At 38.9% G+C, this 136,232-nt stretch overlaps 2 protein-coding genes across 2 annotated transcripts; one reads left to right on the top strand and one right to left on the bottom strand.

Moving 5' to 3' along the window:
- Positions 1 to 20,973: 20,973 nt before the first annotated feature.
- Positions 20,974 to 91,650, bottom strand: TTC39B (tetratricopeptide repeat domain 39B). Its single transcript, XM_056513872.1, has 19 exons — positions 91,450 to 91,650; positions 66,287 to 66,321; positions 45,002 to 45,106; positions 43,845 to 43,976; positions 41,975 to 42,051; positions 40,780 to 40,847; positions 38,747 to 38,811; positions 38,482 to 38,587; positions 37,123 to 37,188; positions 35,480 to 35,588; positions 34,585 to 34,652; positions 34,438 to 34,497; positions 33,977 to 34,138; positions 32,909 to 33,000; positions 32,504 to 32,624; positions 30,517 to 30,628; positions 27,214 to 27,331; positions 26,009 to 26,125; positions 20,974 to 24,745 (listed from the first exon to the last, which is right to left on the bottom strand). The coding sequence occupies exons 1-19, from the start codon at positions 91,498 to 91,500 to the stop codon at positions 24,649 to 24,651; spliced, it is 1,761 nt and encodes a 586-aa protein (XP_056369847.1). The 5' UTR covers positions 91,501 to 91,650; the 3' UTR covers positions 20,974 to 24,648.
- Positions 91,651 to 115,724: 24,074 nt separating this feature from the next.
- SNAPC3 (small nuclear RNA activating complex polypeptide 3) lies at positions 115,725 to 135,039 on the top strand. The gene is made up of 9 exons (XM_056514284.1): positions 115,725 to 115,999; positions 122,057 to 122,134; positions 123,365 to 123,449; positions 125,385 to 125,489; positions 126,011 to 126,160; positions 129,609 to 129,691; positions 130,931 to 131,095; positions 131,959 to 132,066; positions 133,773 to 135,039. Exons 1-9 carry the CDS (start codon positions 115,776 to 115,778, stop codon positions 133,918 to 133,920), a joined length of 1,146 nt encoding a protein of 381 aa, XP_056370259.1. The 5' UTR covers positions 115,725 to 115,775; the 3' UTR covers positions 133,921 to 135,039.
- Positions 135,040 to 136,232: the final 1,193 nt, after the last annotated feature.

The following is a 136,232-nucleotide window of genomic DNA, read 5'->3' as shown; positions in this document are numbered from 1 at the left end:
TGCAGAAAACACAAACGTGAGCCTTCTTCTGTGTCAGAAGATCCTTCACTTGAACCAGCACAGACAGGAGCAGCTATCTCTGATGCTTATCAGGAAAGAAAACAAACAAAGAGACTCTTCTTAAAATCAGAGGTTCCAAGGTTCAGTGGAAAAGGTCAGCTCTTTCTAACAGCCAGGAAAGTCAAAAAAGTAGATTTAAAAGCTCCTTTATGGGTTATATTTTGGTCCACCACAAAGTAATATAATAACCGTAGTATCAAATCTTATGTTTCCTGTTCAAAACAATTAAGTATTTACTAGTCAGATTTCACTGTATAGACTAATTTCTGTGCATTTTGTGTTTAAACACACAAAACTTCACTTGACTGGAAGATGTTTGTTTTGGAGAAAGAAGAATGTAGGCTGATAAAGTGACATGTAGGTAACATGGCATGATAAAGTAAACATATCTCCTTTTTGTTCCTGAACAGTGGATGGATCTCTTCTCTCATAGAATAGGAAGAGTGGTTGTGTTAATTCAACACAAAATGCATAGTTTATCCTTTTTGGGTAAAACACCCAAAACCAAACACCAACCAAACAAAAAAAAGATCAAACACAAAAATCCCAAACAGTTGCTAATAAGGAATCCAGTTTAGATGTTGTACCTGCATGATACATGTGTTTCTTTTTCCAAAATCATTAGTAGGTTGAAAGAGTCACCGTGTTCAATTCATTATTTCTATAGGAGCCCTGGAAATTTGAGCAAAATAAGCAGGACAACAAACCTAAATGTAGGTAGAAAAAACACTTGTATTTGACTTCCAGCAATGCTAATAGTTGTTTCATCTTGATTCACTTTCCTGTGACTGGAACTTTCAGTTCAATGCTCCCATTTCTTCAGACCATGCCCAGTTTTTGTGATGGATGTAGCTGGTCCTCCCCAGGACCATGGCCTGTCTCCCAGGACATTGTCCTGTTTGCAGTATCCACATCTAGAGAAATGTCTTCTAGAAAGTCTTAGCAAGTTTTAGCAGTCTAAACTTACTACATGACACCTTGCCCAAAGATGTAGCTGTGAAGAGTCACCTTATGTACCCTGAGCTCCTAAAACTTCTTGTGATTAGCACAGCCAGAGACATTAGAGTTGAACAGACTGCACTGAGACCTGCTCTCACAACAGGCAGCCAGTCAAGCACAATTTAAGTGTGTGCCAGACAATTTCATGAAAGACAGATAACCATGATACATCAGTCTCATCTCCCTCAGACCACACCTTAACCTACTTCAGTTGTTTTAGTGAATACTGGCAGTTCTTTCAATGTGACTGAAAACATATGACTTCCCTCCATTGTTTCTAACACACTGCTCATTCACCATTTTCTCCACAGGTAGAATCAAAGGTGTGTGTTAGGAGTGACAAAAAACAGTGTTATGATTTTTGGGGTAACTCAGCATACTGAATATGAAGGGAGTAAAAAACTTCAAATACTTTGTTTCTTCTGACAAATACTAAAAGTCCCAAGATGGCCAGAAAACATGACAAGTAAAGGCTCCATTAACCATTTTCAGTGCATTGCACTTTATTAATAAAGTTTTTGTCCCAGGCAAGCATTTAAACGTAGAAAAAAATATTCCAAATTCTCTTAGACTTAACAATATTTGTTCAGAGCTTTGTGCATATAGAAGAAAAAAAATTAGAATAAGGCCCAACAGGAATTAAAATAAACCACAAACTGTATTCTCATCTACAAAATAAACAGGCAGAATTAGTTTGAACCTTAATACTATATTAATGAAGCACTGAAAGAAAAAAAAAGCCAACAGTGAATAACATAATTACAAATTTACATTTGGCAGACTTACAGAAGACAATTAGGGACATGAGTATGCTGGTATAGAGCACATACCTGTGTAAGCAATTATCTATTAAAAGTAATCCACAGGTAACACAGAGACAAAGGTGCAACCAGAAGCTGCTGTTGCCAGAAGCTGCCAATACAAGGTAATATACTCCTCAATACATGGGGTGGTCATATCAGTGCTTAGAACTGCTCAGAAAGAGGATCCTTAGACTTCAATAACCCACATGAGCAATTTTGTCTCTTCCCAAACCTCTCGTGGTTAAACACAAGTATGGCACAATTGTTGGAGGGCATTCTACAAAATCATTGCTGTTTTCTTTCTGAAACATTAGAATTTTTAGTTTGTAAAATTATTTTTGAGATCTTAGGACTTTGCTTCCATGGCAGTGGCAGAGGCTACTGGAAATGACAGGTCCAAGTCATGGAGTTTGGATCTGGGTCTAGTCTTGGAGAAATGCAAAGCTCCTGAGAAACGCAAAATTCCTGTGATCTCCAGCAGTCTTTGACTTACAGGGCAGTAATTGTCTGCTCTTCTGTCCTTGGGAGCTCCTTATCAGCTCCAGAAGAGAAGCTGCTTTCCCTCCCAACAGAGAAATCTATTCACATGCAAAGGTTTCCTATTTACCTCCATTTTTAGTCCGTTAAAGCTTAAAATGGGAGGAAAGAAATACAACAGGAACCTTTCTTATCAATGGGAAATGTATTTGTGAAATGTGGATACACCAGTACCTAAGCTGTTCTCAAGTAGCTGATATGCTCCTGCCCTGAGGAAATCACCATATGGGGGTAAGCACAAGGGTAAGTTCTGCCAGCAAAAGCTACTAAACTACTTAGCTCATCTGGAATCTTAGTGTCTTCATCGAATCTCCTGTTCAAGTTTTATGAAGTACTACATAGATTTCTTACAGAGTTTATGCTTGTATACAGAAATTCAATTTTTCTTTAAAGAAATTAGATGGAATGTTGCCAGTTTTAGTAGTCCAGTTCAGTCTGACCCCAAATTACTTTCTTCTACAATGGATGAAAAGAAATACTGTCCATTCTAATACTAAAATGCATCACTGCTTAAAAAAATGAATGAAAGTTGACATAGGCTTCTCATTAATAACAAAAAATCTTGAGTTAGCACCCTGACATATTCTATGTTTAATGATTCTGAAGGCCACTGAATAAATCCTGTGAACTGATTCATTTGATTATCTTTTGCCCAAATTCATCATTAAAAAACAACTTTAGGAATACCAGAGTGAACCAAATCTAATAGTAGTAAATTTTCTTAGGGAGTTGTCTTTTCAACCTCTTTCACATCAATCTACATACATTCATGAGATATCAAGCATGGACTGTACAAGAGCATTCAGGTTCAGATCTCTGCCCATGACTTGCCTGGTGCAGTGGTAAAGCAATTTGTTCTGTGTCAGTAACAGCATTCATGGCTCATAAGGGAGCCTAGGAGTGATTTATTCCTAGAGCAGCTGAAGATGAAATTCCAGCTGTGTTACATTCTCTTAGTTAAACCAGCTGTAAATTACAACCAGATCCCTGCAAAAGGCAGAGAGATACCAAAAAGATGAAAAGGGAAAGCATCTCCAGAGACACAGTATCTCACAGGCTCCAGGGCACTTGGCAAAAGGTTTGGCGTGGTTAATGGTCTTCTGTGTGACAAGGAACATATGGCTTAAAAAAAGGTTTTGAAAAAAGCATCTCAGAGAATGGAATATCAAACATCAAGCAGCTACATTTGGTGAAGGGCAAAGGGGGGCAAGAACAGTATCTTACCGGGCAAGAACTAAAACAACACAAAAAAAATTTATCGGATCTGGAAACTGAAAATTACCGATAATGGAAATGAAACACTATTGCAGGGGGCCATGCATTCCCACCCAGGGAGAAATTCCTCCAAAGAGCCATGGAGTTGGCAGAAAAAAACTCCCTAACCCTGTGGTGGGTTTCTACACCTTCCCAATCTGGTGAACCCAGGTATAAAATGATTGTCTGTTTAGAAAAAGTATATGGCCAGACTGCTAAATATAATACAGAATTTGTAGTTGTCAATTGCCCATGGATATCTTGGACAGAAGAGAGGGCAGGAAGAGGGACAAAAAAGGCTGAAATATAAAACTGCCTCTCCTTTCTACCCTTTTTCCTCAGCATCTTCTTTTGGCACTGTGAGAAGTGCAGCTGAGGATGGAAACCCTTCACAGAGACAATGCAGATTCATCATATTTTCACAATCTTTTGGAAAATATATTTTCAAGATGAGAATGAGAATATAAATAGCTCCTAATAATAACATTGTATAACAGCAATTCAGTTCCTTTTTTATTTGGGCCAATGTTCTGTGGTAGAAAGAGGAACTTCAGCCTGTGTCCATTCTGAATAAGTCTTCTAATTTTTATGGAGATATTTTACACCTGGAGATGTAGCTTCAAAGTCATGTAAACATTGTCCATTTGCAGTAGTTATCCAATATAGAACTTAGGAACATTTTTACTCTCTGAAACAAAAGTACTTAAAACAAACAAAAACAAATGAAATAAAAAAGCAGCCGACCAACAAAAATAAAACAAAAAACAAAACAAAAACAAAACAACAACAACAAAAAACAAAAACAAAAGCAAAAAAACAAACCAAAAAAACTCTGAAAGAATCCCCAAAACTCAAGTAAATTGCAACTGTGTTATTTAAAACACTGGTCTTTGCATGTTTAACTGATTATGCCTATTTTTAAGATGCTTTTAGGAAAAAAAAAAAAAATTCTCAATTTCTTGCTAATCTACTTGCCTTCATTCTCCAAGTCCTATCTAGTTTCAAAAAATATCTGTTTGAGGGTAATCCCAACCAAAAACAAACTGACAGAAAATAGCTAAACTTGAACTACAGAAAGAGACACTTTTGCATGCCAACCTGAGTACTCTTTCTTGTCTCTCACCATTGTTTGACCACTTTGAGGACATGTACATATGCCAGAGCTGGTGACATTTGACTAAAACTGCTCCTAAATACGAAGGAGGCAGGAAGCAAATGCAAGAGAAGAGTCTTGGAATCTCAAGCCCACCCCACCACTCGTGTTCTCTGTTTCGTGGGCATGGCCAGACTCAGTGGTAAATGGATTCCAGTACTAGTTAAGGCTAATGTTTTTACTGTAATACATTCAAACAACCTAGATGTGTGTAATAAGATTCAATGTTATTGCCTGAAGTATTTCTGAGCTTTTCCAGATGGGTATCATAGGCCAGGCTCTGAATAACAGAGCAAACACCTTGAAAACTCAGACCTTAAGCTTGATCAGAGACAACTAAGAAATTGCCACTAAAAATCTTGCTGTCCTGAAAATTTCTGCATGAAAACTCCAGTTGCCACTTTATCTTCTGAAGTCATAAGTGAACAGTGAAATATCTGCCATAACACAAAATAACCATCTGTGACAGATCTGGGAATGAATGATTTTTACTTGATACCATAAATTTTGGCAGGCCCAATAGCAACTTCTGTAAAAGCACCTCATTGGAAAGCTAAGCTCACTATATAGATTTCATCAACTGAAGAATAAATCCAAACAAAATTACAGTGCAGTTGCAGCACTTCCTGGAGGCATACAGGGAACAAAGTGAGGGCACAAAAAGGGCAGTAATTCCCACCTTACACTGGAATTGGGAAAATGTGTGAGACAATAACATCTCTTGGTTGTAGTGAAAGAACAGTGCCAACAAGACTTCCTCCTCCTCCACTCTGCACAGAAAGCACATTATTAGCTAATCAGCAAGATTTCCAGCCAGTGGGAGCTGAGGGAGTAAAAGCTGCAAAATTACAATGCCAGTCTTCCTGGATGACTGAGCTTGACTGCTTAACAGAAAATGGAATTCTGATTAAAAGGAATGAAAGACTTATGGGTAAACAAGTTGAACTCTGGCTAAACACAAGGCTTGTTGGCTATAAATTTTGTCTTCATATCAGCTCGCAGGAGGTGGGATGTGCAATGGCAGGAGGTCAGAAAACCATAAGCAATCAAACCTTACAAAGTCGTCATGTTGCATTTTACTATGACAAACCGAGTCTGTGTTTTTTCTTAATAAAAAATTTCAAGTAAAATATACTGGTCAAAATTAGAAGGATGAATAACACTGAAACATTTTATCTCACCAAGGAGCACAGGTTGGAAGCTCTTAAAAAGCGTTCATGTTTTGAGGGTTAATTTGTAAAGTGTATGATTGTGAAGTTATTTCTTGCAATAGCTTCCCAAACAAAAAGTGCAGCTAGGTCAATCAAATGAATACCATAATGCACCAACACTAGTTTAGCATTTTATCCCTAAAAAGCACCTGCACAAATCTGCCTTTTGAGTAGTGATCCCAAATATACTCACCCCAAGTATACCTCTAGTTATAAACGTAACATTGACTTGATCCTAAGGTCTTTCCATTCAAACCCACATGTATTTTAAATAATTACTAATTACTAAAAATACTATAATTGAATAATTACTAATTACTAACTACTAAAAATATTTTTTTCAAATTATGTAAATAAGCCTAGGAAGGGTCACAAGAACTGATGCAGAGAAATCACACAAAGGTTAACAGCAAAGAGTGCAACACAGTGGAAAACTGTAGCTTTTTACAGAATGTTCACTGAACAAAGCCATTCCAGAGAAATTACAAACAATTGCTAGAACACCTCTTCCCAGTGGAGAAGTTACTGGTATCCATGGAAAGACATTTCATTCTTTCTGAAACTATATGTAATTCCTAATTCCTCTACAGATTTTCTGCAAATTGACTTTTCCTTGTCTTTGTATGAGAGAATGAAATTCCACAGAGAGCTAAAAATGTTTCTTATGAGCCTTCTGTCTTATAAATGACCAGTCAGGTGCCTTGTGAAGAGTTTCATTACTTGAATGATGGATCTCTAATACTAATGGATGAAGAGCAGTCAATTGAGCCATGGATAATAATTACAAATCACAAGAGAAATTACAACCAGGCTTGTAATAAGTTACTTGCAATTGTACTTTCATGCCTTAAATTTCTACGATATAGCCAGATCAGACATCCAAATGGGAGAGGAAACAGGATCATGAAATCCCAAGAATACCACAGCAAAGGACAGGAGGAATGCCTGTTATTCACAAGGAAAATTGGCAATCACATTCTTGCTGCTCTGAATTTGCAAAGTCTGCACAGCTAACAGATAAACTGAAGGATGAGGATTATCTACTAAAAACAAACCAATAACACCAAACACAATAACCTAAATAAAATATATCAGAGCTTCTGAAAGTCATCTAAATTAGGAATATTACTTTGAAATATATTTAAACAAATACCACAGATGGTAAAAGGCAGTCACAGGAGCATAATAATTTCCAGTGTTTCTCTCAGACAGTAACACACAGTATATATTTAAGTATATGTCTGGAATACCACTGAGACATACATGAAAAGACTGCATCAGAGTCAACATCAATTCAACTGTGTGTGACATTATAAAGTGCAAATTACATGGCCACAATAGGAAAGAATAAGTCCTCACCATGCTGCTAGTTGCATTTTCTGTGTTCAACCCCCATGGAGCCAGGGCTAAGCATTCCCTTTCTGCAGCATGGAGCCCATCAGATTGCACAGGATGTCAGTAAGCACCCATCAGCATTTCTCAAACATTCCTTCCTTCACTGAACACATTGCCTCCACCAGGACAGTGTGCAGAGGAAGGAGATCCTGGCCTGTGAGAGCAGTGTATATTGCTCCAATTTCTTCCCTCAAAAGGTTGCATGGGCAGGAGCCACGCTGTTGGTATCAGCTGTAAAAATCAACCCAAAGCCTGTGCCAGTCCAGCCAGCCCCCAGTGGAGCTCTGGTTGCCTTGGCCAGAGCAGATCACAGTCAGCACGACAGGACACATAGCTCAACCCTTGAAGCCTGATAGAGCCTCTCATGGCAGGGAGCATGGGACTTCACCCCCTGGTGCAGTCTGGGGGCTGACGGCTCCTGCAGCCACAGGGCTGTGCCATGAGGAGCTGGGGCTGCAGCCTCAGCACTGTGTGCCTCCCTGGCTGCCAGCACTGCCCCACTGCTGCCCTGGGGCAGCTCAGTGTAGGCACATGTGGTGACAGAGGCTGAGCTTGGTAAACCTCTGGTCAGCACAGTCCTCTGAGTCCCTCCTCAGTCCAGCCCTCTGAGGCACTTGGGTTGTGCCTGAAGGGACCAGAGAGGGAAAGAAACAAATTTTGGTTGGATATCAATGGGCAGGTGAGTATACTTCAGCTAAATCCTCAGCTAAATGTTTTATGTTCGGTCTCTCTATCACCCATGGTCCCCACCATCTCCTCCCACCCTGTAAATCATCCTGTATTTCCCAAGAGACTCACAGCTGGGCTTCCCAGGGACATGGCTCTCTTCAGCATGAGCTCCACAATGGATGTGCCATCATCTATCTCAGTGTTCAGTTTGATACCTGTACCTCAATCTTCTTCCACCTTTCCCTGAAATTTACCCCAAACATTTTTGCAACTCTTTGGCTTTGATCTCCATTTTTCTCATGCCTCTAAGCATCCACTTTGTCTTGCCTGACAAACTGACTGCATGAGCTCAGTTGGAGCCAGATGGATCTCCTTCATTCTTCTAGAGCTGGCTGCAAGGGATTGCCCTGAAAAGACACGTTCTCCCATCTGGCTTGGTGTCCCAGAAGCTTGTAGACATATCAGAACTTGATATCCAGGCATCATCTCTGCTTTCCCCTTTTTCCCCAGGCAGTGAATTATAAAGCTCAAGCTTTCCCATTCTTCTTATAACAACAGTCAAAGGCAGACCTTAAGGACCATGATTGCAAAAACTTTCCCCAGTCTGTGCTCTGAGCCTCTCTTATTGATTAGGAGAGGAACATTTTCCTTGCAGTAGTATGCTGCACTTGTATTTCACATACTCTACTGTTTTTTCCTTACTGGAATGCATCTTAGTCTTCCATTTTAGCTTCAGCAGAGCTAATGTAAAGATCCTTGTGCCTCCTCAGGAAGGCTATGAGCTCCTATTGTTTAGCTTTGCTGTGTTAGGGACCAGTTTTCCCCCAGGATATGTAAGTAAGTGCCACATGCTAAGGTGAGGGCATAGATGAAAAAATGAGGAGCTGGTTCCATGCAGAAAGTACATGGGGGGAAAAGAGGAGGAAACAGAGGGCCAGAATGTGGCAAGAAAATCTCACCTTGGAGAGATAACATGATCAAGATGAACATAAAATTCAGACAGGATCAACAGGTTATATGGGAATATGCAGCACATAGAGACACCCCAAATGAGGAGATAGAAAACAGAGTATTGTATTGTGAATATAATCACACCACGTGATTATGTTAATGGATCTACTGAGCCTGCTGGTTAAAGGATGAAGAAATACATGGTGGGGGAGAAGAATGGGGCAGGCAAGGCCTGCAAAGGAGAGTAAAGACTCAATCCAAGGATGAGAAAAGTATTAACAGAACTCTCCCACAGAAAACCAATGTGTTTCCTCAGTTTAAATGGATGCTGTAGGGTTTGGTCCTCCAGTTCAAAAAGCAGATGTTAGGTTTTAAAACAGCTCCCATCATTGTTTCAGGAACTCATGGTTGGAAATGCAAATAAAGAGGCACAGAATAAGGAAATGATCTGCCACTGGATGCATGGCTTGTCATCATCACCACTCAGAAGAGCAAATTCCAGTTCAGGCCACAGCTCTTTTCCAATCTGACTGGTTTCGGTTTTCCCCCCACAACACACTTCATTCTTGCTAATGAAGAAGCAATCTCATTTCACAGACCCAGAAACATTCCCACAGAGGACTTGCTTGCAGTGGAATAGAGGGCCTTTGTTCTTTGTCTAGATTCATTGCTGTTAAAAACAAGCCCAACAGCTGCAACAACATTTTCAACCAAACAGTCATCCCAGGGACTGAACCTCCCTGCTTCTTTTCAAATTTTCATTAAAATATCTCTGTTGCTTCTTGTTTCTTTCCATAGCTTTCTTCACTGCCTCTTCCTAGTGAAGAAACACCACAGAAAAATATCCGCAGAAAAAAATATGCACATTACTTGCACAATATCTTATGCTGTGAATGTGATCACAAATATTTCCAGGGTTTTTGAAACACAGCCCCTTATGCTTCCAGCTCTTTTCTTAGTGCCCTTGGCATCAGATGTCCACTTTTTTCCTTCTAGATGTTCCTGAGACATAAATTCATCCCATGGATGGCTGGCAGAAATGTCAGTCACTGGTCCATCCCAAGGCATGTCCTGCTCTCTATTTCACCTGCCTATTTATTCTCTGCCACTGCTTGAATTGGATTCCACAGTTCCTGAAACACAGGAGTCATTTTCTTTATATGCTAGAGTTTATATGCTCTCAACTTTCTCGAAGATGGTCCTTGTTTCTGTAATAAGAAGAATACCACTTGCTCCCTCACACTTAGTGATGCTAAAGAAATGGCAGAGGACACCTATAATTAATAAAAAAAATGGCAGTGCTTTTTTCTTATTTTAATCTTTATCTATTATATAAAGAAACCAGGCCTGTGTTTCATGGATACATTGTTTTTCTTTTTAAATAGCAAAAAGGGGACATTTCTCCAGTTGCTTATTCATTTATCTCAAAGAGCAGTACACACAGAAAGTAAATACTCCATTGCATCAACTGTATGCTTTTTCACAGACCAGTTCAGAAAAGACAATGCTTGAATTAGAAGCAATAATGGCTCCTTTTTGGCACATGAAAGAAGACAAGTATTATTTGGATGAGGGCCAAGCAAAGCTTTCCCAGCACATGTTATTTTATTTGAGGTTAAAGCTCTGCAAAAAAAAAAAAAAAAAAATCCACCCAGCTACAGCTTGTGAAGTTTGCCACCTACTGAGGAAAGCACAGCACAGCAATACCAGAAAAAACACAAGGTGAAAAAAAAAATTAAATTGTGCTGAAGCACAATTAGATGTTAGCACAATTATTAGGTGTTATAGATACATTTTCTCTCAGAGACTCTTCATAATGTCTTCTGGATAACTCTATGCAGCTTCCAAAGGACCAAAAGAAATACTTCTCCTCTTCGAAACAAAAAGCCTTAAAGCAATGCTGCCTTAAGACACTGTTTTACCCTGAATCAGTGCTTGATTTTGCCTTACAAACCTAGAAATGACTGAAAAAAATTACTCCCAAGTTCAGCAAGGAACATAATTTCTCAGCGATCTGGGGTGTTGAGATGTCCTAAGCCATAAACTGCTAGGTAATAAAAACCATGCTGTAGCCATTTCTAGAATGATATTGGTAATTTCTATTTACCTCACAGGCCCACTGGAAGTACTGTTAACTAAGAGTCTGCCTTTACAGCAGGAACATTGAGAAATACAACCTGTTAAAGCTCAGAAAGATCTGTTGTGGTTTAGAAAGGTCTCTCAGCATGCTTTAGTGTGAAATGCATAGAACACAGTGCAGCAAGGTAGAGGGTGCTCATACAGGATATGGAGACATCACTGAGCATAACAGGGTTGCTTTCACTTCACATTCTCTTAGGTAAAATACGTATAAACACAAAAGTGCTGTTAATAACCTCAATGGAGCCATGGGAAAAAATCAGAATGTGCAGAAAAAATCAAAAGGTGCAGAAAACTCAGAGCCCATCCTGGTTCTCCTTAGCATGTGGTCATGAGGGTACAAATAAACCCTCATCAAAATACTATCTCCCCACTAACAGGTGAGTTTGCTGCCTGGCACAGCAGAGAGCAACAGCTCCACAGCAGATTTCATCTGCCTCCTGTTGGAGCAAAAATCATTGGCCTTGGCTGCTCACAGGTGGGTGTTGTGGGTGAAGTGGGAGCTTCAGACAGTGTCTATTAAAGAAGCCCTGCCACTGAGTCACAAGATCCCGAGAAAACCCCCTTGCTTTCTAAACTCATCCTCATTGAGAGGAGTCTTGGGGCAGCTAGATTTCATTTCAGCCTCAGACAGTCAACAGTTTAAGTTTTCACAACTATGTCCCACAAGTTTTACAGATGGCAAATCAGATATATTTATAAAATATGAGTTATTTATTAAGATAAATTAATAGACAGAAGATCTGTATCAGAATTACCTACAGTACAAAAGCAAAAAACTAGTCATCTATTACATAAAATGGCAAAATGCATTATATTAAAGCAATTATGTATTAAAGCTAGCAAAAGAAACTTTAAGTAGAAGCTTTGATGTATCTCACCACAGATCTTTTCATGGAATACTTCTTCCTCTTTATGACAATGGGAAGCAACCATGAAGAGCCATCCCAATCCATGGGAGAACCTCCATATGCTTCACATGGAAGATTCTAAGTGAATGAAAGCATACTGGACTTTTATAGCATAAAGAATCATATTACCAGCCATGTGCCTTCAGGCCAGTTTAGCATCTTATCTGTCAAACCTCACTTCAAAGGGACAGACAGACGTGTTTGAAGATGGCAAGCCTAGTACATCTTTTAGGATATCCAACACCAAAAATTACTGGCACCTCCAGCAGCCCACCACAAATAGTTTGCATTGTTTGCATCTTCTAGCTGGATTCCAGGACAAGCAGATAAGCTTTGTCAGGGTGAAGTATTCTGCCCCAAGTGGCCACCTGTTTGAATCTGGGAATCAGAGCTACCAGGGTCATCCTAGAAGCAAACACACCTCATTTATGAGTACCTGCCTGAGTATGTGACAGTGACCCCACTGCCCTCTGAATGGAGTCAGCTGGGCCCACCTCCTGCAATAAACCTCTTTATGCTTGTGCCTGTGCTGCAGCTGCAGAGCAAGCATTAGCACAGGAGAAATGTTCTCCAACCATACAGAAATTTGTAATCATAAGGCTGACAGTGCTATGTGAAATTACGCCTAATTTAAAATATTAATTTATTTTAAATACATGTTTAAATAGCACATTTTCATATGTATGTCTGTATCTTCAATAATGTGCATGTACACAACACAGCAACCAAGGTCAAACAAATATATTTTAATTAGATGTACATGAAATGCGTGTACAATACAACAAAGATGCTGAACAAGTCCCAGGTTCTGGTTAATGGGATAATTCAGAGTCTTTTCACCTCTGACAGATATGGCTCAGCAGGATATTATCCACACAGATAAACATGGAGATACTTCATCCTGCACAGATACAAAATCTGTGTCTGGCTGGTGCAACCTAAAACTCAGAAATACTTCTCAACAAAAAAAAAAAAAAAAAAATGTTACTAGTGCAAGGTTCTGGGAGTGGCATATGCAACTCTATCAGTTACTACACACTCAGTGTGCTTCTAGCCCCATACAAAGGCTTAATTCACTATGCACTGAGCTGGTGTCCAGTGCTGTGAACTCCTGTGTCAGTGCTTCCAGAGCCCCACACTCATCAGGGCATTCATCTGGGCTGCACAGGGCTCTGAAACACGCAAGGCAAGAGTGCTCTGCTTCCCAGAGCACCAGTGGAAAAGGGTAATTGCTGGTCTCCCAGCATACAGGTTGAGAAAGTGACTGGTTGAGTGAATGGCTTACTTCTTCAGCAGGCAAACTGAATCCCCTGCTGAGATGTTCCCAGCCAATCAAACTGTAATGCCAGAGCAAATCTGGCATACTCAGCTCATGCAGTGATGAAGAGAGCAGTGGCTTCTGGAAAATTTGCTCTAAGAAAATCTTGTATCATTGGTCCCTAATATAAAAGTAATTAATTTTTAAATTATTGTAGTCAATGCAAGATTATGATATAGATTTTTACACGCTACACTTCTTTGAGTTTCTTTCTGATGGACTAATTAAGCTAGGGGAGAATGTTTTGGTTTTTAAGTGCATTAAAATATTTTTTTGCAATTCAAAGTAATTTGCCAGAGAATGTCCCATAAAATCAGCTGCATGTCCATCTGGCTCTGGTGCTTTGTTAGCTAATGCTTCTTGCAGGTCTTCTTTATTTCTTCCAAGCCATACACTTTGGCCAACTCTTTTGGTTCTCATAGCAAGAGCAGCAAGGAGCTGCCAGGAGATACCATCTCTCTGGTTACTGCTGTGCTGCCCTCCATGCTCACAGCATGCACAGCTCTCCTCTCAGCAGCCCATTTTACATTCCTTTCTCATTCTCAACATCTATCTGAAATGCCCTAGAAGGAAAATTGCAAATTTGGAGTTTGACAATGCTTTCTTTCTCTTCTGTGGGTGGAGCAAGACATCAGTGCATCAGGAGCCTTAAGTCCAGTAACAGCACCAAGCTCAGTCTCTGTGTGTCTGCCACAGTTGTGCTCCTGCTCTCCTCCACAATGGGAACAAATCCCAAGTGCATTGCATGAGATCCAAAGGGCAGTGTACAAGACGCAGAGAGATCTGAAAATGACTAACATCCATCTGTCTCAACCACCCCCTCCGATGTTATTCCAGATGCTTCTTTACCCTTCCCACCCTAAATGTCCAAAGGCGACTGCCCAGGCCCCTGTAGCAGCTTTGATCTGTCATGTACTGTACCTACAGACCCTCATACCAAAGTGTCCACTCAGCTGTATTTCGGCTGTCTGCCCTATCATGCACCTGCAGGCAATGCAGCCAAAAGGGCAATGACCAATTTACCAGTTTCTGGAATCACAAACCCATGACACCAGTTTTTAAACAAGTTTTACCTTGGTGATACAACAGCATTTTTTTAAGTCTCCAAATCTTGCATTCTGCCTTTGAGGCTTCATTTCCTCTGTGAGTAACCTTTCTCTATAAACTTCAAATGTCTGTATTTAGTCCTCCAACTGATTCTTCAGCAATTAGAAGACTCCTCAGTAACACTGCACACATTCCTCAGCTTCTGTTAATCTTATTACGGTTACAGCTATTTCTTTCATAGCCTGGAAAATAACTCCCAAATAATTTTGTACTCCCAATTTCAATTAGATCCTGTGAAGACCAACCCCCTTTTTTCTGCAACTTCAGACTCCTTTGCTCTTTGTGTTACAAGGGTGAGCTCAGCTTCTGGCAGCCAATGCCCTCCATGAGAAATAGTGTTTTTTCCCTTCCAAGAAGTGCCAATCTGCTTGTTTAAGTTATTTTCTAGGAACAAGATAAAGATAGTAGAGGGGAAGAAATAATCAAGAGGTTGCAAGAACCCATGACAGGTGTTCCAAAGTCCCTGCCCAGTCATTGCAAGTCTGGGGCAGCACAATAAGCCTGCGGTTTCTTTTGTATTCATATTGAGCAGCACGTTAAGAGCTCTGCAACGTCTCAAGCTCAAGCCTCTGTTTTTACACACATGAATGTGCTTATTACTTTTGCATGAGCACCAGTAAATATCCTGATTTCAACCAGCTCCACCTGCAAATTGTGAGCAGGGATCAGCAGGGAGGAACATTTTGTCACTGAGGACTCTTTGAAACTGGGACATCCCAGGCTCTGCTGCTGTGTCTCACTGTCCTGGGCACAGAGGTGGGGGAGCGTGACTAGGTTATTCTCAGCAATGGTGGCTTGTCTCACATTCAGCAGAAAAGCTGGTTTTCTCTGCTGACCTATGGTTCTGGCTATCCTGTATCTGATGCTCTGCAGTTTAGCAAGTTCACAGCGTCACTTTTTGCTACTGCAGTCTCATTTTCAATGCTCTGAGTGCAAGAAATGGCTTATGCGATGCACCTTGGTCCAGGCAGGTGCCAAAGCTCAGGCAGCTCAAGCCTGGAGAGACTGCTAGCCTGGGGTGCTCTGCTTACAGTAAAGTTTCACCATAGAAACCACTTAGCCCAGTGTGCACTTCCTGGCCAGCAGAGGTGCTGCTAGAAGGCTCACTCCACACTGAGGTGTGCAGCAACCTCCCTGACAGATCAGCCCAAGGCTGGTGAGCCTCCAGTCTCCTGCACACGTATTGCTGCCAAAACCAGATCTGTGATGGAGAACTGGAGTTTTTGTTTTCTGGGGGTTTTTTTGTCTTTAACAAGGGCACCTTGCAGGGCTTGGCTCTTCTCAGTTGTCCCTGCCCATGTTCACCAAGTATGGCTGCCATTAACCAGGGTCACTTTCACACATAGCCAAGCCAGAGGGAACGTGTGCCCAGGATAGGCTGCTCTCCTGGCTGTACACAGTACCCCTGGTGTGTCTGTCTTCAATACAGAGTGCCATTTCCCTGCTCTGTGAGATGCTGGACTCTGCCATCCTGTCTGCTCTCCCCATCCATCTGGCAAAGAGGGAGAGCTAGGCACAAAGCAGCTCATGTAGGCTTGAGTTTCCATGGAGTTGGGAGAAGAGAGAGAGAAGATAAACTAGGTCTTGATAAGGGTGAGAAAAGACCATGGAGCAGGGGAGAAGGAAATTTTCTTTCAGCAAGATCGCCACACCTCCCAGCTTCTCTTTTCCAGATCTGAACTCTGGAAGACCCAAAGAAGGCACCCGTCACAAAAGGAAGGTGAAATCTACAAGTAATGAAGAGCCTCTTGTCTGCTACAGAAGTTGGACAAGATGCCTACAAAATAAGATTTAACAAAATTTTGTTCTCTATTATTTTCCTACCAAAAACTTACATCCTCTGTGCATTCTGGTTGGATTGAATAGCATAGTGCTCAAACACCTGCCCAAAGGCTCAAAAAGAAGGCATTTTAAGTGGCATGTGTTTGTGGCCAGCTACCACTAAGGTATCCTCACTTTGTAATTAAAGAAGCAATGAACACTATTTCCACTGCTATCTTTATTTGTTTAGAACATACATGCCTTATTTGCATCCATGAGAGCCAATTCTAGTGGTTTTGAAGGAATCAAAATGCATATAGCTGAAACTTGAATTTAGTCCTTAAAAGAGTCCTAATTTGGCACCTAAAAGGCTCAGACACAGCATCATGATTGTTAATAAACAGCTGTTTCCACAAACACTGTTAGAGTTAATCCAATACAAGCAAGCTTTTGCTGATGGCATATTGATGGCATATTCCTAGGGCCTGACTGCCAGCAGAGTACTAGGGGAGCAGAAAAAAAATCCTACACCAAGAAACTGCTAAATGACACAGCAGGGCACTCTGGAACTCCGTATGATGCCACTACTGCAATGGAAGGTCCTGGCTTCTTCACAAGACATTGCAAGGTACTTCCAAGGCCTCTTCAGTAACCAAAACCACATGTGCTTTCCAATTATATAGTACTGCTGGTCACAGGAGATGAGTTACCAGTCAAGTTGCACTAAGCACGCTGGAATCTCTAAGGACACAATGGGTAGATAATGGTGGATTGTTTGGCATATACAGACTAGGAGTTACAATGCAGTCTTTTCTGTGAGATCCAACAGGGCTACTGACCCAGGCTACTACCATGTGGGTAGCAGCTGCCAATGTCTAGTTAGGACTGTATAAGTGTTCCTTAAATATTCCCTAAGAAACAGCTGGGAGATAGAGCCTCCAGCTACACTGACCTATTTTCTGACAAGCAATGCTTTTGATAAAAGTTAACAATACAATGGACTCCCACTGCTGTAAATTTTCACCTGTTGACAGAGCTGTCAGAGCCATGCTACAGAAACAACATTGTAACTTAAGAACTTCCAGATGGAAGATTCTCCCTATTGCAAAATGACCAGTCTGGGCTTTTTTGTTTGTTTGTTTGTTTGTTTGTTTGTTTGGTTTGGTTTTGGTTTTCTTTTTGTTTTTTGTTTGTGGGTTAGATTTTTTTTTTTTTGTTTTGTTTTTTTTTTTTTTTTTTTTTTTTTTTTTTTTTTTTTTTTTTTTGTTTGTTTAGGACACCATCACCTCTGGATTACATTGTCTCCATTTAGTTAGCAAATTTAGTTATAATTTCTCTTTCTAGACATCTTTCTGTCAATCCTTGTGATAGAAGTCTTTGTTTCATCCTTTCATAATATTCAATTTGGTCCCTCAGTCTAAGGTGACATCAATTGCTCATGTGCTACAGAAACTCCTATCCAACATATTCTTACTTCCTATCCTTCACACATGAATTTCTCTTGCATTTTCTCCCATTCCTAGTGTTATTCTCTTTCCAATCTGAGTAAGGGCAACTGCCACAGCTAGCAAAGACAAGCAGGTATCTCAGCTGCACATTATTCTAGGGAAGCATGGAGCTAGACACTCATGAAAAACAGAAGATTCTTCTTTGAATACTTCTACCAATTTCAGACAGTCTAGCAAAGAAGCGAGGAGCCAAACTTTGCTGCCTGAAGAAAGCAGTAAAAAATTAAAGGAAAAAAAAAATAAAGCAAAGCTCCTTTTTCACCTGCAAAACTCTCCAGAAGGAAAACAGCTGCTGACAAAATTTCACTATTGCAATGGGGTTTCACACACCAGAAACATTGAGCATACAGCAGTTTCCAAAGTCTGTCAAGACAAAATTTCAACACGACACACTAGAGGATATTTAGATTGGTAGACCTAATCTCATTTAGGTGCATAGTAAGATTCCTGAAGTAAAAGAAACTTGCTTCAGAAACCAGAATTTCATTTTTTTTCCTGCGAATGTCAATCAGTAAAGTTTAAATTTAATTTTGCAGTGAACCGAATTCCAAAACTGGTATCTTTATTGCAACATACTCTTTTTGCAATGTATCAAATAAACACAGAAACTTTAATAAAAATTAACAACAGAAAGGAAAAAGGATAGAAAAAAGAACATTCATAATGTAAGGCCCACCAATTTACCAAGCACTTAAAATCAGAACTGTTTACACATGAAAATATATAACTTGATTTTAAATAGGAGAGGAAATTTAGGTTAGAGATTAGGAAGAAACTCGTTATTGTGAGGGTGGTGAGGCAGTGGAACAGGCTGCCCAGAGAAGCTGTGGATGACCCATCCTGGGAGTGCTGAAGGCTGGGCTGGACTTAGCCTTGAGCAACCTAGCTTAGGGTAAGGTGCCCTGGCCCATGGTGGAGGTGGGGGTGGGATCTTAAGGTCTCTTCCAAAATGTAACATCCTGTAAGTAAATTTTCACATGCAGCACATATCCAACATCTTAGCTTTTCTGGCTCTTTGACAGATTTCCTTAAAAGACTGACTTGTTCAGTAAGAAGAACTGTTATTACTCCACAGCATACAGCATTTTGGGTTGCAGGTTTTATTTTTCAGGCAAGGCTTATTCATTTTTTTCTGCCTAAACTATTAGAATCTTAGCTTGTAGAAAAACAGGCTGTAAGCTGATATTCACTAGATATATTGTCATAGGCCTCCAGAGTACCCTGCATTTCAAGTAATATCGATGTAACTGTTTATCTCCCACAGCCACTCTGAACTCCCCACAACACATTTCACTTTCCCTTTTTTTTTCCTTTTCTTTCAACTCACAAAAGCCTGATTTAAAGCAGCTTCCACTTCAAAGATTCATTATGAAGTAGACACAATGATTGTACTATTATTAGTATTACTGATTGCAATAAATGAAGTTGCTTCCTCAGCATATGACTAGTCTAATAAAATTAATGTAAACTATAGGAAGAGTACTTGAATTTTATGTGCATTTTATTAAAAAAAAAAAGTCTAAACTTTCTTCAGAGTGTACAAACAATTAATAGCAGGTGAAGGAACATCTGGCATTCTCCCATTGCCAACAAGAAGTTTTCAAGGCTCCTATTAGTAAAAACTAATACAGATGGATTTGAAGCAACTTTACTGGTATGATCAGAATTTGGAGATTTAAGCCATGCATCTTTTCCAAGTAAAGCCTGAGCATGCATATTCTACACCACATGAAATTTTAAACTACAGGGAGATTCCTCTGTAGAATACTGCTTACATAAGTTCTTCAATGAATGCTGTACAAAACCTCTCTTAAAAGAGAGAGAAACAATCTAATCAACGTGGGCTGGGTGTTAGAAATGAAAGTTTTCTATCTGTACTTGAGTATATTTAGGCACCGTATTTTGCCTGTCTATAACCTTGAGCAAAACTGTAGTGAAAATAAAATCATACTTAAATTCATACTACCCTCTTTTCTACAACCGAATTTAATTCTGAAGATTACCTAGTGCTCTGGAACAAATTAAGCCTAACATAAGCTATCTAAGTAGCATTAACCTAATTTTACATATCCCTCCACCCTGACTGTAAATACTGAAGTAACATGTTATTTAAGTATGTCAATAAAATTATCCTTGTGTACTCTTATATCCACTTTACAATAAGAAAAATGGGTTTTGAGGTCCACATTTACATGCTCAAGCAGGCGAGAGCATTAACCTCTGAGGAGGGGTTTTAGTAAAACCTTAACTTTTGCCACAGTCATGTGACATGAACCCTGAGCACTCACCATGCTTCAGTGGCACAGATATTGAATCTGGCCTACTGTAATTTTCATGGAACAGAAGACCTGACAGAGGAAACAGAAACATTTCCTACTGCTTATCTTGTTTAGGTAAGTGGCTAAATCTAGGAAGGTGCCCCTACCTGGGATTACTAACTGACATGTGCTTCTCTACAAACTTCAAGTACACACATACACTACTACAAAAAATAAAGTATTTAATCTTTTAATCAATAAGCATTAAATTTGTTATGCTAACCATGGACTCTTGACTTTTTTTTCCATGAGGTACTCTTCTATCAATTGCAAAGAGCCACACTTTTCCTTTATGAAGCCGTCCTATAGCGTTTATTACCAGATTAAGGAAAACAAAACCAAACCAAAACCCAAAACACAATTTAAAAAAACCCCAAAACACCAGCAGCACAACCGCCCCCACCCCCCCCAAACCAAACAAAACCCTGCTGTAGTTTGTTTTGTATTTGCTATCACATTCAAAAGACCTTTTATTCACTCAATAGACCTTGAAAGCTTTGTCCAACCTTTCAGTCTGGACAGGCTGTATAAGAGCTCTATGCCTAAGGGAGCATTTTTAAACTAGAGATCAGGTCTTTTTTGATGATAATGCTTTGGTAATTCTCAGCTGAAGGTTCTTGATGTACAACTAGAATACAGTGCCAAATTAAGCACTCAGTAGCACAAGCATATGTGATTTATTCCTCTGAAGTGAAAATCTACTCCAGTGCATCACAATGAATGATGTAGAATGATTCACAATGTAGAAATCTACATGCTCTTTAAACCAGAACATACTTCATTCTTCATTTTCTATTTTTCAGCCCACATTGTTTACTCATCAAGTACCAAATAAAAACATGTGCAAACCTCAGCAATTAGAAGCAAAAAGACTGCAGCACCAGGGCAAATATAAACATTCTTTGTTGAACTAGGCAGTGTAAGAATATACAGAAACAAGACATGAAACATTAGGAATAGTAATAAAATGACAGCAAAGTCTCAGCTGAATTTGTTACAAGAAATTATTTGTTTTACACATTATTTTGCAAGGTGTTTTAGAAACATAACAAGATCTGATTATTGTACATTTCTCTCGCCATAAAGTGCTACATACAGCTGCTACTCCATGTGTATTAGAACAGATATGTAATCTTGCATCAGCTTTCTTTTAACGTATATTTGCTTTCAATTTCTGTTAAAAACTGATGAATAGAGACTTACAAACCATAGTACAATGATCTTTCAACAGATTAAACATTTGATTGATATGTGCAGACAAGAAGTTTTTTTGTACTAGTTCCTAAGTAGGCAATTCTTAATCAAATAGAAGCTCTGTCCTATAACCAGGCTAATCTATTATTGCTTACCTTAAAAAAAGACATCTATTATCAGAAACAACTAAGTGACCTTTTCTCATAATATAACTGTAAGCTTAGCCTTGCTTGCTTAAACTAACAAATTAAATTTGCTGTTGTATATATTATAATTGCTACTATTATCAAGAGAGGCTATAGCATCATAGGTAAATGATCAGCTTTGCTTAGTTAAGTCTCAGGACAATATTCAAAATTCCCATGGAGGATAAGCATGTGCGGTGAATGTTAGAAACAGCAGTTAAGACTAAATCAGAGCTGTATTTAAGGCCCAGTACAGAATACAGCAGATTAAAAAAAAAAAAAAAACACCAAAAAAACAAAAAGCCACAGACCGTTTGTCCGAACTCTTAAACAGAAATCACTTAACTCAGACATAATGTCCTAAATAATACTGCATCATTGATGCATTGTGTCAAGGAGACATGCACTTTTCTGCAGCATTTGGAAAACTAAACATCTCTTGAAGCCATGTGGAGACCTACCTTAACTGAAAGGTTACAAATCACTCTCACACATTTACATTTCCACTGTTAACAACCTGGAAAAAACATCCAGAATAAAGCTTAAAGCTAAGAATCCTGATCAATTAATCAATCTTTCTAGTAAAGTTTGGAACAGCAGCACAGAAAGGAGACAAGCTCTAAATAGCACTTAATATTGGGTCCTCAAAACACTACAGAGGATACTGCAAATTTGCGTTGATGAGCCTGTTCTCTGCAGGAGTGCAAAAAGGCCAACCCCAAAAGAAACACAGTATAACATACACCGAGAACTAATATTACCCTTGGAAAGCTGAAGAAAGTATTTCTTTTTACTCGCTCTTCAGTCAGTAACATCACTCATGGAAAAAAGTACACTGCTTCTTGAAATTTTGCACTAAATTTTGAAAAGATCAGTTTCATTCTTCATATTTTGTTAATTTTGATTTCTATCTCAAATCACCCATAAAATATTAGCTTTAAGATGCTCCCCACAACAACAAGAGATCAGAGACTACATTGTGCTCTGCATTGAGAGTCTGTAGTCCCAGTTATAACTCTTCTAGAGTGTATTACTCTTGGAACTACAAATAGTTCCAAATACTATTTGGAACACAAATTACAGAAGTTTTACTGGCAATTGTTCCCATCACCTTCCACAGAAATATGAAGCAGACTCCAATCCACTAATCAGATTGACCAAAATAATCCTAAACTGAACATACAATGCACACAGATGCATTAAAAGTATTTCCTGAAAATATATGAGTTTATGCTCACTACAGTTTATACTCATATATATAAATGGGCAAATCTTTAGCAAAGTCAGTTGACAGCATATGCTAAACTCTACTTCAAAGTTTAGCTATAGTCAACTAAATATATTTGAAAATAAGCATGCTTATTTTATCAGTAATTCAGTGTCTCAGGTATCTAAGCTTCAAACTCACATGTGTATTAATTTTACAAAATAACTTAGTTGGACATTTACAATAGGCACAAATCCAAACCAACAAAGAAAGACTTTGGATCAGGTTTCCATTTTGAAAGACCTGTTATGTTTATTTAGCTAATATTTTTACCTCTTACTTCTCCTGGAAATATACCACTGTATTACAGAATTATAAGCAATTAAATGACCCCGTTATTTATAAGTCATAGAAGAAAGCTGTGTTCTCAGTAACCTGAGAATAACTGTTATAGCATTTAGATTATATTGACCATTTAATTAGAAACTTCAGTTACTCATTCACTGAGGACATTTTTCACCTATTTCTTTTGTCCTGATTTTGCCTGGGTAGTAGATAAGGGCAGCAAATCACACACATGAGCATATGTACTATGAATTTACTGTGGAGAAGTAAATATACCAGATAAAATACAGAAATGGTAAGTTTTGCAACAGCTAGTAAAAGAATATTATTTGGTATATATTTAAATAAAAATCAAATATATTTTTATTTTTAAGAACAGACAGCTAGAATCTGTGTATCTAAATAAATGGGAAATTCAATCTGATACTGCTGTTTGCGTATAAGCATGAAAATAAAAATGCAGGTATCACAATTTTACTGCATATTTTTGGTAGAAATTAGACTAGAATATTTTCTTATATTTTCTTAACTGCAAGTTTAAAAATGGATTCACTTTTTGATGCACAACCAAGTTCTACATTAGGAAAATGCTTTAATCCACCAATTTTTATTTACTTTGGTTAGGATCCAAGAACAGAGAATACCAACCAGGGTGCTAGTCTACAAATATTAAATGATCCCTTCAAAAAGGTAAAGAACAATCCTTTCTCCAGATCCATGACAGGGAAGATGGGAAACAATCAGTTTCAGTTGTGCCAATAATTATTTGGGGTAGACATCAGACAAAATTTCCCAGTCTTTTATCACTGGGAAAGACATTCTGTGTAAGTTCCAAAATGAATGTTCTCAGTGCTTTTTTTATTTTTGTTAGACAGGTGAAATAAATCTGTCAGGAACAACTTAAGACTGTTGATTCTACTTTAGAACAAGAACATAATGTCCTTTGTAGCTCTACTTTTCTACAAGTGAAAAATATCCCCTGTAAGCACTTATTTTGAGTGAAACAGACCTGCAAAGACATTATAACTGTAGCCCTGCTTAGCTTCATCTGAAGCCCTGCTTAGCTTCATCTGACAGAGTAAAAATATTGCACTTCAGACAGATTCATTTTGTTCCCAAAATGAAATTAAGTCAAAGATGGCTAATTCTTTCCTCTGGAACACAAATTTCAGAGTATGGTACGGCAAAAAATGCGGGTAAGGTTATCTGCAGACATTGCATTTTTGTTCCAGAGAGAAAAATAGTCTCAAGTGTACTGCAGAAAATCAAACTTTAAAAAAATGCAGAAATTATCACCAATTCCACTGCATCACCTGCATCTGCTCTTATATAAAAAAAATAAAGTATTTTCATTAAACTTTATTGCACCATCACCTTATTTTTTAAAAATATCCCCCATTCAAGTCAAATATTAAATTATTTTTATCAAACAAAATATAAGGTCTTCTTTATAACAGCATGTAGATACAGTATAGGCGCTATACAGAAAACATCTAAAGGAATGATATACATCAAATCAGAAGTGACAGAAAACAATCATTACGTTCCTCTCTATGATTAAAAAAAATTGCAAAAAGATTGTGTAGGCTATTTATTATATGCATGAAAAGCATTCCTCCTCATTCAAGGTGTTGAAGCAGGTGTCACCTTCAAGCTGTCAAGCGCTGCATGAATTCTGAAATGCAACCTGGACTCCATAGAGTATTCCTTGTAGTTGTTTCTGCAAAACAGACAACTTCTTTTGAGAAAAATGTTTGAATTGGATTGTTTCTACTTCATACGTTTGTAAGTTAACAGTCCTTATTCTTACAACAGGAAACAGAGGTTGACACACAAGTGAGTTATGAGACATTTAAAGCTATATCCACAAATTGAGCAAACAAGATTTAGACCGGTACTAATATTAAATGTCCTGACAATCTGAACCCATGTCTTAGCATCTCTTTCACTTATCTTGATACTTTTAACAGCTCTACCAATTACTGAAATTTGCTGTGAAAAGACAAGTCCAAATACTACAGAAAAGGGTGTTACTAGAAAATGTATGTTCCAACTCAGAACACAATTCAGCCAGAGTAATAAACATAGTTACGGAAATCATATTCTGTAAATCTCATCGCCCCCAACACAAACAAATAAACAAAACCCCATGAGGGTTCACTATTACAAGACTGGCCTACTTCTCTGTAAACACAAGGGGCATTCTATCTCATACCACAATCCACAGATGATGCAAATATGCTGCTCTACAGTAAATTAAACCTCCAACTGGTCATCTGTGACAACATGTGAAAGGAAAAAGGGGCATGGTCAGACTGGTGTACTGGCTTTTACCCTACTCTTATGAACACCTTTAGTGGAGCTGATTTAATTCCCACAGCCGCCCTCTGGGACAGAATGGTACATATCCCTTCTCTGGACTCTCCAGATTTCTCCAGGCAGCAACTGACAGAACAAGAGGACACAGTCTCAAGCTGCGCCAGGGGAGATACAGGTTGGATATTAGGAAAAAGTTTTTCATGGAAAGAGTGATGAAGTACTGGAATGGTCTGCCCAGGGAGGTGGTGTGTGTTTAAAAAAACGTCTGGATGTGGCACTCAGTGCCATGGTCTAGTTGAGGTGTTAGGGCATGGGTTGGACTTGATGATCTTGAAGGTCTCTTCCAACCTAGGCATTCTGTGATTTCTGTGAATTCTGTGAATCCCATGCATGCAGTGGACCTTCAGCACCTCTGAAGCCCACACAAGAAGAAAACATTTTCCCCTCATATTGTGTCTTATTAGAATCTGTCTACTCTACTGTGTCTGATGTTTCATGAAACTGCAAAATTCAACTATATTGGACAAGTTCTGCAAATCAAGAACAGAGATTTTTAATTACTTGTATTTTGCAAGGAAGCTGTCAGGAAGAAAAAACACATGCCTTCATTGCTACAAATACACATCTATTCATAATGTACAAGGTGATAAAAAACCCCACTTACTTTGCAGTTTCTATGTATCTTATTGCTTTTTCTCTCTCATCCTGTTGTTTGTACAGCAGACCCAATTCATACAGCGTGAATGGCACCAAGTAACTGTCATATTTTATTTGCTTCTCACTAGAAAACCAGAAAAATACAGAAATAGTTACATACAGCCCTGTCTTGAGTGACTAGTTAACTTTTAACCGCCTGTAACAGCACTCAACCAAAAAAAACATTCTAAAGCCATTTTTACTGGATAATTCTGTACACACTGATAAACAGTCTTAAAGGACTATAGCAGCCCTAAAATGTAGAAAATAAAGCTGAACTAAATACAGGTACTCAATTCACCAGGAAACTTCTCCTCTAATCCATGCAAAACATACACTTTACGAAGAACTGTCGTCTTTAGATTTTAAAAATATCTCAGCTATAAAAGCCTGCGCGTTGCCAACTACCTCCTGAAAAAAATGTTTCAGGAATAGTGTTCCTTTAACTTGCAACCAATCAAACCCCTCTGCCCTGTAACTTGCACTGTACTTGACTAAACTCACATGGGATCTTAGAAATGGTAAGAGAAAACAAGAGGGCAAGAGAATAGAAACACACATAATTTTCAATAACGAATTCTATTATTCATTATTCTAAATCACTTGTTAGAAACAAGTAAACACATGCAAATACGCTTCTTCAGCCCAAATACTAAAAAACTTATAAGAAATTTTCAACTACAGCTAGTACCTGACTCATGTTTTGTATAGAAAAGCTATTACAGCTAATATGGATCTGACACCTGAATATCTGTAACACAGGAAAAAAATCAGACTTCAACTAAAACAAGTAACAACAACTTCTCATCTGCACAGGGAAGCATTAACTACTGAAGTACTAAATAGTGAATTTAAGAAAACAAAAACAAACAGGAAACCGATATGAATTGTCCTTACTTACAGGTAGCTCTGCAAATACAATTCCAAGTGTATTTGGGCATGTTACCTGGCAGTTTGATTTATTTAGCCTCAAACACCACATATATAAAGCAACAGTAAGTATAAAATTGCTACAGAAAAATACAAGCAAAGTTTTCTGATTCTCTAACTACTATCAAAGGTATTTTAACTAAATGCAATGTTTAATTATTCAAAATTCTAACATAACAGCTGCAACAGAGGTATCAGGAATGTCACCAAAAGCTAGAAAATCTATTTCTTTTATTTTTTTACCTTTGAATTACTTTACTGAAACATAATTCAGCTTGCATGAGTCTTCCCAAGTGTTTCAGGCAGAGGCCTTTCAGTAGCTGCAACATGCACACATCATCCACATAGTATTCATTGTGATCTAACAGTAAAAGTGAGATATGTCAAACATTTTGAAAATACCATGAAAACGAAAATTAGATTTTCAGTAGGGAGTATGTATTCAGACTCAGGATGTTGTTTCTCATGTTCTATACCTCAAAATGTACATAACCTTCAGGCATGATTTAAAATACTGTCTACTAAAGAAGATGTATCCGTGACATCTGTATCTTTCCCTCAAAAGACAGACAAAGAAGAAGTAAGAAGAAACTGAAACATCCAACAAACAGGTATAAACTTCATTAATCAAGGATTAAACAGTCATTAATTAAATATATTTCTCTACTTAAACAGACATTAATTAAAGATTTCTTACTTGCAATAGCAAAAACTACAGTGAGACAGAAACCATCACATTATCTTAACAGCTTCCCCTGTTACAGAGCACTGGCAGACCTCCAGTAGCACTAGCAAAATAAAAAAACCTGCAAAACCACACCATGACTCTTACAGAACTCTTCAGAATAATCGTTTCGCCGTAAATTCAAGAAACCATGTTTACTAGTAATTTTATCATCTCTAATGTTTGATAAGCCTTAGTAATAGTGTATAACATTTGAAAAATTCAATAAAGTATTATGTTCAATAGGATTAAAAATACCAGATGAAAGAGGGTGTTTGAATCAATTCAAAATTTACTTAACAAGTGTGATCCTTTTTAGTTCCCTTAGTTTGTAGCATTTGCTGGGTACAAGGAAGGAAAAGAAAGGAAAGAAAACACATATGGATAGACAGATGGCACTACATACATTAACAATTCAGGAAGCAAAACACTCTCCCTTCAGATCATGTTGTTTACAACTAATTACCAGCTCTCTAAGGTCACATTAATTTTTCCTTAATAGTCTGCCAAAGAAATCCTACGTAAACAGTTCTGAAACATGCAAGACAAATTCATTTTAGGATTCCGCAAAGTGCTCTGCCACCATGCTCAGACTTACTTCTGTCTGTGTTGAAACACAGAAAGTCTTGCTAGATTGTAACTGACAGACTGCGCTTTTAGTGACAGTAGAAGTGCAGCACATGAGTACTATGCATTCATTCTCTCTAACCTGTTTTGCTAGGCTAAAGCATTGCATTCTGTGTGTCCTGAAGGACTCATTCACTGAAATTACTGGGGGCACACACTGATGTCAGTAAAGGCTCACCAGTTTCTAACAGCTTCAACTACTAGTCTTATTTCCCAAAAGAATAAAAGCTATTATGCCCAAAAATTAACACTAAATTGCAACAAATGCACAGGCCAATTTAACACAGACAACCTTGCAATAAATGTGGGAGAACCATCTTAGCAGCTTCAGTGCTCTACACCAAAGGAATTATCATTACCAAGACAAAAAACAAGAAAAAAATATTTTTTTTCTTTAAGTTACATATCTCATTTTAGATATTGGAAATGAAAATAAAAAATACCCTGAAATCCTGTGGGGAAAAAAAAGAAACCAGAACCCATCTCTAATTTCTTTCATTTGTTCTTCCTACCATCTCTATTTTCAGCTCCAAACAACATAAAATTTACTTTCAGTCCTTGAGAGATTCCATGCTGTGCCTATTCATGTGAAGGAAATAAAGCAAAAACAGTTCTAAGAAGTCTCAATCCCTAAGTGACCTTCGTGTATAATCAACACCCTTTTTTCACAGCACCTTAGCTATCCTTAGACATTACTACTACCAAAAACTGTCTCTTAAAATTATATTGTAACCTTGTCACACTCTGCTAGCAACCTTAATCACTATTTTTTAGGGACTCAGCAGTAACTCTGGTAATCAGAGCCTTTATTTTCACTGATCCCATATTTTTAAAAGGAGATCAAGATCACATATGCAAAGTCTAGAATAAAATTACATCTGACAGAAGTTATTACTAAAAAAAGACACAGAAAATACATACATTTCCAGACTATATCCTATTTGTAAACAGTACTTCACTGTTACAACTGATAAGCACTTCTTGTACAAACCTCTGCACAAAACAGCCCTGGATTTCCAACAGATTCTGCCAGAACTCTCCATGGAGCTCAGAGAATTACTTTATTTGCAAATATATCACTACACTTTTGTTTTACTATCACAACAACCAAAAAAGGAAAATACTTCAGATTTAAGAGGCACACTACTGATTCTGCAGAAAAGAGAAGAGCAACACAGAAAATAACACAGCCATGCAGGTTACTTTCATTCCATTTATCATACAATCCAGATTTGACGATTATATGTCATATATTTCTTCTATGTCCCTGTATAATTCCTTATGCATCGCCTCAAGTTATACTTGAGTATGAGTAAATCATACTTTGATGTATCTTACGTTTCAGAATTGCTATTTTGACCACTGGTAAAACTAATTTGCTGAATTTTTCGTAAGTCTGACTAAAATCTGAGTTCAATATAAATTATTTTAGTGAATTATAATTTCAGAAGTTTCACATGCAAAACAGTAATATTTATTCTAGAAAAATTCAAAAGAGAATTCTACAAAAAAAAATCACATGACAGGTGAAAGAACCACCCTGATAAAAACAAGTACTTGTGCAGTAAACCAGTTGCAATAATTGAATTTAAATTCTTTTAGGGGTAAGTTATAGGCTGATTCTCTAAACATTACCCCAAGATGTAAAACCATGGTCAAAGTTTATTTGTTAATTTTGTTAAGTATGTTACATTTTACAACTAGCAAACATGTTTTATTTTGCCGGAAAATAAAACAGAAAACCAGACTAATTTGTGCATAGCACTTCATCATATCTTTTATACTTTGTCATATTCTATGCAGCATGTGTCCTCTTTAATAAAGCGTGATGTAAATTGGTTTAGAAAAAATATTTTTCAGACTTTGAAGACATTAGCAGGCTAGGGTTCAAGAACACTCTCAAAGACAAGAAAAACTAAGCTAGACCAGTTATGTTCCGTAACTAATAACTTCAGGTCCTTGAGTTTTCTGAATTCGTCTGCAGCATCAATTGAACTTCATAAAGAACATATTGAAGAATTACCCCTAACTTTCACGTGGGTCCAAAATTTCCATACTTGGACTTAATTAGCACATCGTCAAAGCCAACATTGACTTTGCATATTCTGATATTGCACAATATCAGAAGATAGGAGAATATAAAAATGTCAGCATTTCTTACAAGATTATTAATTCTGCCTTAATTGATCACTTACTAGTTTCATTTTGTAGAGCAGTTTCTTCTTTTTCAATTGTAACCAGTAAGTTTTCAGTGAGGTCTGCTCTTTTGCCCACAATTGCAAATCCATTCCAGACATACATCATTTCCTGATTAAAAAAACAACCAAACCAACTAAACAAACAAAAAGGTAAGAAAAACTCACAGAATTGCAAAAATATTTAACTAAAGAGTGCCTCTGAGTAGGCTATTGTGGAACATTTCTGACTATATAAAAACACTACCAAAGCTTTTACTACAAAACATCTATGAATAGGAAAGAGAAAATTACACTGAACATGTGTTGACAAAGCTAACCTGGGTTTATAAGTTTTGATGCCTTTTAAATGGATTCTGCTATCATGTATTTTTGCAGATCTTCAAAAATTAAACCAAACAGATTTTATCAGGACAATTCACCATCACCCACATAACACATCAGCAAAACTGGATGTTTTAGGTTCAATTTGTGGCCTTAGCCACATGAACTAAAGGACAAACTAAAAGTATTTTCTTTCTAAAGGATGATAGGTACATTTGGTCTGCATTTGAGTGTGTGCTTGTATACAGAGTATACCTGTGTAAGTATGCACCCAAAATCACACTCTTGTGTGTTTATATATAAAAATATATATACAGAGTAAAACTGGATAAAAATGTTTTACTGGATAAAAATGTGATTCCAGTAGGCGCAACCAACATATGATTTCATTATAATTTCTACAAAATCTTGTTGGAAAAAAGCCAAGGCAAATCCTGGAAACAAATCTTCCCAGATGCCTCAGTACAACACTAAGCAATAAGCTTGTTTTGATACATTATTACACTGTAAAACTTAAGGAGAATGAGGGTTAATGCTAACCAACAAGGAGCTTTGCCAGCACCTTTACCCAGTCACCACAAACGAGAGTATCATTTATTCTACTGTCATTGAAATTACATCTCTGAAATATGAAGCGTAATGTCATTCTGAAGCTGATACAATATACTGGTGAACTATTTCCACTTGTATTTGTACTGTAAATATGTAAATTTTCAGACAGAGAAAACATCTTGCTCTATCAAAGTCTGAAACGGTGTTATTAACATCATCAGCTAGATCATGCTAGATTTATTTCAATGCTGCAGTCCTGTCTAACTTATAGCTACTGAAATAAACCATACACTGTGTTTGGTTATGCCTGATCCACGATGAAAAAATTTCTAAATTAAAAGATACTGGATTTGACATCAAGACCAAACATATATACTCACAACTTATAAGCACTCTGCTGTACAAGCCCAAGACAAATTTTACTTAGTCCTCTACATCAATTTAATATAGAATTAATTTTAGAACTGGTGGATTAGCTTTCTTTGAACACCTCTTTCTGTATCAATGAGCTTTAACATAAGCAATTCCTTCTTGAATTAGGTTTTTCATGTATGGTTGTTGGTAAATCATGCATGTATAAAGGTTTTAACATACACATATGAAAAGCTGCTATGCACCTATAGACAGACTGTGCAATACTAATGACTCTGATGTTAAAATATGGGAAATTACAGTAGCATTCATAAAGTATCTTTAACTTCTGCATGTTTTAATCAGACTCAATACAAGGGAAAAAGAAAAAAAAAACACAACAAAAACCAACTACCACTCTTCATCTTCATCAGAAAAACAGAAAGTACCAAAGTACTACTTAAATTCCTAATGAGTCTAGAAGACAAGGGCTAAAATTATGCCAACCTAAAGAACATGAATGCAGTTTTCTGTATGCTGAATTTTTCACATGAAAAGCATGTTTCACGCTGCTGCTTAGCTGATAATATGATCCAGTCCCTAATATTTTTCACAAAAATCACATTGCATAAATGCAGTACTTCTTTAAAAAATTAAAAATGCAGACACATACTGACAACACTATTTCTTCCCTGTAAAATGAAGTATACTGATTTTTTTCCCTTTTTGAAAAGAATAAAAACAAAGCATGAACAACTACCAAGGCAGGTAATATCAGCTTCACTGGCTGAGGAGATGCATAGCGTCGAGCTTTCCTTACTGCAAACTTCTCCGTAGGGATAGATTTTCCTGCAATTCTCTGTTTTAGGCCATCCACTTGTCTACAAGAAGGGAAAATGGAAGTTGTATATTGGTGTGGGTTTTTTTAATCTCATTTGAGCTACAAAGATTTACTATTTTCCTCTGAAATACAACATCTTAAAATTGTTTTACACAATGGAGACCAGAGCTGTAGGATATATCTTTGCTGATAAAAGCCATTCTAATGCTAAAGGTAAAGAGAATAAATGGAAAGACATAATGGTTATAAGCAAGAAGTAAGTCACACAAGACAAAGACATGGGGGGAGAAAGAGTGCACATTCAGCTGCTTTATAAAAGTTTACCTGAATAAAGACACTATGTCCTCACCAGTAGTCTTCAAATCATCCTCTGAAAGCATACAGAGAATTGCTGCCTTCTGGAATACATATATTGCCTGTTTCAAAAAGAAACAGCAACAGATTACCATACCTAATTTTCTGTGTTTGATCAATACATTAAAGACTCAAATCTCTCACCCCACTTGCTGCAGCAAAGTGTTTCCATAATTCTCAAGCAGGTAGAATTATAAAAGTTTAGTATGCCCTTTGTCACATAACAGTTTATGCTGTAATTTTATTTTAATGTATTATTAATATATTATATTAATCAGAAAATTAAAGGTAACTGTTCTAAAGTCCATCACTGTTATTACAGGATAGATTAGATGTAGATACATGCTTGAAAAAAAACAGAAGAAAATATCTGAGTACTGATTCAAGGAAAGTTTAATAACCGGGTTTTGCAGAAAAAAACCCCAAACATAAAGACACTTGCACCTCATGTTGAATATACTATTCTTTTCCTCTTCTGCCAAGAATTAGGTGTATACCCTTTTTCATTAAGATAATAACAGAATAATCTATAGAGGAACAGACAATAATAAATGTTATTGTAAAAGAATATTGACATGTCATGCTTGGCTCATACTCTGAAAAGCTTTTTACAAGGAAAAGGTTATTTGATAGCCCAGCTTTTCTTGAGGTCCTGTCTCCAGCAGCCTTTCTCATTTTGTGTCACAAAGCATCTATTGAGTAGGTATGTCTGTTATAAACATCAAACAGTTTCTTCAGCCAAATTTTACTAGTGAGTGTTAGAAATCGACTTGAGAGACAAGTTTACAGTTTTCCTATCCCTCTTTTTTCTCCCAGTTCAGGTAAGTACCTCCATTTTTGGAGGATCCAAGGTATTGCTGCTTATGGTTCTACTTCTTCAAAACATTAAATAAAAATTCATCCTTAATCACCCAGTTAAAACATTTTGGTGCCATTATGTCTTTCTTATGAGGAAGGCAAACATTACACTTATTGTGCAAAATGAAAAGTAACTTTAACTGTAGAGACCACTGGTATATCACAGCAATGTCCATTTACCTTAGACCACCTGCTCTCTTTGCTGAGCAGGTCTGCATACCGATATGCTTGAAGCCAGTCCTGCTGGAAGGTGTAGCACCACATCAGCTCCCAGTAACAGAGATGATGAATCTGTTTCCACTCTTGCTGGGCTGCTATGCAGTCTTGGAACCTTAACTGTGCCTGTGAGTGTTAAGAAAGAATGATGAAAACTGGCTCAATTCCAGCTCCATGTGAAAGCAATCTCTAATTACGGAGGAAATTCTTACCTAGCACCCAGCTGGAGAACACCTGACAAGTAAAATGAGATAAACTTCCCTTTCAGTTTCACTTAGAGAGAGGGCTGGAATCAACATTGACAGTGAATGTGAATAGGGATAACAGCATACTGATCAGTCCAACTGACATGCAGATGAATTAGCTATTTTTTTCCCCCCAGGCTAAACACTAAATAAAAACCTTAGAAAGAAAAAATGACTTACCTTTTCAAAATTTCCTTTCAGTATATCTATTCTGGCAGCATAAAACAGAATAATGGAACCCTTGAAAAGAGATGAGAAAAATAACCAGTTAGGAGTTTGAGCTTAGGGAAGTATACTTCTGTTACAAAATTTATTAAAAATACGCACATTCGGAAATTTCTGGAGGTAGGGTTCAAGGAGACTGTCTGCTTCCTGAAGGTTGGCTTCCCCTGTACCTAGGAAACATAACAAACCAGCCTCAATGTACTTAAAAAAATCCATGTTTCATAGACTAAGATTTTGTTTTCAAATCATATTTGATATATCAGTGGATGATTGCTTTATGTGAAAGCAGGATTATTACATCACACTGTGTTTCTATAAATTCTTGTCCCAAAGATACTGAGTACTTTAAAAATACTAAATGTCTGTAAGTAGAAACAGACTAGAATTATAGGAATATTTTTTAGACTGTTCCATTATTGATCCTAGTTATATTTGTAGATCCCTTTAATTGCTTTAGCAAGTCAGGAAAACATTGTTCAGCTGCCTTTTCTCTTAATTTTGAACTCAGTAATGAAATACAAGTGATACTGGAAGAAATGAAGTTCTCCTTAATTTCCTGATGAGCCAGAGGGACAAACACTAAAATACTTAAATATTAAAGAATGTGAATATATACAGCAAAGAAGCATATAGAATTAATTATGACTTTTACTTCTAAATGGCAAAAGCAATTAATTCTGAGTGTATAGGCCTTTTTTCTGGAGATAGTGTTCACAACATCTGATGTTGATTTAGGGATAATGACTTTTCTGAACTTAATACTGTTTTGCAACATTTTGCTGTTGAGATAGTCCTGCAAATGGAGCAAGATGTTGATATAATGCTATCTACCCTCACTGCTTCTGCAGACACAGCTCTGTTATGGATATTAATTTTAAATCATAATTAAGTATACAGCAAACTCCTATTTGGCCACAATTTTGAAATTCAGTTATAAAAATAAACCACAATATCTATAAGGTGTAGCATGACTGTAAAGCTACACAGTGGGTCTCACCAAGGATTAAGGAGACGTAAGTATGATAAACCAACAGGGTGAAAGTACACAGAATGGCCCTCAAACTGCTGCCAGATGCGCCTTCCCGTAGTTGGCAGAGGCCCAACTCCTAAGAAATATCACAAACACATGCAGAATTAACTATGAGTATACAGAGTTATTATTAATTTCTTCTGGCTAAAATTCAGTTTTCCTTTCAGATGTAAGTATTTCATAGTTCAGCACTTATCTCAAATCCAACACAACCCTCTATCACAACGTTTCTGTCACAGCTAACAGCACTCAGGAAGAAGACTAATCTAACTCTTAATAAAATCATGCATTTCAGTGCTCTGGTGAAATGGGAACACCACATGAACCATGCAGACACACAGGTCTCCAACCCTTCCCCATTATGTTCTGACTATGAGTCTTCCGGAATAACATCCTTCAACCTACGTTCAGTGGGAAACTCTCCCAGCTGTTCCAGTGATACTTGTCGGTGTGAGTCTCCCTTCACAGAAAACTCTGGTTTATCCTCAATTCTCTTCCATCAAATCAGCCACTACTTTGAGGTTCTAACCAAAATAGTACCTCTGCTGATACATCAACGTCTAAAGACAAATCCAGATGCATGGAGCCTTACACAGCTCTTAACACATGAGACTTCCCTTATGCTTCTGTTTAGACCCATTACATAACATCCTGTTTGGGCAGGGTTGAGACGAGCTCAGAGCCTCCTGATCAAAAGCAGTGACTTCTCAGAAACATAATTTTGTCTCAAAACAAATATTAGTAAGTCAGTTTTACTGCATACCAACCTGATGAATCATAGAAAAATTTAACCACCACACAAAAAACTGTGATGATATTTCAAAATCGTTCCTTTTCTTTCAGCCTTTACTGCACTTGAGTCAGGGAAAAATGTGTATTTTGGAAGAGCTCCAGCATGAACCAGGTTTTTCAGAGGAAGAAACAGAATGAACAGATCCCTACTGAAGTGTAATTTTACAACAGGAGAACCATACTGTGGATAATCTAACAGCAACAGGACCATATAGCGACTGTAGCACTAATAACTTGAGTTTAAGTCATGTACAATTCTGTGGGTTATTTCATTAGGGTTTTTTGCTTGAGTTTTGTTTGGGTTTTTTCATTTCTTTTGGGTATCAAAAAGAAAAAAAAAAAAAACTTACAAAACAAGCTACAATACAAATATTTTTCTCATACATGAAAAAAAGATGTACCTAGATTCCAGGATGACACATGATATTCAGAAATTCTTTTTTCCAAAAAAATGGGCTGGGATTTCGGGTGGAAAAATGTAGAACTGTGATTCTTCCCTCAGTTACCAGTGAGGAATGTCAATTTCTGAGTACATCAACTAGAAAAGAAAGCTGATATCCTCTACTTAAGGATCAGCAAAAGGAAAGGAAATTGCATTGGCAAAATCTCTTAAGTAAACTAGTAATTTCCCATGGTTGTTACAGAGTGAGGTATTACCATGTGTTCTTTTATGCCTGAACAATCTAACCCATTTATCTTTTTAACAACCCTAAAATACTGGTAAACAATCAAGATTATACTTATAGTGTGGAATATATGAATCCATCCAGTCTTTTTTCTAAGAAAAAGATTGAAAAAGCAAGTATCAAATCAAATACCCTATTGCCAGAAAATCCAATAAATTCCAAAAGTCGGAGGATCCTTCCTGGTAAAAGTGACAGCATCTGAAATACATTCAAAAATTAAAGGATAAGTAAAAATATGGAGACTTTGAAAAGGAGTTCTATTGGTACAAACATTAACCAAAAAGGCCAGCTACATGTTAAATGCTATTACACATTAGTAAAAAAGTAAAGTGCAAAAGAACTTGAAAGTAAACATGCATGCTCAGAATTCTGATGACCATCCAGCAAGAAAATACAGAGAGTCCAGCTGTGCTTCTTTTGATGCTCTATCTTCAGCTGGTCAGAACTGCTTGAAAAACGTGAGTCATTCTGAATGAAAGTCTTGTCTATTTTAGTATTCCTTAAAACCTACAAGTGTCATCTTCCTTTACCATTATTCCAGCTTATTGGGAGTCTCACAGAAGCTTGTTCCTTCTCTGGGAGCACTGAATCAGCAGATCAGCAAGTACAATGGTTTTAGAAATACTAGCTGTTACTATTATCCTTTAGCCCTCTATTATAGGTATTTTTGTTCCCTCTGTAGATGCATCCTCCACATCCTACACATGGAAAATGTACAAACACCATAACCATCTTTTCAATGAGCATCAAGAAGCAGGTCTACTTGAGGGTCAGTTTTTAGAAAGCTCCATTCACCCCCTAATACATTCTGTCCATCAGATACTTTTTCTGTTAAGCCTCCTACTGAGAAGACTCCATGAAGAATAGGAGAATTCAGAGCACTTATGAACACAGTTGCTTGAATTTTAAAAGTCTGGTGCAGATAGACCTCAATTCTTCTGATCATACTCAAAATTTGCGATCTCCAATCTAGAATGATACAGAAATTATCATACTGGCAGAAATCAACTTTCACCATTGCCATGACAGACGTGAAAAGGAAATACAATTTTCTTTTGCACAAACTCGGTAAACTACTGCTTAATCTTCTAACTATAATTATCTATGTGAATCTAGAGTATGCCACTGAATCAAAAGAACAGGATATATGGGGGAGATAGAATTAAACTGTCCCTCCAGATATTCTGTAACCACAGCATAAGCATCTTTAAAAATCCTGCTACACACAGGTAGATGCAACTGCTTTTTCTCTTCAGAAATAAATACAATAGTTATTCCCAGATAATAATATATCCATGAAAGCATGCATGACAGAAGCTGGCTGCAGATTTCATACTGCATAGAACCTACAAAGCCCATGTCTCTATTTAACAAATGTTTAAATGTTAAATCAATTACAGTACTGTATACACAAAGAAAGACAGTACTGGAGAATTATCCCAATGGCCTTTCTGCAGTAGAAGAAGTGTCTTGGCTTGCAAGAAGTCATACCAAGTTGAATGCTCCAATTCCAAGTTTTACTCCTCCTTCAAACTGGTAGTACGTTTCATTTTTGCTTTTGTTTGCCTGAGTCATCTGTAGCACCTGATGACATTCCCTTGTGACAGAAAAAAAAGGGAAGGAAGGGGAAACACGACATAGAAATTATATTAATGACTATGATTGACACAAAAACATTCCTTTCTATTTTGTGGGCGTTAATGCCACTCTAACTGCTTATATTAATGCTGAAGCCAAATGTTTTCTAATAGCTTACTTGTATATTTGGTAACTTGTCCTAATTTTGAGGCCACCTTTGATAAAGTTGATCATATTTTCATCCTGGAAGAAGAAGATTTAACTGTAAAATATTGTGCATTCATATTATACATTACACATACATAAAAAATCCTCCAGCTACATTTACATTTATTTATAAGTTAATGTCATAGGAAACATTGAAAATGTTTTTTAGTTACTAGATCTGTCTCTAAGACTGATGTTAACACTTGCTCTAAGTTGTCAGGAAAACATTTCTTTAGTGCATGTTACAAATTTTAAAACTGAAGAGAGAAGTGAAAGAGCAAGTCAGAATGCGTTACTTTTAGCAGAATTTGCAATGTATATAAATGAAACAAGAAAGCTCTCCACCAGATGGTGCTGCAGGAACTGTTTTGAATATTTGAGACTGGTGATTCTGACATAGGATTCTGATAAGGAAACCTACAGTAACTGGCAGAAGACAAAATGAAGAATCTCCTGAACAGATGAAATTCCACTGCTGATCAAAAGTAACAACATGTATTATTCAGTTTATGTACTTACTAACCTCTAGAAAAACCAAAACAAAGCCACAATGTACTTATCATCAAAACTAGATTCCTGAAAACCAAGACCTTATCAGTTCAACAGGATGAATTTTTTTTCCTCCTAGAGTTCATACAAAAGGGGAACATGTGCTGGCATTTCAGAAATGCACATTTAAGGGACAGTATATATACAACGTGGAAAATGAAAAAGCACTGAAAAAAGGCCTCAGAACGATCCAGCGAAGAAAATTCTGGCTTCTATAAAAGGATCACCATTCCAGAAGACCTCATCTGTCTTGTCTGGACACCCAAATGCAAGTGTTTCAGTATAAGAATTCTATTTCCCTCTGAGTGTTTACATTTTTGTTATCATAACTATCCTAACACGTATCATGGTCAGCGAAAGATAAAAAAATATAGGGCAACACAGCCATCAGCAGAGAGGGGTATTACAGTCAAAAGCAATGCAGATTGGTGTTTTAGAGAAAATATACATCTAAGGGATTTTTTATTATTTTATACAGTCCTAACTCATTTCCTTCAACAACTGTTTAAAAATGCTTTTCATGGTTAAAACAGACTCTACTGACCCAACAAAAATAAAGAGGGCTGCTTTCACATGGTTAGTAAAGGAACAAGCCAATTATAGGAAAGACTAGCATTTCATTAATAGTATTTCCTGACACTTCTGCCAAATACTGTATCAAGTAGTTTATAAGTATTTGCCAAAGGAACTTAATCTGACCTTAGTATCTATGTGCCTCATTTCTTTCTCGTAAGTTATACTGGAAGAGATTGTCTAGAATATATTCAATAAGTACTTGTTAAACACACATGTTAAAAAGTATGACAGACTACTCCTGTTTTCAGTAATCAAATTTCAAATTGAATCTGAAAACTCTGTAGCATGAAGTCCCTGAACCACAACCTAAATCAATAGTACCACACAGTATAAAATACCAGATCCTTCTGAGCTGAATTGTTACCTCAGCAATCCTAAGGCATACCCATTTTATAAACACTCATTACTATATTATTGCTGACCCCATGTGCACAGAGAGCAAGACTGAACTGGAAATTACATGTGTGTACCAGCTGAAGTTTTGTTAGTTGGAAAACATTCTAGCCATCCACGCAAAAAATGATGTGCACTTTCAAACAACACACTTCCTCATACCTGAACATACTTTTATACAGGCACTGGACACCATCCAAAATTTGCATCACAAAATGATTTGTGATGCAAATCATTTAAACAGATCACCTTGTGTAACACAGTAATGCACCTTAGGGTGATACCTTAGCATCTGAATATCATCTTTGGTTATTCATACAAAGAGAGAACTTTGCTGAGCAGCACAGGATTTACCACACTTTCAATCACTGCCATAAAATAACATTCACTAGCAAAAGCAATTGGCTTTAAATATCACATCTATTGTTTTACAAGCACTAATCTCTCTCCATTACACTGTCACACAAAATAAAAAATTGGCTTTACCTGCACGAAGGTGAGAGCTGCTTTCTGTAACAAGCATTCAGCATAGCAGATTTCAGCATGCATTTCCTCTATGTAAGAAAGAAAAGTTATTTACTATCAGCAAAGTCATTGTCAATACTGTCTTCTTGGGGTCAATGGAACAAACAAAATGCTTCCAAGACAAGGAAAAAAAAAAAAAAAAAAAGCAAAATTCTGCTGTTGCCATTTTTATAACTGCTGAGTAACAGCTGTAACACGCAAATCCCAACAGAATTCTTCTCCTTCCCTTTTTCTCAGACAAAAACATTGTCAGAGCTGACCTCAGTTTATGGCAAAAGCTACTTGACATACTGGTAGATGGTCTCCTGTATTTTTTATTGATTCTAAGCTCAAGAGCCCACAGCAAGTCAGTCTTTCAGCCCTCCTTTCATGTCTTACAAGAAATTTCTGTAGATGAATGGTAACTCTCATGGAGGTTCAGGCTTTTCCTACATTCACTGAGACATTATGAACAGGTTTTCACCAAGTCATGCTTAACAAACTGAAAGCTCCAGGCAGACTTTCTGTCTTCATGCATTAAGGTACATTTGATTTAACACACATTACACGAGTTGCTCTGCACCCATGCTGCAAGACCAGCCACATGCACAAGGCTGCTGTATGTACAGTGCATACGTGGTGAGTTTGATGTGTCCAAGTATTAAAGAGGATTCTTGTGCCAGGTTAGAAAAAAATGCATACTTGATTCTGCCTGAATCAGAAATAGGAGATCAGCATTTTCAGAGCCATGAACAATGTACTGATACCATTTCCCAAAACACCTTAAGGCAAAACAGACAAGCACAAAACTTGTTAATATATTCAGATTCCAATGCAACTAATGACAAGGACGTTCTCCACCGCATCAATGATTCTTAAATTTTTGGGAGCTGTCTTAAGTCAAAAAAAGGAAATTTCCCTTCAGTCCTATAATGTGTTGTGAAAGGCATTCCTTTCTTACTTCATGCATGCTCAGAGACAAAAAAAAAATTAGGCTGAATTCTCCACTGAAGCTTTGCATTCAAATTAGAAAAAGAAGATTATATACATGGTTTGTATGTTTATTACTGTAAGACACTAGTCAAATCACAGAGTTAAGCCTATTTATACACATTGGTAGAAGTAATTTTGAGCTGTTTCCACTTTTTAATTTTAACTGTATTATTTAATCACTTACCTTCACTCAACTGATCCACTGTCTGCTTAGAAACTAGATTGGATAAGGATTCCACCACTGTGCTTCTTTTCCTGAATCTAAATAAGTTGTGCATAGAAGAAAAGAAAGCCATACATTTCAACACAAACCTGAATTTAATTACTGGAATTCATAAAAATTTCTAACCAAAATTTACAGAGAGTCTTATCAAAATGATCATTTGTCAACTGTTTCAATTCTTTCAGTAGTCTAAAGACTTGTATGTCCCTAGGCTAAAAAGCCTATCCAACATTAAATGCATGCTTTCAACCTCAATTCATCTCCTTTAAATGTATGACAGCTTCAACTCCACCACCAGTCACCAGCTGCAGAAGTGTCTCTGATGCTGGGCAAGACACTTGAACTGGACTTCGAAGTCTTATGAATCGCTTTTTTCTGTTTCTTAAATTTGCACTCAGAATTAGAATGAAAAAATTAAAAGGAGCTCTGTTTTCAACATAAATTTCAGTATTTTAGGGTGGTTTATGCCAGATAAAATGCAAAACCATCACACACTCTACTTCCAAGAGATCTCAACTGTATATGTTTTAATTCCAAAAATTAATTTTCGACAAAGAATTACAAACAACTCAGCTTTATGAAGAAGCTAGAGAAACAATTCCACATTCAGAAAATGAATGCACTCTGTAAGCTAAGGTGTCACTGATTATAAATACTAAGCATTAGCTTATCATTTGTTTATACTACTCTTCACATTGACAATTGTGGGATGCTGGCAACAAGATTATGGCACTATACATTCACATAATGCAAACAAGAAAAGAATCAGTTAGGGTACATGTAGTTACAGTCTTTTGAACGTTTAATTGACTTTCTCTTGCATTTTTATGAGTTTTTCAAGACTAGACCAGAATATTTATGAATTAAAGTTTATATCCTGCAGAGATGAAATCCTGTACTGCAGCTGTCTAGACTGGAGGGAGATCTAATCTTCAGACACACTAAACAGCATTTTCAGATGAAAATGCAAATTGACAGCACACCTGAAAAAGATGCAGAAACTGCTGACCCCTTCTCTTCTTCATATCTGATAATGTTTTCTTGTTTCTTTTCTTTTTTGCCATGGCTAAGATGATGTTAAATGTCTAAACTAATATTTGGCTGTCATTTCTTGGGAGATCATTGTGATAAAATATAACCTATTCAATATTATGAGGAACCAGTAAAGAGAAATAATTTCTATTTTTGTCAGAGGTTTGCGAAAACTTTAGCTTTCACAACCCATTTTCTATTGTTTTTTTTGGTATTCAAAGAAAGACCTGAAGCAAAATGTTCAGTTCAGATAATTTCTGATATGAATCATAGCTCTTTAATTTTAAGGTAAGCTAAACACATTGGTAACAATAATTAAAAAAACTTAATTGGTTTTCAAAAGAAACCTTAGTACAAGCTTAACTGTATCAGACTATTGGTTCGACCTTTGGAATCAACTTTTTTAAAAAGACTGTTTTCATGCTGGGAGGAAAAATTCAAAATAGAGGCCTTTAAACTGTTGGAGAACAGTAAGTCACATTTGTCAATAGCTCAGATAGTTCAATCATGTAATGTCAACTTCTGTTTAGGTCTACACAGTGAACCAACCACTTAACTAACTTTACTGGTTATCAACACTCACACACAGAATACAGGACAAGTCTGTTGTTTCCACAATATGTGGAAAAAGCTTCTCACCAGTAGTAACTGTGTAGTGGGACTTACTCCACCTTTATAAATTTAAGCCACTATCTTACAGAAAGAGTCTGCTTTAAAAGCATACAGAGAACTGGGGTGTTTCATAAAGAATGCTTGCTGGGTTTAGTATCTCATAACAGTTGGACTTGCTTGGGCTTACCTTTGGCAGGTTTGCAAAGCATCCTTCATTGTAGAAATTCCCATTTGTATATCCTGCTGTTCAAAGGTCATTGCAGCTTGCATAACTAAGATAGTGCTGTATCCAAGTGCATGGTACATACTATCTTTGGACCTAGGGAAAACATTAAGCAACACTTTACACTGCAATACAAAATTAAACGCAGAGGCACTTGTATTGATTTGTGAATAGACAGAAGAATTAAGCAGGAAAGTAACAGACCTGAGAATATCACCTAGTAATATCATCTTGCAATGAGCCTGAATTTAACTGCAGCTGATTTTAAGAGATAATATCCCTGGCCTACAGTCTTCCTCGCTTGAGCCCTCCAGAGCACAAAAAGCAAACACTTGATAGCTGTGTCATCCATCTGATGTTTCATTTAAAGCTGTCCTTGAACTTGTTCATACAGCACCAACACATCACTCTTAATCCATCCTTACAAGCACCAAACTGGAGAGCAGGAACATTCCTCCACTCTATTAACACAGGCTACATACCCCGCTTGCCAACACACCCCTCCATAGCACGTGCTCCTTTCAGACACAGACAGAAAAATGGTGGATGGGATTAAGATCTCAGTCCTAAAGATCAGCCATCCAGACTGCCTCCCCGCAAAGTCACACGTAAGACAGGTTTCACCTGTGAACCTCTCCATATTCTTTAATTCCCTGTATCAGCACTGCCATGCTTTTCTTCTCAGTGGAAGAAAGGCAACAGGGGGACAAGGAGAAATAGTCAGAAGATCGGCAGATGAGCTTAAAGATAAACACCGAACTCAAACATAGTATGAAACACTACAAAAAGAGTATTCTGGAGTTTTGTTCCAGCTTTTTTGTATTGTCAAAAACAGTTTCATTGTGCAAATTATTTGATCAAAGACGCACTGAATAAGGTCTTGCTCCGCAGCTTTTCTCCTCTGTGTGAATGACAAGCTCACGCATAACAAGTCAGTGCTTCATCAACAGTTTTTGAGATGGTTTTAATGACCAAAAAAATAAATAAATAAACCCCAAATATGGAGAAATGCTTTCATACAAAAGAGAATAAATTAAAACTACTATCTTCAGAGGCTTTAAATAAATCTTCCAGCACCAAATATTGTCTGTATACAACAACTTCAGAAATAACAATCTTACCATGGACGAAGTAGTTCCAGTGCTTCAGAAAACTTATTGTTTAGAAATAAGTTCAGTGCCATTGAACACTCTTCAAGAGCACACTTGAGATCCATCTTGGATGCCCTAAAAAACAGATTCTTAGTTTACTCAAACTGTAAATATAAACAAAAAATAAAAAAGAAGCCTTCTCCTTATGTAACACAGAAGGTCTTTAGCAGTGATTTTGTTTTATTTTGTTTTCAAAATTTAGCTTTTCAGAACCAAATCATGTGCTTAACACTTTATCTATGTTACAGATGTACCCTCTGCCTATTTAAGTGATGTTTATGGTTTTGTCCTCCTATTCTTATCAGAGAAATTCTCAACTTATCACTGTGTCAAGCTCTCAATCTTTCCCATCAGTACAAATGCTGTTCCAGACTCTGTATTCATATCAGAATCTCAAAAGAGGTCACAAGACAGTATTTTCATACAAAAAAAGCAGAAAACAGACAGCAATACAGCAAACAGATATACTACAAATAGTCCTGTAAAAATCTGCAGATATGCCAATAGCTTTTGTTCATCCTAATTCACTTCAAGTAAAAGCACTTGCTTAAGCAGAAGCCATCTGAACAAACCCATTCTTTGGCCAGTTCTGCCTGAAATACTCAGGAGCATATACTCACAAATTATTCTATGGGCTCAACTGGGGACAAACTGACAATCATGGTAGTGATGTACAGCTGGAAGCTACACCAATATGCACAGCTGGATCTTGAAAAGATAATCTCTCTACAGCTTTAAAACAACAGGTTTAAACTAGATAATGGGCTTTCTCCAAGTAAGGTTAAGCAGTGGTAAGCAACAGATCATGTCAATGAGATAAATATTTAAGTACTGACCAGAAGAGCTCTAAAGGAGGAATTTAAGAAGAGAACAACAGAGGAGTGCAGCTGCTCTAAATCTAACAGGAACACACACAAAACAAACAAAGAGAGAGGTGGACAGGAGGCTTTTTTGCCCTCCAAAGAATAGTATTAAAAAATTAAAAATGACTTGCTTATAAAGACCAAAATTTTTTAAAACCACTCAATTTTATTAGTTAATTCCAGGAACACCATCTGCTAGGAAAAAAATGACAAATAAACATTTTTAGCTAAATTTAAAGGCTGATTTTTTCCTAGTACACAAGCAAGGACTTGAGTTAGTCCTTTAAAATACATCATCCCTATCCCCTAGGTGTTCTCATGCTTCTGTATCTTCTTTTCACATTTCTATTTAACAAAACTCTTTCACCTGGTCCATGCCTAGATAGATTACTCATTTGCTCTGCTTTTCCTGCTAGGAAGAATGGGCTAGTTTATTCCAGAAGTTTCTCAAGAAGGTAAAAAAAATGGATGGGAGGAGAGTGGGGGAGGGAAATTTTTGTGCCTTTAAATATCAACTTGGCACTGGTTATCTTTAGTGACAAAATAAAAAAATAAAAATAAAAAAAAAAAAACAACCAGCACCACCACACCAGTAACATTCACTAGACAGCAAGAATGTGTTTTTATTTTTTCATAGTGCAAACTGTAGTGCAAACTACAATTATTTTGTGACTAGCACTGAAGCAGAGGTCTCTTCCAAGTCTCTTCCCATACAAATGCCAGGATCCACACTAAGGTGAGTGGAATCTTCAAAATTACAGAGGATAAACAGCCTGCTTGTTCCTCTCCCCCTTGCAGGCATGGTTACTAACTTGGTAGTGGGCCAAGAGCTCTCAACTACGGAAACAGAAAAAACCCATGTAAGGCAATGGGGTATGGCAACAGCAACACTTCCTGGAGTAAGGAGAATACAAACAGTCATCTGAAGTTGAGAGGGAAGAGAATGGCAAGCAAGACATATATAACCACAGAGTTCATAAAACAACTTGAGGGAAGGCAGATCTCTTGAAACTACAGGTAATTTAACAACTGATGACTGCTTTATACACTTTGTTTTGAAATATTTATGTTCAGCCTTCAAAGAGTATGCTTCCCATGTGAGAAACGACAGCAGAAAATAGTATTACATTACTCCACCATTGTAGCACTTTTCTGAAGGCAAGGAGCAAGATGTAAGAGCGATGTTTTGTTTTCAATTGCTTTATTAAGCCTCCTCTTAGTGAACAGAAATACTTTCGTATGCACTTTATTTTGTAAATCTACACACTTCCTACCCTGCAATCAGGAAGTGCTGGAACTTCCCCTGGAAAAAAAATCTAATCTTTCATTTAACACACCCATGGACATGATAGCATTTCTTCTGCAGGTGCAGACAGTATGCAATCAGGCTCCCAAATCCCATCATACAACCAGCTCAAGCACCACCACAGTACGTATTACGATTTAAAAAATGATTCCATATACAACGGTCCTTAAGCAACCTGGCATCATGACAAAACTATTTTCCCAGTTAAATGGGTAAGCAGCACCTGGCAATCATGTTTTTTCTCTCTTTTACAGGCTAGTTCCCCTGATGCTCCCTGTATGTGACCAAAGTCTGCAGACAATGCAAACAGTATTCCTTAAGTTAATGTATTTACTGTTCCCTGCATCAAACATGCTTATGAAGTTACTCTGCCACGTCAAATATAAAACTTGGCAAGCTAGTTTTCTCAAACTGTTATTTCTGACAAGTGAATCACATTCTCTACCAGTGAATTCCTCATTTCTGTTTCATGACACTTCACGTACATTTTTTACTGTTTTCCTACATCCTGCAGCAGAGGAACTTAACCAGAAGGATTCATATCAACTAAGATTCATAACTTGATACTAGAATAGTCAGAAGAAAGGAACACACTGACTCAGAAGCAACTTGGCTATCTTTCTTGGCATTTCTATGCAGAGGCTTAGAATAAGCACATTTCCTCTTCTACTCTCAAAACATCACAAACCAGTTTCTACAGCAAGTTACCAGACTGACGAACAGTTCAGCTAGTAACGCTGACTCTCACTCTGACTCATGTTTTCTTCCTTCTATCTTAATTTCCACCCCCCCGCCATCTCCAGTTTTCCTGGAATGAACAAGAACTTTAAACATTTTACCATACTAGATGAGCTTATTCTTTACTTTACCTTAGAGCAGATTAAATTAACACTGCTTCAGTGATATTATCATGGATTTTACACCCAGTGGTATTACTATGGATTTTACACCTGGTGTCATGGTTTAACCCCAGCTGACAGCCAAGCCCCACACAGCCATTCACTCACTCCCCCAACCATGGGATAAAGGGGAGAATCAGAAGGTCAGAAAACTCATGGATTCAGATAAAGACAGTTTAATAGGGAAAGCAAAAGCCACACACACAAGCAGAGCAAAACAAGGAACTAATTCACTGCTTCCCACGGGCAGGCAGGTGTTCAACCATCTCCAGGACAGTAGGGGACCCTATCACAGGGTCAATATTTTATCGCACCTTTATTTACTTTATTTGACTGGATTCTGCACTTGTTCAGGAGTAAGGCGAATGTACACTGAAGACACTCACTGCCCTAGGTACTGGCCATGTGATCCCAAACACCCTACCATTCTCAATTATCCAGCTTTTTGGCAGATCTCTGAGGAATGTTATTACATGCTGGCTCCTAGCAAGAAAGCCCGGTCTGATTTCAAGGACATTCAAAAAATATTCAACAATCTTTAAAATCTTGATTACTGTAACCAGCCTGGAAGACCAGGAAGGAAAAAAAGGAGAAAAATATACAGGAAGGTATCTCCCCCATAGGCTGCTCCTCTGAGGAACCAAAAAACAAAGATATGATTATTAACTGCTCCCAGTAGGTGACTCCCAAAGCAAGGTGCCTGCAATACTGAATACAGTCACCAGATTGGTGACCAGTGACACCATCATGTAATAAGCCCATCCCGTAAAATACATCACACACAGCATGTACTGCAAGGAAGGAATTACTGCTATAATACCAACAAAATACCACAAGTATGAGAGCAAGTAAATCCACATTGTAACCAGCAACTATTAAACCAATACAATGAATGTTTATAACAATTTTATTTTAACACACTCTAGTAAGATCTGACCTGGTCTCAACCCTCTGTGCCTCATACTGAGCAACAGAAGAAACTCTTGTGGTTTAACCCCAGTCAACAGCCAAGCCTCATGCAGCTGCTCACTCACAATGAGTGTGGGATCAGGGAGGGAACTGGAAGGGTAAAAGCTAGAAAATCTGTGGGCTGAAGTAATGGCAATTTGATGGGGGAAACAAAAACTATACAGACAAGCAGTGCAAAACAAGGAATCAACTCACTGCTTCCCATGGGCAGGCAGGTGTTCAGCCATCTCCAGGACAGCAGGGCCCGACCATACATAATGGTGGCATGGGAAGACAAACATTGTCAATTCTGAATGTTCCACCCTTCTTCCTTCTCCCCCCACTTTATATACTGAGCATGATGTCATAAGGTCTGGAATATCCCTTTGGTCAGTTTGGGTCACCTGAACTGCAGAATCACACAGAATTAGCTAGGTTGAAAAAGGCCTTTGAAATCATCAAGTCCAATGACCAAACACCACCATGTCAGCTAGACCATGGCACTAAATGTCACATCCAGTCTTGATTCCTGAACACCTCCAAGGATGGTGACTCCACCACCTTCCTGGGCACCTTCTTGTGAAGAGATTCTTCTTAGTGTCCAACCTGGTCCTCCCCTGGTGCAGCTTAAGACTATGCTCTCTTGTCCTGTCAGTGGTTGCCTGTGAGAAGAGACTGATCCCCACCTGGCTGCACCCTCCTTCCAGGCAGCTGTAGGGAGTGACAAGGTCACCCCTGAGCCTCCTGCTCTCTGGGCTGAACAACCCCAGCTCCCTCAGCCACTCCTCACAGGGCTTGTGCTCCAGACATTTCATCAGCTCCATGGCCCTTCTCTTAACACACTCCAACATCCTTCCTGAATTGAGGAGCTCGGCACTGGACACAGCACTCAAGGTGTGGTCTCACCAGTGCTGAGTACAGGCAGACAATCCTGCTGGCCACACTATTTCTGGTACAGAAATACACCTGGGCTGACTCATGTTCAGCTGCTGTCAATCACTTCCCCAAAGGTCCATTTCTGCCTGGCCACTGTCCAGTCACTCTGCCCCAGCCTGTAGTGCTGCACAGGATGCTGGCTCTTGAGGCCAAAGTGAAGGACCTAGCACTTGGCCTTTTTAAACCTCATTTTGTTGTACTTGGCCCATCAATCCAGCCTGTCCAGTCCCTCTGCAGAGCCCTCCTACACTCAAGCAGATCAATACTTGCACCCAATTTGGTGGCATCTGTGAATTTGCTGATGGTAGCCTCAATCTCTCCATCCAGATCATAAATAAAGATATTTAACCGAGCTGGCCCCAACACAGACCCCTGTGGGACACTCCCAGTGAGCAGCCACAGCTGTGTGCAGCACCATTCACCACTCTCTGGCCCGGCCATCCAGCCAGTTCTTAACCCAGCACAGAGTGCTCCTGTCCAAGCCAGGGGCTGCAGCTTTTCCAGGAGAGTGCTGTGGGAGACAGTGCCAAAGGCCTTGCTGAAATACAGGCAGACAGCATCCACAGCCCTTCCTGCATCCACCAGGTTGGTCAGGCAGGACCTGCACCTCTGAAACCCATCCTGGCTATCCCTCTTGCGTGCCCTCCTGATCTCCTATCCACCCCCACCCTCCTCACCACTGTGGCATTACAGAAAGCAGAAAAGACCTCAGCTCTGTGTAAGCCCTGCTCACCAGGTACAAAAACATCTCTGTATTATCAACCCCATGTTCAGCACAGATCCAAAACACAGCCCCCTTCCAGACACTGTGAAGCTACCCCAGCCAAAACCAGTACAATCTCAATCACTCCAAAATGAAATAAACAGGAACAGAAAAATGTGCCATACTGAATGTTACACAAAGATACACATGTGATGTGTGATACACATCACAAGGAGAATAACATACTACAGTGTTACAGTCCTGACATTTTTTTCCCCCAACACACAGCATTTAAGTTTTCCTCTCACTACTATTTCAAACTTCTTTTAGGAAAAAAGAGGAAATGTTGTGAATTCCAGCAATAGTTTATGTAACCTGAGCTTGGTACTAAACTACTCATGAAATTATTCCAATTCAGTGGGGATATACTGTTGATAAACAAATTAATTATTAGCAACTTTAAGTAGCTTCTTCTAACAAACTACTTGGAACCACAGTGAAAAAAAGCATAAGAATACAACCTGAAAACTCTTCAGATATACTGGAGTACTCCCTTAGGATGACAATCCTTAAGTTGTATACAGAACAAGGACATTATTTATTTAAAATCTCAAAATAATTTACAGCTTAAGTTTCTTTCCTTTTTTTCTCCTCTACAGATTAATATAAAAAAGGAGCATAACTCCTAGCCTAAAACAAAGGAAAAATCACTGTGTTAGTATTTAATAGTTATGTAAACATAAGTAAGACGTCATGCCTAACTCGTATCTACATCATGGCTCAGTGTAAGAGTATTCCTGAAAAGCCACTATATAGCTAAAGTTTATGTTTAATTTGGTATATGTGTCTGTCTTTGTATTTGCAGAAGATTTAGTAAGTTTTTAATAATCAACCCAGGTGCAGTGATTTACCAACTCTTCTCTTGGAAGGGGATTCTAGAGTTAGAAATAGGAGAACTGCAGAAAAAAAAATTGTCTGTAGTACACCAATGTTTTCTGCTTTTTACATTACATAACAAAACATTTTGTTGGCTCTTTTTACAACACAGCCAAAATAATCAGCCTTATCTGATAAACAACACTGAATTGTCAGCAAATTGGTTATGTTCAGCTATTCTTACCAATGGAAGTTTCACTATAGTTACTGAAAAAGAGGGAGTAAAGCAAAATTTTAAGTAATAAAGACCACAAGAAATGAAATTAGCAATAGCAGTTTTAAGAGAAACATATTAAGATGCAAATCTGAGACAAACTAAAGGAGTTAGTCTCTAAAAAATGTAGGAGATATGTAGAGAATGCTATTTTGAGTATAACTATCAAGAAAACAAGATTCAACTAAGATAACATTTTCCCAGAAATTAAGTACTTTAGGAAACAAGTGATCCTTAACATTTACAGAAACTTAATCAGAAGAAAAGCATTTCAGAGGCATTTACTTCCATAAACTTAAATAAAAATCACCTCATGTGTGAACTAAAGTATAAACAGATAAGGCACCAAGAAGCTACCATCTATAGTACTCTTCTTGAACAATATTTATGCAAGCATCTGCTAAAGTATTTACTGCCAAACTAATGATGACAAAACAGCTTTAAAATGGATTGCTTTCAGTTGGCTCTTGTCTTCTGCAAGAAGATTGTTAAGTCATCATCATATGCTGTCAAAATCTTATACTGTCACATTTATGTACTTTGTGAAGTAGATCTTTCCCTTTGCAGCAATGAATTGGTTCAAGAAAACTCAATATTGAACTGTTTATGTTCTACCATATCAAAAAGAGTAACTATCTTGTTGTCAGTCTTAAACAGCCACAACTTATTAATGGCAAGTAACAGTTGAGCCTCAGTAGAATCTATTTCATAGTTCCATTTTCTTGGCTAGAAGGCGCTGGGTATTTTTGTACACTGCTCTACTTCAACTTTACTGATCCTTTGGAATGCATAATAACAGTGATCATTTTAAAGCTTTTTAATTGCTAGGATCCCTCTTCCATTCCGTCCATGTATCAAGGGGACTACGCTTAGACCACACTATGCTTTTTCTACACATGTGGCCCTGTGCTATGTACTTCCATGTGTGCTTATCACAAAATAAACTCAAGTCCAACACTGAGGGCTGGAACCCACTGTCCCTCTGGAAGACTTCCTCCCAGCCAACATCTAAAGCTGTACTAAAACTACAGTATCAAAGGTCACAGTTCACAGGTCATGGACATATTATTCAATCATCACTTCACGTTCATGTCTTGCATAGCTTTACATTGCCAAAATGCACTTGATGTCCTCTTCTCCGGTTTTACAATATAGCAAAGATCCAAAATATTTGAAAAACTGTCACCACCACATTACTACTCTTTTTTTAGATATAATTGACCCAAACACCTTGCATTACTGTAGCAAAAGTCTATTCTGGGCATCCTTCTTTTTGCTGTGTTTTAATTTTAAAATATGATTTACATTAGAATTATGTCACTAGGACAACATCCATAATTCTGCGACATTTAAAAATCATATATTAAGAAAAGTGAAATTGTTAAGGAACAGGTTCTTTGTTGTTGATTTCTGTCAGTCCTCATACACTGAAAGTCCTGTCTTAGTCTACTATTACTTCAGTCTCAATGAAGTGGAAAGAGTCATCTTTTGCTATGGCAGACACACTTTCTTCCTGCCTAGCCCTGTAAAATATTAGCACAAACCCCATATATCTTATTTTCTTTGAATACTTTATCTTCCACCAAGACGTGTCAATTCCTCTTGCGATTCAACACCTCTGTAAGGTGTCATATTCTTTCAATAAACCTTAAGCAGAAAACACAAACTGTTTCTCTCTGTGGGTAACAGGAAACATCTCTACCACGTTTATTTAAGGAAACACCAGTAAAGTATGGCTCTTAGTACCTATTTAACGTTCCTTCAAATAGAGGGCAGTCTCCTACATCTGAAAAGCTGAAGGATTGCTTAGCTCCTCATGAAGATTTTTTTAATGTTTTGTCCTTGAAATATCTATTTTAAGGCTGCATTTGATGTTTTCATATGCACAGCTAGCAACTGCAAAGATTTGAAATGTCCAACAGGAATTATTTTCATATTAAGACTAGCATATATCCATGTGTATTCACTACATCTGAGCAACCACACAGAAAACTCAGATACGACTTCTGCTATCTGGAAATATTTCTTCAAATAAATTTCTTCATGTTTTGAAAGCATTGGACTCCTCACCACTAAGTTTGTAATTTGAAAAGAAACATGGGTTTTGCATCTTAATCCCTCTCATCCACCACTCATAAATGAGCTAACAATAATACTCCAGTTTTCTGTCTCATGCTGTGCCAAAATTTAGTGTTGATCCCTTCTTAAGAACAGCATTATACGCTGTCACCTTTTTTAGTTATTTGCACAGACATAGACTTGCAATAGAAGTTATCAAACAGAAGGTGAGATACTTGCAGAACTACTACCTACCTACCACAGAGCAATGGTTACACTACTTCTCATGGCAAATGCCCATGAAAAGCATCAAAAAATGAAGCAAAATAACTTGATGAAAAATCCTACTGAGATATTCTGTTAGCCCTACATTTTATATTCTAGATCTTTTAGTGAAGAATGACTGAAGGTAATACAATCCACTGACACATACAGGAAACGTTTTTTTTTCTTATAAAAACATATTCTTATATTTTCTTATACAAGAAGTTGTGCTGGATTTTCTCGTAAATCTCACAAGTGAGACACTTCTGTATGATTTGGTTATAAACAAATACAAGCAGAAATGCATGACCTTCAGGAACAATTCCTGTATCAAATCTGAAACTAAGGAATTCTCATGAATGTGAGTTATTCTGAGGGACTACTGACATACATAAGAAACTGCACACACACACACACACACACACATCTCACACATCTCAATCCCACACTAAACTTGAGCTCGCACATGTCTTTCAGCAACAAGGCTTAGCCTCTGAAGGGCATCAGGAAAGCCTCATGAAGCTGAATTTTATTCTTTTGCCTACAGGCATGCTACGCATACCTCTCACCCAGAGAATAATTCAGAAATGCAGAATCAAATTTAGTAACCTGTCTCACAGTTCAACATTTCTTGCTGCTACGATATTAAAGCCTATTACATCCTGGACATTAAAGGGATCAGAGTATTTTTAAGTGGCAAATCACATCCAGTTTAGAACAAAAAGGATTCTTACATTTTTTGTGTTAGTTTGAAGTAATTCTGGAGAAATATAAAATTACATGATCAATATTTTTTCAATGAAAATAGAAAAATTGCAGCAAACTCTTTTAACAATTAATCTAAAACTCAGTCTTTAACACCACTTACAATCACATAACAGAAAAATAGCTAAACACCGTAAAAAAAAAAAAAAAAACACCTTAAGGCATGTGCTAGGCATTTGAAATTATTTGCTATTTATATAAAGCATTTCCTATCCTAGGCTATTACCATTAATACAGAAAGTCTGAAAACTTCAGCCAATCTGTCAGTATAGTAAACAGTAACTTATTTTACCCATGTATTAAATCCACTAGTCACACCAAATTCTGCATTCATGATGCACACATCCCTTTTTACGAGAAGCATTAATTTTAGGTAAATGCAGTATTTATGGTAAGCACCAAAACAAATTTCTTACCAATGCAAGGCAGACTTCCTTTGAAGGCTCACTATCTTCACTGTTTCAGAACTTCACCAATGCATGCAATATTCTGCATACTGAACAATCATTTTTAAAAAATGCAACTGGCAGCAAAACTATGCCGTACTGTGCTAGCCAAATTGGCAAACAGGCAAAAATTACTTTAAAAGCTCACTATAATAAAATACATTCACCATCAGGCAATTTCTGAAAAGAAAGAAGGAAGCAAACAAAAATAAGTCAAAAAAACCACCAGAAAATGCACAACTGATGAACACCCCCTAAACAGTCATTTAGTTTAAATTACATTAGGTTACATAGCTTGGTATTCAGGCAAAACCATCATGGCAACACACTTCTTTTCACTTATTCCTCCTTAGGACTTCCTTACACTGCATTTGAAATCTAATTCTATAGCAGAGAGAGACAAACAGCACTGTTCTTACCCAAGCCCTTCCTTGGGTAGCTTCCATTTGAATTCTTGGAGATACCTGTCCACCCACAGAGCTGGCAACAGCACATGATACAAACACCATGGCAGAATGCGATTCAGATCAGTGGTGTTGCACCTTCCTCCTCAGTACTAACTGACCAAGAGATTGCAGCATTTAGCCAGCTAGTTGCAAACCTGTATCAGTGAATTTCATTGCTGCAATACCAATGGATCTGCCTATACAATCCTTTGAATGATCAAGTCAACTCACCACTAGGTCATTTGCCTTTCCTTTGACTGCACTGGGGGGTTTTTTCATTGTTTTGGGGTTTTTTTATTGTTGGGCTTAGGATTTTTAAAATTATTTCTTCTCCCTCACCTTACAGCTGTTGCAGGAAAGACGATGTAGAGCAAAAAGAAACAGAAGCAAGATAGTATTACACATTTGTATACATTAAGAGAAAGCACTGAAAAGTATTTTTCAAAAGGAACAGCTGTGGAAAAGTAGTTAAGAGGTGTCAGAAAAACAGTGAAAATGGAAGAGGTAACTGTGGGAGAAAAAAGGAGGCAGCTGCTCCTATTGAAAACCAAAAATTATTAAGATAATATGCACCAAAATGAGCTGAGAATGACTTTACAGTTTTTATCTATACCTTAGCATTGACAAAAAAACAGTCAAGCTGACAGCTTTTCATAGGCTACTGGAATTCATTAAGAGAGGATTTTAACTGATCCACTGCTACACATTAACAGGTATAATATTACATGTAATGTAACAGCGAAGCAAGGGCAAGGATGCAGCAGATGCAGCTGGCTTACAGACCAGAAGATGGGGAGAGGGGAAACCAGCTAATATTTTAGGAAAAGTGTTTGCCCTCTCTTTTTAGAGCTAGAAGTTCCAGTCCTAGCTCTTCTAAACTAAACAGATTTACCTACAAGTGACAATGTTCTATTTTTGGAGTTATAATTGCTCACAGCAACAAAAATATTTGTAATCCTGTCCTACAAATGAAATGCATTAAAAGACCATTAAATAAACAAAAATTTCCTATACAAACAAAAATTCCTTCTTACAAGTCTCATCTGACCTTGAAATTTAAATGTCAGATCACCATGTGTCAGGAGACTAATAATGTTAATTTGCTTTACAGTTTGCATGTAAGTTTTGTTCTCTCCAGCTTAAGAGGGCATGCACTGGATTGCATTCTAGTCAGAAAGCAGTCCAGCACCCCCAGTGCTGCCTCATGGGAATCCAATAATTGATTACAAGAAAGTGATCAAGAGGTTTAGTTTCCAAAAATTTCAATGACTGAGGGAGAAGGGAGGGATTATGAGGTAAGGAACTTTCCAAGTATCTGTCTTATTTAAAACATTTTTGCTTATCTACATATCTATTAGAATGTAGCATCTGAACACCACAAAAAATACTGACTGGTGTATCCTCAAATATTACTCTACAGATGCAATGAAGCAGTAGAATAAGGACAAAGGAAGAAAATTAGACAAAGTTGACCATCTGCTCAAATCTTAGTTGCCACATGATATAGTGCCAAGATGACGCTCATCCTGCTGGCTCACCATCAACCCACCACTGCCAACAGTCTACTACTCTGAAAATAACACAAGCTACATTTCTAGCCACTTTACTATCTTATTTGTATTTTTGAAAAGAAACATGAGCACAGCCAAATGTTTCAGTTTCTGACTGATCATTATTCAGATTCAGTAAGCCAATAATCAATTTATTTCAAATCAGGTGTTTTTATGATCTGAAAAACATCAGCAGCTTTATCTGACACCAAGTTCTTCAGTTCAACAGCACACTGCACGGCACATGGACAGAAAGGGAGACCCAAATTTCCCATAAGAACTCAGCCATATTGTGAAAGCAAGACATGCCAACTCCTTAGGTTACTATTTACCCACTTAAACAGGCATACACAGTTCATCTGATCACTAAAATGATTACCAGATAAATCCTATTTAAACATATCAAGCTACACCAGTATGAATTTGACACAAAAAATATGTATGCATAAAAACTACCAGCAAAACAATCAGATAAGAGGCATTTAGAATTAACCACAGTCTGACTGAGAAGGCAGAAAAAAAATCAAGTAAGTGTCAGTACTGTTGTGCAGGTAGAAGGAAAATCTGATTTACTCTCTTCTGTTCAAAACTAATAGGAACACACAGCAGTATAAAAGGTTATCAGATTTATTAAAGGGAACTCAGTGGTTAGACAGTATTTTTAGATGTAAATTTTAAATGGAGATCTTTACAGGTAAACTGAGAATTTACTATGTTTGAATACTCCTTATCAGACCAATAGTTTGTATCAAATAATCAAGCTGAGGTCAATGCATGCAATACGGTGTACCAAAACGACCACCTGAATATGGCAGAGAGTGATACCGCCAAAACTTAATATACAGCATGCCAATACAAATAGATGTCCACTATAAAAAATACATAATTTTGATTTGTTCAACATTTCTGCTAGAAAGTAGGTCTAAATATGCCACGCTGACAAGAAAATAGGTTGAGAAAGAGCCTCCTTGAAGAGCTAGCATATATGAATAATAATGACAACTTGCTGGCAGTTTTACATGAAATGAATAAAAATTTCACTTATTTTGATGTGGAAAAAAATAAAAAATAAATCATGCTGCAAGTAGGACACCAGATCAGGCCAGATGTTTATGGGACTAACACTGCGTCACACAAATATTGGCCCAGATCCAAAGAGACAATTAGGACACCATGATCCTAGCAAGACACTCTTCCTAAACTTCAAACCAATTTACTTGAATTCATTACATAGTGAACTTATAGCCTATGCAGGAACTATTCTGAAATAACTAAAATCTCTAAAAGCACTGCATTATACTTAACATTTAATACTTTGACAGCACTGCATTGCATCCCATGAAATAAATTATTTATGTTTAAGTAAAAAAATTATATAACCTCAAATGGTTAAATCAGCACAGCTACCAGGATCAGAAGACATAGCCTATAAATGGAAAAAGTAGCTGTAAGTCTGTTACTGTCCTTAAATTACCACATTTTAAAGAATGGCATCACAAAATATACACCTTGCAGTGTTCTACAACCTACAGTATCTGAGCTGATTAAGCACTGACATCAGCAGAGAAGCTTCTGCTCGCTAAAGCATTGTTCACTGCAAAGTGCAGAGGAGAAACAATTATTTCATAACCCCATTGTGAATATATTGTTTTTCCTTTATTTTCAAGGAAATCTATATTAAAAAACAATGCTTTAGTTTGACATACATTGTAAAGCAAATTTTCACAGACAAAATCCCACAAATCTTACTACCAAATTCATGATTTCAAGGACTATTAGGCAGAGACAATGTACTTACAGGACTAATTCAGTTAACTTCAGGTATGTAAATAGTCCTTATGTAAAAATAAGTGCTGCTTCTTTCACTCTTTTTCCTCCGTGCGCACACACATCAAAAAAAAAAAAAAAAAAAAAAAGGCAAAAAGACAAAGAAAAGCATAAAAAGAAAAGTGATTCTGTTTTACTTCTCAATATCCATGAGGTTTCATTAATGAATTATCAAGCAAAAAGAATAAAAGTTTCCATGCCAGCAGCTGGCAAGAGAGGCACTCTCCATAGCCGAATTCAAAAGAAATGTCAGTGAGAGTGGCAGCAGCTACAGTCAATGCTGGAAGCTGATGCCTCTGCAGGAAGAGGATGCTGGGAGATTCTCCCAATCTGTGCTGCAGCCTAATTCTAATCCATCACTCCTAACTGCAAGGGGAAAATGGAGACATAAAGAATGCAAAGTAATTTATATTTAAAGACAAAAAAGGAGACACCTTAGCATTTCCTGAATATAAAAAAAAGAAGCCACAATTAAAGTCAGACAGAAAAGGAAAAGTATGCTAATGAAACTGCAGTAAAGTATGTTACAGCAACTGCAGGAAAACTAGATCAAATATGAGAGTTGATAGCAAGCAACACTGAAGAAAAATAACTAGCTCATGTCTGATTTTCTTTATTTGACAGTACTCAAACATCTTTTTTTTTTTTTAATTAACCCTTCGACATTTTTCCTCCAGAAATCCAAATTTTTAGCTAGAGCTCCATGGCCAAAACAAATCACTAACACAGAGAGCTGTTAATCAACAGTTCTCTTCATGAATGTCAGCTCCAGTAGAAGAAAGCAGGAGTCAAAAGCAGAACAGCTACAATATAGATAGTTTCATCCCCTTGGTCTAATCTCTCTAGATGAGATATGTTGAAAGCTCAGTACATAGGAGCTAAGCAGAAGAAAATTAAACTATGCCCTTCCTCCACTATTACCTTCAAAATGTATTCTTTAAAGCTGTACCAACTGGACTAATAGTACCTATTTCCAGCTATGTTTACTGTTACAAACGGAGATTTACTCACAAAAATGTCTCAAACAAATCTTTTAAAGCAAAATGCAGGAAACCACAGGTTTGAATTTACTTATTTCAGGTGCATGCTAAGTAGTTTCAGCAGTAATACTTCAAACCAATTTATTCAAACAATTTACTTTTGTTAAAACATTCTTACTTGTAACATACTGGGAAAGAATTGCACAGTATTTCCTACAACAATTGTGGGAACCAAGGTCTATGATCAGGTGAAAAGGTTTTCGCAAATCTTAAAAACCTTTCAAAGAGATGAGATTGACACCTGTAATTTATGGACAATAGCACCTTTAAAATCAGGACATTCTACCTTTTCTATAAAACTTGAACCAGTAGTGTTAAGGACCAAGGAGGTCAGAGATACATATCCAAATTCTGCACCATGTCATTTGAAGCAGGACTTATGTGCATGTTGTCAGTTAATATACTAACGGTATTATGGGTAGGGAAAGTAAAAGTGTCAGAATTTCTGTGGCGTTGCCTATACATGAAGAGTAGACAAGTTTCAATCAATGTTGCCCAGTCACACAGAAGCCAACTCAATTTCACCATAAAACATACAGTGTTCTGGTTTTAACACAGGTAAGTTAGAGACAGTCCACATTAGATGGCTCCGAAACTATTCTCTAGAAAAAGCTGAGTAAGTCAGGAGAACATTTCCACAAAGCTGACAAAAGTAAGCTGTCTGTCTGCAAGTATCAATCCATGCTAAAAAGTTTTCCCTGGACTGACTTAAAGGAAAATGAACTAATACACATTCACTACACCCTCCACTCACATTGACTTCCAAAACATTCTGTGACAGCATTTAGTTATTAGGGGAGGGGTGGACATGACACAACCAAATCAAAACTATTAAAAACCTGGATTTTTTTTGTTTGTTTGTTTGATAGCTTAAATAAACAGGCAAATCTGGATTTCAATCCATTTTCCTTTAAAAAAATCCTACTTCTCAACATCGACTAATTTTCTTCATCGATGAGTTTAAACTCACCTTGCAGTTTCTTATCTAAAGCACTTACATCTTAATGGTTGGACCACTAATCCAAAAGTCTACACCATTTTCCAAGTCTCAGAAGTTATACAGAGAAGGCAGTTCTTGAGCTGCAGGACTACAAGTAGTATTATGCAGTCTTTATTAAAGCACAGAACAAACATTACTTTCCTGAAAGATGTTTAAAGAAGAAAACACAGATGCCATCCTGCATTCCAGCATAAAATCAGAATTTCAACATGATACTTAAAATATATTCCAGAAGTCCCAGAAAGTCCCACCCCAAAAATATGATAAGTGTTCAAAGCCACAGTGTTAATTTGTAATGAAAAAACAAGCCACAGAGCAGAAATGAAATATTTAAGCTCAATTAGGACACATTTCTTTTGGTGAACATGGGATAACATAAAAACATGCTGTGATATCTTTCTGTACACCAGCCTTTCAGCAAAGGCTTGCAAAAAGAGTAACGGTGTGAAAAGCACGCAGAGTTTTGGGCATTTCTGTGTACAGTGTCTCTGAAATGGCTTGTCTGGCTTTGGGTTTTGTCTACCTCCTCTCCTTGCTTTCTAAGAGGCTATGAACACGTGGAAATGCACATTTCAAAGTGAACAGAAGATACCAATACAAACAACAATAGCACAATGCAGCCTGAAGTCTTCTACTGAAATACAGAAACAGAGAAAAGCTTACAGCACAAGGCAAAATGTGTAGCAGAAATAAATGTGTCAGCAATGGCAATTATTGTCTCATGAAAATCTCTCCAAGTTTAAAAATTCATAATCTTAGAACTGTTTGGGGTGGGGAAAGATTACAGAGATAAGGCTACTGTATCATTTTTTAACACACTATAAAGCAGGTAGTGTGTCATATTTTTATATTTATGCAGCTATGAAAGTACTTATTTCTAGACACAAAAGCTGTTTTTACTGGATTTTTTTTCAACTAATCTTGAGGGTCAAACATAAGAAAATAAAATTTTCATCATTTAAATTGTCACATCTGCTTCTCACCATCTCAAGACAATGGCAGAATATGAGTTTAAACTTATGAAGACAGAAACAGTTCCTAAAAGTTGTTGGCTTCTCAAATTAAAATTTGAATTTAGAGGCATCTCCTTAACTGTTCAATTTCATTCACTGACAAAACACTCACATGTGCAGGTGTAACTGAAATCTTAACTACACATCTAAGATTACAAGGATAACCTGCTCTAACACTTTCCTTAAACACTTCTGGCCCTTAATCTATCACCCCAGTAATACCACACAGAGCTGCTTTGGTAGGATCAAGGATTAACAGTACACAGCTTCGGGTAGGCAAAGAAAATGCAAAAGAGTCAATGAAGTATGTCTCTTTTTGCTGAAATTGAAAAAGACAAAAATCCCAAGAGTTTCATTCTTGATCAAAAATCATCTGTTTGCTTTGCTTACAGAATACAAGCTCTCACTTTTTTCAATACTTCATGTTTTAGAAGTGTTTAAGTAAGATCTCGCTATCTATCCACTGATGACATAACTCAGGCTCTGGTGTCTGAAATTTCTATAAAAATAGCACAACTTCCTCTGCATATGAGCTGCTTGCAGCAGTCAGGCAGACTACTGTATTTCTTACCAAAGACAACTACAAAGCATCTTCTGTAAACATACCCACACAGCTGTCATAATACAGTTGCTCTAAATGCTGCTATTCATTTCCACAAGTCTCTGATACTGGGGTAGTAGTAAATAAAGGCACTATTGTTGCCTTTACCTCAAAGAGAAAGGCTGCATGGCAATTTAAGGAAGATTGCATGGATAAACATAGCAACTTGATGGCTACTCGTTCCTTTCACATACAGATGACATTTTAAGGAACAGTAAATAAAATGCAACAGACAGGAATACCAACAGAATTAATATTTCATACATGTCCTAAAAAAATTGAGAACTTCAGAGAATAAAATACATACAGAAATTGAAATAGCAGTGGCAAGGTCAGTACATGCTAAGCATAATACAGTGATGGTTAAAAACTGTTGAAAACCCAAACCACTTTCAATCTAGTTGTAAAGCCAAAGACAATATAATTTTGAAAATTACACTCTGGCAACAGAAAACATTAATATCTGCATTCTAGAAAGAGACTTTCAGAATAATTTGAGTAAAAAATTATGGCAGCAATTAATTGAAAAGAATTCTAAGAAGTAGAGAATTAATCATCTTGTTCAGCAAGACTAAAACTAAAGTTGTAGTTTTTCCACAGTAAGATTTAGGTATTTTAACAAGCATTAAATATAAGAATAAACCACACACAAATCTGTTCCATCTACATATGTTTTTGAACCTGTAGATGCTTGGCAGGCATTAAGTAACTTTAAGCCATACTCATCTGCCCAGCTCAAAACGTGGATGCAGACACTTCAGTGGAAAAATGGTAAAAAGAAGCCTACCACCACAAAACTTCTTGGCAGAGGTTTCAACTTCCACAACAGAAATCACAGTTTGTCTCCAGTTACTCAGTTTCTTTTACAACAGAATATGCCAATCAAAGCAGCCCCGAGTTAAGACAAACAGGTAATGGTGAATTTATTTTGACATATACTCCTTCTGTTATCTTTGAAAGGTTGAAGATGGTCTATCAAGTGTTACTATCAAACCAGTACTTTGAAAACTCACTTACTTTTGTTGGCAGAGAAGACATTAAATGCTAGTTCTTGCTTTAAGTAAAATGGCAGAGTGACTTCCTGTAATAGCCTTTCTTCAGCTTTAGCAACAGTGAACAAAATTTACAGTAAATAACTGTATTTACAGGTTTCTTCATGTGTCTATGAAGCAAATATTTTGTGATCATTGCATGTTTTGGAGTTGCTGCTTATATCTACAGTAGCTACCATGAGCAGAAGATGACAAAAGAGTCTAGACAGAGAATCTAATACATTTAAACCAGTGGAAAGACTAAATTCATCCTGGGCCTGTCCTCAGATATGACAGCCAGGTACACGAGATTTAGGAAAGTATTTTACCATATTAAGATAACTTATTGCCCTTTCAACATCTAACCTGTACAGTCTGGTATTTATAGATAAGCAGTAATATTTAAAGAATAAAGACAGTTAAAGTCAAATTGGAGTGGCAAAACCATTCACTAGCATCTACTGGAGCAAAATGCAGAGCTGTGCTACTCTATACGTATTTTACACTAAGAATTGCACAGTGAATACTGTGAAAATCTGATTGTTACACATTCTTTCCCAATTCCTGAAACCAACATGATGATCTGACAGAATCTGAACCAAAACTAATCTCAAAAGTAAATGTTAGTTTTATTGACACAACTCCTTATAAAAAAGGTTAATTTTAGTTAAATTCAACTGGATATAACTAACTGCAACAAAGCACTCAAATCAATGCCAGGCATATCATCACAGAGCTCTAACAATGCTACCTTCCTACCCAAAATAAGAAAGAATGAAACACTGATATACAAAAATTATGAAAGTCAATGTTATCATCAAAAAAATAAAAAATAAAAATCAAAAAAATAGAGACAGCTTCTCAGAAGCTTAAACCTCTGGCCATTCATTGCTTCAAAACAGTAATGAAAAAACTACAATTAATTCTCTATTCATAGAGAAAGGTCAGGAATAATCAGAATGGCATTAGATTTATAAAAGGCTTTCCCTCACACAAACTACTAGCATTATTTGAAAACTAAAATCAAAACATTTCAAGAAAGATAAGACTGAAGACTTTCACAAAACATTCCAAGATTTTTTTTTAATTCCTTAGACACATTTTTAAATAGTCATATCTTCAAAAGAATTTGAGAGAGTCTAATCCAGTGACGAATCCTGCCCAGATACAAAAGAATATACTCACATTCACTGTGTTCAATAGCATGTTACACAACAACAATTTTTTAGTCCCTTTAATATTTTCTCTATCATCTTTCGTTGACTCTTCTATATAATGCTTACTGCAGATAGAAGCAATACCAGCCAGAATAAACTGACATCTTAACTTCCAACATAAAAACTGCATCTGTAAGACACTTATGAACACAGAAGAGACACTCAGGAAGAACTAATCAAAGTTGTGCATGCCAAAGATAAACAACCATGCCCAGTTCAGACATCAATGGAAAAAAATAAAACCACTTTCTCATGGAAGGAATGAATATTGGATAAATATTCTCATACAGTATTTCAAAGTTTATCTTGTCCCTGTGCCAGGGAAAATCAGTGGCCAAAGAGATCAGTTAATCATACACAAACTTCTAGGCAGTCAAAGGAAGAATAAGCAATCATTAACATGAAGAATTCTCAACTTGAACATAGCAGTTTCTTGCTTCCTTCTGAGTGTCAGGAAATAATATTTAATTTTTCTCAGTTCTACACAGATCAGACCTTACTACTCCACTTGGCATACAAACAGAGTGTCTGGCAAATCTGTAAAATACAATTGCCAAGAGCATGGATGTTTCAGCCATGAAGTTCAATCCAACCCACTGCTGGGCCAGTGTTTTAGCAATCTGACGATATTAATAGTCCCCTTCTCATGTGTTTCATGGCACAAAAATGCAATAAAATCCTAGAGAAAAGCTAAAACACAAACAGCATAATGTGTTTTCATCACAGTTTAATAATTGCTTTGGTACAAGATTTTACACCAGAGAAGTGACTGTACATCACTTTATTATGGGAGAACATCTGTGAAGCAGTATATTGTAAGATATAGCAATTTTGATTTGAAAATCTTGCTTAGGTAGTCTTGCATAATGTGTGATCTAAAGTTTTCCTAATAATGTTGAGTGACTATTTTTTCCCCACGTAAAAATGCCTAGAGCTGTCAGTATGTAACTCAGTTATTAGATTTTGTATTTTTAATTCTTTACAATTTTCACATTTGCTGACAAATATTTCATCACATACATCAACCTAATTACACTTCCATTTTTAATGTCTTGAGTACTTTAACTGTTTTGAAAAATGTGAATGTAGCCAATGCATATAAAATTATGTTTTCCTGGAATGGCGTGCACACAGTATTCCATTTCTGTATAAGGAGTTTCAAGGAACACACATTTTAAAAAATTCTACTTACACGGGGATGCTCTCATAGGCATCTTCAAAGTTTTCCTGCAGAAGAAAGAAAAAGTTTCAATCTAATGTGCACATGTTTTGTTACACAGCAGAAATTCACCACTATCAGACAGCACTTACTTCTGCAACAGACAGTAATCATCAGAATATTCTCAGTCTACTGACTGTTTGCTAAGCTTTCACTAAAAATCATTATGCAGAGAGATTTCCTATGGGCCTACTACATCAGACTACAGCTACATTAAACCAAAGATCTTTTTCCTTTTTAATTCTAAACTTCCACCATGCAAATCACAGAAGGCAACACAGGCTTACGCTTCAAGAGTTTGTGCAGCACATGTGAGGTATTCAGGATGCACTAGCTGAACAGTGTATCTACACCGGAAACAAAACCTGATACACAGGTTGGCCGGAGTACATACAAGAGGTCTGGAGTGCATAACAGTGTGTACCTACAGCCAGCTCAAACACTAAAAGCGGTTATGTGAATAGCTTAGTCCAGAAATCTAGAAGTTGTTTCTTTCCATCTAGATTCACAGCTCTTTCAACCTAGGTTCAAATTTCAAATTGAAATAAAGAAGAAATGCACAAATGTAAAAATGAGCAGAACAGTTCAGTACAAAGATCATTTATTCCTGTATCTGGTTTCCAAAATTGGGCTCCAGGACTTATTGCAAGGACAAATGGGCAAGCAACCCTCCCTCACATATCCCTCCCCACCTCACACTTTCCAGTCTCTGGCAACTCTGGGTATTCCAAGTCTAAATAGTTTGGCCATTCTGTAATTTTCAGTAGATCTCTGTTCCAAATATCAGTCTGATTTTCCCAATCCTACGTAGACTTTGTTTTACTCACAGTTATAACATTAGTAAAGAATTTCATGAGCCTGACACCACATTTTGAGCAAAATAAGAACTTCTACTTGAACCTGGCTCCAACTACCTTTGCTTAACAATCCCTAGCTAAATTTATTAAAAAACATTAAAGAATCAATTCGTACTTGCTTTTTCCTTGACACTTAAAATTTTTTTACATCATCCAACTCATCTCTCTTCTGAGCCAAAGTATCATACTCAGTCACTCTTCAAACACAAACTATTTCCTACTTGTAACTGCTTTCTGCTTTTTCTTTAAGAACAACTGGAAGCAGGATGGAACAGATTTTTAACAAATCCCAGGAAGACACTTGAAGGAGACTGATCCCCATTTCCGTATAACCCTTTTCAGTTAGCTGTAGGGAGACATAAGATCTCTCTGGAGTCTTCCTTTCTCCAGGCTTTCTCCTCAGCCCCTCCTCACAGGATCTGTGATCCAGACCCTTCACTAGTCCCATATCCTTCTTTGGACACACCACAGCACCTCGGTGTCTGTCTTGGAATGAGGGGCCTAAACCAGAACACAGAATTTCAAGAGTGGCCTCATCAGTGCCAAGTACAGGGGGAACTTAACTCAGAAAAAGCCAATTAAATGATCCTCCTGATCTGAGGCTGGAGTTCCAAAAAGCTGAATAGAAACCAACAGGAACATCCTGAACAGAAAACCCACAGCTCACCCAGACACTGATAGAAGTCACCAGTCTTCTAATAAACTCCTTCACTAAAGACTAATTGCCTCCTGAGACACTTCTAGAGACAAAAGAAAAAATTCAGCAGAATAAACAAGCCAAATACAATTACAGGTTTTGAACACAATTCCACTTTCTCCTAAGAGAACAAACTTCAAAAGCAGAAGTCATTATACTTTTTACTGTCAAGTACTTAATAAAGAATAGTAATGACTAGAAGTTTACATGAAAAAGTATCTGTGATGTGAACCTTTTGCAGGCTCTTTCTAACCCTCACTCAAGAGCAGCACCTACATACAGAGAGAATTTGTATTCTGTCTAGATAAATGACTCCTTTGCCTGATGGCTTCTGAATTTTGATTCCTGTCATTCACACTGGTCAAATGGCTGTCCAAACATTTAACAGGATAAAGTACAACCTTAGTGTTTTTCCCCAAACACCAAGGCATAGGGAATAGTTACAGTCTTTCAAGGGACTCCTCAAATGTTCTAAATACAACATCACTGAAGTCAGCTTCTATGCTAAAAAAAAAAAAAAACCAAACAAAAAACAAACAAACAAAAAAAACCCAACCAAAAACAAACAAACAAAAAAAAAGCCAATAAACCAAATCCATAGGTTTTTTTTTTTCCTGAAGTTTCCCATGTATTCCTATTCTGACTGCATGCAAAATGGGTATCAGAAAGTATTCAAATTGATATCTTGGCCTCATTTCCACAGACTTACATGAGTCTGCAGTTGACTCTACAGACCCTCAGAAAAAAGCTGGAGGCAGCAGAAAAAAAGCCCAGCCATTTTCTACTCCTTTCCATGCCCATTACAATAGAAAAGTGACATCATCCTAAGGTAAAGAAAAGGACTGCAACAGAGATAACTAGAATATCTCTTCCCTGATCAAGTTCTAGGAATGATCACGTTCCTACCAAGAAACAAATTATTTAAAAAGTACTCAGAACATATTAACTTTTCATCCAGTAGTCTGTTAAAATCTACTTGTAAATTAAGTCCATTCAACAAAAAAAATTAAGTGAAGTGTTACATAAAATACATAAAATCATAAAGGCCTAAGGCGGTATTTAATATATAAATGCGTACCTGTATGCATATATGTCAATACAAAAAATAAAATCAAGTGATTGATAAAGTTTGATTCTTCAGATTACAGAAGGAGATCAAAAACATAGACAGATACATTACTGTGCATTCAATGAAGGCCTAGTAAAGTTTCTATTTTCAAGCACTCCTTCCAGTGCTGCATGTTGCAGCTGACACAGCTGAGATGCCACAACAGCTTCCAGAGGTGCTCATTCACTTCAGTCTACAGCAAAGCAGGTTATTTAATGCAAGGAAAGTGTTTTCCTTAGCACCAAGGAAGGGCACTGTAAGGCACTGGCCACGGCAAGTTCCTTCAAGACTGCACGTTTCCTCCACACTTTAGCACAGAACACCATTTCCATTATTTACATGGCTGAAGAGACTGAGCTGGACGCAGTCCTACACTCATTTCCTTCACCTGCAGCAGGTCCCAAAGTTCCTGCTCCAGTATGCCCTTATTATAATGGTGTCCTGTCCACAAATCTTCAGAAAATATGAACTGTAGTTAAATGCGCAAGAAGTACAACAAAGCCTTTTTTTCAGACATTCTTCGCAGAAAAAGAAATATATAAACACATAATCTAGTACTAAGAGGAACAGTTTAATGACTATTTCACTGGTTAATGCTGCAATCCACAGACTCAGTACACTTTTTCCAGAGTACATGTCCATCTAAGAATTTAAAACACAAATATATGTAAAACTGCCACTAGATGGCATGACTCAGACTTTTCCACAGATTTCAGAAAATCTTTAGCATAAGATTTAGCAAAATAAAGCTGTCTCAAAACTAAGTTTATTAAATCATGCACTTTTTTCGTCTGATAATTGTATTATTTCTTTAAATCTTTATGATGTATCCTTTTCAAGATAAGCAAGCTTAAAAACAATTAGGTTTCCATAACTCAGAAATACTAATATTTTGTGACGCAAAGAAAGCCAAAGTCAGACAGACATAAATGGACACAGCGTACTAATGCAGAAAAAAGGAAGAGCACCTGCACTCCAGCAATGAGAGCAGAAATTTCACCTCTCAAGCCTCACAAAAGCATTATGTAGGGGAGGTTTCTTCAACTAATATAGGACATCTATCAGTACCTACACTTTAGTTCTACTGCACTGGAAGAAAGAAGAAACAGCTTCCACCTTGCTTATTGGAGATCCTAGCACCCAATGTGAACTCTGCTTTCTTCTACATTAATCTTAAATCAACTGTCATTTCAGACTATATCCTGTAACTCCTAAAGGGTTGTTTTAAGATAACTAAATGTTTTATCAAGCTAAGCGTTTAAACACTGCTCTTTTCTGAGTTAAGATGGCCAATTTGATCAACCTAAACTATTCCTTTAAAATTCAGATTTATGACAAAGTATGACTACCAAGTGGGGTATGAAACACCTAGATTCTCCCCACTGAAAACAACATAACTTCAAAAAACTAAATCAAATAATATCTAGATATACCAGCCACAATTTAGAGTCCACAATGTTTGGGTAAAGGAAAAAAAGCCCCACCAAAACCATTATCCCAAAAATAAAAACATAACATGAATAAGGTCCCTATTAATTCAACAGATAAATGAGATCACATAAAATGATCATGAATTCCTACCCAGAATTTAATATTATTGCTGCACCATATTACTTGGCCTTGTCATGGCTTTATTTTGTCAATACTAAAGGAACAACAGTTTTAAGGTGACTTGAAAAAAACAGATATTGCAGAGCACGTGAATGTATGAAGACAGTTGCATATTTAGCAAGCACATGAACTTCAAGCTTTTGCCAAAGCTTCCGTTCAAGTATGGGTACATCTAGCTACTTTTTTACTCTTCTGTCTTTTGTAATTCAGTCCCACACTGTCCTTCTTTAAAAAAAGAAATCAACGACAGGTGAAAATGATGGACAGGAAACCCAGTTTCTGGCCTCAGGTATGCTACCCTGCCCACTCACTGCCTGCAGCTGCCCATGGAAAGCTCAGTTACCATTTTGGAGTTGGTGACTGGATTCTACATAAAGAAAAAAAAGGCTTCATTGAGAGGTCTAAAATTTCTCAACTGAAAAGGAACGATAACACAACTTTCACTTTAAAATTTTCACATTAAAATCATCATTCTGCATGTGGATTCACAGGATTTAACGGATTTTAAATAAAACTTAGCTGACAAGTCAGAATCAGCTTTCTAAAATAACAGGAGAGGCTTCCTATCGACTCTGGCTAAAGGTTGGCAGACCCAGCCAAAACAGTACTAGTATGTGCTATCTGGGACTATGTTTTAAACCTCTTTTCCTTTGGTAATACTGCACATACAAAAAACACAGAACCATAGGAAGACAATGGGCGATGCATAAGAAGAAACTGACCTGCAATGCTTATAATATAAAGAGAAACAGAAGAAAGACCTTCTATACGGTCTTCATTTCAACAAGGAAACCAGTTTCCAATCCGCTTCTCAAAGCCAGCAGTCACCAGACGCTTTTATTATCAAATGGAACAGAATATAAATAGATACACTTTTTACCTCTTTTCTGTTATGTAACTTTATCAATACTTGTTTCTCCTTAGCCAGGACTGCATTAAAAATGATTCAAAGAAACTGGTGGCTAAGAATTTTACATTCCAGGGCCACAGAAGTGATAACTTAAACCAACTGCACATTTAAAACTTACCAAGCATTACAGCAATATGAAAGATTAGAACATTACTCAAGGATACCAAACAACAGCATGCTATCTCTCCCCATAGTAGATCTGACTGAACTGAGAACAGCTAACAGAAGCTGGAAAACAATGAACAGCAACACCATTAGTGAAACACCCAGATGTACAAGCCAAGAAGACCCTTGCTCAGGTGAAGACACATCCCTATGATTATGTAACTTGTATGGAAATTACTAAAACAAAATAGAGGGGCTGTACTTGGGAGGTTGCTGACACTGAACTCTGTGGGTAAATAAAGGCATGGGAAGTCTGGAAGGGCATGCTTTACTTGTGGAATGCCACGGAGCACCCAGGCTTGTGCTACTCTGAAATAAATAATCCATGTCTCTATTGTGTAATTACTAGCTTGTTGCACATCAGTTAACAAATCTGATTTTTTTAAATTTTGTTTTGATGCTTCAATACTCTGAAGCATCAAGTATCAGAAATTACTACTTCACAAAAAGGAATGACAGAGATGACCTGTCTCTCTGATGATGATGAACAGCAACTCACTGGTCTTAAATTACAAAAGCTTAGCTGTAAGACTGCGCAGTCCAAAACAAACAGCTACAAAACTGGGTTTGATTCATCTGCAGTTAAGCAGGGTGACACAGCTACATACACCTACAAAATGCAGACAGTACCTGCACAAACTAAAAAAAAATATTTCTGAGAACTTGACATATGAAACAATATCTCATGGACACCATTCCTGCATATTAACAACTGGATGACAGTGACATAAGACAGTGTCACAGAATTCAACTGTTGCTTAAATGGGCAGTTGCATGAGAAAACACAACTCAGGACTGCGTATTTTCTCACAGGCTAAGAAACAAAAATACCCAGCATTACAGCAGGACGCAAAAGCTAATCTGTCATGTATCTTCAGCTAATCTACAAAGTATTGATGTAAAGAGTAAGCATTTTGATGAGTCAAATAAATTCTAGGTTTCATCTCAAAAAGATTCCTAATACTACTGCAGAATTTATAATACTTTGTATTATGAAGTGCTTTGTATTATGAAGTGCTTTAAAAACCCTAACTTTTTAGCTACTGCTTCATTAGACTTCATAGCAATTTCTTACAGAAAAGAGCAGCCTACTCTACAAACCAGCAGAAAACAACACGGAAGTTAAGCTATATCTTAATGTTTACTGTCAAAAAAAAAACCCCAACATAGGAGAGAAACATCATTTCAAGGTTGTCTTGGCAGACAAACAACTTGGGGTAGCAGAGGAAGGAAAGGGTATCTCCAACTCCTCATCTCTGTCCCTACACATGCTTTATTTGACACTTCAACACCAGATCCTGGTATTAACAATTAATAGCCTAGGAATAAAAAGACATGAATAACACTCAGTTCAAAGGGGAAGGAGATGATGAAGCTGTTACAAAACAGGAAAATTATTTCCCCTTGCCAGAGACAGAAATAGCCTTGAGGCAGCAAGAATGGAATGGAAAATACACAAGTTCTGCTCTACACAGCACAACTAATTTTCACATGAAAAGTAAAAAGTGAAATTCATTTGTCTAAAATAAAAAATGCACATATTTTTGTAGTTACATGTTATTTCAGATTTATTGGTTTGAACTATAAATATAACTCATCTGCTTTTTAAAAATTCTCAGGATTATTTGCCTAAAATGCCACTGTTTTTCCAGAGAGCCGTGTGGACAGACAATGGTGGTTGTTTTGACAAAGCAGTGTTTTCCACTGCAGATGAAGAACTTCAGAAGTCAGAAGCCAAAGATCAGACTTAGCAATTCAGACTTACTTATTCACTGTCATCTAAATAGAACATGCCACATTCAAGACATGATTGGGAATCATGCTTTAACAAAAACCAAACCAAACCAACAACAACAAAAACCCAAAACACTAAACCAAACCACAAAATTAAACCAAGATATTAAATATCACAACCCTAGAAACACACCAATAAGAAACTAAGAACCAGTAAGGTAAAACTGGCTTTTCCTAGAAGCTGAGTTAACTACAGAGCTGATGAACAATTAGAAATTAAAACAAATTTCAGTGTCATTTAGCTCAAAAATTAGATGTCAATAACCACAAGAATAAAGGTTTCTCCATTACAGTCTGGAAAATAGTGGCCTTTTGATGCTGCTAGTCACCCAAAAATTTCCATAAGATATAAGAAAATTGAGTCTTAAAGAAAATCTACCCTCCATTTTTTACAAAGGACATTTTCAATGGAAACAACTGCTATAATTTAGAGCAGCTAATGTTACAGAAAGTAGGCAATTCCTACTCTGCCTTCAGCTGCATACAAGCCAGACAATTCTTAGACAGCCATACTGTACAAACCAGGGCAGCACCAAGAACAAACCTCAGCCAAAGGAACTGCAGTAAGATGTTGTCAGTCAGGCTGGTTGCTTACCAGAAGCAGCCTCAAGACTGTTTTTCTGAATCTACTTGTAAAGCTGGGGCACCAGACAGTCACGTTTTAATAAATTCACATCACTCCCACCTGCTGTGAACAACCAGACAGCCTTCTACTGTTTTAAAAGGCATCTCTCTCTCGTGACTGAAAAGTGGAAATCAGCAGATTCAGTTACATACTCATCAAGTAAAGCATTACAACTACTTTACTTTAATTCACTTACAAATGGCTTCTGTCAACAGTTATCCATGTTCAGATTCATATCCAACATGCTGCACAAAAAAGCAGAATGGAGTTTCAGTTAAAAGCTGGCTAAACATCAAGAGAAGTTTTCTTACTGTTTACAGCAGCACCTTCTTGCTACTCAACCTGCAGTTGGTTCTGCACAGAAAGCACTTCCAAGAGGCAGAAGAACAGTGTAGTAGCATAGAATTTCACTGCTGCAATAAAGCTTGAATCTTCCTAACTGATCAGCTTTCCTGTCTGTCTCACACAAACCTCCTTGGTCATCCCCAAGACCAAAGGAGTGTCGTGTAGTTTCCATTTGTTTGAAAGTTGTACCAGAAAAAGATTAACCAAAATGCAACAGAACAAACAAACCATATACTCAACCAAGAGTATGTCCATTCAGTATATTTGCACCAAAGTGCACTCCACATGGAAAATCTCTACCAATATTGCATATGACTCTATTCTTGGTCAACTTCATTACACAAAACTGATTGCCAAGCAATGCTAAACCGAAAGGCAAATACAAACAACTACCTCCTTCTACCATCTTCCTTTTTGTACTGTAGGAAGAGAGATTTGAGAAGAATGCAAAGGCAACCAAGGAGCCTGTGAAGACAGAATAGAAGATACAAGCACTCCCTTCCTAGCCATAAGAAAGATTATTCAATCAAATTAATTCTTTTTGCAGCAGACAAATCTCTAAGTATTGCAAGAACTTTGTGTCAAGCTCATCAATTTTTGTAAAATCTTGTACCATCATTCAGTCATTACACAGAAACTGCATAAAACCCCACTGAAATAAAAAACAACTTTAGGATGCTATCTGTTATGTTTATAAAGTTAGCCAGAGTTCTACTACATCTTTCTAGCCCTAATAATTCCAACATCATAAAAGTACTAGCTACAGCTATGTACAGCTGTATTTTCCAGGACACTGAACACAAATGTGGATGAGATACCACTGCTGCAAGACCAATCTGATACTCTCCTACTTCCAGCCACACGGCCTAACAATACACTTGCAGTAAACTTCTGTGGGCTTCCAAATAAGAATATTCAGTTACTGGTAACAGAGGCAGACATAATGTAATTTCAGAGACACAAAGAGTACTTTCAGACACTAACTGAAGGTAGAGCAGCAGAAACAGAGTGTTTAATCTCTTAAAAGGCTGGTAGGCAGTCAAATGCATGAGCAACCTGAAAGTCACTAGACACGCTGCAACTCAAACCAAAAAGCTTGGTCTTTCCCAAACTGGCAAGGTTAGTATTTCCCAGCCAGTGACTTATCATCTGTTCTAGCTCAGAACTGGGTCTCTCTCATCAAGTTTAACTTTCCATGACTGAGTAACATGCACAGAAACTTCAGCTCAGTGCAGTCAAAGGATCACTAGACAGTTTGCTGATAACAAAATGTTATTACTGCAAGAGATAGGGTATCAGTAGATAAGAAGAAAAAGATACTTTTTGCCCTCACTTGAGTGAACACAACCTGCCAAATGAAATAAGTTATGTGAAGAGTAAAGAAAAACATGCTTGGAATATCCATTTAATAAACACCAGAAAACAGAGCTCTTCTCAGAGGTGGAATATCATGCTTCCTGTCTCACAAGGGTAGGTCTATTTAGCAGTCTCATCTAACCTTCTCACTTTCATTCCCATACTTCAGTGTTAGTGATGTGACTGAACCTGGCAGAACCTGACAGTTTTTAGTTACACGTAACTCACACATATCAGGATGGATCAGACACAAAGGAATAGTGAAAGTCAAACTGCGATTACAATTAAGAGACAGTCTTGAATCAGCATAAGAAACAGACACTGTAGAGTCTATGTCCTGCTAAAGTAAAACATAGATAGCTAAGAGGAAAAGATTGTGTTATCCTGGACTTCACTAAGCAATTTCATATAAAGATGCCTGACACTTACTGCTTCCAATAGATGTGTAAAGCTACCTGGAAAAACCCTAATTATGGTTCACCATGCACTTAATATAGACTACCCAGACAAAATCAAATTACAGCTTCCCTAGAGGGATATTTTGACAGTGTTCCAGAATGCTTATGAACTACAATGTAATCAACAATCCTAAGCAAGTCTCATTAAAGACACATTATCTTGCCACTGGTGATATTAGTACTTTCCAGATATGACCCCAAGCTGGGGAATAGAACAGGCTTATTAAAAACAATTTCCCTGTAATTAATAAAGGCCAGCTTTGCCTATAACTAATAAAAAAAGATGAAATGGGCATTAAAATGAACGTCTCACGTTTTAACCTTCTCCTGTCTTCCTCAGGTTAAATACCATCTTGACTATACAGGTCACTCATTTGTAAAGAATGTGACAGTAGCTGCTGCATATTTAGCACCACAAGGTTCTGTTTTATAATGAAAAGCAATTTAAGTTATTTTTCTTAACTGCTTCATTTCCTTTGAAAGTAGATATTGCTGCAGTAACAGCAATTCCAACAATCTTATTTTTGATAAAGTTGTTCTTACTTCAGAACTTCAAAGTCTCTATATTTTCTGATTCATTAGCAGTGCTAACTGCAGTGACAGAAGAGACCTTTAGAAGTCAACATTACCTAGAGTTAAAAGGGGCTGTAATGGAAGATTAAAGCAGTGACTTTTGTCCAGAGCACAGCTTGTTCTCTCTGTGCAAGATTGTCTTCTATCTCTTCTGGAAAACATTTTATACATTCTCATTAACAGAAAAGCATTATCTCAACGTTGTGGCAATTCAACTTCATTACTAGTATAAAATTAAGTAACTATTAACTCATTTACATATGCATTCTAGAGAGCTCATTCTTTCCACCAGAAAAAAAAAAAGCCAGACAAACACCTAACGCAGAAATACAGTGTCACATTCAGATCAAATGTCATATTAAGTTATACTAAGCAAAATCAGATCTTGACTTAACCAGTCAGTAAGCTAAAGTGCTAGTTTTTTCCTGGGCTAATTACAGGGCAAACACAAAAAGAACACATTCTCACTTGAAGTTACAATAATTCTTACCAAGAAAATAAAAAAGAAAAATCCTACAAGTAACACAAAAAATTCATTAACATAAAGCAATAGTTAGCCTATTAATGTCCCCCTAAATTTTGGTAATGTTTCAAGTGTCCATGAAAGTCTACAGCTTTCCTTCTTCTGTCACAACTCCTCCAATGTCAATTCTTCATCCAGTCCATCCCCAAGCAGAGCATAGTATTTCTGCAGGCATTGCAGGGCAGCTGCAGGATCCAGAAGAGAGACGCCAAGAGCACTGCACAGGTGCACTGAAAGCAGCAGGTGCTTCCCAGTCGGAAGTTGTAGCATTTGACAGACATTGACAGACTGTTGTAGTTCCACCTCCTAGCATGCACAACCCTCACACAGCTTACTGACGTCATGGGGAATTTATAGCCTTTGAAAATTCTAGCTGGCATGTAATAACAAGGACAGGATTAATGCACAGTTGCTACCAGATCTGTCACTCCTTCTACCCAAAGGGTCACTTGACCACAAATGTAAGTCGACAGCATGCCAGTGCCTTTAGGCAACTGTTCACACACACACACTCCCTCCTGCTCCCGCTTCTGAGTACTCATGGGCAATCAGAGCACTGGCTCCTCTACAGCAAGCCCAGGCTGCAGTGAGCGTCTCTGGCTCCCGTGACTCACACACTGCCAGAGGAAATCCTGCCCGACCACAAGCTACTTCAACCCAAAGTACTGAACTTCCCCTTGCATGCTTCCTCCTTCCGCCTGCACCCAGAGACACAGAAGAGAAAAAAGTCTAACATGTTAACATGAGGTGTAGAGAACGTCTTTTAAGTTATGGAAAGTGAAGTATCAGACAGACAATTTTCCAGGCTGCCAGGAAGCTACTAATGTCATGGCTGATTTCTACCCGTTGCTGGTATCCTTACACATTTTCACTGTAGCCCACATTGCATTCATTATTATAGAAAGTTGTTATCAATTTTTGGATGCTGTTGCAAAAGCTTTTGAAATTTCACATGTATTTTTTTAATTACTTCTTCAGACCACACAAACACTTACCAAAGGGTGAGTATTTTTTAATGTTAGAAAGATACCATTTAGGCCAAATTCTGCAACTATTAAAATCTAAGGTCAGTAGCTACCAGACCTCATATACATAAACTGAAGAGACCAAGTGCTATGGTATGATCTACAAATATACAAACCTCAAAACTAATAGAGAGTTTAGCTTCCCAGCATAAAACTGCTTTATCTCATCTACAGCAAAGATCAGACATAAAACAAAGAAAAAGGATCAGATATAAAACTTTCAATCAAGGACTAGAGGAATGTATTTCAGAGAGAACTGCAAAAGCAAGCCTTATATCCTTGGTTCCCATCACAAGAGGTAACCTCAGCTTCCCCTTCTTGCACTCCACCTGTCCTCCTAACATCAGAGGACTTCCACAAACATCAAACACAAAGCAACATGTTATGTGGGTTTAAAAAATAAAAAGAAACTAAGCCAAACATTAGACACTCTAGATGTCAGCACTTTCAGTGATGTCAGGTGACTTCCTTTCTCTACTCCGCCAGAAGAACGCATGCACACACAGAAACACTGACAGGAATTCAAGGCAACTGTTCAAATCGCATTGGCCAAGACAAGCTGCTCTTTGTAGAGAAACTTAGCTAACACAGGACCAGAAACTACATGCTGCAACTCAACTATTCAGAGAAAGCACATAAGCCATGTAATCTCTAGTCTTTGTACGCATCATGTTTTCTTTACTATTCCTCTAATCCTGACTGATTCGGCATGAAATCCCCAATGCAGAGCTGTACAGTCTACCCAGTGACTTCTTGCCTACTTTCCCTTAGAGACCTGAGCATCCTCCTCCTCACTCACACATATTACAATTTAAAATTACATGCACTTTTTTCAGTGCTCCTGTGTACAAATTAATAACAACCACTAACTAAGAAAGCAATTAGGAGGAGCCTTTCACAGTGGAACTCTGAACTGCAGGAGAGAATAAATATAGAGCACTATTTCCAGGAAGACCCTCCTACCTGAGACCTGATTTGTGACACTGAAATGACCCTATATTTCTGTTTCCAGCTCATAATAAAAAACAAAGCCGGGAAAACCTCCATTTACTTTGCACTTCCACTTCAAACATAACTTAATGAACTCAGCAACTAAAAATCCCACTGTTCAAATAAGTAAAATGGACTTTCAAACAGCCTACCATAATTTTTTTTTTCTTGAATTTTAAAACTCCTTTAGTGTCACTTGCAGAGAAATATGTTCACTCTGAAGCTTAACTATACAACTTAAGCCATCCCTTCAACACTGCAAAACTTGAAATTACATAGTTCACATTTACCAGAAGATACAGCACTTTGGCAAAGCTTCAAACCAAGTATGCTGGCTTCTAGAAGTGAATGACCAGGAGCTACCCATATTTTCCAGAACTATAACCATGCGTGACGCTTTAATCTAAGTGACATTAAGAAACAGACACAGAGCTACTGAACGCCTCTTTCCCAAGGTTTTAAGAAAACTTTGCTTAAGCTTGGTAGACCTCACCTTAACAGAGCCAGCTGCCTCAGTGGTGTCAAGTAGGACTATACAGGCAAGTACATGTAACTGGATTTCCCAGAGCTGCACGTTTTTCCTGCTAAGATTCTCCATCTGGACATGACACAGCTTTAAATATGCTTTACCAAGTCTTACCTTAAAGTTCTTCCTCTGGTCCAAACCACACACTTAAATTTAGGCAGACTGCTTTGTCTCCAAAGCTTAGCTCCTAAGCTTTTCACACTTCTCTTGATAAGGAACATAATAATTAACATTATAAGATTGCATCTTCATCTATTAACAATAATATGATATTTAGATTAAAATGGCTCAAACACCACTGTTCTCGTGCAATGCAGTTAACAGAATTACTTTTCAAAACATCTCTTACTGGGAAGAGCCAAAAAATCAGTACTTCATGAAGTATTCGGTTATGCTACAGTTTATCAAAAAAGTCAAAAAGCACTTATATGAATTTTCTCAACATCATTATTTTAAATTGTTTTGTAACAAATTACTGTTTCCCCAAATTAAGTTGGGATGGTTTTGTCAAAAATGTGGAACACTTCAATTTTTGCACGTTTCTTCAGCCAATTAAGCTAGAACATCTGTGCAAGATGTCTCACTCTGCTGGTTTTGGCTGGGGTAGAGTTAATTTTCTTCACAGTGGCTGGTATAGGGGTGTGTATTGGATTTGTGCTGAACACAAGAGTTGACAATACAGAGATACTTTTGTTATTGCTAAGAGAGTCTTACGCACAGCCAACACCTTTTCTGCTTTTTGTATTCCAGTCTTTGGAGAAAGCTGGAGGTACATGGGAGGTTGGGAGGGGCCATAGTGGAGGCAGGTGACCCAAGCTGACCAGAATTGTATTCCAGACCATGTATCATTATGCTCAGCACATAAAGGGGAGGAAGAAGAAGAAGAAGAAAGCAGGGGAATCTATGGAGTGGTGCCGTTTGTCTTCCCAAGTCACTGTCACCTGTGATGGAGCTCTACTCTCCTAGAGATGGCTGAACACCTGTTGGCACATCAGAAGCAGTGAATTAGTTCCTTGTTTTGCTTGGCTTGTGTGTGCAGCTTTTGCTTTCCCTATTAAACTGTCTTTATCTCAACCCATGAGTTCTCTACCTTTTATCCTTCTGATTTTCTCCCCATTCCCACTGGTAGAGGAGTGAGCGAGTGGCTGTGTGAGCTGTCAACTGGGTTTAAACCATAACCCTCACCTAAAAAGAGATGGATTTACAAAATCCATAACTGGTAATTCTACTTCTCCATCATATTTCCAGTGGCAAGCTCAGGTTTTGCCACAGGACCTTAGAGTAGGCATTAAACCACAAATTACTATGCATACTAAAGAGAAAAAAAAAAAAAAAAAAAAAAAAGTGTTTTCCAGCTCTGGAAACCAAGTAAGTTTGCAGAAAAGGGGAAAAAACAAAACTGAAAAAAAAAAAACCAAAAAAAAAAACCCCAAAAACCAAACAAAAAACCAAACACAGAAAACCAAACAAAAAAACAACACCAACAAAAAAACCAAACCCAAAATTGAAAGCAAAAACCAAAATGACACAGCCATGAAGTCATTAAGTTTAACTAACTGCCCCACTGGATTTGGTAACAACAGTCCTGAGGGAGAGAATCCAGATAAAATGTATTCACCTTAGCCTATTACTTCTTGGTGAAAATAAAAGCCAGTGTAATATACTATCATCACTATAATCCCACTTCACTCCACTAAAGCTAATAGGAATATTTTTCTTTCCTCTAGCCTACTACTGACTACAGACAAATATTCCCACTCACCTACCCAACACTACAATTTCAGAAGAACCAGGACTGCCAAGAGTTGCCAGACACACGATTATTTTCAGAACCAGGTTTTCCACAAACCTCCTCTCTGTTTGAACGACAGACTGTCCTTGTACACCCTCTAATAAGAGGATTTCTGGAGAGCAAGAGTGTGTGTGAGGTTGACTTCTGGGAATGACAAGAAATCAAAGGAATGCTGCATACCCAAACACAGGCTTGCAAAAGTTTATATACCACTCCACTGCAAAGTGAATGCATAGGAGAACTGGAATTAAAACATGATAAATTCTCTGCATCACAACAAAAAATGCCATTGCTACTAAGATATTAGATTGTCTTGCCTTAGTGCTATCTTAGTAGGTAGTATGTGGTAACAGTATTACTTCCTTACTCCAGAATAGGATGACAAGCAAGTTTTACTTGCTTGATAAAACTTTACCATTAGCACCTGGTGTTTGGGTATAAGTCCACATATCTGTGATATTTACTTACTGCTTTTTTTTAATCTGAGGGGGCTCAGAAAAGCAGTAGAAATGTTTAGCTCTCACAAATTCTCACATTTCTGACTCCTTAAATGGACACTCAACCAACTGCAGAACACACATCTTGGCCATGTCCAGGCTCTAATCAGAACACACACCAACAGCAGCATGTTTCCAACTCTCAGACTGCTTCTCAAGTCTTTAGCTGCACAGTTTTGTTCCATTTTCAAAATGACTGCAGTGATCCATCATTTCTGTTCCCTCTAATATAACACTGTTCCTATTAATTCAGATGAAACATCATTTGTTAAAATTACTGCCCACCAGATGGGCATAGTGTGCTGGGCTCTATTCCTGCCAGTCTGTCACCAACAACTGTGATCTTATCTCCACCTCCTGTAATAGTGTCTCACAGGAGAAGAAAGCTCTACTAGTTGAAATAGCAAGGAAAGTTTCAAATATGTCCCTAGGGTTAGGCAAGTTACAGGAGATTTACTATAGACAGGAGGCATAAGATCAGGCATGCCTATCACCAACTCCTATGTTGAGTCATCCTGGTCCATGCTGCTAAGTAATGCATGGTCTAACAAGAAGCAACTAAGTTCTTTTCCTCTTTCAACACACAACCTCTTTGCCAAGAGAGGGGCCCAGCAAGAGCCTTTGTCCAAGCCAAGGCATCAACTTTCAGCAGTTTCGACAAGCTCATCAGGTCTAGAGGTTTTTCCAAGAATATTGGCACTAATGCCATGTCAGCAAAAGAAGAACAAACATTTGCAGAACCAAACATGTTTGCAAGCCATAATCCTAACACAGATTGACTGGAACTACAAGAAGCAAACCACCCACTTTGTGGAAGAAACAAAACTGTCTTTCTAGAGTTGTGGATAACTCAACTCTGGTGGTGTTCAAGGCTGGGACGGACAAGGCCTTGTGCAACCTGCTCTAGTGGGATGTGTCCCTGCCCTGGAGGGGAGGGTTTGAGTCTATATGATCTTTCAGGTCCCTTCAACCCCTTAACATTCTGTGATTCTACAGTGGCTGGCAAGCCTTTAGCTACAATTATCAAGGCAACTGTACAATTTATAGTTGTAATATTGTTCCACTGCTCCAAGAAAAGGCTACATTAAAAGATATTGGATACTGCTTCCCACACCAGAAGAGCAGCACTTTAATAACAAAGAATATGCAAAACCGTAAGAGAAAGGCTAACTCTTCCTTTAGGTTATACTGTTTTCATTCACACACCAGTAAGTATTTAAGTATCACCACCTCCCACCTCTCCTCCAAGGGAAAAAAAAAAAAAAAAAAAAGGCAAAAAACTCAAACAAAAACCAAACCAAACCTCAGAAAAGAGAACTAAAAGCAAAATTTACTTCTCTTTTTAAATTCACTTCATAGGTATCTAACTTTCCCAGTTTACGTCAGTTCTGCCTCCCTAGTGGCCACATTGTGCTTTCTATAGTGGCCCCACCTTATCCCACATCTTCTGCACCTTTTATTTCTTGCTTTGAGGAGAAACAGCTCACAGGTTAATAACAGTGACTGTTAAATAAGAAAGTTTAATTGGAATACTGCATACTCCTTTTTCCCTCTAGTAAATCAATAAAGAATTGGTTTTTTTAGCTACTCAACTTTCAAATTTGGTCAAAGTCAACCAAGGAAGGCAAATGCATGACTCTAGAAAGCAAATAAGAAATGGAAAAATGCAAAAAATAAAAGTAAGCCATCTCAGAACAACACAGGTATAATAAAATAGGAGTACACATCCTTATTTTGAATAGTAGTCACAAGGAAACATAGTATCGCTCAAAAGGCACACCTATAAGTAAAGCAAAGTTTTATTTGAACTTAAGAACTTCAGAATCTTGGAAGGAGAGACAGCAACCTAATTTTATTTAAGTTACTAGTCATGTTTAGTTTTCCATTTATGCCGCTGAAATAGAATGGTCCTTATCTTAGATGCACATGTGCTCTGACAGTAGGAAAGATCAACACAGAACCAGGAAAAACAGTTGAGCCGTGTGCCAAAGCACAACACTTCAGAAAAAGCAAAGAAGACGAGTACAAATTTTACATTCTTCAGTTGAGCAAAAACTACTTCTCAAAGAAACGAAACCATAAAATGAGAATGAGGATGTTTTTATAAAAAAAATTATCCTTCAAGAGGAGAGACCCCCATTACTGCTTCCCAGCTCCATATTTCCAACACATTCTAGGCATTAAGGTGAAAAAGGCATCACAGTTGTTTGCTTCCAGTTTCTCAAAGTCTCTGTAGAAATGCAGCTATCAGCGCCTCACACCACTAAGACTCATGAAGAATCCTCAGCATAAACATGAGAGAGAAAATAGCTGCACATTCTATAATTTATTCTGAAGTGCATTATTATATTAATCTACAGATGTAAAGAAGCATACCACTAGTAATTTTTTTTCATTATAAGAGCAGCAGCTGCTGCAGCAGCAGTGGATGAAACTCTTGAGTACTTAAACCAAGTACTAACCGGCTTTTGAATTAAAGACGACGCTGGTTTCATTTGAAATTAGCTCTGAAGATAAACTGTCCAGGCTGGTAAAGCCAGCCTATATAGCGTTTATCCCTGCTTGGGCAGTTCAAGAGAGTACAACATGCATCATAAGACCTTCATTACCTAAATTTTCCTTAATAGCTTAGTTTAGAGATGAGGCACAGATTAGCTGAATTGGCCAAGCTGTCCTTAACACAAGCCTGTCATGCCTTGTACCTTCAACTAAGCCAGCAACTAAATACCACGTAGATGCTCTCTCACCCCATCACACCTCACATCCCCCCAGCAGGGCTGCGTTTTAACCCTGGAGCAGTCAGTCCCAGGTGCACCTCACACCTCTCCAAGTGAAAGCGAGCTGTGGCCTATACACTCTGCTGCCAAAGCGAGTGAGAAAACTGCATTAACAGTATCAGCTGGGCACTGCTTGGCTGCCTTTGACTCCAGCTGTTATTGAAGTCCCACCATGTCCAGTACAGCAGCACTTGGAGCTGGCATGACTTCAATGAGGCCACAAGTGTCGACTGTCAGACTCCACGCTCCCTGAGACTTAACTGCTTGCATGGTGCTTTCAGAGGGTAAGCGGGTCCTGCTGATCACTCCTTGGCTCTGGAGTCGACCGAAAAGCTTCTGGGTGAGCATCATGGTGTCTCTGCTGGCGCTAGGCAGAGACACCAAAAGCCCACTGGTACCCTCTGGGGCCCTTTAAATGCACTCTCCTGAGGCAGCCTGTGCCAAGGGCGCCCAGGGCCTCTGGGGCCATCACAGTAAGGAGCTTCTGCCACTCATTCCCAGGCAAGCTCACTTCAGCCCCCAACAAAGCCAACTACTCAGACACCCTTGTCACTCCGAAAGTACAAGTGGGTTCTGACTCTTTACAGCTTTACTGTGCACTGGTGTCTGCTAAAGCCTTATACACCCATGGGTCTGACATGCTAGGCCATTGGATCCACCAAGACAAATGAACACAGCTGCCCCTCTACTCCACCTGGCTGGAGCAGGGCCCCTCCACTCCTGGTCACTGGACTGTCCACGTACTTCATATAAAGAAAACAAGACCAGAATTTCTTCCCAAAAAATTAGGATTAACATAAGACCTTCCACTCTAGTGAAGTGCCCATTGGAGACTGAAGGAACAACTTTCCTGGTAATAAAAAACCACTTGGGATTGTTTTTCCTACAGCTCAGTACCAATGCCTCTGGGGTTAAAGGTGGGTCTTCTATCCCACCTTCTCATGCCCGCTCTGTGATCCCTCACATAAAAACACAGAGCAACCCACTGTATCTACCCTCTACATCCTCTCTCGAGCAGAACTCACTGTGTTACTTACTGTTAATAGCAGAAATATTGGGTCATACAGACTGTCATACAGACTGGGAGTAAGATTTTTTTTTTTTTTTTTTTTGCTGCTGGAACTTCTGGAACAGTTTTTCCCATTTTTCAAGCAGTTTTTCCACAGCAAAGTCCATAGGTACTCAGTACTGCCAGAGCTGGCAAGCTACCTTGCCCACCACCACAGTCTCTTTGTTTCCCCAGCTACCCAGCTTTGTCTCATTACCACCAATAACGTGGCACACAATGGTGCATGGCGTGCTCCACTCATATTACCACCATGGGTCATGTGTGCTGGAATTCAAACTGGACCTGTGGGTAACTGCACATTGTTTGGGTCATAATAAATCGTCTTAAACATGACTGATTCCCTCAGGTACTGGACACAGTGGCCCACTTGCCTGGGTACATGCAACCTCTCCCTCTAAGGGATGCCTTTCCTTCACACTTGATCAGAGTCACCTCCAGAGGCTGATGACTTGTATCCTCTTCTTAATTCCCTTGTTAAATGCCCCCTTCTGCAGAAAGAAATCCCAGCTGCTTCCCTAGCCTAAAATTCCAGGTTACTAGCCCTCTTACTGCAGCACCAGAGCAGGCAAGTAATGCGTTCATCTGGACCATGCCTGACGCCTCGTCACATACCCACAGTTCACTCGGGGATAAGTATTGAATTGTCGTCTCTTTCCTGTCTTCGCCTCCTGCTCCTATAATAGCCCTGCTTCACCCTACTTTACTATGAGCTGACTTCTGTGTCCGTTTCTTCTTGTTTATACCAGTGGCTGATGCCTGTAAGGGTTGTTTCAGCTACAATGCCTGTCACTAGAGTTAGAGACTGCCACTTTCTTGACATATTTAAAGACCTTCTCTTCCTCTGAGATTACTGAGAAGGACTTTCCCTTCATGAAGCCATACTGGCTCTGACTAATACCTGCATCGTCGTCTGGGTATTTTTCAGCAATTCTCTGGTGAATAATCCTCTCCGCACTTTTACCAGCCACTGAAGTGAGACTGAGATGCCTGCAGTTTCCAGGATCACCCTTATCTTGGGAAAATGTTAGCCAGATTGCAATTGACTGGGACATCTGCAGATTCCCAAGACTATCCAAAAATCATTGAAAGAGATCTTGTGATGAAAGACATCAGCTAACTCTTTTGAGTACTCCTGGCAGAACCCCATTAGGCCCCACAGACTCCTGCGGATCAGCCAGTTTTTCATTCTCATAGCCATGGTCCTCCAGCTCCCAGCGTGCTGGGGACACACTTATCCCACTTTCAGTGTTAACAAGAGAAGCAAAGAAAGCATTAAACATCTCTGCCTTGTCTAAGTCCCTGTTTGTGAAGTGATCATCCTCATCCAGTAATGGGCTAACATCACTTCTGCACTGCCTTTTGCTACTGACATATCAAAGAAAAAAAATATTATTTTTTTTGTTCTGACAGTCCTGGCCATCTTCGATTCCAGCTGAGCTTTGGATGCACAAATTTTCTGCTTACAATGGGGAGCAGCATCTCTGTTTTCCTCACATGTCACTAATACAATGAATGCTTTCAAAAATTTGTTCCAATATGTACTGGTCAGATTTGTTATTCCCTGAACTCATCATACCTCCTTATTGGGCATGAGAAGAAGACTGGTTTAACACCAATCAGCAACCAAGTAACACACAGCCACTCATCTGCTCTCCCCTCTTGCCAGTGAGATGGGATTAAGATTGGGTGGAAAAGGTAAAATCCACGGGCTGAGATAAGGAGAGTTTAATAATTAAAATAAAGTAAAAATAATAACAGCATAGAAAGGGAGAAAGAGAAAGGAGTAAAACCCAAGAGAAAGAAGTGACGCATAATACAATTTCTCACCACCTGCTGACTGACACCCAGACTGTCCCCAGGCAAATTTGTTCCCCAGGCATGATGTCCAAGGGTATGAAATATAACTTTGGCCAGTTCAGGCCACCCATCCTGGCCATGCTCCCTCACAGCTTCTTGTGCACCTGGCTGCTGATACTGCACAAGATATTGAGAAAATTCCAGGTTTAGGGTAAGCACTACTTAGCAACAAGTAGAAACCACTGTTATTTAAAGGACTCTCATACTAAATCCAAAACACAGCATTGCACCAATTAACTCCATCCCAGCCAAAGTCAGGACAAAGCCTTAGAGTTTACACAGCAAGGACACTAAATCACCTTCAGATCTGTAAATAATCCTTAGTCTGGCTCCCTTTGGCCAAGCAAGGAATTCTTTTAGCATCTAGACACTTCTTGATGATAAACCCTTCTGTCTAGCCACAACCCTCAGATGCATAAGGACATCGGTTGGGTTTGTGGGTTAATTTTTTTTAATTGAGAAGGAATCCCCAAGTAACCAATTAAGCTGGCTTTAAGACACTGAAAAACCAGGGCAGCAAAGAGTGAACTTAATGGGAAGCAGATCTGGCCCGCTATTTTAAGTAATCTTTAGACAGTGGTGGGGGGAGGGATGGGAGATGGGGATGGGGAGAAGAATTAAAGTTTTGCTTCAAGACTCTCCAGTGGCTAGGAATGCTATTCTACCCTTAACATGACATATATCTGTCCTAGATTTCCAACCCATTCTAAAGGAATACCAGTATGATTATTTTAGGGGGTGAATTCAGTGTCATAAAGCAGTTTAAATGTCGATGGTATATCATGTTTGAGTTCACAACTCGCCACACCACAAGTGAACACTTTGATCACACAGTCATCAGGAAACTGCTTCCTCATAGAGAATGACCACAAACACACTTCAACACCACAGAAGCAACACTGCACTCAGGAAAGTCCTGAGTTTAACAGCTATTTACTTTCCCAGATGGCATACCCATAACACTACTTCATTTACACAGCCCCTTAGTCTTAGGTCTGTTACTCCTCTTCGTGGGTTTCTTTCCCTTTAAATAAAAAATACCAATGGACTAATACACTTGCGTTAGTTGGGTTATAATCCAAAGATTTATTTACAATTTATACCATTTTCCCACTGTTCCCACCGAAAGCCACAGCTGCAGGACAATGAGATACAAATCAGCAAAAAAACCCCACAAAACCTCCCCCCAAACCACAAACAAACAAAAAGAAAAACGACCAAATAAACAAACAAAAACCCCATGGTGTCTGAAACTTCCTTGAGCTGCAAGGAGCATCACGAAAACCACAGATTTTATTCAGGGACAGACTACAGCAGGGGAAAGCTATCTGGTACCTTATGCTTGGACCTTAGGAGAAGGATTCTTGCTGGTCTATGTACTTTTAAGTAGGAAACAACTTCAAGGTTTAGCTAAACATATTCCTCTTCAAAGCTTCAGGGGTGAAGTATTCACAAGTCCCTGCAAAGCAAAATTCTATGCTAAAAGCTATGTTCATATAGTACTAAGCATGTACACTTAAATCAGGAAGCAGAGCTCCCATCTGCTATGTTCTGCGTAAACAATACCATTTAGATGCATGTAGCTTATAAGAAAAAGGCTTATAGAGGTGTTCTGGTACCACTGTTTTCTCAGCATCCCAGCCACGGCAAACACAAAAAAAAAAAAAAAAAAGCTACAATACAGAAAAGCAATTACCATGTGCATGAAATCACAATAAGCTTATTAGCAAAGAGACTACACTGAACCTGTAGAGAAAGACAGCCTACAGTGGTCCAGACAACTTCCATTACAAAAGCAGTGACCATCCCCAAGGTAGCCATCTGCCCTCTCCTCCTGTACCCTGGAATCTGACCAGGAAAAATTGAAGTACTTTCTGCATTACCACTACAGTTCTGTTTCAGACTCCAAAGAATCAAGCACTAAGCAAATCAAGCACATGCAAAGAGCATGAGGTCTTTTAAGCTTATACTGAGAAAACTTTTCCTTTTTTACAAAGTATTGCTCGAATAGTGCTTCTTTCATGGGCTTTTATGCCTACCCTTCAATTTTTATTTTTTTTTTGCATGACAGCTTCTCTTCCTCTAAAAGGCAGTAACAACAGTAAACACCAGTAACACCAAACTCAATGAAGTATATTCTTTCCTACTGTTCATACAGAACAGCTGGGCTGTAACAAAATTGCTGAATACCTGTTTTAACAACTGTGAATTCCAACTATTTGCTTACTGAGAGCTGCAAGAGCTAGCTAATAACTTTTATATCCCCAGTCTGGAAACAAAAAAAAAAACAGATTCACAGAGATGGCTTCATCATTTTGCAGTGATTCACTCTGGTACACAATGAAATTCAAGCATTTCACATCCTCTTCACTGCTGCCACATATAACCTTAGGAAGACGAAACTTTCACAGCACGCTCTGAAATGCAGGCTAACATATATTCCCATTCTCTAACCAAGAACAAGCTACTTCCACTGAGCTACACAGCACAGCAAGTCCTACATAGACATTAGTCACTTGTCCCATGGTACAAAACACCGCCACACCTCAAACACTGGGCACTGAATAAAACCCAACCTATTACGTACTCATTTATAAATCGTCTTCAGCAAAATTCAGGCAGATTTGCCTTTGCCTTCATTAAGAAGTCACTGGATGCACACAACACTAAAATTGTTCATTCTGGACTGTGTAGTCAAAATCCAAGTCTATGTTCCCAGACGCGCATGCCAGGACTGCGATCTGTGTTTAAAAGCACGCTCCAGTTAAAACTGCCTCAGCCTGACAGTGCCGTTCTCAAAAGCACATCTAGATGGGACAATACTTTACTATCACCACTTTCCGAGAGCTGTTGTCAAGGGATCCTGCTACCGTGTTCTCCTAGACTGACAGTGTAACATGGAAAATCTTCAAGTTCAAGCGATCGTTTGACAGGATTTCTGTCTGGGCTGTTTGAAGGACCTTTAATAAAACAACGGCGAAATTATAAACATCTTTGATGCATCTTGCATCAACCACAGCTCTGACCGACTGCATTTCCCGGCCGGAGAAAGTGCCCACGGAAGGAAGACCCCACGCACACGGGGCCGTCTCGGACACGCCGACAGCGAGGCCCCGGCGGCCGCGCAGAGCCGGGGGTCGCCGTGCCCGCGCACCTGTCCCTCGCCTCCTGCCCGCCCGCCGGGAGGGACGCGCACCGGAGCGGCGGCGCGGCTCGCTCGCACGGAGCAGCGCAGGAGCTGGCGTTAAAGAAAAACGTAGCTTTTAAAAAATTAAATAAAGAATTTAAAAAGAAAAAAACAAGCAAAAGAGAGGGATTAGGAAGGGGCCACCCACGGCCACGCTGCCGGGACAACTCTCCCCAACTCCAGGCGATGGACTCTCCCCTAGACCGGCGGCCAGGCCTGCCCCTATCCTGTCCGGCCGCCCGCCTATCAGCCCCCTCCGCGGAGCAGGTGGGCGACCGGGACGGCCGGTGCAGCGGAGCCCCTGCCCGCATCTCCTCCGCCGCCGTCGCGCCGGCGGGGACGGCCGCTCGCTGCCCGCACGCCCGGAGCCCCTTGGCAGTCGTCCTCCGTTTACCTCCTCGCCGCCGCCGCCGCTCTCCTCCGTGCCGTTTCCTACGCTCGCCATGTTCCCTCTCCGCTGCCCGCCGCGAGAGATCTCTGCGGCCGCCGCGCCCCGTCCACTGCCCACAGCCCAGCGGCGGTGCCGCCCCCCGCCCTTCACCGGCCGCCCCCGCTCGATCCGGCCCAGTCTGGCGCGGCCCCGCTGCTCCTGCCCGGTCTGTCCGGGGCCGCGCTCGCCGCCTCCTCCCGCCCCGGCCGCCCCGCGGCTCCGGCGGCCGCGCCCCCTCGTTTGCATGGCAGGGCCCGCCCCCGCCGGTCGCGCCCCGCTGGCCGCTGGCGGCCGCCCCCGCCGCACGGTCGGGGCTGCCTCTCGGCCGGGGCGGCGCGGCGTGTCCCGGGCCCGCCGGGCTCGGGGGCGGCCGGAGGGTGCGCTTGGACAGGTCGGAGCACGCGGAGCGTCGTCCCAAACTCGTGCCGAGGGCCCTGTCCTTCCTTCGTCCTGCAGCCCCGCCTGCAGCCACGCTGCGGCTTCGCGCCGCCGTGACCGGCTTCCCTGACCGAGGTGCCGCACAGCTTCTCTCAGTCGTTCCCGGGGTGTTCTTCCAGTGCCCGGTTCGGCCGGCTGCTCCGGGTTCGGGCTGTGCTCGCGTCCCGAGGGGCCTCCTGCGCTGCCTGCAGACCCTGCCGCTCCCATGCTGTCCGTGAGCCACAGGTATTCAGTGCCCAATGTCCGGGAAAACTTGCACTTAGAGTGTTTCAGCTCCCAGTGGCCTGGGGAAGAACGGCTTCATCACCGTGCTGGGCATCACTTGCAAAGAAAGCTCACCAAGCAGCCAGCTTTCCGGGAATTGGACTCCCCCACCTTGCCTTGTCTTTAGTTCACGTTTCATTATGCTCTTTGCTCAAAATCTACCAATTCCCACTTTTCTGTTTTTTGCGAGCTGAGGTCAATGTCAACTAAAAGGCAAGGTAGTGTGTTGCCCACTTCCTAGTAGTTAGTTCTCTGTCACCGACCTTGTTAAAAATAACATACAGTTTTGATTGGCTTTCATTAGAACCAGAGAGAGATTAAGAGAAAGAGAATTGAACGGAATCAGCTAACCAGGAGGTAGATACATCTAAGAACTTTTTGCAAGTCTAGATGGACGCCAGGTCCTTAAGTCTAAGAAGAGGCAGAAGTACAGGCTTTCAATGTAGACTGTCAACTGAAGTGTCCCTACTAGTCTTATGTAGACTGCCCTGCTATATCTTGTATTTCTACCCAACCCAGCTAAGTAAAAAGGGGCAGGAAACTTAGCATAAATATGTTCATCTTTCCTGCAAAATTCAGCTAGGGTACCACAGACACACTGTTCTCCCATATTCCTGTTGCACTTGAATGAGTTTCTACACTGGCAACTTGTTGGAAGATACTAATATTTTTCCAGGATTGAACTGAAGCATGTGAAATATACCAGTCGTGCAAAAGCAGCAAACAGGCTCATACATGCTTTGTATTTGACTCACAGCACAGTCATGTCTGCCCACATGTCAGCTCCACCTGAAACCATATTTTTATGCTATTCACAGGAATTATTCTGCAAGTTATCATTCTCTTTTGAAGACAGGATTCCCTTTCTATTTTTCAATTCCCAAGACAATCCCTTCGAGGTATCCTTTAGCTTAGAGCAGCATAATGCCTCCATTTCAAGCCCAGTTTTTAACCACTGTTATTATTTAACAGAATACTACGGGATATATAGTATATGTGTAGGATAACTAATACATAGGGTCTGGATGAGAACTAGTTATGCCATTCTGTAGAAGCCACACATCTAAGCAGTTGCACTAGCAACAGAGAATAAAAACTTAGCATGATCACTTAAGTTGTTGTAGAAGCTGTTAATGGACTATAGCACCAACACTTCTGAAGTTAGGTTGGGGAAATCCCATTAATGTGCAGATGTGTTAAGTCATAGGTGGTTACTCTATGTGTGGAAGACATAGTACCGTGAATCAGAGGTTCAGTTAATGAACTCGGCAAGCTCAAGATCAAGGACTAGTTCATCATCATTTTGTCAAAATTAGGTCTTGGTATGTTTCAATCTATATTATTGTATTCTTCCTTCCCCACCAAGTTCTTTAGTTCTCTTATACTCTTGGGCAGATTTAGTGCTGTATATATCAATGGCTTTTCTCCAGCCAGAACAAAGATGTGTGCTAAAATAATTGTGGAAGAGATGACTACATCAAATTGTGTCTGATTGAGGTAGCTAAGGTGTGAAAATTGCTACTGAAGTCTGAATACAAGCCCTGGGAATAGCAGAGCAATTACTTAGTTTTGCTGGGTCTTTTACAAGTTTCCACAGTGCTTGCTTTTACTAAAGTCATTGTAATAATAGTAAAAAAGGACATCTCAAAACCATACCCCAGTTGGCTTTAGTTAAGTTTAATAAATCTTCCCCTTCTCACTTGATATGTAAGCATTAAAGAAAATCTTTGTAAATTCTTCTTACAGTTTTCCATTTGTAAAAAAATAAGCAAAACCAAACCCACAACTTCTGAAGGAATATGAACAAGAAGTAATAGGTCTTAATCCTCTGAGAAGCCTGCAGCAGTTCTCAGCCAGCTCTAGTTTCTATCCATCTGACTGTAGGTGTCTTTCAGCAAGAATTAGGAAGATTATGAGCCGATTACTAATCTTTCAAAGAGCATTCAGGGAACATTCCAGTGGATGTGCTGAAAGGATTTTGCTGTGATCTGACAGAGGAGGCAAGACCTTGAGAGTCTGTTCTCCTCTGTCAGGTATAGTTGGATAGAATTCCCACACAGAAAAAGCCTGCCTACATTTTACCCATTTTCACAGCTATCACTTGCATGCTTCTGTGTGTTAACACTATCTGGATATTTGATAACTCTTCTAGTGTATCCTTTCACAGTATAGCTATTCACTGTGAATTTACCTCATTATAAGAATTCATGGGACAATTTGGAAAAAGGAGTACCTTTCTTTTTTGTTTTTTTGAGCTTCAGCTATTAAATACACATCTTACAGGGATGAAGAGTCCTATCCTGCCCCTCATCATTAGGTGATATACAAGAAAAAAATCCACCTCAGAATAAACACTTGGTTCTAATACAGTTTTCTTGAGGACTAGAAAATAATTGAGAATAGGCTCTCTGTAAAAGAAGCCTAGGAAATTGCCCTAGCTGTCCTACAGCTACTTTCCAGTAGGGTTACTCTTAGGTCTTAGATTCAAACAAACAGAAGAGCTTAGACTCATTAAACAATTAGCAGGTTCCCTGATGAAGCAAGGGCAAGTGAGCAAGGCAGAAACCAACTCCCACCTAGTTCCAGAACTACTGTTTCATAAACTACCTATTAGAACAGAGAGTACTCTGAGCAGTACAAACTGTACGTGACTTTACCTACAAAAATACCCTGTGAAATATTTTTTGAGAAAGTCAGAATCAGCATATTTGAGGAACACCTTTCAAGATCAAGAGAATGAAATTTCTTACTGCTACACTGAGAAGCTGACAAAAAAAAAATTAAAGATGAAAAAAAGCAAACCACAGACATATATATTTGAAGCAACTTGTCAGAGATACTATTTCATATAAAAAAAAAGAAAAGGCTTAACAGCAAAGAGCAAAAAATTGCTGACGGTATATTTCCCTTTGGATTATAACTGCCATGCCATAACCTCTAGGCAATTAGGGGGTTTTTAACCAGTACTTATTTTGCCAATTGAGGTGAAGCAACACCTCTTCTTGATGGGAACCAGTACAAAAATATTATTTCTTTTCACAAGCTGAGCTAGTCCGTGACACAAACAGTATTTCAGCCATTACTATAGCAACAGCAGTAATCCCTTTAGAATTAAAACACATGAGAGTGCATTGATGCATATATGTAGTGGTATGAGAAGGCTAAGGTAGATTCTGTGATGAATTAAATTACTGCACACAGACACACACACACGCACTCTACCTAGTCCTGCAAGAACAAGTCTCGGGTTTTACCCTAGACTCTAGGATGAATGTTAATTCTCAGTCCCAGCACTCATTTTCCCATATCCAACTGAAAGGATGGTGTAGCAAGACACAAAACAGCCCACCTAACTAAGTAAATGCAACAAATAAAGACACTAGAGTAAGGCAAGTCAGTAAGCTCAAAACACATGGTCTGACCTTGGGCCCCAACAAAACTCCAAAAGGGCTGAACTAAGGAACTGAATCAACACACCAACACACAATTTTTTTAAAAGACGTGAAAGTTGGCTTTCCAAAACACCTGGCATGCATGGAGTCAGTACTACAGGCTAGAGTACTCATGTTCTGCAGACTACAGATATGGACATAAGTAAAGCTTAAAGTACTGAGTTGTTACCCTTAGGAGTGAGTGTGTTCTACCCGCAGTAGGCTGCTTTGTCTAAATCCTGTTTGTTAGACCTCTCAAGAATTTTACTTGGAAGTGAAGAATCTAGGTGTTGTTTTCTTTCACAAATATATACATACATAAATTTTATTTGAACTTTCATATTCTGCTAGGCATTCTTTTAGAGAGCCAGAGTGGTTTCAAACTCCCAGGTCGTTTCCATATTTAAAAGTGATGGCCATCTGAAAGTAAAGCCTCTTCTTTTTGTCAAACAGACATATTTGCCTTCACTCACGATACTAGCATGAAGTAAATATTGCAGAGGTGGAAAGACATACAAAACCCCAAGACTGGGAGAGAATGATTAGGCATTTCAGCCCAAACAGGATCTTGAACAAGATACATGAGAAGGTCTCCTCTGTTCAGGGAAGCCCTGCCTCTTTTACAAAGCCAGGATAAGGACAACAATGAACTTTGGACATGGTACAGAGGTTTACCTTGGTTACCATGTGACTTATTTCTGTATACCTAAGCCAGGTTGTATAAGTGATCCTCGGTGAAAGCATAATGCAATTAACTCATACAGATTTCAGGCAGCCTCTAGTACTTTTACCAATGTATCTACACATCATTTGCATAATAGTTTCTAGCAACATTTCTACAGGTGCCATCTCTAATCTATGGACTATATTCAGAATATTTTCTGTATGCTCTTATAAGCTTTCTAAGAGATACCCATGCTTAAGGGAGAAAGACACCACTAAGAAAGACTACTTAAACTTTCTAGTCCTAGAAACAAAAAATACCCCTCAATGTTTACATACATTTCTCCTGCTCCATGTGGAGTAAAGCTATTTATAGGCTGACACCATTTAAATTGGATTTATCCACAGCCAATGCACAGCTTTCACAACTATGTAAGTCACAGAATGCTTGATCCACCCTCTGCTGAATGTACAGCCAAACTCAAGGTTAGAGAAGGTTGCACTGGACACACTTTAAGAACAGCTAATACACCACGTAAGTACAGACCTCCAAACAAAACCTAGGTCAGACTCTGCACAATGACACATGAGGAAATCAGTAATCCATGCACAACACCAATAAACAACCAACAAACAAACAAACTAAAACCCAAAACAAAACACCAAAGCATTATTATCTTTTATAAGGCTTAAAAGTCTCTCTGTTTTCTGTAATTTTAGACAACTAAGCCAAAGATCTACCTGGCATTTCACTACATCTTAAAGCACAGGTAGACATCCCATCACCTACATGCCTCCTAACTTTACTGGTCAACATCCTCTCTTCTCAACATCCTTGTGCTGATCCACCCCACTTCCACTCTCTGACATTCCATTCTACTCCATTCCAGCACATTCCCTTTCCTCCACCCAGAAGAGAAACAAGAAGTTCCCTTTGTTTTTCTAAGTTTTTTCTATGTTTGATTTTCTGTTTATCTCCTCTTCTGCTCATTTATCCACAAAAGCATTTTCTAGCAGGGGATTAAGAAGCCTCCCCTATAATGCCTTACATCAGGCCAGATGATTAACCCTTTCCTTTCCTACAACTGATGGAAGTTATTGATCTTGGTCTCGATTCTCTCCTCTCCTCTCCTCTCCTCTCCTCTCCTCTCCTCTCCTCTCCTCTCCTCTCCTCTCCTCTCCTCTCCTCTCCTCTCCTCTCCTCTCCTCTCCTCTCCTCTCCTCTCCTCTCCTCTCCTCTCCTCTCCTCTCCTCTCCTCTCCTCTCCTCTCCTCTCCTCTCCTCTCCTCTCCTCTCCTCTCCTCTCCTCTCCTCTCCTCTCCTCTCCTCTCCTCTCCTCTCCTCTCCTCTCCTCTCCTCTCCTCTCCTCTCCTCTCCTCTCCTCTCCTCTCCTCTCCTCTCCTCAGCAGTTTTCTGCTATTTCAGCAAGATATTCTCTGTACTTCTCCCACTCTTATCTCTAAGCCTCTTCTTGTTCATGATCGCATTTCATCTCATTGGAAGTATTTTGATGTTCTTTTTTCCAGCCTCTTGTCAAAGTGCATTTTCATGCAATTATAGATTAATGGAGGTCAGAAATTACCTCTGTGACTGTTCTCATCCAACTGTCCCTTTTCTAAGATATTAAAAAAGCCACACTAAACTATGGTACTTGTTTAGGAAATAAAATATATTAATGTGCCATCACTACCCCTGACACTAACATGATGCTTGATGTTTGAATGCCATATTGCAAATGATAGAACACCTCTTCCTGCAGAATGTCTTGTTAAATAAGCCCTTAAGGATAAACATCCCTTAAGTGCTGCATTGCTGCACCAAGGTTAATTTTTAATTGGCTCTTTTTTTCCCTTTGAAACCTTTGGTCCTATTAACAATCTAAACTGTGTTTTGTCATTCAGTACTTTTATTAGCTTCAAGAAATGGAGCAGCTTTCCTGTAAATCCTGCAATAACTGAGACAATGACATCTTTTAAATTATATTACTTATATAGCTGAGTCCTTTTTTCATCACATAGTCTACTATTTGAAAAGCCATGGAAAAAGCTCTAACTGCACCTAACAGAAATGTTCTTTGCCTAAATAACAAAACTTTTCAAAGATATGCTTGCCAGAAAATATGTCACATCTTTTGTCTATTCATTTTGTTGTTCTTTCATTGCTCTGAAGACAACATGTTCGGGATTGAACCAGCTGAACAGATGGTTGCTATGTGTCCAAGCATCAGGGAATGAAAATGCCTAAAAGCAACCCCTTCCTTCCCCCCACCAAAATAAAATCACTGAGACAAAATCCAAAATGCCACATATACAAATCAATGTTCTTCTTCCTACAAAGAAAAAGGATCCTCACTCAAAGACCATGTTGCTAAATTGTATTCAAAGGCCTTCCCTTCACACTGTTGGAAAATACATTTATTGATTTATTTATTCACATATTTGTATTTCAGCTCTTGTTAATTGTTGTATTATCCATGTTACAGATGCTTTTTCTAAAAACACCTACAAAACAAACATGATTCCTTCCTCTTGTCATGTAGGCTGCCATGTTCAGAAGCTCCTACTATAATGCTAGGTCTGGTCCCTCTTCAGGGAAGAGATTTTGCTGCAGATTGGCTAGGAACTGTCTCTAATGTAAATTCCTACATTTAGCTGGGAAAAGCCTAAGGTGTCTCATCTGAGAATATAAAACTTGTTCTGCATTGGCTAGTGTATTAGTAAGAGCTCTTGAAGGTTAAATATAACTATTCTGGCTTCAAAATTCCACATTAGCCAATGGACAGACAGACACATATTAAGAATAATGTGAGCTGGTATATTCTCTGACTAATATTTATTAGAGTGAACAGTATGCATTAGTAACTTAAATACAATACTGTAAATTTCAAGTACTTTGTTTCTTAAGTTTACTTTGAATTTTAACTGCATCCATGATTTAATTAGCTCATTCAAACTGCCTATTATATTAGAAGCTCTAAAAACGCAAGATTTGTGCAACAAATTTCTTCAAAATGTTTTAATTTACTTTATTAGTTAGAATTTACTAATAGATTTAGAGTATGAATAGAGTTACAGATGAATCCAAGCCTGGCTTGTCCACATTTTATGTTGTAAAATGTAATGTTGTATCTGATCTGGCTCTAATCAGGAGCCCAGTAGTCATGCTAGGATGATGCTGTGCCCAAACTAATATGCTTCTGTGCCAACTCTGGTGAGCACCACTATACCTCCATTAGGGTTGAAAGTATGCATTCTGTATCAAAATGTTAACATATTACTTTGTGGGAGCTCACTTATCTAATGATTTGGCAGACTATCTAAAGATGAGAAATGACGATAAATACTTCACAAAGGGATCTGAGGACAAGTGGATTTGCAGAGGACTATGCAGAAGAAACAAGTGTCTGGTGAATTTACAGTCTTTTTGTAGCTAATTTTGGGCTTCTCAGAAAAATAAGCTAAAGCATCTTGTAGAAAGCTCTCCTGTACCTGTCCTCTTTGGGAAAATATTTTGTTTAGCCATGTGTTGACTAGAGGCCACATGTGGACCCTGATAGGGAAATCAGTGTATTGTGGGTATGCATTTTCTTTGACTTGAAAAACCATGAAACCACTGAAAATTCTCTTGGATGGATGGAATTCATATGGATGCTTTCTGTCTGCAATGAAGATAAATTGTCTCAAGTAATTCTGGCTTGATTAATGTCCTCAGCTTGTGTGACACAATAAAGGATAGGTATTTCCCAAATAAGCATTTTGTTTGCTGGCCACATACAATGTAATGAAAATTTTCTGTTCATGCATTAGCAAAATGTTGAAGAGCATGTAGTCAGGGATTAGTAGGCTGCTTATAAGCCTTAAAGAGAATGTTTTCTTAGTGTTCCAAGTTTGGTTTACACACAGATAAGAGGAGAAGATTTCATCTGAGCAATAAACTGGCTGGCCGCAGAGGTATTCTGACCAAAAAAAAAAAAAAAAAATTATGTTCTTGTAGCAGGATATGAAATCTTTTGGGAGACAAGGTGATTTTGTATTCCTATCAATTATACAGAGAACAGTTTTTTGGTAAGAAAATTAAGGCTCATACTGATAAAGAGACAGCTCAGACTTTTCATAGTATTTACAGTTTCCATTCAAAACCACAAAACTACTTTTATTGAACAAGAAGATGTTCTAAGAGGACAGAATAGATTTGGTTTTTTGTGTTGCAGCAGAATGCAACGCATGAATAGACCAGATATTTTGCCTGCTTCTAGTTTCTATATTGATAAGCTAAAAATGCCTTCAAAATTAATTTTTAACTGAAGAACATAATAATTATTAAGAAGAAGATGAAGAAGAAGCATTTTCTCTTTTTATCTCATTTAGAAGGCAAAGTTTAGAATGCTTAAAGCTTTTTATGAACTGATCCAATCTCATTTCCCACTTTAAAAAGCCCTGATTTTACTTTTGGATTTTTACAGGGTGCTCACTCTGAGAAATAATTCAGCATCACATTACTAAGCCAGGGCAGGCCTTTTCAACTCCAGTACGAGAAGTACCAACTCATCCTCAGAATATGGGTCCCCTAATGTGAGATATGAATGCAAAATGAATTATATGACTACCCATCCAAACATTTTTACTCGTTGAAACTGCAAGGCAATTTTCTGGTGAAGGCCAGTAGGGCTTTTCATTCTCTATTACACTGATTGTTACCTAAAATGTTGTAAATCATCATAGATTTCTTTCCTGTAATTTGTTTACATTTGTTTGATATGTCCTTTTCTCTGTCCTGTCTATTGGTCTATCGTAGAATCACATAAAATCACACAATCAATTGGATTGGAAAAGACCTCTGATATCATCGGGTCCAACCTAACACTGAACACCTAGTTTTATGTCAGCTAGACCATGGCCCCAGGTGCCACATCCAGTTTTTCCTTAAACACCTCCAGGGACAGTGACTCCACCACCTCCCTGGGCAGCCCACTCCAATATCTAATCACCCTTCCTGTGAAGAATTTTTTCCTAATATCCAACTTAAATCTCCCCTGGCACAACTTAAAACTATGTCCTCTTGTCATGTCGCTGGTTGCCTGTGAGAAGAGATCGACTATCCCGCAGCTCCACCCTCATTCCAGGCAGCTGTAAAGAGTGATAAGGTCACCCTTGAGCCTCCTCTTCTCCAGGCTAAAAACTCCAGCTCCCTCAGCCACTCCTCACAGGACTTGTGCTCCCAACCATTTCCCTTGATTGGATACACTCCAGCACCTCAGTGTCCTTCCTGAATTGAGAGCCCCAGAACTGAGCACAGGATTGGAGGGGTGCCCTCCCCAGTGCTGGGTACAGGGGACAATCCCTGTCCTGGCCCTGCTGGCCACACTGTTGCTGGAACAGGCCAGGATGCCCTTGGCCTTCTTGGCCACCTGGGCACTGCTGGCTCATGTCCAGCTGCTGTCACCAGCCCCCCAGGTCCTTTTCTTTGGGCCATCTTTTCAGCCACTCTGCCCCAGCCTGTGGCACTGCCTGGGGCTGCTGTGGCCGAAGAGCAGGAGCCAGCACTGGGCCTTGTGAATGAAGGAGCCATTCCAGCTCCTTCTGCAGAGCTTTTCTTCTTTCCAGCAGATCAACACTTCTGCCCAGCTTGGTGTCATTTGCAAATTTGCTAATAGTAGACTTGATACCCTCATCCAGATCATAAATAAAGATATTTAACCGAGCTGGCTCCAACACAGACCCCTGTGGGACACTCCCAGTGAGCAGCCACAGCTGTGTGCAGCACCATTCACCACTCTCTGGCCCGGCCATCCAGCCAGTTCTTAACGCAGTGCTCCTGTCCAAGCCAGGGGCTGCAGCTTTTCCAGGAGAGTGCTGTGGGAGACAGTGCCAAAGGCCTTGCTGAAATACAGGTACACAACATCCACAGCCCTTCCTGCATCCACCAGGAGGGTCACCTGGTCATAAAAGGAGATCAGGTTGGTAAGGCTGGACCTGCCCTTCCTAAGCCCATTTTGGCTGGGTCTCATCCCTTGGCTGCCCTGTATATTCCATGTGATCACTCTCAAGATGATCCAGGCATTGAGATCAGGCCAACAGGCATGTGTCTATCCTGTCTGTCTGTCTATCCATCTATCACTTGCCCTTGTATCTGCTCAAGAGTTACAGCATATTTGCTTTATTTAACCAAGCATTTAAGGTAATTTCTAAGTAGTTCTCATATTTCATTAGATTCATAGTGCTTTATTTTCAATACACTTGAGGGCAGGAAATAGTTAAGGTTTAAGCAGAGCAGTTACATTATTCTTATCACTTCAAGGAAGTAAAAAATAAAGTATGTGGCAAGCAGGCAAGGCTCTGCAGTGCTATCCAAAACCCTGGTCTTTCAGATCAGTCAACGCCTGGTGGTCACAAATGACTTTATAAAAAAAGGAAAAAGTTGGCTGACAGCAATCAGTGAGTTGCTTCCCATGCCACCATGCATAATATGCATTTACAAACACTTTGTCACAGAGATGTTTGGCTTTCAGATTCCCTCTCACCAAATGCCCTGTCTTCTTCCATGACAGCAGCAATTCACCCTCTGGCAGTGGGAGTGGTTGTGCAGTGACTAGGAATGCAGGACAATCCCAAGACTTCTTCAGGAGCTGCACATGGCCATTAATTCTATGATGTAAGAATATGCTGGAATTTCTTAATCTTTTCAGCAACCATGGAACTTCCTTTCCTGTTGAGTCAATTTAATTTTGTCAGATGTGGGCAATGTGTCTTTTAGGAACAGGGATAAGCCCAAGAGAATTTCCTTGTCCTGGAGGTAATAAGATGGTAAGAACAACTGTGCTTTACATGTTCTGCAAATGTAGATACCTGAAATGTGGGTGTGCTCTTAACACTTTATAAACATACTGAGTCCTAATTGATCTGAATTCCATTATTTGCCAATGACATCTATGGGAAATCTTGGGTTTTAAGCCTTATATATAATCACAATCACAAACCTATATGTAAGGCTAGCAGAAATGTAACAGTCGAAAAATAAATTTTGTGGCTGTTCCTGGCATCAGCACTGATTTGAAAGGCAATCTGAAGTCAACTGACATGGAGAAATAGAGTTCCCAAATGCCAAATGGAGGTGTCTGCAACACCCCTAACACACTTGGGAAACTCATGAGTTTTTCTCGTTGACATTTTGACTGGGTCTTGAACATCCACTGCCTGTCTCAATACACAACCCTGCTAAAGGACCAGGTAGAGTTTTAGGCAGCTAATAAATGCTCCCCTAATACCAACAACAAGCAACTAGCAATTCTTTCATTAACTTTACATTAATATTGTAAAGGCATCCTTGAAGAACTAGCTCAGAGAACAGTTAGATTGCTCAGACCTCAAAAAAAAAAGGTGTTTTTGCAGACACTTATACCTGTATGGAAACACACTGAAGACAAGAGTATATATGGAGAATGAAAGAGAAAAAAAGAAAAACTTAGGGTTTGATACTGTTTACGGACTAATGCATGTGGGCGATGACTTACTGTAAACACAGATGGCTGTGAACCACACTAGGTCATGCTGAGAAGCCAAGCATATATTTGCAGGCTTTTTATTCCCCACTGAAGCAATGATTACTCAGCAAAAGGCATATATTTGTAGTCCTTAAAATAAAATCTTTTTGATTAGACAGTTTTGAATTAAAATAAATTGTAGATCCAGTAAGTTGAAGCTTAAGAGTGGTGTGTCTGATCATGTTTTCTTTACTGAATGCAAATAAGGCCTTGCAGATTTAAGTTTTGAAATGTTCTCATAAAGATGGAATAGGAAATGCAATGCCATGTCTCAAGTATTCACATGATTTTACGCCTGCTTGAGACAGTATGCAAGGTCATCCATAAAGGAAAACAAGGTAAAGCAGTGCGATGCAGCCGCATAAAAAGGCAGATGGATAGGAAGGACAAGACAGAAGATAGAGAACTAGTATGAAGCTTGAGTAACTAGTTCTACTGCCTGTCCAGGTACATACTGACTGGATGACATAGTGCTAGCTGACCAGGCTTTCCTGCCACTGTGCTATAACATGGGACAAAAGACTGACTTGCATAAGCAGGGTGTCAGGTTTGATACTGTCCCAGGTATTTGCATAACCACGTAAGACCATATAATTACCTAGAATATTTATACAGTACCTGCCTATAATAGGTCAGTACAGATAGCACAACCTCCAAAGGTCAATGGGCTTATCTCCAGATTAGTCTTGGCTTAAAACTACATATTCCTTTCACTGGGAGCTGTGGGAGGTGAGGAGACCACAGAGACTTGTGCTACTGACAGTTTTACCCTGGGTCAGTCAAACCACAGCTGCAGCCTTACTAGCTAAGAATAATCAAATGTCTCCTAGGGAGCAACAGTAGTACTTAAACTTGTGTTTAACTTAAACCTAACTTAAAATGTGTGGTTTAAGTTTATGTTTCTGGTATGGGGGCACCATAAACACCTAGGACAGCTGAGATGGCACCAGTTCATTTACTCGTACTGGCTACAAAAATAAGATGCCATCGCGTGAGGTTTCTGCAGCACAAAGTTGTTTTTTTCATAATAGGAAACACATGAGAGTGCAGTGAAGCAGTTGACCAAACAATGGGGGTTTATTTGTTCCTTTCCTTTGCATTGCTGGGTTGGCCCATGGCACAGAGGAGGATGTGGAGAGCACCATCAATTAAAAAGTCCAGTATGACAGAGGCAGGCTCAGCCAGGTGCTGTCCAGAGGGCACAATGCCGCAGGGAATATGGACAGCAGACATCCTGGGAAGCACAGAAGTGGCAGTACAAATGCAGCCAAGGAGGAGAGTACTCTGATGGCCAAATTAGAGTCATTCTTTGAGAGCACAAACCATATGCAAACATGGTTCTCTTCATACTACTTATCTCAGAGTGTCCATTTATATAGAGTAACTCTCAAATAATTCAATGAGTTGAAATTGTCCATTTAACAGAATGCAGATTTATTAGCACAGCAACAAGAGATAGTTATTACATTTTATTAATTTGTGGAAAATCTTATTAATTGAAGCATCACATAAGTCTGCAAATTACCTTTGGTAAGAAATTGAAGCAACTTTTCAACACACTATTTAATGTTCAAAATTTTCTGTAACATCTACAAAACTTACCTGCACATCAGTGAAAAGAGGGGCACAGAGAATGCTCTCCCTGAATTCTTTGCCTAATTAGGTCTCCCCAGAGGCCTAACAGAGATCAAAAACTGCATTCCTCCTTCTCACGCAGTCCTCTTCATTTCATTGACAATAGTGCTGCTCTGATCACACAGTAAGATGAGCTCCATGTTCCAAGGAAAGAATGCAACAACAACAGCAACAAAACCCACAGGAATTAAAAACAGTTTTCAAATGGTTCAAACGGACTGCCATTTCAGGTTCCAGCTGTGCCATCTGGTCTCACAAAAGATCTGATTTCTTCCAAAAATGTCAGGCAGCATTGCTTCCAGTGTAAAAATGAATTATAGCAACTTCCTTTTTTCCTTTGACCTAGTCTAAACCTCTTCTGCTAGAAAGATGATTTCATTTTTCATCTGACATTCTTTATTTTAACAGGCTTTAGGCAACACTTCCTCCTCTGTCTCCTAGAGTTAATTTTTTTTTAAATACTATGTGCCTTTGAAGTAAATATAAAACAGTATTAAACTTAGGCAGTCTGGATTTCAGCTACTGAATAGTACTTTCTTTCCTAACAAAGATTCATTGTTAGATGTTAAAATAAAAAATTTAACCTTCATATCCATGTGAAAAACTGCCATGCTGTCCCTATTTTAGAATGTCTAAATCGAGAACACATTTGCAATCGGTGAGTAATCACTAATAATTATCATCACTGGCATTCAATAGATTTGTTTAGAGGAAAAGCTTCCAGTTTCTGATTGCAATGTACCTCCCTGAATTATGCCTGCACAATGAAAAATGTGTGTGATTATTGCCAGTCATGTCACTAACAGCTGGGCTTTATTTAGTAGATTGGAAATTATTTTGTTGGCAATGGAGTGGGAAGCCTGTGTTGAAGGTTACCATGTATTTTGTTCAGAAGACATCAAGGTTTGCTTTTATACTACTCTAAAGGGGCAAATTAATTTGCTTGGCAGCATGAACAGTCTATCTGCCTCACACAGCTGATATTTTTAATAATGAAGTGGGATGTAGCTTTCATGTCATACCATAAGGAGAAGTGAGACAATCTCTCTAGTAATTTGAACCACAGCAAAGATATGAACCACAGCAAGATATGAAGAGGATGATTAGCATGATGGATTTAACACAGAATTCTAGAGAAAGCCACAGATGAAACAAAATACATTGCAAGCAGGAAAAAATCACAGAGTGCTTCAAAACTCACTTTTATGCTTGTGGTTTAACCCCAGCTGGCAATTGAGCACCACAAAGCCTCTTGCTCATTCCCCCACCAGCAGGGAGGAGAATCAGAATGGTAAAAGCTAAAAAACTCATGGATTGAGATAAAAGCAGTTTAATAAGTAAAGCAAAGCTGCACATGCAAACAAAGCAAAACAAGAAATTAATTCACCACCTCCCATGTTCAGTCATCCTCAGGAAAACAGAGCTCCATTGTGCATACTGGTTACCTGGGAAGATGAACACCACCATTCCAAATGTCCTCCCACTTCCTGCTTCTTCCTCCCACTTGATATACTGAGCATGATATGCAATGTGGTCAGGAATATCCACTCGGCCAGATGGGGTCAGCTGTCCCGGCTGTCTCCTCACAACTTCCCAGGCATCCCCAGTCTTCTCACGAGTAGTGGAGTATGAAAAGGGGAAAAGACCTTGGCTCTCAGTATTAACAAAAACATCTCAACACTGTTTCTGGCACAAATCCAAAGCACAGCTCCATACTAGCCACTGTGGAAAAAATTAACTCTACCCCAGCCCAAGTCAGTATATTCTTTAATCACAAAGTATAAAAAATCACTCAGTGAGGTTTTTATTTAACCAATTTATGAAAAAAAAAATCAGCATGGAAAAACAGATGCTTTCAGTTTCGTGCAATGGCACTGAAACAGAAATGTAGACCCATTTGGAATCACCACCCATAGCTGAAATTTTTCTGCCTGTGATTGTCTGGATACTAAAATACTAAAACTACTCACTTACGAGGCAGTTGTTAATAATCAGGTGCAGAAGTCATAAGCTCTCAGCACAACATGCTGTGATAGGGATTTGTGTTCTCTTTGCCTCATCAACATTTTACTCTTTGCAGCAGCCACCTTCAAAGAAAACGTTTTTACAAAAATCTCACAATTTTAGGGTTGCTTTTTATGCCAGAGGAAGAGCTAGTATACTGTAGAATGTTATTTGGTTATTGCTACCATTACAATCCGTGTTAGCCCTGTCTTTTTAGAAGATAAGTGCTTTTTCCCAAGCCCTCTGATTTTATACACTGTTTACTAATTAGACAGAAAGCAGTTTTCTTGTGGACAGCACTGCTTGTCCACAACTTGTCTCTATGTCGACTTTTGGACACTACATAGAGTAGAATACTCCATTACATTTATTCACCAACTCAAGACAAATCAGATTTGCTGGTCTGGATATAAAGATTAATATACCTTAATATACCTTAACAGATGGATGTAAGGGACAAAGACCATGAGGAGTGCAGCATAAGAAACAGCCTAAGAAGCTCAAAACACCTTTCTCTGGATGTCCCTTCAGGACACAAGGCAATATATTTTTGTACAGGCAAACTGGCTTGCCTTCATGTTGATAGGTAGGAAGCCTCTCACTGACCTAAGCAGAGAGCTTGACAGATACAATGGACTTTACTAAGCAAAGCTATAACTATACACAAAAGGTGCTCTTACCTGAACCTGCTTGAAGCAGAATTTTCCAGATAGCTTTGTTATCTAAACAATGGTATGTTACTTTATCTCTCCCTGCTCAGGATGTCTCAATGAGGGACACACAAAACCAGAAAACACAGCACTGATCCACTTCGAAACAACTTAATCATAAGAGCAACAGGCAGAAAGCAAGAAGCAAAAGTGGTCCCCTGCAAAGCAAACTGAAAAATTTACACACAATTTATGCCAGATGCAGACACTTGTGACCAAAACACTGTACAGAATGTACTCTGTTCACTGACTCTTGGCAGAAGGAGAATGAATGTACATGAATAGACTCTGGCACTCATCCTGGCAAAACTGAACATTCATTACTACTATTCTCAAGAAATGGCAACAGCCAATTTTCAACAAGGAGTTATATACAAGGAGTATCATAACTCGGTGTAATAGAAAGCCCTTTAAATTGCACAGAAATTGTTGCTGGGGGTAATCTGTGGAGATGGTACAAAGGGTAAGATCGGGACAAGACCCTCAGGTGCCGTCAAGAACAATCATTGTCATGCGTGACTAGGTCTGGAATATGGAAGAACTCTTCAGTAGGATGTGACTGCTGGCACTGTGGCCAGAACACTGTGTCACAGCTGTCTACTCAATAAACATGCACTATAGTCCTGTCTTCTTTTCTGTATTTGTTCTGTGTACAGGACAAAATGGGGTCCTTGTGCATGACTAAGGCTCTTGGAGGAGAAAAAGATAATTATGAAAAAAAAAATAGTTTGTTCCCTCATCACATTAAGAAAATACTCTAAAGACCAACAGAGAGTTCTATATTTAGATTTGAAAGCCAGAAAAACAATAACTATAATATAATCTATAGACTACACACATCTCTTTGAGTGGCCACCTCTACCATAAAAGAATAACAAAATTTATGGTTCTACAAGCCTTTTCGACTGGAGATAATATATGTTAGTTCACCCTCTTCTTACTTAAAAAGGCTGCAAACATTCCAAACACTCATTTGGAGGTGTTTTTTTTTTGTGTTGTTTTGTTTTGTTTTGTTGGTTTTGGTTTTTTTTTTTTTTTTTTTGTTTGTTTGTTTGTTTGTTTGTTTGTTTGTTTTTGGTTTTTTTTGTTTTTTTTAAGTCAGTCTATATTCAGAACCACTTCTTTCCTTTAATTCCATTAATTTTTTTTTTAAATTATGCCAGAGTGGTTAGAGTGGTGACTTTAGCATAAAATAACTACAGGAATTATCCAGCTGGTGGATTGAAATACCTTTCTGAAGTCAAAGACAGAAGGATATTACCTACTAAATTTCTAGGCTACTAAAATATCAAAGCAAGTTAGTTGAAATTAGCTCATTTCTTCATGGCTAAACTATAGCAGTTCAAAACAGGGGGGTTTTTTTAGATAGATAAAGTCTTCTGTGTTTCAAAGACAATTTACACTGATATCAAATGCATCTTGCTTTTCTTTGAAAGATAACTTCTTTTTCCCAGTGAAATATTGAGTACTTCTGTAATCAGGCCTTCAAACCTATAAAACAGAAATTAAACACTCCAGCAATGAATTATAGATTTGTGTGAGGAGGTTCCCTCCACAGTCTTCAAAGGAAAGTTCGGAACTGGATGGGACAGTTACACATTGTGCAAACAAAAAAATTTGCAAATGAAAGATTGTTACTGAGTCTTCAACCAAAGGGAGAAGATGGATCAGGTAAGGTATCTTGCAGAAGCTCAGCTGTAGTCCTGCTTGAGGTCCCATAAAATCTTTGCATACTTTGACTAGGAAATACTTCAACTAGAAGAGAAAAATGCCTGCTAGAAGTTTATCGTTCCTTAGGTCTTGTACAAGCACACTGCTAGTTGACACTGGAAAAAGGCCAAGTAATTTTGTTGTAATGCAACTTCTCCCTGCAAATCTGCACCTTTTCTGTATGTTCCACCTTCTTAGGTAAACGGGTATGTAAAACTGTACTAGTAGACATTTTCTTAGTCTTTTGTTAGATATGTGACTTAGCTAGATTGACAAAAGATTCCTATGCCATAAGCCTGTAGTTTGGCCTTAGAAAGTGAAATCTTGTTGACTGTCATTGAGATTCAGTTCAAATTTTCTGAAAAGAAGACCTAAAGTTTTGGTGATGTAAAAATTTTGGCAGAAATTTCCCGGAAGAAAAATATATATAATAAATGTATATGTATATATGTATATGTATAGTGTGAACCTTGAAAAGAGATCCCACCAAGGTGGATCAAGTATTTAATATATCCTATATCTTACAATTTTTTAATTTAGTTGTCCCTATTGGCTGACTTCATTGCTTATTCCAATAGTCTATCCAAATTCAGCTGCCAGCATAATGTGGTTCAGCAGCATCTAAAAACTAAATCGCTCTTTGATCAGGTTTGGATTATATGCATCTCTATCATCATCTTTCTCTTAAGCTTTTCTTCTTCAACTTTCATCTGTTTAAATGGTAGGCAAGAACAAGCATTAGAGATAGATGAAAACTCTTGAGGGAAATAATTCTGACATCTCAACTTTGATGAGATGAAAGCACCCTGTACTCATTTGATTCTCAATTAAGTTATGTAAGAGCAATATTCAGAAGTGAAAAAATTCAGAAATTACCAACCACATACATTTCTTTCCTTTTTTGTTTTCATTTGGTTTGAGTTTTTAAGTTATTTCTGTTTACCTTAAATGAGAGCAAAACGACATACTATATACTCTGGCAAAACAACATGCTGCCCTTGGGAAGTGGTCTCTTGATAAGAGAAGTAAAAATCAACTGAACCAAATGTGAACTGAACCAGAAGTGAGTTAAACATCTGTCTTCGGACAGAATTATATTTTAGTTACACAGCTTTCAAATTGCCTGCAGTTTTTCATGTTTAAACAAAGATCCATGTAAAGCCATTATGATGGGTTACCATGCATTAATATATTATTGTATTTATTGTAAACGTAATTTAAGATACGTTTTGTCCCAACTATAGCTACATTTTAGGAATGCAACATTCTTTTTCAGGTGTAATAGTAAAAGATGCTATTGGCTGGCTTTGAGAGTCTTTGATTCAAAGATTGTTACATCCATAGATCGCTCTTCATTGTCATGGGAATTTTGGAATGTGTGACAGGACAGATGTTTCTCAGCCTTTCCTTTTGTTCTCACTCCTGGTGGGAACAACTGTCCTGATGCAACCCTGTGTGAGATTACACTATAAACATTACAGTTTATCATAGGCCAAGTTAAAAAAAATCCTTGCTCTGAAATATTTGGGGACTGCTTTCAATTGGGTTTGATCAGTTCATTGGGTGCTGCTGTCCAGAAGTCAGCAGCATCCTCAGAACAAAGGCCAGAAGTAGAGTGCATGACAAAGAAAAAACTGACACCTGCTGAAAGCTCATCTCCCAAAATTATAGCCCTCTGCACAGTTCTGTAATTGCTGTGTTGACACAGTCAGGCTTAAAAAACTGTGACAGTGTTCCTTGTCTGCCAAGGTACAGCGGGAACACAGAGCTCAATCTTAGTGTAACGAGCAAGGATGAAGCTAATTCTAAAACACTGAATAAAATAATGTTCAACACCAGTATGCCAAAGGTATTTTTGGACTATCTTCAAACACTAAGTTTGTTAGTCATGATATTCCTGCTGGAGCTTAAGTGATGATCATCATGATTTTTCTGGATTGGAGTGGAAGCCCAGTAAATTCAGTGATGTAAGACAGGGCTGAAACTAGAATAAAATTTTATTTATGATTAAGCCATAAAACTATCCTTTAATAATCATTGCTATGTCATTATATTAAGGCTTTGTCTGTTATAGGGAGTACTATTCCATACTGCCATGGAATGTGATTAGCTTCACAAAAATTTATGCGCTTCTGGAGTTGTGTGAATCAAGAAAGGAATGAAGGGTATTTCTTGTGTTAAAAGACCAGCCTGAAACTCAGGGGTTTAGACTTTAACTTAGATTCACTGGACCATTTAGGATTGGCTTTCAAAGTTGTTTTATATCCACAGTGTTTTCTGACTGAAGCTGTAATTGTGAACATGGCAGCTCTGAAAATTAGTCTTTCAAACTCACAGGATACCACAGTATTACAAAATAGAGGCTATCTGATTACTTTAGGAGCACATTAGTTACAATTTTTCTTGATTCCTCTTGCAAGTACGCTACTTCTATTAGTTTGTTTTCCAGTTGTCTTTTGTATTGTTTTCACTTCTCTGTCTCAGTGTACTTTCAATGCTCTTTGGATCTCAGCATTTATTAAAGAGTTCAGCCTGCAGTTTACACTCCTTGAGTTGTTCATACATCCTTTATTGCTTTATTGTTGAATTATAGAACTCTTTCCAGCAGAGAAAAGTAAATACTTCTTGGAAACCTTGAAATGCCTTATGCCTAGTATATAAAGGGCAGATTAATTCCAAGCTATAAAAATAAACAGCTTTCTTTGTTCTTAAGAGGATTTGGATTGAGTGGAGTGGCTTTTTAAGTATATGATTGCTTAGTATTGAAGTTTGGAAACAAAACAGAAAGTGTATTATCCATTCATGGTTAAAATTACCAGCTTTGGTATTTTCAACTTAGCTGGTCCTTGAGCTTCTTATTCAGTCTTCCTTCTTAAGTTCTGTGTGCTTTACAGGCTTGGATTTTTTTTTTTAACAAATACAGAAGAACTCCAAAATCAAATCTACCATGAGGAGAAGGAAGAGAGACAGTGAGGGAAATTGATATATCTAAGCCCACAGGATTATGCCAAAAAGCATGAATAATTACAACACAGCAGCCTCTAGCTCCTTCCAAACCTCGCGCACTTCAGTGACAGTGCTCTGGTTGGCAGTGACCATCCTTCTGCTGGGGAATTCTGTGATGTCATTTTCACATGGTCTTATGGAAAAAAAAAACAACAACAAAACCCTGCCCACTGATTTCCACAGTGTTTGGTTTTCCAAGGAAGGTTTTTGAAACAAATACCTTATTTCCTTTCTATGAACACTAAAAATCCCTGATAGGTTTCTGGGAGAGTAGGGTTTAATCGTGCATCTTTTAGCTGAAATTTCTCCCACTTGTTTATGTCAACACTGCGTTGAGATCAGTACAGGCCTGCCACTTCCACCCTAGCTAGATATGGCTGCATCAGATAAGGGATAGGGTGTTTTCAAATTTCAGGTAATGTTGCAAGTGCACAAAGGTAAAAGGTATGTTCATAAAGTAAACAGAGCACAGGCAATCACAACAAACACATAACAAGGCAGGCACAGCCTTGGAAACTGGAATGAGATTCCTCACGGGACAACTCATAGGTTTCAGGGAGGATACAACAGGAAGTGAGGGCAACAGCCCTTAATCAAGAGCATCTTACAGAGCTGAGGAGTGTCATGAAGCACAAAGGTGATGGATGAAGAAAGCAGAGGGTGTAACTGAGGAAGAAACAGAGACTGTCTATACTTACAGGAAAAATGAAGCTTAGCAAAACTTTCATAATGAGGAATAATAACTATAATTAAGAGGCAGAGGTTAATGAGAGCTAATAAAAGAATTCAGCATTGAAATGCAGTGCAAGTCTAAATATACCTGGGAGAGATATAAGGGCTTTAGCCTTACATTGTAACTTTACATTGTTATTGCCAAGCAAAGCAAAATATGCTCTGGCTGAGCTTTCTTACATTCTGAACTCCTCCTATGTTACTTTTTTGTGAAACTAGCAGACAAATCTCATAACCTTCTCTCAGCATTCTGCCCATTCCATACAGCATGCAAAAACCCAGTCTCCTTTCATGAACTTTTTCAGGTCTTATCTTCCCCTGCTTCAAACACCATCTGATAATAAACGTCATTTCCCAGCATTATTTTTCTACTTAGAGAAGTAAGAGGAATAGCTGAGATAGCTGGAGGTGTTCATATTTGCTCTCTATGGAGAAAAGAAGCCTTCAGGGAGCCTTCACTATGGCCTCCCAGTACCTCAAGGGGATTTATGAAAAGGAAAAGTTTTTATAAAGGCAGGCAGTGGCAAGACAAGAGTCAATGGTTTTAAACTGAAAGAAGGCAAGTCTAGATTAGATGTTAGGAGGAAGTTCTTTTCTGTGAGGGTTAGGCACTGGAGCAGGATGCCCAGAAAAGATATGGATGCCCAACCCCGGCACCGTCCAAGACCAGGCGGGACTGGACATTGAGCAACCTGTTCTACTAGAAGGTATCCGTGTTCACAGCAGCGAGGGCTGTAACTAGATGATCGTTAACATCTAGTTACTACTCAAACCACTTTGAACTCAAACCATACTTTGATTCTCTGATTCCATTAATATTTTGTCTCGAAGCAAGCGCAAAGGCTGTGGTTCAATGGGTATGTGCATTGGGTATTTCAGGTTAGAGCAATCCAAATTTACTTCTGTTGTCTTCCTCAACCGGTTGTGCTTGTGTCAGCTTTGTCACACTGCTTCAGGGGGGAATTCGCAGATAGTTAGCACATATATATCCATTTTTAGTCTTGGTAGGAGCAGTGTTAGTCAGGTAAAAGGTTATGTATTTCATTAGCCATGTTCATTGTACCAATGCATTAATTTTTCACTCCAGGAGATTAAGCATATTAAAAGAATTTGTAGCCAGGTGGGGATTGTTTTCTTTTCCCCCGATAACAAGTAGCAGAATGAGAGGAAAGTCTTAAGCTGTTCCAGAGCAGGTCTAGGTTGGACATTAGAAAGAATTCCTTCACAGAAAGCCTGACTGGACATTGGAATGGGCTGCCCAGGGGGGTGGTGCAGTCATTGTCCCTAAAGGTACTTAAGGAAAAACTGGATGTGGCACTTAAGTTTTGGCGGTCTAGATGACAAGGTTCGATCATAGGTTGGACTCAATGATCTCACAGATCTGTTATTTCACGTAGATTCGGTGATGTTGTGTGAAAGTGTTTGTATCTCTCTAGAACAATTGACGCAGTGAGGTTTTTAATTAATTGAGAAATTATTTTTGGGGTAGCGTGTGTTTTGGCTTATTTTCTCTTTTTTGGGGGGGCGTTTCTGTTTCTCTTTTTGGAATTGTTTTCTCCCTAGCGAAAGCTCACCGATGGCTCCCGCCTGGCAGGACAAGCTCGGAACTCGCTTTCCCGGTCACGCGGCGCCCCTCACGCCGGGCCGCCCCGCTCCGCCCAGCAGGGCCGCTCCTCAGGGCCGCTCCTTAGGGCCGCTCCGCCCAGCAGGGCCGCTCCGCCCAGCAGGGCCGCTCCTCCGGCCGCCCCGCTCCGCCCAGCAGGGCCGCTCCTCCGGCTGCTCCGCTCCGCCCAGCAGGGCCGCTCTCAGGGCCGCTCCTCAGGGCCGCCCCGGTCCGCCCAGCAGGGCCGCTCCGCCCAGCAGGGCCGCTCCTCCGGCTGCTCCGCCCAGCAGGGCCGCTCCTCCGGCTGCTCCGCCCAGCAGGGCCGCTCTCAGGGCCGCCCCGCTCCGCCCAGCAGGGCCGCTCCTCCGGCCGCTCCGCTCCGCTCCGCCCAGCAGGGCAACTCTTCAGGGCCGCCCCGCTCCGCCCAGCAGGGCCGCTCCGCCCAGCATGGCCGCCCCGCTCCGCCCAGCAGAGCCGCGCTGCCCAGCAGGGCCGCCCCGCCCGCGGCCCGTGACGCGTGTGGCGGGGCCGGGCGGAGAGCGGCCGTGGCGGCCATGGCCGCGGACATGGCGGAGGCGGCAGCGCCCGACTACGAGGCGGCGGAGCTGTACACGGGCGCGTTCCGCGTGGACTCCCTGGGCCTCGGCTGGCGGCGCCTGCTGGGGCCGCCCGACCTCTCGCTGGCGGCGGAGGAGGCGGCAGAGGAGGCGGACGCGGCCGTGGCGGCGGCGCTGGGCTGCGCGCTGGGCACGGCGGCCGAGCTGCGCGCCGTCTGCAGGTGGGGAAGCCAAGCTGTCTCCAGGCCGGGATTTACGGCTCGGGTGCCAGGGGGATGCTCGGCGCTGGTGAGGGGAGGTGGCTGGTGCTGTCGCCTGACGCCGCGGCCGTTCCTCAAGAGAGGCGGAAGGTGCTCAGGCAAAACCTCTTCAGAGCAGCCTCTTCCGGGCTTATGGCACGCGTTTGTTTCTGTTTCCGAGTAAAGACAGAATCATAGACGGTCAGGGTTGGAATGGACCTTAAAGGCCATATAGCCCCATGCCATGCCCAGGGACACATTCCACTAGACCAAATAGCATAGAGAGCTCCAAGCAGCCTGGCCTTGAACACTGCCAGAGTTCCAGCATCCACAACTTCTCTGGACAGCCTGTTCCAGTGCCTCACCGCCGTCACAGTAAAAAATTTCTTCCTAGTACCCAACCCCTTTTTCATTTGTACTGGATGGTCCTTGTCCTGTTCGTTATGAAGAGTTGGTCACCAGCATCTCTGTAGGCCAAATACACCCTGAAGGCAAACAGTTTTTCTGGAGGATAGTGCTCCAGTGGTGGTATCTGTATTATGTCCGTGATTTTGAACAAACAGTTTGTTGCTTAAAGTTAATTTGGTTAACATTTAGCAGCATTGTACTGGTTAAGTACTTAAAGATACCTGAACATCTTCATGGTATTAGAAGACTCCAGTTACAGAATGAAACGTATACCTTATATAAAGAAATAAGCCAGGCATCTGTTTATCTTAACAAAGAAGCATAGAATCACAGAATGGTTTGGGTTGGAAGGGACTTCAAAGATAATCTTGTTCCAATCCCCCTGTCAAGGCCAGGGACACCTTTCACTAGAGCAGATTGCTCAAAGCCCAATCCAGCCTGGCCTTGAACACTGCCAGAGATAAGCATCCACAGCTTGTCTGTGCAAGCTGTTCCAGTGCCTCAACACCCTCACAGCTGACAACTTCCCAATACTGATCTAAGCCTACTCTCTTCTAGTTTGAATCCCTTAAAAATGTCATTCAGAGCAGTTCAGGTAGCTGGCAGCATACACTACCTGTTGAGTGTCTCTTGGTCCTTAGCCTCCACTGACTTGTTTTTCTCAGGGCTGGTGGTGAAGTTGGAGTTATATAAGTATTTTATGGGTGTTAAAGCAGCAGCAACATCTAACATGTTATGGCTGGAAGGCTTTCAGGTCACGTGGATAGTGAGAATTTTCCTTCACCTGCAGAAAAGGCCTGATTTCAGGCAGTAATACCTGTAGAAAGCATAACAGTTAGTAATTTATCTGTAGTCCATCAGTAAGGAAGACATTGCCAGAGTTCTGATCCTATCTGTAGATTTTTGTGCTTCAGCTGTCACAGTTCTGGTGACTAGCATAAATTTTTGCCATTACTAGGCTTAGTAAAAATAGAGGATGATGTTGGCTTAAAAAAAAAAATATTCTGGAGTGGCAGAAACTGTGACAATTAGTCTGTAAGGTCTTCCAGTGTAAATGGTCCCTGACTGCTTCTGTGCTGTGCCTTACTGTCTGTGGCAGCTCTGTTGCCTGAGCCTGTTGCATTTTTCATTTGAATTCCAATGAGGTTTTTCCTGTGGTTTCTTTATTTTTCCCCACATTCATTTCACTTTTTCCCCTTCTCTTCTGCTTCCTTCAGTTTACGCCTGCTGCATTTCACTTGCTGTCTGCATTTGCTGATGTTAGAGCAATGTTGTCAGTCTGAGACTGAGTGTACTGTGAACAGTGGTCATTTGGGAAAAGAGAAAAAAGACTGGTGATCTGTGAAGGGGAGAGAACTGTTCACATGGCAGCCTTTTGGCATTGCTGGAGAATGAAGCTAAACCTATACATCCTGGCGTGACCTTTCTGCCATTCAGGCTGGAAATCCCAATCCGTAATCTCCATGTGCTTTTGCTTTTAAATTAAATAGCCCTAACCTCTTGAGTCTTTTTGTAACACTGGCCAACCTCAAATTACTATCTCTGGTCACTTTCACTCACCTGCTCTGAGCTGCTCATATTCCTTCCTTGAGGAGAGATGAGAACACTGGGCTATACCAAGATCTGTTCTCTGATATCCTGGGATCACATTTATTACTGTTGTAAATGTAAGTGCTCAAATGAACACATAATGGATATAAACACAGATTTTTCTGACATTTTAACTTATCTACTTATTTTACTTAATTGCAAATTACTTCTAAGAAAAATTCTGGTGAATTAAGTAGGATTTCTTTGAGTAGAAGAGAGGAAGATATGGATACTCCTACATCTATTTTTAAAATAGTGTTAGATTAAAAGAACCTTTCATGGCTTCAGGATGAAGTTTTTCAATATCCATCATTAAATCTTTTTTAGAGTAGTGACATAGTGTACATATAAGTATTCCTGACAATGTGGAGTCTTCTGGTGAGTAGAAATGGTATCGTGTTTAAATGCTATTTAACTCTTTGGGCACCGCAGTGCAATGTGGTTATTCTGGGTTTTTATTTGTTTGGTTGGTTTGGCGTTTTTTTATTGGTATGGTTTTTGGGTTTGTTGGCATTTTCTTGGTTGTTTTTTTTTGGGGGGGGGGACTTTAGTTTTGTTTTGTTCTAATTTTTGTTTGTTTTGTTTGGTTTTTTGGTTTATTTGTTGGTTCATTTTTGTTGTTGTTTTACTTGCTTGTTTTCGTTTTATTATTATTTTATTGTATTTTCTTCCTGTAATACATTCCTGCAAACAGAACGCAGAAAAAAATTTGTGTCTTCACTCACTTGCATTTGACTCAGTAAGAACTGCATATTGCTCAAGTTGTATGCTGATAATCGTCACAGAGATTGCTCATGTTTTCATCAGATCTTAAACAGGTGCAAAATTGTGTCTTTATCTGGAAGGTTCCATCAGTAATTCCATCAGTAATTCTCTTAAATGACCAAGGTTTCAAAAGAGTAAAATTCTAAGTATTGTTCAAATGCCTCAGGAGTCTGTGAGCAAAGTTTACCTTGTTATTTGTATTTGGTGCTTGAGTGACTGATGTCCTTGAATGTTGGAGATGATGAATTTTGTTATTCTGTTTTGTCTTCTGTGTGATTTGTTGTGCGCATGTATAGGGCAGGCAAAGCCTCAAATCACTCTGGGTTTTAGGTAGGTCAAGAGAGGTGAGGCTTGCAGGTACCTTATTCAACTTCAGCCCTAATTCACCTTCTTGTTTTATTAGAAGGTGTAGTTGTAAATATCTCTTGGGATGTGTTATAAAGCTGCATTAAGCTAGCATTAACGTCTTAACGTGTTAGTATTTAGCGTCTTGTGGTGTTAGTGTCTCAAAGGCGATGAAAGTACTACCTTTAAAATATGTGCAATATAAAGAGTAATATGAGCACTCTATCTGCTTATTATAAAATATCAAGCCAAATACTAAAATATCTTTGAATTCTAAAAGAGAAAACTTGTTGTGCTGCTAGAATATTCTGGGAGAAGTAAAGTCACAGTGATTAAAGGCTTCATTGGTGGTCTGTTTCCAAGTCTACATTTCCAGAGAGTTCTCTTTGGCCCTTTTATTTTTGATCACCTTAAACTATCTTTATAGAGGACATAAATTCATATAACACTTTGCATTTCACTTTTTTCAAGTAACACTTTCAACTGTTGTTCCTCGTTACTGTCCTACACTTCACCTTGGTTTCCATTAAACAACATGGCCAGTGTTTTCCCCTCTATTGTAACTGTGTGCACTAAGGGAATTTGTCATGCGTGCAGAGAGTAGTCTCTGTGGGGACACAGTAGGATCCCAAGCTTGTGGCAGTCAGGAGTGAGGTGTTCCTAGTGCAAACTGTATTGCATGCATCTCTGTGTCTTTGGTGTCTGACACTGACTTGGCCTTAAGTTCTGGAGGGACCAGCATATACTTCGTGTTTGTAAAGCCTGGTTTCCTGAGGACCATGGACCGAGTATCGCTTATGTGGTTCCACTGGTAGCAGTGGAGTTACACAGGGGGAGCTCCGGCACGGCCTGTGTGTAAGGCCACACAGCAAAGCCTTTCCAGGCTTTGTGCACGTGATACAGTGACATATGTAATTAATTATTAGACTGATTTTTAATACTGGAAAAGGTGCTCTGCTTTTCCTTTAGAAATGGAAGATTTCTGACTTTTCAGGAGTGAGAAATGGCAGTGTGCAAGGTTCCGTGAAACTTGTTAGACATTTAATGTCAGTATCCCTTTACACTAGCTATCTTTCAGTCCTTACAAGAAAAAAGAGGAAGCAGCTTTAATGTCACATATTTTACATAATGTCTGCTTGTAGCAGCTTTTCTGGAGATGTTATTTTTTTCTCTGAAGGAGGCAATTAATGGTCATGGTGTGGATAGCACAGGCAGGGATTGCACCTAGGGCTATGGGAAGAAAGAAAAGCAGAAGTGTTGTTCTGACTTTGTTGGTGGATTCTGGCGCAGAAAGGAAATGGGGAACTGTCACCTTTGATGCAAGTGAAACTTCTCAGTGGTGAGTAATAGACATTTTCAGATCCTGCATATAATACCTGTGTTGTTTAAAGAATTGAATACAAAGTCATTTTCTCAAAATTGTACATATTCAAGTGACTTGGGCTGTTCTGTGAATGGGATCACTGATCCATGTGCTAGAAGACTTTGGATAAATAATTTGGTCATGTCAGTTTTACAGAGAGTGTCAGTTGTGATTTGATTTATCTATCAGGGGAATATCCTTTATTTAATTATGTGGGCTGTTCATAACACAGCTCTATGCTGCCTGGAGAACAGTCCCACCTAAAAGGTTAATAGTTGGACTGTGTTCTCCAATGTCCCGTTCTCCATCTTTCTGTTAGTTAAGTTACTATTTCTCACCTGTGTTTCAGTCTACATTTAAAACAGGATTCACTTGGTCGTCTCTGCCTCTACTTCCTCAAGTGGGACTCTAAGGATAAGGTTCGTTCTGTTTCCAGGAGGTTGTGGCTCATTACTGCAAAGTTTCTTTTAAAATGGTGTTTCTGAAAGAATCCCATTTTCAACTTTAAAATAATTATTTTCTGTTTGAGATGAAAACTGTGAAACAGAAAGTTTAAAACTTAGTATGTTGCTGAACGGTAAGTAACTAAACAATAGTATATTGGTATTACTGTCAATACAGAGTGACTTTGTTGGCTCAGAACAAAGTCATCTGTCCACAATCAAAATTTTGTCTCTGACTTTTGCTTATTGTCAGCTGATAATTGTGGATTCCAGATTTCTATTTCTCAATTACTTTGTATTCCCATGCAGTTCCTCTCCAAAGCATTATTCATTACTGTAGTGATATTTTAACATGGGGCATATTATAAGATTATAATGAGGAAGAATATAATGAAATCATAAGTGTTACTGTCAATAAATGGTACAGTCCAAAGGGTTTTCCTGGACTTCACTGGTGGTACTTCTGTCCCATAAAGAGATGGGTTTGTGCAAGAGTTTGCTGGGATTCAGACTGCAGGCGGCCTTAGGCACTGGTGTAAGCCCTGCCTTTATATAGTCTGCAAAAGCAGAGAGACGAAAGCAGTTGAGTCTGATTCAAAGCAAGTTCTCTGTTTTAAATGTTTTCCCTCAGACTATTTTTAAGCTGGATAAAATTCTTTCGAGATTAATGCTTCTGCAAAGGACTGCAGAGGAAGGGATGTGCATATGGTGATTCCTCTGTATCTGGTGTGCTGCAGTGCATAACCTGAAATGGGAAGTCATAAATGCGGTCATGTGGGAATCCTCCTCCAGGTTCCTGCCTCTCATAATTCTACACAGACTGAGAAATCATTACCCTGTCCAAAGAGGATAGCTCTAGATTTAGATTGGATATCAGGAAGAAATTGTTTACTGTGTAGAGTGGTGAGGCACTGGAACAGGTTGCCCAGAAAATTTGTGGATGCTCCATCCCTGGAAGTGTTCAAGAGCAGGTTGGATATGCCCATGAGCAACCTGGTCCCTGTGAAAGGTGTCTCTGTCAATGCTACTGGGGGGAATGGAGCTAGATGATCTTTTAAGGTCCCTTACAACCCAAACTGTTCTATGATTCTGTGATCCTATCTGTTATTTTTTTTATTGTTCTAGCATTGATACGTTAATGTCTTCTGAAAAAGAAGAGGACCCAAATGTTATTCCTGAAGATAGCAGTCTCCTCACTCTTCGGTACGCTGTTACAGTGCTCTCACGGTACCCTGTCTTGGGGTGGGGTGGAAAATCAGCATGGAAGTATGGCTGGCTGCTTCTTCCCTAAACAGGCAATGCTTTCTGAAGCACAGCACAAAAATACCATAAGGGCGGAAACCACCAGCTTACGATGCAGTCATTGGCATGAGTCTTCTGATTGAATGTTGCTTAGGAATTTTTTATTAAGATATACAGAATATGCCATCTTTCTTATTGGAAAAGGATTTCTGGACCTAGGTGCTTCTGAAATAGTGCCTAAGTTTGGAGTGTGTAGAGGCATTCTGATAAATGTGTGTGAGGTTCCTCCAAAAACGCCTGTCTCATGCCTCTGGTAACTCTTAGTCACACTGTAACAGCCAGACTGTAAGTACTGATGCTGTATCCAGATAACCTCTTTATCTGAACCACTGTGTTTTATTGAATTTTGTTTCATTCATGGAATTCATTGATACTACTGGCGCATTTCAGAGGTAACCAATACATGTAAGATTTCTACCAGTTGTCAAACTTGGCCAGTTCAGGCCCTTGCTGTCCTTTACATAGCACTAATGTAAAGAAATGTGTTTAGACTGTGATCAGTATTAAGCCTGATTGTTACTGAAAATCCTTGTGAACATGTGGAGGATAAGTAAACTTGTCCTGGGTGTTAAGAACTGAGTGTTCATGCATGGTTAAATACCTGTATTTTAGTAGGTATTTTACGTACGATACTGTTTCTTCTACAAATGGTAATGAAGGTTTGCTTTTGGGTTTTTCTAAAAAGTGTCTATGCTATGGGGCTGAGAAAGAATATTTGTGGGTTGTTTTTTTCCTTGTGTTTTGCTTGAACATTAATTCAATTTTTATGAAGCAGAAGGAATTGTTGAAATTGCTTCCTTAAAGGACACGAAGTGTTTTGTCCTAGGACAGTCTCTTCAGACAGCATTTTGCTGTTTTTTATTGTGAGTGTAAAATTACTCACAACCAACCTGTCATTTGGACATAAGGGGGAAAAAACCCACGAGCTGAAATCCCTAAGCTCGCCTCTGCACTATCAGGTTTTATGAGAGTCCGAAGATGAGTATTTTAAGTTAGTCTGTCCCACTAAGACAGAGAGGAATCCTGCTTTTTGAAAGCTGCTCTGTAGTAGCTTTTGTCATTTAAATATATGAAATTCTTGAAATTCTACATGGAAATTGTTGAACAACATTTTGTGTTCCTGCCCCTCAGAATTAGAAAGAAGGCCTTAGAGAGGAGAGAAGAAAAAATTATTGTGGATCGGGCTTGCAGACAAGAAACTCTTACCTATGAGATGGTAAGTTGTTTGTCATCTTTTAGGCTCTCAAGACAGCCAAGTAATACAACTTCTGGTTGATTTTTATTCAGCACTATGAAATGTACTCTGTAATTGTTTGCAGATACAAGTTTGCAGGTAAGGATGAAGAGATTTTATAGAAAGATAGGACAGGAAGACTGCTTTTAACTGTCTGTTAACACTGGATGTAGTTAAGGAGGAACTCCACTCCGTTGCCTGTGTATGACAGTTATTTTTAGTGCTGTGAACTTACAACTAGACATAGAGCTAGACAAAATGTGTAATGGTTTTGCTCCTCGAGTCCACTGTAGGAAACTTAGCTTCACTGTTTCAGTAGGGCTGAAAGAAGAAAACAGTAGCAGCACAGTGGTGGTAAATTCCTAATTCTGAGCTTTGTAGCCCAAGTTTTTCAGCCATTCTAAACTGCCAGGAACCAAGAGTATAGTCATCAGCCCCTCAAAAGCCTTATTGGAATTTTTTAACTATGCTTAATAGATTTTTTTTAAAATTATTTCTTCACAGCCATTGAAGTCCAAAACAGGAAAACCTTATTTCATAATTTTTTTTAGAATTATTAAGGTTAAAAGACCTTTAGGATCATTGAGCCCAGCCATTACCTTAACACTGCCAGATCCACCACTAAACTGTGTTCCTAAGCACCACATATACACATTCGTTGAACTCTTTCAGGGACACTGAAGTGCTGTAAAAATTAGGGACAGAAGTGTAGTGAGGAAAAAAATCTCTTGTGACTATTAGACTTGTTTTTCTCTTGAGGTTTACTGGTCTGTCGTGAGTTACCATGTTTCAGCTGTTCAGAGACCCACATGATGCAGCTACTCTGCTGAGCTTTTAGCCTGGGGACTATCTGAGAAAATATTAGCAACAGAAACCTTCATAAATGGTTTCAATGAGTGGTGTCTTACTGCTGTTTCTGAAGAATGAGTACATTGTCATTTATTGCATTCTTTAAGCCAGCTTTTTCAGAGCTGTGATTCTGTGTTTGGGACCATGATGCCTTTGTACAGGAGGAGAGCAGTAAGAAACGTGAGTTTGGAATATGTCACATGAAGAAGGCAGATGCAAGGCAGGGAGCACAAGTATCTCTGAGACTCACAGGAGTACAAGTTGTGTACAAGTTACTAAATCTGAGGAATACTCCATGCTGGTAGGAGGAATATTCTCTCTTGATTTGTTGGAAAAAGGAGGAAACAGCCACAGAAAAGTACCCTCCCTCATGTTCACAGCTGGGCTGTGTCTTAAACACAAAGCAGGATGGAAATGTAGGGATGCATTTACTTCTTTTCTAGGACACAGTACGGTGGCAAGGGCACTGCTGGGTTTTGGGTTTGGATTTTGGAGAAATTGTGGCCTCCAGCTATGTCTAGCTTCCCTAAAAAGAGAAAGTGTTGCACTAACTGCAATTTTCATATATTTAATTCTGTTTTCTAGGTTAGTGTTTCCCAAGTTAAGGAAACGTATTCCTTTACATATGAAAGCATTCAAAGAACATTTCAAAGCATTAAGTGGTGAAAGTTGGTAGCTGAATTCCATGAGGGCAGAATGACAGCAGCTTGTAATTCCTTTATGCAGGGCCTCTCAGTAATCAAGGAACAGAGATTGTCTTGCAACAAAGCTGAGAAGTGAAGGAATATGCTTGAAATCAGTAATTGGAACAGTTTCTCACCTTTCCACCTTGGAGGAAGTAGGCTGTTTGCAATTCAGAAGGCTACATAGTCAAAAATGAGTTAGCATTTCACAGCATTTCTCAGACTGTTACCCAAGGTTTATTATATATACCCAGGGTTTATTTTATATATATATATATATATATATATATATATATATACATCTATATCTATATCTATATATATATATATATGTATATGTGGTTTCCAATATAATATATATATGCATGTGTGTATGTTTTTCCAGGAGTCACATGCAACTGGAAAGAGGCCAGACAATCCAACAGATCTAATTGAGGAGGGAGAACTACTTTTAACTCTGAACGTCTTTTATCCTGTTATATTTCAGAAGGTTGGTGTGACTTTCTCTGGGTTGTATTCTGATTCTTTCCTATTCAGATAATATCTTGCTCTCCCAAGCTGATAAAATCAGTGAATCTCCTGAAGACATGGTAAACTCTTCAAGTCTGGTAATTTCTTAAGGCACTTTCAGAATCTGGCTTTCATTCTGTTAGTAGTTTACATAACAGAACTTTTACAATAATTCCACAGTAGTTAATTTATTTTACAGGAAGCTCAAAACCTGAAACTAAATACAGGACAACCTAAGTACTCATTCTGGATTTGGGATAAGTGAGCTCAGACTTGCTTTTTTTTCTGTACTTTCCAATGGAGAATGTTTCCAATGGAAACTTCTGAGTTTCTGAATAAAACTATTAAGTGTCAGTCTTAGGAGGGGCTGTGGAAAGATGCTGTTCAGAGAAGTGATGTGCCAGATACTTCCAGTAATGACCTTAAGCTGTCAAATGAAGAGCAGTGCTGATGCTGACAAGTTATAATTTATCCGAAGTTTGTATGCTCTGTTCTTTGTAGCATAAAGATCACAAACCCTACCAAACAGTCCTTGTACTGGGCAGCCAGAAGCTCACTGAGCTGAGAGACTCGATTTCCTGTGTCAGTGACCTCCAGATAGGCGGTGAGTTCAGCAGTCAGCCAGATCAAGCACCAGAGCACATCAGCAAGGTAAAACTTTCAATGTGGAGCCCTCTACATGTATAGGAGTCTTGAAAACATAGAGAGGGAGGCAGAGTTTTGTTCTGTTGTTTTTTCTTCAGCACTAAATTCATCTGCATTGGTTGCACTGCAAGTAAATACTTCATAGTGTTATTACCAAGATGGTCTGTTTGTGCAGTATCAAGTAAAACATCATCATTGCTACTGCTAGGAAATAGAAACACAAGCAGCGAGTTTTGTGTAGATGTGTTCCTGTGGACTGATTTGATTCTGAGCTGTGTTCTGAAACACCAGAGGTAATAGCTTAATCCCACTAATAATAATAAGCTAGATGATCCCACTATGCTTTGTTGTTTGTAACTGGATGCTGATCAAATGTAGGGATGAAGATTGTTCTTCTCTCCCAAAGCTGCTATGTATTCTCTGGATATGGTCAAAACAAATAATCTAGCTGAAAATACTGGAATTGAATCACTTTGATCATACATTATATGACATATATGTCATATCATAGAGTGGTTGAGGTTGAAAGGGACTTGTGGAGGCCGTCTGGTCTACTCTTTCTGCTCAAGCAAGGCCACCTACAGTTGTCCATGACCATGTCCTGATGTTTTTTCACATCTCCAAGGATGGAGGTTGACAGCATCCCTGGACAGCTTGTATCAGTGTTCAGTCACCTGTGTCAGTAGAGAAGTGTTTCTTGAGATTCAGGGCAAATGCGTATGTTTCAGTTTAAGCTTATTGACTCTGATCCTGTCACTCGGGATCACTAAAAGGAGCCTGGCTCCATCTTCTTTGCACCCTCCTTAGAGGTATTGTGTATGTTAAGGTTCTCCTACCTGAGCTTTCTCTTCTAACTCACAGCTCCCTCAGTCACTCTTTTTAGGAGACATGCTGCAGTCCCTTCATGGCCCTTGTGAGACTCAGTATGTCCATGTCTCTCTTATATGGAGCATCCTTTAGGTTGAAGAGCTGAAGAACAGGCCTTTGGGTATGGTCTCACTAGTGCTGAGGAGAGCCGAAGGGTCGCCTCCCTTGACCTGCTGGTGGTATTTTATCTATTGCAGCACAGGATCCCATCTCCTCCATCTGCTGCCTTAGCTGCAAGGACACATTGTTGGCTCACGTTCAGTTTGGGATCCACCAGCATCTCCACGTCCTTTTTGCCTAGCTGCTCTCCAGCTGAGTGACCCTCAGCATACAGTGGAGCATCAGCTTGTTTATCCTCAGTGGCAAGACTTTGCACTTCTTGCTCAGCCTCACCAAGTTCTTGTTTGCCCATTTCTCTAGGCTATTAAGATCCCTCTGGCTGGCAATGGGATCATCTAGTGTATCAGCCACTTACTCCAAGTTTCTGTCAGTAGCAGAGAGGGTAACGATAACAGACAGAAGTGAATCAAAGAATCTGAATGTAAAACACATTCCAACCACTTTGTCCTCATGCAGGCCACCTGAGAAGTCCTGTATTTCATCCTGGTGTCTGTGTTTTGACAGTCTAAAGCTAATAGTTCAAAGACACGTCTGGGCACAAATGCACATCCCCAGACTAGTCTGGTGATGGAGGATGCCTGGTTGTCCAGGGTTTTCCCATTTAGAATAAAGAGGGAAAATCTTCATTGAGTCCTTGAGGAGTGGCTGAGGGAGAAATGAAGGCTAAAGAGAGACATTATCCCTCTCTTACAGCTATCTGAAAGGAGAGTGAGGAGGGTGTAGCCAGGAAGGGGGTCAGTTCTCCTGGGTAACAAGAGACAGAATGAGAGGAAACGGCCTCAAATTGTGCCAAAGAAGGTTTAGATTGGATATTGGGAAACATTTCTTCATGCAGGGGTAGTCAGACATTTTAACAGACTACCCAGGGAAGCTGTTGGAATCATCAGCCATGAAAGTATTAAAAAATGTGTGGATGTGGCACTTGAGTGAACATGGCGGTGCTAGGTTAATAGTTGGACTTGATGATCTTTTACAGCCTTAGTGATTCTATGATTCTATTCCAACCACTTCCTGGGGCCTCAGCATTCATAGTGGATGCTTTGGAAGACAAATGCTTTCAACATGAATAGCCCCTTCCTCATTTCTTCCAGCTCTTAATGCTTCTTGTGATATCCTTTGGGTCAGCTGTCCCAGCTACATTCCCTCTCTGCCTCTCACCCAGCCCCAGCCCACTGGTCTTGGGGAGACTTGGAGACTCAGCCTTGAAGCTGTGTAAGCACTGCTGAGCAGTAGCCAAAACTGGTGTATTATCAACTCCCTCTTGACAAAAATGCAGAGCATGCACAGGGGGTGCTGAGGGGAAGTTGACTCATAGCAGGTTAACTCTCTGTGCATTTAATCAGAGCACGAAGTGATTCTTAGTGAAATGACAAAGAATTATTGAAGCCTTGTCCCTTGTGTGCACACATGCACAGCTACACATGAGAGCACTTCCTGGTCACATCTGTATAAACAAATCACACAGGCAATTCTTGAAGGTCCAGTCACCTCACTTCTAGAGTCTCACAAGAAAATCTATCATCCTTCAAAATTCTTCCTTAATTACAAAGTTTGTCACATATAGACAGTCCATTTTTAGCATTCTTTCTATCAAAGATAATTAATATTTTATTAAGATAATTAATATTTTATTAAGATAATTAATATTTTATTAAGATAATTAATAATTTATGGCACTCATACCAACAGTGCAAGAGTTTCTAGATGCCCAGTGAACTACAGCAGCTGAGCTAAACACTGAACATGTCACTATGTTCTCTAAACCATATCTCCAAGTGCCACATTCACACACCTTTTCAACATTCCCAGGGATGGCAGTTTCACCACTTCCCTGAGCAGTTTATTCCAATCCCTGACCATCACTTGCTGATGGAAAATAGAGAATAAATATATTTTTTTTTTTTTGCTTTGCTTCTGCATGCTTTTTCTCTTATTTTTAATTTTTTTTTTCTATTTTTTTTCTCTTTCTTCATCTGAACCCATGAGCTTGCCTGTCTTACTTTATTTCCCCAGTCCTGTTAAGAAAGAGGAGTGAGAGAGCAGCTGGGTAGTTATCTGGTAGCCACCCCAAGTAAACACACTGCAGTTTGTTAATTCTTTAGAAGATTATTATTTTTTAAAGTCAGTGCCTTGCAATTACTGAGTTAGTGCAGTGATGCTTGTGTTCTTGTTCTGTGTTTTTATAGAAGTCCATAGCTGCTATGATGGGGAAATAAGAGAAGAACATTAAAGTAATGTGTAATGGCTTGAGAGCAGTATCAGCAGAGTAGCTGCATAGTTGGCAATCATATGAGTCCAGTTGTCACCTCAGCATCTACAATCAGAGCAGAACTTTTCTTAGACACCTGTAGAACAAGGTCTCTTGATATAATTTAGATACCTAAAATGCTTGGATTTTTGTCATGTTCTTGTTTAAAGTGTTTATTCTCTCATAACACTAATGGAGACTTATCTCTCTGTCTCTCAGGATCTTTACAAATCTGCTTTCTTCTACTTTGAAGGCATCTTCTATAATGATAAAAGATACCCAGAATGCAGAGATCTGAGCAGGTATGGTATTCTAGATGTTGGCTAAGGAAAACCTTAAGGAACATAAAATTTGTTTCATTTTGTTTCTGACTTGTAATGTTACAGATACTAGAATGTCTAGAGTATTAAGCTAAAATGGACTTTTCCTACTGTTTTTCAATGATGGATTGGTTTTTACAGAGAAGTTTGACTTTACTTGCACTGCATATTCCTTCCATTTGCTTCCCTTTTGAAAAGAATATGAATCCATTTTTTAACCTGCAAATCCTGTTTTCCTCTATTGAGATGGGATTTCTGTGTAAAGTGACAAGGTGGCATTTTGTACTGGGTTTTTAAGTACTTTCCCTGCTTGTGATGGCAGTCAAAGGACTTGTCTGTGAGGTAGAAGATGGGTCAGAAAGACAACAAGCTCAGCTGTGTGGCAGTGTTTTTCCTGCTCAATCTTGAAAATGTGCTGAATGCCTTTATTGTAAAGTCAACATGAGATCTGTGATCAGAAAAGAAATCTGATATTTTAAGGAAGTATGGTCTTGCTGTTTGTTACACTAGCGAAATTTAGGAGACCAAAATGTTTAAAATGGCTGGTATGGAAGAGCTGACCCTGTTAGACCCTGTTGTTCTGGCAGACTTTGTATGTGACCTCAGGGAAATTAATATTTTGCTTCTTGTCTTTCTGTCTGTGAACAACAATGGTCTTCCCAGAAGGGCTTGTCATAGCATACACAGCTTATAGAGTTAGATGTATGAGTGTGCCAAAAAGCCAAAAGAAATTTACGCAGGCCAGTGCCCTTCCAATGCTAAATTTTGGAAATGTAACTGCATTTGTCAGCTTTGTGTTTCTCCTTGACAAAAACAAAATTTAAAAAAAGCTTTTTAATACTTTAAAATGAAGTCATTGACCAAGGGGGCAAAATGACCTGCTAATAACTCGAATTACTGGAAGACTTACTATTAAGAAGTGTTGTGCTGCAAACAGTCTGACCTGGATGGGTGCCATCAGGAGCATACATTGACTAAAACTCGTCAGGAAGCTGCCTGGTGAGGACTGAAAGGCAGATGTTCCATAAGAGCAGTGAACAGTTCTATGGTGTTGTAGTATTGCTGTGAAATCACCTTAAATTATTACAAAATGTCATGAACTGTTTTGATTTCCATCATTTAACCATGTCTCAGTGAAGAGTTTTGCATGTCCCCAAGGCATCTTTTTCTCTGCATTCATGGTTCATAGCTTTGCTATGCTGATGGCCTTTCTATTTTCAGAACAATTATAGAGTGGTCAGAATCTCATGACAGAGGCTATGAAAATTTTCGGTCTGTTAAGATGGAGGACTATGTATTTAATGATTTATTCCTCAAAATTGGCTTTCCATACCTTTACTGCCACCAAGGGAACTGTGAACACATCATTATAATCACAGATATAAGGTAAGTTACTATTCTTTGGGAGTCCTTAGGCAAATGAAAGTAAGCCTTCTCCGGACAAACTTCAGATATTAAATGCTGAATTTTGTTAGACTAACTTATTTGCTTTAAGATTATTCTGTTGCCTTCTGCTGAGCTTAATTTTATTTTCCATATACATGGGAATATCTCTGAAAGAAGGAGAGTAATCTTTCTTGCTTTTTTCTTTTTAATTTGCGTACAAAGACTGCTTTGTAATTAGTGTGCTGTGACTGCTGTATAACAGGAATGGCAACCACCAGTGTCAAGATCTTTCTATGTAGAGCTAATGTGTGGCACATTTACATACTGATTCTGGAGCACCAGGGAGTGTTGTAGGCTGTGGTTAGACTCACCTGGACTATTAGTTTGAACTTGAAGCTGAGGAGCAGGAACTGAAAAGATAACAGAGGAATGGAAATAGTGGTTTGAATAATTTTCTGTTCGCAGGAGCCTGGTTTATCAAAGTATTGATAATATATTGTGGTTTCCAAAAGGAACATAATCCAGAGAAAACCATAGATGTTGCACATAGATGATCTGAAGATTCACCTGACAATAGCTTGTTAGTCTGCATAGGACATAAAAGTTTTAAAAAGACCACAGAAAGGAGATGATCTGAAGACTTCTGAGTTACTGCACAAACTGAATTTACTTGTGACCGTAAAATCCACAGATGGTGCAACTAGAAGTCTATTTCAAGACTTTCATCTGTGTTAAGAAATGTTAAGCGGACATCTAGTCACAGTTTGCATGGGAATTTAAATCATACCTTATCTTCAATGTCCATGCTTGTGTTCAGATAAATTTCTTCATTGTATGTGTTGTATCTATTTATTTCCCTCAAGGCTTATCCATCATGACGACTGTCTGGATAGGAATCTCTATCCCTTGCTAGTCAAGAAACATTGGCTATGTACCAGAAAATGCTTTGTGTGCAAGATGTATACAGCAAGGTATGCTACATTCTTGATGCTACTGTCATCTTAATTAAGTCTTTCTATGTGCTGCTACTAACTTAAAAAAAATAGTAAAAATCAAAGCTCTGTATGTGTGTCATAATAATAATCTTCACTCTTCAAGCAGTTGACTTCTCTAACCAGGAAAAGTCTTCCTGCAGGTAGTGTTCATTTAGAATAGATTCAGGAGTTTCAAAATAACTAAATGAGTAAGAGATTAATTATTTGGCTCATGTTCTTTTGCATATCTAGAGCTTGGCTATCTTATAAATTACTTTTGAAGATCTTGCTTTTGGGGGAAGGTGCTATATTTTCCTCCGTTGCAAGACAAGTCTCAAATTCATTTACTGGAACTCATAGAGCACTTTTGTTTGATCTAACATCTGCGGAGATATACATCTGTCCAACCCTAACAGAATAAAATCTACAGATTTTTAAAAGGCATTTAACTTTCACCACAGGAACACCTAACCTTTACCTGAAAACTGTGTGCTCTGCAGCTGTTCTTGAAGGAATTCTTTGTGATTTTCTGCACTTTAAAGAGCAGAATATGAATTTGGTGCTCTTTATACACTTTAGTGGTATGAATTTAGATATGAGACAGACTTTCAGTAAACAGTAGAAATTTCTCTAAAGACTAGGCTAAGCTCCCTGATTTTATAAATATGAATGGTTTATTTGCAAAAGCACTGGTTGCCTTTTTTTTTTTCCTCAGGACAGCTTATGCTTTCAGCCTCTCTTTGACTCAGCAACTGTGTCTTCATTGTCTTGCTTTAGACTTGTTTAGCTTTAGACTTCCCTGGAATCAGGCAAAGAGCCAATTCCCCCTGAGATGGGAGTCCATCCTAGTGTTCCTAGCAGAGTCCTGAGGATGCCTTCACAAGGGCCTATAATCTGTGAGGCATTTGGCCATAAGGGGAGGTGGAGCCTAAAGGTCAATATGGGGGAAAGATGGGATGGGGAGGGCATTACCAGAGGTGATGTAAATGCATTAAATTAAAACCAGGATTAAGCGCTAAGCTTAAGTGGGGACATGCTAAACCATAGACAGCAGAGCTGCTTTGGCGGGCTACCAGTGTGTTCTAATCTGTGCAGATAGCATCTGTAATCACCAGAGGCCTTCAGCTGTCATGGCCTCTTGAGTGCTATCAAAAATTAATTACTCGGTGACAGGACAGGCCCTCCTTGTACATGTTAACTTGTGTTCATGTTAACTTCAGTGCCTGCTGGAGTGTGCTGCAATCCACACCTTGTCTTGTCTGCATTGTTTGGGTCCTGCTTTTAGACTCTCAAATGCTTTAAATTACTCAGAGGAGCCTGGGTCAATACATGTCTACTTCATTTCACAGTTTCTTGCATTAAGGGAAAAAAAAGATTTATCTTTTATGACTTAGATGGCCACAGAGTGGACAGAAGATTCCTGGTTTGTTTGGTTTTTTTTAATGCACTGTAGCAGCTACATAGGTTCAAGGAGTTTCTCAGGAAGTGCTTCTGTAGCTGCTGAGATTGACACGGAATGGGTATGGAGTTTGGAAATGAGCTGTATGAATGGGATGGGAGATATGCAATATAGGTAATACCTTGGGTATATAAAATGATTACTGATGTTTGTTGCTGCCATCCCCAGCCCTGAGTAAAATGTTGAGATGTTTGCCACGGTGTATTGCACTCAAAAAAACCCCCTTGTGTTTTGTAACCTGCAGGTGGGTAACCAACAGAGACAGTCTGGCACCTGAGGATCCTTGTTTCTTCTGTGATGTTTGTTTTCGGATGCTCCATTACGATGCAGAAGGCAATAAACTGGGGGAGTTTCTTGCATATCCTTATGTTGATCCCGGGATTTTCAATTGAAACTGACATGCGCCAGGATTAATTCAGTGAATGACATTGTTGAATCTGTTGCTCTCGCTGTTAAAACCACTGGACAGCTTGAGGTTTGAGCCTACTTCTGGGTTTCAGGTTAGGCATGTAATCCTTTCCTGTGAGCTGGAATGAGCCCTTTGCACTTGAAGTCTATCTAGTGTGTTTTTCTGAGTAAGTATGATTTTACAGATAAGTTGGCATGGAAAAATATAATACACTTTGACAACATTACAGTCATTTGGATGCTATGGATTGTAAAACATGGATGTTTGAGAGTACCTGGCAAAAGAAACCATGATTTTGAGAAGCTCTGTGCGTCCAAGGCTCTGTAAACCTCTGAGGATGAGAACATGGTCTGTATATATCTTACCTTGAAAACTCAGGCAGTTGCCATACTTGAATAAAGGTGGATGGCACTGAATTTGCAGGGAGGAGAATATTTCTAGGAGAGAAGCTCAGAATGCTGGTTAAACTCTTGGGTTTTTCCTACAAATGAAAGCTTGAATCTGAAGGCTTCTGCTGTCCCTGGTTCCTGACTGTGAGGACTGATTCTGTAAAGAGGAAACTACATTTCACCATTACTGAATTGTAGCCTGCCTTTTAAATAATTTTGTCAACTGTTTACAGTGTATGCAGTGTTAATTGTGCATGTCTTTTAGAATCATTCTATTATTGTAAGTAATGTTTTATTTTATTAAATGAGGTGATTTTATAGTTCTTAGTCTCTTTTTAAACTGAAATTCTGTCAAGGCAGATACTCTCTTTTTTTAAATCTTCTGGAATTAAGAGGATATTAGTGGCGATCTTTGTTGTTTTGGGAAGTTAGCGCTAGCTGCTTTTCTTTTGAAAACTTCAGATAGTTCTGGTTGGGGGAAGACAGCCTACTCTGACAATCCACATTCAGAAAAGTGACAACCTGAATCCTGTTTAGGTCCTATGGCTGCAGAATCTGCTACTGCTGACTTGATTATCTTAGGTGTCTTGAAACAAAGGTATCTGAAGCATTTGTAGGACTCCATTGATCACTCCCATATCTTACTGCTTTCTGGTGATGTATTAAGTCATGTGAATATAAACCCGTACTTTTTCTAGGAACAACAAAAAGAAGTGTTGTTTTTTTTTTTTTTCCTGACTTATAAACCAGCCAGCTCTTGGCTTGTGTATTTTAATGAACCAACCACTTGTAAAAGCAGGTGGTGATAGTCCTTCAGGAATCTGCAGTAAAGGGAATGCCCTGCCCATCACAACTGTGGGCAAGTCCTGCTCTGGGGCTGGGCTGCTTTGTGGTGCTGCGGCAGCTGCTTTGAAGGTCCTCTACTATACAGCTCTTTTCAGCATTTGCATCACAAGTTGCTAGTCCTTGTCTTTCCCCTATCTCGTCCTCTTTCAGCTGACTCCCATAAATATACAGGTTTCCCAGTCCTCTTCAGTATTGTATGAAAGATCATACAGAGAGTTCTAAAAGTTCTAAAGCAGCAATCAGTAGGTTTTTTTGTGGGGGCATTTTTTTGTCGGTAGCCGTAGAGAGAAGGGAGTGGCAAAATGTGAGCTTACTCTTTCATTAAATTGATTTGCCTCAAATATGCTGTCTCTCATACAACCCATTTATCTTCTTAATTAAAAGTTAAGGTCAAATATATTTCAAAATTGGTGTCCCTGCAGATGAAGAAATTTTAGTGAGCTAGTCCCATACTTCTAGTAAGGCTGAGAGAAGTTAACCACAGTCTGGGTGTGGGAGTTGAGAGCGTTCAGCACTTAACTACTAAACAGAGAAGAATCATATTAGAAGCTTGCTGTTTGTATGACATTCAGTGATTCATCATAAATGACAAATGGAACAGAAAAGTTACACTAAGTCATAGGTTTTAAAGATCCCAAAAACTCTCACAGGACAACTGGATCTGGTCTTGATTTGATAAATCTTTGTGAATGAGTCCTCTGAGTGAAATCCAGCATTGCATACAGTGCCCATTTATAGCTAAATCTCTGTGAAACCAGCTGGATTTTTTTTAGCAACTTATTAAATGCTATGATTGTTTTGATGATGAAAATGTCCAAGCAGGTTTATTACATCATGACAAAAAATGAGAAAAAAATTCTTTTTTAATAATCCCTTGTCTCTGTGTTGCTAATTGTATCTCAAAAACAATAACCTGAATCTGTAGTTGGCTTTTGGATTTGATGTTTGTTTTATTAAACACTCAGTAATTAGGCAATATGATCCTTTTACAAGTTATTTCAAACTTCCCAAATGCCTAATGAAAGTTTTTGCCTTGCTGACAAGGTGATACAAAACTGTT

This window comes from Oenanthe melanoleuca, chromosome Z (genome assembly GCF_029582105.1).
Source record: "Oenanthe melanoleuca isolate GR-GAL-2019-014 chromosome Z, OMel1.0, whole genome shotgun sequence".
In the NCBI taxonomy this organism is placed as follows: Eukaryota; Metazoa; Chordata; class Aves; order Passeriformes; family Muscicapidae; genus Oenanthe; species Oenanthe melanoleuca.
This window is presented reverse-complemented; position numbering and strand designations above follow the sequence as displayed.

Excerpts from the sequence above, each read along its gene's own strand:
- TTC39B (XM_056513872.1), bottom strand. The coding sequence starts at position 91,500 with ATGGCGAGCGTAGGAAACGGCACGGAGGAGAGCGGCGGCGGCGGCGAG. Across the intron at positions 38,588-38,746 it reads ACAAGTTACCAAATATACAA|GGAATGTCATCAGGTGCTAC; the intron begins GTAAGCTATTAG and ends TTCTGTCACAAG. Across the intron at positions 33,001-33,976 it reads AAGAGAGCAGGTGGTCTAAG|GCAATATATGTATTCCAGAA; the intron begins GTAAATGGACAT and ends TTTTTGAAACAG.
- SNAPC3 (XM_056514284.1), top strand. The coding sequence starts at position 115,776 with ATGGCCGCGGACATGGCGGAGGCGGCAGCGCCCGACTACGAGGCGGCG. Across the intron at positions 123,450-125,384 it reads AAACTCTTACCTATGAGATG|GAGTCACATGCAACTGGAAA; the intron begins GTAAGTTGTTTG and ends ATGTTTTTCCAG. Across the intron at positions 125,490-126,010 it reads ATCCTGTTATATTTCAGAAG|CATAAAGATCACAAACCCTA; the intron begins GTTGGTGTGACT and ends TGTTCTTTGTAG.